Consider the following 144,179-nt stretch of genomic DNA (forward strand, 5'->3'; position numbering starts at 1 on the left):
AGGCTTCAGTATCAGTCCCTCCAATGAGGGATTTCCTTAAAAATTTCCTCTCCATTCCCCTGCAATGAGTTGATTTCCTTTAGGATTGACAGGTTTGATCTTCTTGATGTCCAAGGAACTCGCAAGAGTCTTCTCCAACCCCACAGTTTGAAAACATCAGTTCTTCGGTGCTCAACCTAGATTATGGTCAAACTCCACATTGCTACATGACTACTGGAAAGGTGTGAAATCATTTGCACACAAATATAATATGAAAAGCAGCAACCGTGATAGAGGAGAGCAGAAATGCAGTATATTGGAAATGCATTTAGAATTAAAAGACAAACAACTTTGTTTATATGCAGACTGCTATATCAAAACCTCATGGCAACTTGAAACCAAAAATCTATTGGGTTGGCCAAAGAGTTCATTCAGGTCTTCAGACAAACCCAAATGAACACTTTGGCCAACCCAATACAACAGATACACACACAGATAAAGAAAAATGAACTCAAACATGACACTAAATGTAGCCACCAAATCACAAGAGAAGAGGACAAAAGAGGAAGAAAATAGGCCTACAGAAACAAACCTGAAACAGTTACCAAAAATGGCAATAAGAACATGGATATCAATACTTACTTTAAACATAAGTGGATTAACTGCTCCAACCAAAAGACATAGACTGGCTGAATGGATAAAAACACAAGACCTGTATATATGTTGTCTTTAAGAGATCCACTTCAGTCCTAGGGACAAATACAGACTGAAAGTGAAGAAATGGAAAAGTGTATCCCATGCAAATGTGAATCAAAGGAAAGGTGCAGTGCGGGGAGCGAGCTCCGCCCCTGGCAAAGGTCATGAGGAAGGAGGCTTGGCATATGCAAAGGCGGGATCAAGCCTCAGGAGTCTCCCTGGAAATTCTCGAGCAATCTACCCCCAAAACCAGAGTCTGCCTACTTTCTGCTTTGTGCTTTCACCTGTCCCCCACTACCTCTCTCTGAAAAAAAGAGTTAGCTTACAGCTCCAGTTAATAATTCCTGGGTGTGACAGTGTTTCAACATACAAACTCCCTTGGAAGTCCTCTAGCCTGCCTGAATAGGTTTTTCCGGCCACATGTGATTGCTCAGAGCCTCCAAACTGTGAGAGGCATGAGATGTTCTAAACTGTCTAAATACAGATTCCTTTGAGCAGTCAAAAGATTGATTAGAAATTGTATTGGTGAAGGGATTTTCACTTGTTGGGCCAATATTTGCTGCTAAGTCTCCATATCCCTTACCTGCTGTGTCCCTGGCAGTGTATTGATTAATATAATTGGTGTAAATAGTAGCTTTAATGTTTGTAACCTGGGACCCTTGAGTTAATTGTTTTTCTTGTTATAGCCCACCACACCTTTGCTCTGTAGGCATGCAACTTTATCTAATGCTTTTTGGAGGCTGGCACCTGACTTTAGAATAATCACCTTTAGAGGAAAAGGCCTCCGGGCCAGAAGATGATGCAAATCACCTAAAATTTGCATATGATAAGTTTGCAGGAAGAAAGCCTGGCTTACTGCATGACTCTACCCCTTCCCCCATTATCCTCTATGCATAACTTAAGGTATAAAAACTACTTTGGAAAATAAAGTGCAGGCCTTATTCACCCAAACTTGGTCTCACCATGTCGTTCTTTCTCTTACCTTCTGGCTGAATTATTCAGCCTCTTTTCTCCACTGAATTTCCTCACTGAGCTATCCTTATTCTATTACTCTTTATATCCTTAATTAACGTTTAATTAAGCAGTTGTTTCCTGATCCTCGCCAACACCGTCCCCGCTTCGAATTCCCTGGATCCACCGGGGCTGGACCCCGGCAGTGCAGTAGCAATACTCATGTGAGACAAAATAGACTTTAGAATGCTGCTGCTACTGCTACTGCTACTGCTAAGTCGCTTCAGTCGTGTCCGACTCTGTGCGACCCCATAGACAGCAGCCTACCAGGCTCCCCTGTCCCTGGGATTCTCCAAGCAAGAATACTGGAGTGGGTTGCCATTTCCTTCTCCAATGCATGAAGGTGAAAAGTGAAAGTGAAGTAGTGCAGTCCTGTCCGACTCTGAGGAACCCCATGGACTGCAGCCTACTGGGCTCCTCCATCCACGGGACTTTCCAGACAAGAGTACTGGAGTGGGGTGCCATCGCCTTTTCCGAGACTTTAGAATAAAGACCATTAAAAAGACAAAGAAGGACACTACATAATGATCAAGTGATCAACCCAAGAAGAAGATACAGTAATTGTAAACGTATACACACCCACGAAATTAAAAGACGCTTACTCCTTGGAAGGAAAGTTATGACCAACCTAGATAGCATATTCAAAAGCAGAGACATTACTTTGCCAACAAAGGTCCGTCTAGTCAAGGCTATGGTTTTTCCTATGGTCATATATGGATGTGAGAGTTTGACTGTGAAGAAGGCTGAGCGCCGAAGAATTGATGCCTTTGAACTGTGGTGTTGGAGAAGACTCTTGAGAGTCCCTTGGACTGCAAGGAGATCCAACCAGTCCATTCTGAAGGAGATCAGTCCTGGGTGTTCTTTGGAAGGAATGATGCTAAAGCTGAAACTCCAGGACTTTGGCCACCTCATGCGAAGAGTTGACTCATTGGAAAAGACTCTGATGCTGGGAGGGATTGGGGGCAAGAGGAGAAGGGGATGACAGAGGATGAGATGGCTGGATGGCATCACTGACTCTATGGACGTGAGTCTGAGTGAACTCCGGTAGTTGGTGATGGACAGGGAGGCCTGGCATGCTGCAATTCATGGGGTCGCAAAGAGTCGGACACGACTGAGCAACTGAACTGAACTGAACTGACACACCCACTGTAAGAGAATCCCAATACATAAGTCAAATACCGCCAAAATAGGAGAAGGGAAAATGACAGTAACACATTAATGGACAGATCATCCAGAAAACAAATAAGGAACCACAGACCTTAAATAACATGTTAAGCCAGATAGACTTAATTGATACTTATAGAGCATTCCACTCAAAAGTAGCAGAATACACATTCTTCTCATGTGCACAAGGGAACATTCTCCAAGATTCACCACATGCTGGGCCACAAAGCAAACCTCAGTAACTTTAAGAAAATCAAAATCACATCAAGCATCTGCCCCAACCACAATACTATGAGATTAGATATCAACTACAAGAGGAAAAAAAAAAGTGTAAAGCAGGTGGAGGCTAAGTAATATGCTACTAAATAACCAGCGGGTCACAGAAGAAATAAAATAGAAAATCAAAAAACACTTGGAGACAAATGAAAATGAAAGCACAATCATCCAAAACCTATAGGATGCAGCAAAAGCAGTTCTAAGAGGAAAGTCCATAGTGATATAATCTTACCTCAGGAAGGAAGAAAAATCACAAACCTAAGAAAACCTGACATTATACTTAAATGCACAGAAAGAACGAGCAAAACTCAGTTAGCAGAAGGGAAGAAATCAAAAAGATCAGGACAAAAATAAATGAAATAGAAATGAAGAAAATGATAGGAAAAAACTCAGTGAAACTAAAAGTGGTTCTTTTAGAAGAAAAACAAAATTGATAAAACTCTAGCCAGACTCATCAAGAAGAAAAGGAAGTGGGCTCAAATTGATGAAGAGATAAATGAAAAAGAAGTTACAACAGATAACTTAGAAATGAAAAGAATCATAAGAGACTATTGCAAGCAACTACAAACAACATGCCAACAAAATGGACAACCTGTAATAACCGGACAAATTCATAGAAACAAACAATCTCCCAAGACTGAAGCATGAAGAAACAGAAAATATAAACAGACTAATCACCAGTATTGAAATTGAAACTGTGATTATAAAATTCCCCCTATATGCCACATTTTAATCTATTCATCTATCTATGGATGGGCATATAGGTTGCTTCCATAGCTTGGCAATTATAAACAAGGTTGCAGTGAGCATTCTGGTGCATATATCATTTTGGAATTAGTGGTTTTGTTTTCCTTGGATATATACCCAGGAGTAAAACTAATGGTTAATGTGGTAGTTCTACTTTTACTTGGTTTTTTGTTTTATTTTGTTTTGTTTTCCCATAGACGTCAGAAATTGAAGAAAGATTCCTTTCCGAAATATCCAATGGCTCTGCTCAAACTCAGGGAGAAAGTTGGAGGGCCATTAGGATGCAGGTTGACAATAAACTGGTATGTAACAAAATTAGTCATAGTGGAATAACACTGTGTCAAAACAGAAAGGGCTTCAGCTATGAAGCCAACCACAACCAAGTTCAAATCCTAATTGAGTCACTTTCCAGCTATGTGACTTTGAGCTGTTCATATCTATTCTGAAACTCATCTGCAATGTGGCTAAGGATCAACTGTTAAGACTGACTGAGAAATTGCAATTAACATTTTGGAACACAGCAGTTGTGCAATAAAAGGTAAAAACATCTATGAGAATCAGAAGATCAACTGCAGTACTGAATGCAAAGTCACGAATCTGCCACTTGCAACAGCAAATACTTCTTAGAAAACCATAGTTAGGGTCTTTAGTTTTTCACTTGAAGAGTTTGTTAGACATTCAGAAATCACCTTTTGCCCTTCATGAGAATTTACTTAGCAGACTTTGCAATTATCACCAGACTTAAATATTATGTAAATGATATAAGAATGTAAACAGCACATCAAAAGATAAATGAGTGCACCTAGAATTAAAGACCTAAAGACACTTATCAGGTGAGAAAGAACAATCAGGGATAACACTGAAATCAGGCACAAGGCTTGGCACTGCTAAGGTGAGATAGGAGCTGGGGGGTTAGTTTAAGTGGGGCTTGCACTCACTCCCTTCACCTCCATCACAGAAAGTATATATGACAGAGTAGAGCACACACAACTCGGGGTCTTAGCTATCTACTGAACCAGTCATTCACTCTGTAAGCAAATACTGAACACTAGTTAGTGCCTGGTTTGAAAAATGCAGAAGTGGAAAAGACATGCTCCCTGCCTTCAAACAACTGATGATCTAGAGGAGGAAAGACGCAACAGTGGTGACAACAACACAAACGAGACGTGACCAAAGCAGTGACCTCACCGAGCCGCAGGAAGAGTGAGAACACAGATGAGGAGCTTCAGGTCCATCAAGACTGAGCATGAAACAACAGAAGCATGTGCTTAAACTGAATTCTGAAGAATGGGCGGGAGTACCCTAGAAAGGCAGGATGGTGGGGACTGACATAGGCATGGTGACTTTGTGACTTCACACATAGACCATAACAGGAGTGCAGAAGGTATAAGAGGGTGGCAGATAGGAAACCACTGTGAGCAGAGATCACACACTCTGTCTTTCTTGCACATCATCTAAAAATGCCTAGCAGGATGATTGGCACACATGTTCACAGGAGATAAATATTTATTATGAAATCTCATATTATCTGAAGATTTAATCCCATATGCAATAGAGCAGAATCGGAAGTACACTTTGTCTACGGTTAAGGGAGAACAGTGAAGACCTAACTTTACCAGAGCAAGGAAAACAGACAGGGCTTCTTTTCATCTAAGAGCTGGAAAAAAATCTCAGATATTATCCAATGCAATGTTCAATGATCAGCCAAAAAATAGCTTTTGACTTCTAATTCAGTATTCTTTGGGATCACTGAGTTTTTGAGAACAACATTAATGCATCATACAATGTGATATGAAGACATGGAGACACCAAAAAGAAAAAATGGTTGTGCAATGCATCCAGCTAATCAGCAATGTTCAAACTACTGTGCAATTGCACTCATTTCACAAGCTAGCAAGGTAATGCTCAAAATCCTTCAAGCAAGTCTTCAGCAGTATGTGAACCAAGAAATTCCAAATGTACAAGCTGGATTTAGAAAAGGCAGAGGAACTAGAGATCAAATTATCAAAAGCTGTTAGATCATAGATAAAGCAAGGGAATTCCAGAAAATATCTACTTCTGCTTCATTGACTACACGGAGCCTTTGACTGTGTGGATCACAACAACTGGGTAATTCTTAAAGAGATGGGGATACTAGACCATTTTACCCGCCTCCTGTATGTACAACGAGAAATAACAGAACAGGATGGGGAGATGGATTGGTTCAAAATAGGGAAAGGAGTACATTAAGGCTGTATATTTTCACCCTGCTTGTTTAACTTCTATGCAGAGAATATCATATGAAATGCCAGGATGGATGAATAACAAGCCAGAATCAAGATTGCCAGGAGAAATAACAACCTCATGCATGCAGATGATATCACTCTAATGGCAGAAAGAGAAGAGGAACTAAAGAGCTGATTGATGAAAGTGAAAGAAGAGAGTGAAAAAGCTGGCTTAAAATTCAACATTCAAAAAATGAAGATCATGGCATACAGTTTCATCACTTCATGGTAAATAGAGGAAGAAACAGCAGAAACATTGACAGATTTTATTTCCTTGGGCTCCAAAATCTGCAAATGATGACTGCAGCCACAAAAGTAAAAGATACTTGTTCCTTGAAAAAATAGCTATGACAAACCTAGACAGTGTTTTAAAAAGCAGAGACATCACTTTGCCAACAAAGGTCCGTATAGTCAAACTATGATTTTTCCAGTAATCATGTATGGATATGAGAGTTGGACCATAAAGAAGGTTGAGCACCAAAGAATTGATGCTTTTGAACTGTGGTTTTAGAGAAGCCTCTTGAGAGTCCCTTGTACAGCAAAGAGATCAAACCAGTCAATCCTAAAGGAAATCAGCCCTGAATATTCATTGGAAAGACTGATGCTGAAGTTGAAGCTCCGATACTCTGGCCACCTGATGTGAAGAGCTGACTCATTGGAAAAGACCCTGATGCTGGGAGAGATGGAAGGTGGGAGGAGAAGGGGATGATAGAGGATGAGGTGAGACAGAGGATGGCATCACTGACCCAATGGGCATGAGTTGGAGCAAATTCCAGGAGATAGTGAAGGACAGGAAGCCGGGGGTGCTGCAGTCAGTGGGGTCACAAAAAGTTGGACATGACTGAGTGAACAACAACAATCAATAATGAGGGTTAGAACCCAGATGCCTTGATTAATATTTGCTTTATCACAGTTTAGGCACCACCTGTTTGAATAGGCAACCACCAGCACCATGACTCTCAGGATCTCTAATTACAGACCCATTCACAATTCACAACGGTACAATTTATGTTTATGGGAAGAGTTTCAGCTTCCAGTTTATCTTGAATAAAACTAAGTCTGTGGAAAGCAAACAGAACGTGTCAGGATAAATGAGGCCAGCTTACAATGATGAAAAGATGGTTTTTGAAAAACCCACATTCTCTGGCCTTGTCATATTACTGATTCATGCCTTCACACATAAAAGTGGGGTTTGTCTTATATTCTGATTAGATGGTACCTTGAAACTTCTGAGCCAAAAGTAAGAATTGTTTTCTTCATTGAAGGATGGTGGTAACTGATTTTTCACCAGGAAATTTTAAAAGCAGAGCAATCATGTTCTTTACATATATTTGATCCTTTCATCAGTAGTCCCTGATAAATGGCAAATTGATATTATCTAAAACACACTTAATGGAACAAAGAGTCTAGTACTAGAACTGGGAGATGAATGAATCATAAGGTGTGGCAATTCAAGAAACTCTAAAAACCTATTTGTTCAGTAAAATCATCTGGGAGACGTAGAAAATGCAGAATCTGGAAACCCCATCTTGAACCAACTGAATCAGAATTTCCACAGGCTGATACCCAGAATTCAACATTTACAAAAGCTTTCCAGGTAACTCATAATTATCTAACCACCCAAGTAAATGTTTGCAACATTTTTCAGAACATAAGATTCTAAGTTCAATGATGGCATCAACTATGGCAATCAATCACAATCCTGCATGAGATATAAGAACTAGACCTGCTGTGCTTTTCCTTCCTCCAGGTATTTCATCTTTATAGGACCCTGCCTACTTATTCATTAAACAATAATTATTAAATGCCTATTCTGCTAGACTTGAGAATATGATAGTGGACACAATAGAAATGATTATTTTCTCATGGAGCCTGTTGCTGGAATACTACAAGAGATCCATCCAGGAAATTTTCCTGAATTTATATCTTGACTTTTTTTAATCTCACTTTTTGCACTTGCTACAGATAAGCCTTTGGGCTTCCTGGTCCAAGTGGTGGAGACCAACTGTGGTCAATAGCTCTTAAATTTACATATCCTCCATTCAAGATAATAGCTAATTCCAAAAGAAGTTCTCTGGCTCAGCTGGAGTTGAGTAGCTCTCCTTAATCATCCTCTGTGGTTTAGAAGAGAAGAGTCACATTACAGAGACAGAGTTGCTCCAACTGAACTACATCATCAGAAGCTGGGGCAATTCTATTAGAAAGAGATGATGGATAAACAATTAAATACATTTCAACAGCACTTCTCTGAGGACAATTCATTTGGGCTGCTTACTGTCTGAATTTTGGCTCTGCCCAAATAATTAAGCTCTTATAGTCATTCTTTCATTATTCACTCATAAAACATTTATTATGCATAGACCTGTCCCAAGGATTAAAGAAGCAAGAATTGTGTAGAGGTTAGCAGTGAACACAAACAGGCACATAATGAACATTAGTGTGTAGCGAAATATTCTAAGTGCCAAGAAAACACAAGAGACTTAAAGAAATCTCCACATTTTCCTTAAATGAGTCTTAATAGATATATAGACTTTGTCCTGGCCAGGTAAAGTAAGAAGGTTCCCAAACAAGTCATACAATAGAAACAAAGTTTTTGTGCAGCAGAAGGAAGTTTCACAGTTGAGAAGTGTAACTATGGCTAGAAGACTAGTCATTGTGTAAGTGATTTTCCAGTCCTGCCACCATAAGCTGTGAAAATAAGGGGAAGTTACTAAAGCTTTTAGTGCTTGTCCCATAGGAGTGTTGTGAGAATTAACTTTTCTAATGCATGTGAAGGGTTTAGAATACTGCTGGCACATCTTTGGTGCTTAATAAATGTTTTATTATTGTTACCATTGTCAAATCATTATCACCATCATTTCGAACAAATGTGCTGTTTCTGGGGGTTTTCTTTTACTTGTGAGAGGAGAGCCCGTTTTGTTTATCATCATACCACAGATATTGTGGTTTGGACGTGGCCCACGGTGCAAAGGAATAAGTTCAAAGATCACGTACATTCGGTTACTGATAAGGTAATGGTAGATGCCATAGACTTAGCTGAGGAAAAAAAAAAACACATGCTGTTTTTACAGAATCATACACTCCCACCATGAATTACCAACTCTACTTGGTTCTACTTGGAGTGTATAAACCAGAATCCAACTTCATTTTTTCAGAATAATGTTCCAAAGCATGAATCAATCTCAAAAACAGCACCACATCACAGAGACAGCTAAATTCCAACTTTAGAATTATTTCCTGTGTATTCTTAAGACTTTGGCTCAAGAGATGAGACCAATGCTCCCTTGTTTTAGTAGGAGTTAGAGAATTTTTTCTATTCCTGCCAATCCTTTATCTCTTCCGTCAATTACCAACCATGAGGACATTATCATTTTGAACCAGAAAAAGCCATCCCCAAACCACTATCTTTATGGATTCTTTTATCGCTAGCTTTGCCAAAGACCCCAACCTTGCTTCTTCTGTACAAATAGGGCTCTTTCTATTAAATTTTGCCAGTCACTGTATAGGTGGTTAGATATAAAGGTCATGATCCTTAGTAAGTGTCCCTGGGTGAAACTCAGATGATTAAAATGAACACATACAATGTTGTAGGAAACAGCACAAGGCCGGCACAAAATAGATGCTCATTGTGAGCATGTTCAGATGAATTTTGTCTCTTACACTGAGCCATAAGACACTAATTATATTTGACTGGCTTGATGTTTAAAAAACAGCAATTATATGTGATTCAACCTAATGAGGGTTCTGATGGGATTAATCATTGGGTATTGTTGGAGTATGGGGAAATAGCTACATGGACTAAAGACCTGGCTTTTAAAAATTCAACTTTTTTCCTTGTTAGAAAAGCAATATATCAGAGAAGAATCTTAAAGAATAAGTTCATTTGCACAATCTCTCCACTTTTACTGCCACTCCTCATGGGCAATCCATCATCACCTCTCCTTTGGAGTACTGCAAGAGCTTCTTAATTGCCTTCTCCGCTTTCATTCTTCTTGAACTTGGGCATAAACTTGGGTGAGCATACATGTACACATGTACACACGTACAATGGGCATGAGTTTGAGCAAGCTCTGGGAGACATCAAAGGACAGGGAAGCCTGGTGTTCTGCAGTCCACGGGGTCACAAAGAGTTGGACATGACTGAGCAACTGAACAGCATAAAAGAAATAAAAGCAAAACTAAACACATAGGAGACTTCCCTGGTGGTCTAGCAGTTAAGGGTTCACCTGCCGATGCCGGGGACACAAATTCAATCCCTTGTCCAGGAGGATCCCACATGCCATGGAATAACTAAGCCACAACTACACCACAACTACTGAGCCCACACTCTAGGGCCTACAAGACAACTGCTAAAGCCTGTGTGCCTAGAGTCCATACTGCACAGCAAGAGAAGCCACTTCAACAAAGACTACCCCTTGTTCACTGCAACTAGAGAAAGCCCATGCTCAGCAATGAAGACCAAGCACAGAGAAAAATAAAATAAATAAACAAAAATAAACCCATGGGACCTACTTAAAAGCTTTCCACAGCAAAGGAAACCACAAACAAAACAAAAAAGACAACTCACTGAGTGGAAGAAAATATTTACAAATGATATGAGCAAAAAGGGATCCAAACAACATAAACAGCTCATATAACTCAACCTCCAAAAAACAAGCAACCCAGTTAAAATATGCACAGAAGAAATGAATAGACATTTTTCCAAAGAAGATATGCTGGTGGCCAACAGATATATGAAAAGATGCTCAACATCGTTAGTCATCAGGGAAATGCAAATGAAAACCACAATGAGAATTAAAGAAAAGGAAAAAAGAAAGAAAAGACAAAACCCCAAATTGTAAATAGAAACAAGAACAAAGTAATATATACACAAAAGAAATGAAAACAGAACCAAAAACAAAGCAAAACACAAGAGAACAACTAAAGAAACCAAAAAATAAATCAAACAATTGTTAAAATGCTAAAAAAAAGTAAATAAAACAAAACCAAAGCAGAGTACCAACTGAAGAACAAAACAAAGAAAACAAGAGACAAAAATTATCAGAAATCATTAAAAAATAATTAAAATGATTGAAAGATGAAATCTTCACACTTTTGGAAATAGGGATGGCCCTTGAGAATTTGGGCTTCCCTGGTGGCTCAGATGGCAAAGCATCTGCCCACAATGCAGGGGAGACCCAGGTTCAATCCCTGGATTGGGAAGATCCCCTGGAGGAGACGGAAACCCACTCCAGTATTCTTGCCTGGAAAATCCCATGGACAGAGGACCCTGGTAGGCTACAGTCCATGGGGTTGCAAAGACTTGGACACAACTGAGCAACTTCACGTTCTTGAGAATATTATACTAAGTGAAAAAAATCTAGCAGAGAAAGACAGCTACCATATGATTTCAGTCCTTTCTGGATGCAAACGTGAAATGTTAACAACAAACATACAGTGCAGAGGCTACTCGAGTGGACGTGTTGGGAGGACGGTAAAACAGGTCAAGAAGGTAATCTGTATGCTGACTAATGGAAAATAAAACTTTTGGTGGTGAGCATGCTGTACTGTTTCAGAAGTGGAATTATAATTTTCCACACCTGAAATTTACATAATGTTATAAACCAACGTAACCTCAATAGGGTGCTACAAACATTTTAAAGTCAAAAATGCTTTTTTCAGAAATGTAAAGCCCTTAGGGACAAATAACAGCTGTCAAAAGAACAATTTGCTGTATGACTGAGGGAATTCAAACAGGGGTTCTATGGTAGTCTAAAAGGGTGGGATGTGCACATGTATACCTGTGATGGATTCATTTTGATATTTGGCAAAACTAATACAATTATATAAAGTTTAAAAATAAAACAAAATTAAAAAAAAAAAGAAATGTAAAAAAAAAATAAAATAAAAGGGTGGGATGGGGAGGGAGACGCAAAGGATATGGTCATACCTGTGGCTGATTCTTGTTGATGTATGACAGAAAGCCACAAAATTCTGTAAAGCAATTATCCTTCAGTTCAAATTTTTTAAAAAAAAAAAATTTTTTTAAGTAATCTGAGAAAAGCAGAATAAAAGGAAAATTTCCAATCTTAACAACAATAAAGAAAGAACATTTCCCAATTCCAGGAGGCGTTCATATCCTCCTAGAGGTTTTGCAAGCTTCTGCTTATGTGTTGAATTAAAACAACTCTTCCTTTCAATGGGGGAGAGCTAATGAGCCTGACCCAGAATGATGCCAGTGCAGGCAGTCAGCAAAGAAGGAGCCCAGCCCCTCCTCCCAGGGGTCAGGCCACACCATCCTCTGGGCTGTGATTGGCTCCAGCTCTTGACTAAGAGACACTTGATGAATAAGAACTCTGCTAAAAGATCAGCCAGCAGAGAGAGAGAAGAGAGAAAGGTAGACTAACATTCTGGGGTGCGGGGAAAGGTAGTACAGTCTTCATCAGGACAAAAAAAGACTCAGGACAGAGAAGTGAGAAGCTGGGAAGGAGTTTACTATCAGGTTTGCCAAGAGTCAAGTAGGCTAAAAAGTTTTCTGTGTAGGCTTCTTACTTCATGGAATAAAAGGAGAGGGAAAAGGTCATTCTGTAGTTCAATCAGGTGAGAATTAGAAATTCCAGGTGTCAAGTCAGAAATTCTAAAAGTACAAAGACAATGACGTTTGAAGAAAAGCCTGAGGGCAATGGGAGCCTTGTGGATGAGAACCAGCTGGACCTGAGTGCGAAGCATCAGGCAAACGGGAAACCAGCAGCAAGTGGGAGAGCCAAGCTCCCTGCAAGGCAGGAGGCAAACGCAAAGTGCGGCTTGCCCAGCAAAAGCCTCAGCACGTACACCTGGCAGGAGATCCAGAGACACAATCAGAAGACTGACAAGTGGCTGGTGATCAATCGCAAGGTCTACGATGTTACTGGCTGGGCGGACAGGCATCCCGGTGGGCGGCGGGTCCTCAACCACTGCGCTGGGGAAGACGCCACGGTAAGGAGCTCAAAGTCTGCCCTCTCTCTCTCCCTGTCCCAGCTGCTGGGTGGCTGGGACCTTGACTGTCTTTCCAAAAGCATTTCAAGTACGCGTTCAAGTTCCATGATCACTCATCTCCTCCCAAACCAATTTTTCAGGATTCCTATCCAGAAAAACCTTGAAAGCTAATTAAGCCTCAAGATCTAGCTATTATTTGCACTAGGTTGGGGGTGGGCTCAGATGCTGACAGTAGATACTATGTGTATTTCAGGTTTTAGTTTTTGTTCTTGGCATTATGTTTTTTTGTTTTGTTTTGTTTTGAAATGTAGTTATTGTCTTATAAGAAGAAAATTACAAATAGGTGAGTAAAATCTGGAAAAGACGTCTTCACCCAAGTAGAAATTTCTCAGACTCCTACAACTGGAGTGCATGAAACAGACAGCAGTTCATCTGGCAAGCATCAAAATGTTGGACAATGTTTAAAGCATACAGTGACACAGGCTTTTAGACTTTGTAGAGTTCTTTTTTGTCCTGTAGTTCATTCAGTGTGATACAGGTAATACAGCCCACTTTTATGGAAGAAGTAACTGAAATCAGAATGGTTAAGTGACTGACCCAAGTTTACCCAGCCAGCACATCTCAGGTTCAAAATACTTATCTTTCTTAACTTTCAGTCTTAACCACTTTCCTTCACTGTTTTTCCTCATAACTTTCCTCCTCCAAAATAGCTGAAAAAATAGACTTTCAGTGGATGCCTAAAATACCACGCATCACATATGTTAAGTAGCTTTCAGTTCAGTTCAGTTCAGTTGCTCAATCGTGTCCGACTCTTTGCGACCCCATGAATCGCAGCACACCATGCCTCCTTGTCCATCACCAACTCCCGGAGTTCACTCAAACTCCTGTCCATTGAGTCGGTGATGTGATCCAGCTATCTCATCCTCTGTCGTCCCCTTCTCCTCCTGCCCTCAATCCCTCCCAGCATCAGGGTCTTTTCAAATGAGTCACCTCTTCGCATCAGGTGGCCAAAGTATTGGAGTTTCAGCTTTAGCATCAGTCCTTCCAAAGAACACCCAGGACTGATCTCCTTCAGAATGGACTGGTTGGACCTCCTTGCAGTCCAAGGGACTCTCAAGAGTCTTCTCCAACACCGCAGTTCAAAAGCATCAATTCTTTGGTGCTCAGCTTTCTTCACAGTCCAACTCTCACATCCATACAGCCACATTCAACTCTTTGCAACCCTATGGACCACATCCCGCCAGGCACCTCTGTCCTTGGGATTCTCCAGGCATGAATACTGGATTGGGTTGCCATGCTCTTTTCCAGGGGATCTTCCTGACCCAGGGATCGAACGTGTATCTCTTACCTCTCTAGCAATGGCAGGAGTGCTCTTTACCATTAGCACCACTTGGAAGCCTTAAGATACCATAGACACATTCAAAGGCATGACCTCACTTAAACCTCACCATAAGGAAAGTGAATGGTGTTCCCATATTAAAGATGAAAAAAACTGATGCTAAAACATGAAAATAATGTATCTCACAGTCCACAAATAACAGCGACAAATTCTTAAATCAGATAGTTTTTTTTTTACCATAAAGCCCTTTATAGCTGATCTTAAAAATAAAATTCCCATTTAATATTGAAGAGGGATGTTTCTCAATCCTTAAATACATTTAGGAATCCCTTCTAAAATATTCTATAAGAAAGTTGGTTTTAGCCCAATTAGGAACTTTTTCTCCATATTATACACATGAAGAAATGGAGAATAAAAGGTGTTAAATAAACTAATTCAAGATTAGAAAATTAGCATATTATAGAAATTTAAACAGATTATTTTTATGTTACCCTGGCTCCGAGGTTAAAGCGTCTGCCTGCAATGCGGGAGACCTGGGTTCAATCCCTGGGTTGGGAAAATCCCCTGGAGAAGGAAATGGTAACACACTCCAGTATTCTTGCCTGGAGAATCCCATGGACAGAGGAGTCTGGTGGGCTACCGTCCACGGGGTTGCAAAGAGTCGGACACGACTTCACTCTCACTTTCACTTATTGTTTTCATGTTAGTATATAATTTTTCCAACTGGTTTCGGAGCATAGGATTAAAAATACTGATTCATGAAGCTCTGCTCTGTGAGTGTTACCTGACTGATAAAAACAGAATACACAAACATATGGCAAGTTTGCAAAGTAAGGAAGATTTTGTTTTTTGACACTAACAACATCTTCTTTCCCCAATTCTCATTTTCCCCAAATTTCTCAACTTCTCTGTCTAATCAGGGTCTTCTACCATCTTCTTGTCTTGATTATGCAGTCAGAGGAATGCCTTTATGAACAGACCCTTCCACATCCCCACCACTCCAATCTGATCTGATATTTTTAAACCAAAGCTCAACCTTTTCCTGGGAAAGTGTGCATGAGCTTATAGTCCATGGTGGGAGTCTCACATGTGTCAGGAAGACCCTAAGAAGCCAGAGAGCTGAGGATAGAAGAAGCCAAGTTACAAGCATTTGTGTAAGAATTGGGAGAAAAATTAACAAAAATAAAGGGGAAACATACTTGTTGATGAATGACAGAAAACCACAAAATTCTGTAAAGCAATTCTACTTCAATTAAAAAAAATAATAAAGTGGCAAAAAAGAGGAAAAAATACCACAGATCTCATCTCCACAACACAAAGGAAATGTGGACGATGCTTTTCTAACACAAGTCACAGAATCAGCTCAGAAGCTGTGTTGGAAAAATATGTACCTTCAACCACCTTGCATATAACTGGTAGACATAGCTTGCAGAAAGCAGCTCAGCTGATGAATTTGCAATTTGCTGGTGAGTTTTTATCTTCCAGAAGTTAGAGAAAGACCATGATTCTGCATCTAATTCTAGTCAACAAGAAATAATTAATTAATAAAATAGAAACAATCAGAACCTTATGGGAAAATACCCACAACACCTCAGGATTTGTGTCTTAAGGATGAACACCCTAAGTGTGGTCAGTCATGTACCCTGGACTTTGAGAAGGCAGATCCAGAATGTTCAGAGAAAAGTCTCCAGAGGATGGCTAGAGAAGAATGGAAGGGTGCCAGGAGAATTCTGACAACCATGGTATTCCATGGCCACTCAGAGTACATGGAGCCTGAGGTGCAGTATACTGGTTATACAAGCCTGGGAAAGTCCCTGAGATGCTCTGGAACTCAGCTTCATCATCTGTGTAACGGGAACGGCCTTACCCATCTAATTAGGAAATGAGACTAAAGCTTGTAAAGTGTTTAGCATAATACCAGATGCACTTTTCATTAAATCATAGCTATTGTTATTCATATCACACCTCCATAGACTCAGATGTGTAAGTCACATTTCCTGTTTACCACCTGCTTAGAAATCCTGATTGTTTGTTGCCAACTGGGAACAGAGGAGTATGTGGTGGAGAAACGGCATGATTCTAAGGAAGGAGGGAAGAGCATGAAGTCAGAGAACCTGAGGTCAGACGCTCTCTCTCTACAGCCCAAAGTGTTTGCAGGCTGTGCCCTGAAAGGCAAATGTGCACCAACATATGATCTCTGTGCACAAGCCCTGGCCCATAGCTACACCTTCCCAGAGTGGGGCATCTTTCCTTATTTACACAGAAACTCTTCTCCAAGCTTCCATCCTTCTCAAGAAAAGTACCTAATGATACCAAGATAGCTTGTTCCATAGGGTCACTATTCATTCATTCATTCATGTGGTCAATCATTCTAAAACTTTTTTAGGTGTCCAGTCTAATGACTAAGAGTACAAATTTGAAAATAAAACTGGTGTGGTTTGCATCTGGGCTCCACCACTTACTAGGAATGTGCTGAGGAGCTTGCTGAAGCTCTTGGAGCCTCAGCTCCTTTATCTAGAAAGTGGGATAATGATACTTCTATCTTAGTATGGTTGTCAAAGTCAGCAGAGATAAAATAAAGGTTTTCTTCTTATACCTGGCACAGATTAAATATTCAAAAAACGGTGTTTAGTATTACTTAGATAAGTAATTACTGAGATAAGTTGTCATTTTGTCCAAGGAATTTTACTAGGAAAAATAAGTATTATACAAAACACAGGCACATCAATTCCTGTTATTGCACACATTATTTATCTGATATTTTCAAATTATATGGTTTAAACCTAATGTACAGTGCTAATAACTAAAGTTGAGGCTCAGATCTTCTCACCTAGAAAAGCTTACCTAGGAAAAGCCAGAAACAACCTATAAGCCCAACAAGAAGAGTTAATTATATAGATTACAATATGCCCATATGAAGCATGCTGCATGCTAAGTTGCACTAAGTTTCTTCAGTCATGTCTGACTCTGGGCAACCCTATGGACTATAGCCCACTAGGCTCATCTGTCCTTGGCGATTCTCCAGGCAAGAATACTGGAGTGGGTTGTCCTGTCCTCCTCCAGGGGAATCTTCCCTACCCAGGGATCGAACCTGCATCTCATATGTCTCCTTCATTGGCAGGTGGGTTCTTTACCACTAACACCCACCTGGGAAGTCCCAAGTTTTATAAGTAAGTCAACAATATTTCTGGGCTCCACAAAAGAAGCAAGCACAATCTTATGAGGTGTGGACAAGAGCAACATGTTCAGAACAAAGAAGTCAGGGTTATTATCCAACGTGCACAGTCAGCCACCTCCTTGTGTCTGAACATCGTGCTCTGAGAGGGACACTGAGAAACTCGAACTCTTCATCAGAGTAAAAATCCAATATGACAGGAAAAAGATGACAAAAACTTAGAGGAAATACAGCAAAATGTGTTTCAACTGCTTGGAAGACTGCAAGGTGGAAGACGTTAGAGCTGTGTGCAAGTCCAAAAGACTCATATGGAATCAGCAGAGGCAAGGCTGGGGCGGGGCAAGAGAGGATGTGCACAGAGGTGGCATATAAATCAGGTTCACATCGTGAATAAGCACGAGCAGAATTTGTGTCCCAACTTGGCCACATCCTTTGCTTAGCACAATCCTGGTCAATATGATGGCTTGAGGATGAGAAGAGGGGAAGGAGGAAGAGAGGATGAAGGGTGTGGGAGGTAAAGAAAGAGACAAGAGAAGGAGAAGAGGGAGAAAGGGTCTTGAGTTCTGAGTGAAGGACTCTGGATTTTACCATCACTGTAGGTCTTCCTCTCCTCCCACTGCAGGTAATGACACTTCTCTAGCCCAGCATCCCTCCCTACACCCAATCCTACAAGGAAACCTAGCTGTTTGTAAAAGGAAAGTTGTCATCAGTAATAACTGCATCTTTTGTGGGCTGTCAACATTTTTTTGCTTTAAAATTAAATTTTAATTTGATTCTCATTTGAATGATGGTTGAAGTTGAAAAACAGTTACAAGAGCAAAGAGACAAGTGCACTTAAAGTGCTAATGGGTGACAATGGCCATGAAGAGGGACTCTTTTTCAAACATCAGCCTGGTGGTTAAGTAAAGGTTGAAGATCAAGAAGAGTTAGTCAAGGCAGAATGGATACAGGTATCCGTATGGCTGAGTCCCTTTGCTGTCCACCTGAAGCTATCACAGCATTGTTAATAGGCTATAGTCCCATGTAAAATATTTTTTTTTAAAAAGAGTCAAAATGAAGGAAGGAGTCCAGGGAACATGCTGAAGTCCTGAATAAGGCACTGACAACAGAAATGAGGAAGAGAGGATGGATAACCAGGAGACATAATTTATAATAGGGGATAAGTGGCTGGGTAAGTAAGCAGGAGTAAGGAATCTAAACTGTCTGATGGATGCCTTATGTAGGTAGGTGGGTGGCAGTTGCCATTACGAGATAATGAAGCCAGGAAGATGAGCAGGTTTGGTGGGGACAGTGGAGATAGAGAAAGTCTGGCCTGGAGTTTAGTTAAGTATATCACAGGAAAAAATCTCAACTAAGGAAAGTTCTCAAATGATAGAGTGAGTTATTACAAATAATAATAATAACCCTCTGTTTATCCATGTGGGTGGAGGGGAATCTTGGTGACTTCATGTAAACATTCTCCACTCCAAAGTGGCTCTTTTCCACAACGAAGGCAAAGACTATATTCTCCCCATAAATTAGCCTACTCAAAACTTGTGATCTCCCAGAAATACGAGGGACCTTGATTTAGCATTTGCCTTGAAACAGGTGAGATCTGAAAAGGAACCAGAAAAGGAACTACCCAAAGGTGTAGGAATGGGTGTCTGTGGCTGGGTATTGAATATTCTGGTGAGTTTTTTATTTTTATTTTTTTGGCTGTGCTGCAAGGCGGGTGGGACCTTAGTTGCCCAACAGGGATGGAACCCACACCCTCCATTGGAAGCATGGAGTCTTAACTACCAGACTGACAGGGAAGTCCCCTGTGAGCTTTTTGAGATAAGTAAATCAAAATCTATGTTCTAGTTATATTGTTTTGTGACTATATACATATATTCACCATGGGTGGGTGTTTTATTTTTCTGAATTTGGGGAAGTTTCAACCCACTTCAGATGAACCAAATAATAATAATATAAAAGTATCATCATTTAATGGCATCTGATTCCAAAGTTTAAGCTCTTTGATGCTAGGCTAAGTCTTGAGCAAGGTTTTGTAACGACTGAATAAATGAGCCTATGGAGCAGACTAAGTAGTGTCCACAGTTAGAAAACAAATCGAAGCTTCCGAGATTAAGCAATTTTCCCAATATAAACAACATACTGCACTGCTCCCTATACTGTATTTTGGTGTAAATTTAATGGGCACACACTTTGATTGATTGCAGAACAATATTTGGCAAATGGAGTGTCTCCTGAATTTCAACCCACACATGCCCTCTAGGCCAAGTGCCTTGATGCGGGGCACAGCCTGTATACAGTAGTTAAGATGTAAGGACATGATCCTTCTCAGGCCTTCTCACTTTACATACTTGTCTCTCCCACTAGGGATCATACTGCTCTTCCAATAAAGGACATCTTTCCAGCCCCCATTAAATAACAGCAAAAAATCAGCAGGATTTCCAAAGTCACTGTGAAAGCAAAGATAATCACAGCTTTCCTCTGTGTTGATACTGTTTGGGAAATAATCAGTGTTAAGAAGAGCTACAGTATAAATTTATGAATAGGTTAGGAAATAGAGATGATGGTTGAGAAGTGAATCAAAAGATAACAGATGAAAATGAGAAATGATAAAGTAGTTAAAAGTCAGAAAATAGAGATGCTGAGAGTGGGGAAGAGACAGCAATGCTTAAGACCCATATCCTTTGAACTCAATACTTCTCAACTTTCTCCTTTTTAGAGAAGTCATATACTGCTCTATTCATTCACCCTTTCCTTGTTCATCAGACATCTCTTGATTACATGTCATATTCCAGGCACAGCGAAAAACATCAGGTATAATTTAATCAATAGTGCATGGTCCCAGTCTTCCAAAAAGTCAAAAGGCACTGGAGAAGGCCTTTGTGAATACAAAGATTCACTGCAACATCATTTGAAAAACTTTAGGAACAAAGTGTAATGGGAGCCCAGAAGAGATCATAAATAACTTTCCTGACTGTGTTAGGAAGGCATATTTCATCTGGATGTTCAAGAATGAGAAGGAACTTTTAAGCAGAAAAAAAAAAAAAATGGAGGAAAGCAGTCAAGGCAAAGGGAGCAGTATGTATCACAAAGCTTCAGAACTATACAGGGTCATGGAATGTTTACTGAGTAGGGAGAGTTCCATTGGACAGGATGAGGCATGAAGGGTATGGTGAGAGGTAAACCTGGAGAAGTAGGTTGGGGCCACAGACAAAGTGATGCACGTCGTTAAAACCTAAGATGGGGAAATACTTTACTAACTGCCTAGCATGCATATACTGATCTTAACATCCTCCCAAAACAATCTTGTGTCATCCTTCTTTCAGGAAAAGAACTGTACATATTAAGGCTGGAATGGACCTTTATGGCTTCCTGGCTTTAAAGCCACATAGCCTTGAGTTCAAATCCTGGCTCTCCCACTTACTGTGGCAATGTTCTGAGATTTGGAATCTTTATATGTATAACAAACATGATGGAACCTCACAGAAGTAAGTTGATATTTATGAATTGGCTCATAGAGCACCTTGTACACAGGATACACTAAAAAAAATGGTATTACTCCCTCTCCCTTTCATTTACCCCTGGACTTTCCTCAGGAGGAACACACTTGCCAAATAATGTTAATTGAAAAAAAAAAAAAAACAATAACTCATTTTTGAAGGTCTTTTGAGAAGGAGATTTCACAACGTACTCAAGTATCTAGACTCTAATAGGGAATTCCTTCAAACAATATTCTAAGACTACCTAAGCCACTTTTGTACTGCCCATTAATACAATGAAAAGAGTTCCACACAGCAGGGAAATTCTTATTCTTCTGGAAAACTCTGTAGGTCTTCAGGCTCTGTTGTCACAGTATTGACCTGTGAATCTTGCTGAAGAACAGAAGAAACAGTGAACCCAGAGGAATATTAGCATCAGCACACTGTTCCAGGGCTCTGGATGACTGCTCAGAGTAAGATGCAAATGCAGGGCCTCACACCTCCTCTACACTCTGATCTTGATCCCTCAGAATGTTTCTCACCCTCATCTCTTCCTTAACAGCAGGCAGAACATGATTTTTCAGTATGGGCCACCCTGAAATGTTTTAGTCACATAGTTAATCACCGAATGACTCTCATCCTGGTTAGGTAAACTAACTTTAGGGTCATTGAATGTGACAATGAAAACACATCTTTGAGAGCAGCATTTCCCAAGGCGGTCAGAGAAAGTGTACAAAGGCAGAATGAACAGTAGAGCCTGGACTGGTTCTAGCAGATACAAATCCCTTCTTACATCACTGAATCTAGAAAAGTGATTCTAAAGAGTTGATACTGCACCCTTCTGAATAACCTCATTCATTATATATATACACATACAAGCCTACACATATGGACATGCTTTATGTGTCGGCTTGTATGTAGTTCTAGATATATCTAAAGTTGCTTTAGATTTTGAAGATGGAGGGTTCATTGTATTCACTAAAACAATTCAGAGCTCACTCTGAGTGGAGTATGGAAAGAAACTCTCTGAACAGTTATATTTTACTGAAGAGAAGGAAGGCAGGTAGCTCTTATCGAGGTGTGTCTTAGTCACTCAGTCATGTACAACTCTGTGCAACACCATGGACTGTAGCCCACTAGGCTCCTCTGTCCATGGAATTCTGCAGGCAAGAATACTGGAATGGGTTGCCTTTTTCTTCTCCAGGGGATCTTCCCAACCCAGGGATCTAACCGGGGTCTCCTGCATTGCAGTCAGATTCTTTATCATCTGAGCCACCAGGGAAGCCTAGAGGTATATATATAGGAAAGAGAACTAATATGTTTGAGAATTTACTATAAACCTCTCAGATTCTAGTCAATTCACTTAATTTTTATAATAACTTTATAAATTGAGTAGCTATTACCTTCACTCCCGTGTTAGGGAAGAGAAAACAGGAGCATGGGCTGGTCAAGAGACTTGTCCACAATTGCACAGCAAGTGTAGAACTTAAGTGTAGGAAGGCTGCTCGGGGATCCAGTTTCCTAATCAGCACTATGCAACACCACCACTCCAGGGTATTGTGTATGGATTCCACATATTCAAATTAAAACCTTGGTTATTTTTCTTCATATTAGTCATTCCTATTCTCAAAGCCATAATAGCAAGAAGTCCAGTATCTTACACTTGGGGAAGCCTCCTTCCCCCTAAAGCAGTTTAAATCCCTGGAGAAAAAAAAAAAAGTCTATCTCTTATTTCCAAACTTAAGCAGGACATGAGAACCAACACTGCTTCTCATAGCCACTTGGAGTTACTACTTAACATGGGAATGGAGTTGGAAAAAATATAGTTGGTCAGCTCTATTTTGTGCCTGTCTCCAGCCCCTACAGAGAATGCCATGGTGTTTTTTGTTTGTTTGTTTGTTTTGTTTCTGTTTTTTTTTTAGAAAGAGTGCTAAGGCTCCTTCAGTGATAAACTTAACCAAGAAAGTGCCACTTTAGACAACTAAGGATTCGAGGGCTTTGCTCCCATGCTCTCTTAGATGTTTGTTATCATCAACTTTAACTTGTCTTTCCTTGGAAATAACTTAATTCAAGGACCTCTGTCCCCTGGTCCTTGACCAAGAACCAAAAGGGAAACTCTGAGAGATGTGATTTGCATAGGCAGTCTTGGTTGCTGCATGCTCCAAACAATGTGGGCAACTCCCACACCAAGCCTGAGGTTTGACTCTAAAGATTCACCATGGCCCATAATCTCAAAGCCAACTACTGCTTCTGGGCTCAATAAAATAAACAACTATCTCTTCCAATGCTTGGAGATCAACTTTCTACCCAGGACTTGCCTAGTAAGCCATGTACTCAGTGGGTGGATCTCCAGTGTGAGGCTTTCATAGAGGAATTTCAAGGGTAATTCTGATCAACGAACTGGAAGTGTCAACCTAGAGTTAGAAGTAAATGCTCTATAACATAATCTTTGCTGATTCGTAAGATCGGTACAGAATGAGGTAAGAAAGGGGAGATAATCTGTGTGTAAGCGTGTCATTTTTAAGCCTCTAACAGTTCTCTCTGATTCACAGGACGTCTTCAGAGCCATGCATCCAGACCCTGACATTGTGCGGTTGTACCTTAAACCACTGCTCATTGGAGAGCTTGCTCCAGAAGAGCCCAATCAGGAGAGAAACAAAAACGTGAGTGAGGTCTCGGGACTCAAGAGTATGTGGAGGGATGGGGATGAGGTATATTACAGGGCCAATTTATCATTTTCTGTGGGAAACCAGCCATCCTGCCTGGGAGGGCCTGCAATGGCATAAATGAGAGGATTCCAAGTATTTCAAAGCAGTGTCATCCTCCTGAGATCCTCAGAATTCTTAAACCTCTGAGAAACAAAGGAATGGGATGCGTGCCCTGTGCCAAACAGTAATTCCATGTTTCTAACCACCTACTTCTTGGCATGAAACTTACACATAACTTCTCTTTTTCCATGACTGCTTATAATTCTTTGATGTTCCCTGTTAAACCAGTTTCCATGAGAGCAGAAACTATGTCAATTCTGCTCATCCCTGAGTCCTCAATACCTACTGGCACAGGATTGGACCTGCAGTAGGAATTCCATAAATAGCTGTTGAGTCAATGATGTGACTATATCCTAGCTATAGTTCTTTTTACAATTGGAGAAATTACAGTTCCAGGAGAATAAACTACCCTCTGAAAAGCAAAGAACAGGAACTCCAGTTCACCTCTCTCTGGCTCCAAACCTTTGGGTATTCCCCACGAAAAGCACCACTTTTCTTTTGCCAAGACTTTGGTTGACTGAAAAACTGTCTTCAGAAGGCAGGGCCTCCATAAGACTAGACTTCACTAGAATGGTTGCGCTTAAAGGGATTTTAGCTAATATTAAGCACTGTGGGGGTTTTTTTGTGGTTTTTTTTGTTTGTTTGTTTGTTTGTTTGTTTTTTGCACTTCATGTTTTAAAACAGCTTACAGTTGTACCATTCTTTTGAAATATTTTGTACAAAGTGGTGAACCAGATATCACTGTGCGGCAGAAAGAATAAGAATTACATTTCCACTTAAAGAAATGAAGAAACAAACTCACAAGGGGATAGGAGGAATCTGAGGAGAGAGGACTGGTTACGTGCAGGCCCAAGACGAATACTTAGGCTGACTCCTGGGGCCCATGTGCATCCCTCAAGGCTGTGTGTCAGGAAGCAATGCACTGTACTGAGACGAGTGGGCCACCAGGCACACAGCCTGGACACATAGCCCTGTTCCTATGACAAGGTGTAGGAGCCGAGCTGCCGTTGTTCGGTCAGTGAGTCATGTCTGACTCTTTGTGACCCTGTGAACTGCAGCATGCCAGGCCTTCATGTTCCTACACTAGCTCCCAGAGTTTGCTCAAACTCATGTCCATTGAGTCCATGATGCCATCCAACCATCTCATCCTCTGTCTCCCTCTTCTCTTCCCACACTCAACCTTTCCAGGCACCAGGGTCTTTTCCACTGAGTTGGTTCTTCCCATCAGGTGGCCAGTGTATGAGCTTCAGCTTAACCATCAGTCATTTCAATGAATATTCAGGGTTGATTTCCTATAGGACTGACAGGTTTGATCTCCATGCTGTCCAAGGGACTCTCAAGAGCTATGGGGAGGGAGGAGGGAGGAGGGTTCAGGATGGGGAGCACATGTATACCTGTGATGGATTCATTTTGATATTTGGCAAAACTAATACAATTATGCAAAGTTTAAAAATAAAATAAAATTTTAAAAAAAAGAGAGTCTTCTCCAACACCACAGTTCAAAAGCAACAATTCTTTGGTGCACAACCTTCTTTCTGGTCCAACTCTCACATCTATAAATGACTACTGGAAAACCCATAACTTTGACTATATGGACCTTTGTTGGCAAAGTAAGGTCTCTGCTTTTTAATATGCTATCTACGTTTGTCACCGCTTTTATTCCAAGGAGCAAGCATCTTTTAATTTCATGGCTGCAGTCACCAGCTGCAGTGATTTTTGGAGCCCAAGAAAATAAACTCTGTCACTGTTTCTATTATTTCACCATCTAGTTGCCATGAAGTGACTGGACTGAATGCCATGATCTTCATTTTTTAAATGTTGAGTTTGAAGCCAGCTTTTTTACCCTCCTCTTTCACTTTCATCAACAGACTCTTTAGTTCCCCTTCACTTTCTGCCATTAGAGTGGTATGATCTTCTTATCTGAAGTTGTTGATATTTCTCCCAGCAATCTTGATTCCAGCTTCTGCTTCATCCAGCACAGCATTTCACATGATGTACTCTGCATATAAATTAAATAATCAGGGTGACAATATACAGCCTTGATGTACTCCTTCCCCAATTTTGAACCAGTCCATTGTTCCAAGTCTGGTTCAAACTGTTGCCTCTTGAGCTGCATACAGGTTTCTCAGGAGGCAAGTCTAGTACTCCCATCTCGTTAAGAATTTTCCACAGCTTGTTGTGATCCACATGGTCAAAGGCTTTAGCATAGTCAGTGAAGCAGAAGTAGATGTCTTTTGGAATTCCCTTGCTTTCTCTATGATCCAACAGATGTTAGCAATTTGATTGCTGGTTCCTCCGTATTTTCTAAATCGAGCTTGAATATCTGGAAGTTCTCAGTTCATGTACTGTTGAAGCCTAGCTTGGATAACTTTAAGCATTACTTTGTTAGCGTGCAATTGTGCAGAAGTCTGAACATCATTTGGCATTGCCTTTCTTTGGGATTGGAACGAAAATTGATTTTTCAAGTCCTGTGGCCACTGCTGAGTTTCCCAAATTTGCTGGCATATTGAGTGCAGCACTTTCACAGCATCATCTTCTAGGATTTGAAATATCTCAGCTGAAATTCCATCACCTCTGCTAGCTTTGTTGGTAGTGATGCTTCCTAAGGCCCACTTGACTTCATATTCCAGCATGTCTGGCTCTAGGTGAGTGATCACAACACCATCGTGGTTATCTGGGTCATTAAGATCTTTTTTGTACAGTTCTTCTGTGTATTCTTGCCACCTCTTCTTGATATCTTCTGCTTCTGTTAGGTCCATATGGTTTCTCTCCTTTATTGTGCCCATCTTTGTATGAAATTCTCCCTTGGTATCTCTAATTTTCATGAAGAGATCTCTAGTCTTTCCCATTCTATTGTTTTCCTCTATTTCTTTGCATTGATGAGTGAGGAAGGCTTTCTTATCTCTCCTTGCTATTCTTTGGAACTCTGCATTCAGAGAGGTATATCTTTCTTTTTCTGCTTTGCCTTTCACTTCTTTTCTCAGCTATTTGTAAGGGCTCCTCAGACACCACTTTGCCATTTTGCATTTCTTTTCCTTGGGGATGATTTTGATCACCACCTCCAGTACAATGTTATGAACCTCTGTCCATAGTTCTTCAGGCACTCTGTCTACCAGATTTTATCCCTTGAATCTATTTCTCACTTCCACTGTATAACTTCAAGGGATTTACTTCAGGTCATACCTGAATGGCCTAGTGGTTTTATCTACTTTATTCAATTTTAGTCTGGATTTTGCAATTAGGAATTCGTGATCTGAACCACATTCAGCTCCTGGTCTTGCTTTTGCTGCCTGTATAGAGCTTCTCCATCTTTGGCTGCAAAGAATATAATCAATCTAATTTCGGTATTGACCATCTGGTGATGTCCATGTGTAGAGTCATCTATTATGTTGTTGGAAGAGGGTGTTTGTTATGACCAGTGTGTTCTCTTGGCAAAACTCTGTTAGCCTCTGCCCAGCTTCCTTTTGTACTCCAAGGCAAAGCTTGCCTGTTACTCCAGGTATGTCTTGACTTCCTACTTTTGCATTCCAATCACCTATGATGAAAGAAAGCTAAGCGCTGAAGAATTGATGCTTTTGAACTGTGGTGTTGGAGAAGACTCTTGAGAGTGTCTTGGACTGCAAGGAGATCCAGCCAGTCCATCCTAAAGGAGATCAGTCCTGGGTGTTCATTGGAAGGACTGATGCTGAAGCTGAAAGTACAATACTTTGGCCACCTGATGCAAAGAACAGGGATTTGAAAAGTCCCTGATGCTGGGATAGATTGAAGGTGGGAGGAGAAGGGGATGATAGACAATGAGATGGTTGGATGGTATCATCGACTAAATGGACATGAGTTTGAGTAAGCTCCAGGAGTTGGTCATGGATAGGGAAGCAGCGTGCAGCAGTACACTGGGTCTCAAAGAGTCGAACACGACTGAGTGACTGAACTGAACTGATGATGAAAAGGACATCTTTTTTGGTAATAGTTCTAGAAGGTCTTGTAGGTCTTCAGAGAGCCATCCAACTTCAGCTTCTTCAGCATTAGTGGTCAGGGCACAGACTTGGATTACTCTGATATTGAATGGTTTCCCTTGGAAGTGAACAGAGATCATCTTTCTTTTTTGATTTTGCACCCAAGTACTGTATTTCGGACTCTTTTGTTGACTAGCACACTTGTGTGATCTATTAAAGTTATCTATGGCCACCAGAATTATGATGTTCACGGGGCCTTTCAAGATGAGCCCATCCAGACTTTTCCCAGGCATTGGATCATTTAAAAGTATCAGTGAATTTTGAAATGAATTTTCTTCCTTCTAGGATTATGTTCATAGCTCTTTTTTATTATTATTTCAAATTTTTCTTCTCTTTTACATCTGAACAATCCAGTTTTCATTCTTATACCCTGGTCACTTTCTCAACAGTCTGAGTTTCAAACCCATTATAGTCATTAAGCTAAGGAGATATTTCTTCCCAGGCCTTTCACTGACTCTTGAGTATGATGTGCAAGTTTGTAAATCAGTGCTAGCACTTGACCTACATACATAAGCACAGTACATGTACACAGAATCAGGACTCCTCCAGCCAATGAAAAGTGAAAGTGAAGGTGCTCAGTCATGTCCGACTCTTTGTGACCCCATGGACTGCAGCCCACTAGGCTTCTCTTTCCATGGGATTCTCCAGGCAAGAATACTGGGGTGGGTTGCCATTTCCTCCTCCAGGGGATCTTCCCGACCCAGGGGTGGAACCTCGGTCTCCCACGTTGCAGGGAGACGCTTTACCCTCTGAGCCACCAGGGAAGACACACTCACTAATACCACAGGAGACCCTGTCTCATTCCTGTAGAGCTCCTGAGCATCTCACAGGAAATGCATCCTTTCAGCTAACCTAAGTGAACTCTATCTTTCATAAAGGAGTCTTTTGCACACGCTAAAGACTGGCATATTGATATGCCAGTCATAAAGCCACTGCCTGGGATTAGGATACCTAACTTACCTGAGCAGCCATGAGAAGAAAAGAAATGGATATTGTGATAAGCCAGCGACTTATCTATGTTATCAGCTGATAACATAGAAAGTAACACAGATCCATGTAGATAGCAAAGTTCCCCAAAGTATAATCAGAGATCAAACAACACGTTAATTTAAAAAGGCAACTATTATTAATAGATACACACTTCTACATATAAAACAGACAAACAACAAGGACCTACTGTTTGTCAGGGATCTATATTCAGTATCTCATAATGATCTACAATGGAATAGAATCTGAAGAAACAATATGTATACATAAACATATATATATGTTTATATATATATATATATATATTTGCTGTACACCTGAAACTAACACAACATTGTTAATCAACTAAACTTCAATAAAATTTTTTGTTCTGATAAGTAGAAAATTAATTTTGCGGGTTTTCCCCTGGCAGCCCAGTCATTAAGACTTCTCTTTTCAATATAGGGGGTGCAGGTTTGATCCCTCATCAGGGAGCCAGGATCTCACATGCCTCACAGCCAAAAAATAAAATAAAATAAAAGCAATATTGTCACAAATTCAATAAAGATTTCAAAAGAAATGATCTGCATCAAAAAAATTTTTTAATCATTTTTAAAAAGAGAATTGTTAGAGATATGTATCTCTTCATTGAACCCCCCACTCCCCAAAAAAGAAATAAATTATAAGTCCCATAACAATTTGAGGACAGTTTACAAATCACTACTCATCTGTCTCTTCTCCAGAAAAGAAAAAAATTTTCATAACTTGTTTTAAGCATTTTGCTTTTATGTTAGTTTTTTAAGGTTTGGGTTTTTTGTTTAAATTATGCCTAATTATACTTATTAAATAAATAAATATCTATTCATAAAATTAAGGTATCATAGATTAAATTATTAAAATAGATTAATACTTATGTTGATCTGTACTCCCTCTCCACTGAAGGAACTAATTCTTTTCTTGCATATTTATCTCACAGTCCCAGTTGGTAGAAGATTTCCAAGAACTGCGGAGGACATTAGAGACCATGAATATGTTCAATGCCAACCTGGGGTTCTTCTTCCTTCACCTCGCCCAGGTCTTGATTTTGGAGGCCCTGGCTTGGGTAATAGTGTGGCATTTTGGCAGTGGCTGGCTTATCACAATATTCATTTATTTTCTTCTCACAGTTGCTCAGGTGAGTAGGTATCCCAAGCCCAGGCAGGCTCTATGGGAAGCCTCAGAATTTTTTATTCTCTCTTTACACTGGTGCCAGTGGCTGCCTGGCACTTCCTGGCAAGCTAGTCATCAGTGTCTGACACCAATAAGTTTTCAAAACCTACAGGGCCCCAGTTCTCTTATCTGTAACATGGGGTAACAATTTTTTATGGAAATATTCTGAGGAGAACTAAAGAAGTTACTCTGTAGAGTACCTAGCACAGAAACTGGCACGTGGTAAATATCCTTGAGAGTTGCTGCTCTTTGCCCGACATTATCCACACAATGTCAGTAACTGAAGTTCCATTCTAGGCCATGTAACCTTCACCTTTGTCTTTCATTCATTAACCAACCAACATTTTTCATGGTTGTTCAGTGATTTTATTAAGACTATAGGCACATACATGAACTTATTTTGTTTTCTTTTTAATCGCTCAGTTGTTTCCAACCTTTTTTGACCCCATGGACTGTAACTGGCTCCCCTGTCCATGGATTTCCTCAGGCAAGAATACTGGAGTATGTTGCCATTCCCTTTACCAGGGAATCTTCCTGACCGAGATCAAATCCAAGTCTCCCATATTGCAGGCAGATTCTTTACCATCTTAGCCACCATGAAGAAAGGAAGCCCCACATTAATTTACACCTATATGTGTGTGTGTGTATATATATATGTGTGTGTATATATATATGTGTGTATATATATATATATATATCACTATTTATACATGATGTTTCATAATAAGAGATTCTACTAAAGATGTTATCTATCTGTATTTTTTTTAATTCCCTGAGACCCTAGCCAAAAGCCTCATTTCACCAATACTTATCAATACATCAGTCTATGAAGAGAGTCTATTTATTATTACATGATAATAGGATCATGTATTCTGCCAGAAATGGCAATCAGCAACTGGCGTGTAGCAGGGCAACTGATAAATCCTTTGAATGAAGCACAGATCTCTGAAGATGGCCTTCTATGACCACAGCACTGTATTGTGGACACAAAGGGAAACGCACCTGACCCTGCCCTTGGGAAACAGTCATCCAGGGGAGGAGCTGGTCATTGAAATATCTAGACAGGATACAAGGCAGAAGGAAAAGAAACAAGCATGTGCTCTGGGAGCAAAAAGAGGCATCTAATTCTAATTGAGGCAATTGGGGATGATTTCATGGAGAATTAACATCAGTGTTAATTACAAAATTTTATATGCTAATTTTTTTCTCGAAAAGTCAACTTGCTTTATTCTTTGAAAAGCAACTTTTAGAGTCAAGAAAGGAAACAAATATTTGTTTGACTGCTTAGCATTATCAGGAATTTTACATGTATTTTGGCTGCACGACAGCTGAATGAGCAAGGTTTATTATAATCTCTGCTTCTCAGACAAAGAACTGAGTTCAGAGCTACCAACTAGCTTGCCAAGAGTTGTATAATTTGTAAAGTGGTGAAGGACAGTTTAGAGCCCAAGTTAGCCTGACTTGAAAGGCATCCTCTTTCCATTCCACACTGGAAGATTCTGACAGTGGAGAGAAGAGCATTCAAGGCTGAGAGAACCACCTGTGCAAAGGCACAGAGATGGGAAAGAACTCAGCAAGTGTGACAGATACACACTTGGCTTGAGGTCAGACAAGATCTCCCACTGTTCTCATGGGTTCCCAAACCTACCAGTGGCCTCACTTACTACTTTCTTCTTACCTTGCCAACTTCTCTGACAGTAACTCTGTCTCTTCTAGGCTCAGGATTCATTTCTGCAACATGACATGGGACACCTTTCCGTATTTAAGAAGTCCAAGTGGAACCGCCTGATGCAAAATTTTGTGATTGGTCATCTCAAGGTACAGAATGTTCCAGGAGTATGATGGGATTCTGAAAGTCATTTCACTAAGCAGTGGTTTCTACATACTTATCAGCAAAAAATATTACTACACACCCCACAAGTAGATGTAAATATACTAACAATGTACTGACTATACATATTATATATATATATATATATATATATATATATATATATATATAATTCAGTTCAGTTTAGTTCAGTCACTCAGTCGTATCTGACTCTTTGTGACCCCATGAATCGTAGCACGCCAGGCCTCCTTGTCCATCACAAACTCCCGGAGTTCACTCAAACCCATGTCCATCGAGTCGGTGATGCGATCCAGCCATCTCATCCTCTGTCGTCCCCTTCTCCTCCTGCCCCCAATCCCTCCCAGCATCAGAGTCTTTTCCAATGAGTCAGCTCTTCACATGAGGTGGCCAAAGTACTGGAGTTTCAGCTTTAGCATCATTCCTTCCAAAGAAATCCCAGGGCTGATCTCCTTCAGAATGGACTGGTTGGATCTCCTTGCAGTCCAAGGGAATTTCAAGAGTCTTCTCCAACACCACAGTTCAAAAGCATCAATTCTTCAGCGCTCAGCCTTCTTCACAGTCCAACTCTCACATCCATACATGACCACAGGAAAAACCATAGCCTTGACTAGACGAACCTTTGTTGGCAAAGTAATGTCTCTGCTTTTGAACATGCTATCTAGGTTGGTCATAACTTTCCTTCCAAGGAGTGAGCGTCTTTTAATTTCATGGCTGCACTCACCATCTGCAGTGATTTTGCAGCCAAGAAAAATAAAGTCTGACACTGTTTCCACTGTTTCCCCATCTATTTCCCATGAAGTGATGGGACCGGATGCCATGATCTTCGTTTTCTGAATGTTGAGCTTTAAGCCAACTTTTTCACTCTCCACTTTCACTTTCATCAAGAGGCTTTTGAGTTCCTCTTCACTTTCTGCCATAAGGGTGGTATCATCTGCATATCTGAGGTTATTGATATTTCTCCTGGCAATCTTGATTCCAGCTTGTGCTTCTTCCAGCCCAGTATTTCTCATGATGTACTCTGTATATAAGTTAAATAAATAGGGTGACAAAATACAGCCTTGACGCACTCCTTTTCCTATTTGGAACCAGTCTGTTGTTCCATGTCCAGTTCTAACTATTGCTTCCTGACCTGCATACAGATTTCTCAAGAGGCAGATCAGGTGGTCTGGTATTCCCATCTCTTTCAGAATTTTCCACAGTTTATTGTGATCCACACAGTCAAAGGCTTTGGCATAGTCAATAAGGCAGAAATAGATATTTATACACACACACACATAACATTATAACATATATGCTAAAACTAGAATTTTAAATGTTTAAGAGAAAAAGTTTATTTTTATTAAAAAGTTCTGTTTTTTTCTTAGCCAATTATCTATTTGGCCCAATCCCTGGTACACCATTGGAGGAGGCAATGGCACAGCACTCCAGTACTCTTGCCTGGAAAATCCCATGGACAGAGGAGCCTAGTAGGCTGCAGTCCATGAGGTCACTAAGAGTCGGACACGACTGAGTGACTTCACTTTCACTTTTCACTTTCATGCATTGGAGAAGGACATGGCAACCCACTCCAGTGTTCTTGCCTGGAGAATCCCAGGGATGGGGGAGCCTGCTGTCTATGAGGTTGCACAGAGTCGGACATGACTGAAGCGACTTAGCAGCAGCTGGTACACCATTAAAGAACCACCTCTCAGGAGATATACCCTATAAAGTCATGAGTAGGGATATTCTTAGAAGGGGTCTGGACATGCACTTCTGGGAGGTTATGGGAATCCAGCAAACTATTTAATCCTGGGAGGACTATGTACAAATAAAAGAAAAGATGCAGAACAGATAAAAGTTTAACAAAAGAGAGAACCAAGGGAAGTTAGATTGCTCTGTTTAAGAGTTGAGGGTTGCAAAACCCAGATTGCTGGAAAAAGCAGGGGCAATTGGTCTTATCCCCCTCAGATATGCTCCAGGAGGACAGGCACACTATCCTATGCACCCCTGAAATACAGTGCCTAACAGAGTGCCTAACACACAGTAGGCCTTCAATAAGCATTTGTTGAATGCATGAAGGAATGGATGGATGGGTGGAATGATGGATGGATAGATGGACAGATGCTAGATAATAGTACAAGGGTTGATGAAAGCGGGTTTTAGCCCTGGCTCTGATAACGCTCACTGTGCAACCCTGAACAAGTCAGATTCTATCTCTGGCTCTCAGTGTTCTCATCTCTAAAACTAGGACTTCAACTGGATATCAGCCTTTCTATGATGTTCTAGGATTTGATGAGAAACCAAATGACAGAATGATCTCTGTTCATTTCCAAGGCAAACCATTCAGTATCACATTAATCCAAGTCTAGCTAACTTTGCTAGCCTTTGCCCTGCTTCATTTTGTACTCCATTTCAGTATTCTTGCCTTGATAACCCCACGAACAGTATGATATGGCAAAAAGATATGGCATTGAAAGATGAAGTCCCAGGTCGCTAGGTACCCAATATGCTACTTGAGAAAAGTGGGGAAATAACTCCAGCAAGAATGAAGAGACAGAGCCAAAGTGAAAAAGATGCTGAGCTATGGATGTGGCTGGTGGTGGAAGTGAAGTCCAGCACTGTAAAGAGCGATATTGCATAGGAACCTGGAATGTTAGGCCCATGAATCAAGGTGATTTGGAAGTGATCAAACCAGAGATGACAAGAGTGAACATAGACATTTTAGAAATCAGTGAACTAAAATGGACCAGAATGGGCAACTGTAATTCAGATGACCATTGTATCTATGACTGTGGGCAGGAATCCCTTAGAAGAAATGGAGTAGCCATCATAGTCAGCAAAAGAGTCCAAAATGCAGTACTTGGATGCAGTCTCAAAAATTAAAGAATGATCTCTGTTCATTTCCAAGGCAAACCATTCAATATCACAGTAATCGAAGTCTATGCCCCAAACACTAATGCCGAAGAAGCTGAAGTTGAATGGTTCTATGAAGACCTACAAGACCTTCTAGAACCAACACCAAAAAAAAGATATCCTTTTCATTATAGGGGACTGGAATGCAAAAGTAGGAAGTCAAGAGATACTCAGAGTAATAGGCAAGTTTGGCCTTGGTGTACAGAATGAAGCAGGACAAAGGCCAACAGAATTTTGCCAAGAGAACACACTGGTCACAGCAAACACCCTCTTCCAACTTTATTACTCCTGTATATATTCCAAATATATTCATTTTAACGTGAAAGAAATATAAAAATTATTAACATATGTTACATTTCTTTTTTCATTCTGAGGCTTTGAATCTAGTATGTATTATATCCTTACACAGCCCGCCTCAATTTGACTGGTCACATATTAAGTGCTCAGTGGCCACACACAGATAAGGGCTACTCTACTGAGCACTGCAGATCTAAAATACACATTAATTGATTTTTGAGAAATGTCAAATATGCAATAAAAACTATGACTATTGCTTATTCTTCTATAAATGATTAACATAATAGGGGAAGAGAAGAGAAATTGAATGTCTCAGTATGCCAGAATTCTACACACAGCATCTCATGTCTCCTCAAACAACCCATGCAGGTAAATGTCATTATATTATACTATATTTACTGAAGGTGAAATTGAACATCAAAGGGTAGATAATTTTCCCAAACCACACAGAAGCATTTATACATCTGGTGGATGCAACTAAGTTGATGTGCTTCCAAATCCTTTTCTCTGTTAAAACCTTTAGATTTTCACTGAAAGAGAGAAAATTCCAAACAAATTAATCAGAGATGACATGAGCTCGGCATCAACTAAAATACTTTTATTCTCATTTATATTTAATGAGATCATTGAAGCTTGAACATGTGATGATCAGAGGCAAGCCCCCATAGGAGATGACTTCAGATCCATGACTCTTTAAAATATTCATTGAAGAAGGAATCCTGGTGCCATTTCCGCCCCCCCTCCCCCGAACTAATTAGTTTTAGAGCTGAAGTTTCTTTATTTATAAAATAGGAAGTGTACTATCTGCTCTACCTATTTCATATTTCTTTTTAAAATGAGGACAATAAAAAGATAGATGGAAAAACATTTCATTTCAATGGTTTTTATTCTTCTTCATTATCAGGAGTTGTTTTAGCCTGGAATTTATGTTCCTGGATAAGATAATTATTTGCTGGTAGGCTTTTAGAGCCTCTAGCCAATGAATCATTCTGTGACCCAGGAATGGGGGGCGGCATGTTCCAGGAATCCATATCCTAATTAAACTTTGGAGATGTAGGCATAAAACTCTGATTGTTACTATTCAAGTGCTGCTGCTGCTGCTGCTGCTGCTGCTGCTGCTGCTGCTGCTAAGTCGCTTCAGTCGTATCCGACTCTGTGCGACCCCATAGACGGCAGCCAACTAGGCTCCCCCATCCTTGGGATTCTCCAGGCAAGAAAACTGGAGTGGGTTGCCATTTCCTTCTCCAATGCATGAAAGTGAAAAGTGAAAGTGAAGTCGCGCAGTCGTGTCCAACTCCTAGCAACCCCATGGACTGTAGCCCACTAGCCTCCTCCATCCATTGGGTTTTCCAGGCAAGAGTACTGGAGTGGGTTGCCATTGCCCTCTCCAATTCAAGTGCTAGTCATGTCCAACTCATTGCAACCCCATGAACACAGCACACCAGGCTTCCCTGTCCTTCACCAGTTCATAAAGTTTACTCAGACTCATGTCCATTGAATCAGTGATACCATCCAACCATCTCATCCTCTGTCATCCCCTTTCCCTCCTGCCCTCCATCTTTCCCAGCATCAGGGTCTTTTCCAGTGAGTTGGCTCTTTGCATCAGGTGGCCAGGATTGGCACTTCAGCTTCAGCATCAGTCCTTCCAATGAATATTCAGGGTTGATTTTGTTTGGTTTTGAAAAACTCTGATAAGGAAAGATATTTCAGGAGAGAAATCTTGCAGCTAATGAATGTTCTCTTCTTCTCAGGGTTTCTCTGCAAAATGGTGGAATAACCAACACTCCCAACACCATGTAAAAACAAACATCTACCCCAAAGACCCAGATGTTGTTTTTGGCCCATTTTTTGTTGTTGGAGATTTACAACCTGTCAAGGTATGTTTACAAATCCTAAGCACTAGAGAAATGTTCCAGGAAGTGGTTCTTGGAAAGGTCTACACCTTTGTCTTGAGGAGATCAGGCTGGAGATTCTGGCTTCAAGCATGTTTTCAGAGCATCTCTTCTTTTAACTCCAGGATATAAATTTTAAATAAGTGAATCTGGTGTTGTAAGAAAAGAAGAAAATGTGGAATGAATAACTCTATGATCTTAAAAGTCATTCAGGCTAAATCACTCATAGAAGGCATGGCAGTACATTCAACAAGTGCTAAATCATGAACCATCTACATATCTAGTTATGTCAACTAATTCTAGCTGTTGGAAGAAACTAAGCTGTTATTTTAATTTAGGTCCATTTTGGCTCATTTATACATGAAACTCCAGAGAAGGCAATGGCACCCCCACTCCAGTACTCTTGCCTATAAAATCCCATGGACAGAGGAGCCTGGAAGGCTGCAGTCCATGGGGTCGCTGAGGGTCGGACACGACTAAGCTACTTCACTTTCACTTTTTCACTTTCATGCATTGGAGAAGGAAATGGCAACCCACTCCAGTGTTCTTGCCTGGAGAATCCCAGGGACGGGGAAGCCTGGTGGGCTGCCATCTATGGGGTCGCACAGAGTCAGACACTACTGAAGCGACTTAGCAGCAGCAGCAGCAGCAGCATACATGAAACTCAGCTCAAATGCTTCATAATACACAGGACCTCGACTCTAGTTCAGACTTCTTAAGGAAAAGAAAAAGGAAGGCAAACTCCAGGATGTCTCAGCTTAAAACCTCAGCTTAAAAACCAGCATGTAAGGATTATTACCAAGATGTTTATAGTCTGCTTTCAACACAGAAGGTATAAGGATAATCACAGAAAGGTATCTTTCCTTGAGAAGAAATGATGGATCCTGGGAATTAAGTGCTTAGGAAGAGGTTCTATCTCCTTCTGGAAGAATTTAGGAGGAATTTAGGAGAAATTTAGGAGGAAACAAAGGAATGTAGCTTGGTCACTTTCTGCCTGGACTTTGTGGTAACCAGGATTGTGTAACTCTCTCAAAATAGGTTTTCCCAGTCTTGGAAATTAGGGAAAAGTCTTCCAATTAGGGAAAAGTCTCCTGCCAAGATATAAAGAAAATAAAAGAAAGAAAGAAACCTTGACTGTAGTCTTCAGTCAGTTGTCCTTCCAAAGACTCCACAAACAAGTCAGAGCTCTCTGAAGTTTGCAAACTCCTAAAGTGAAGTCATTCAGTCATGTCTGACTCTTTGCGACCCTATGGACTGTAGCCCCCCAGGCTCCTCCACCCATGGGATTTTCCAGGCAACAATACTGGAGTGGGTTGTCATTTCCTTCTCCAGGGATCCAACCTGGGTCTCCCACATCGCAGGCAGACTTTACAGTCTGAGCCACCAGGGAATCCCTGTGAACTCCTCGGCTGATCACTAAACTTATGACACTTTGACTTCTCTCCTCAGTCCCTCGCAGCAATGGAGACTTGTCTCACGGGAGTTCATGAGGCAGTCTGGCCCCCTCCAGAAGCCCCTTCTGTAGAACTGTATCCAGTTCACATGCTGCCTCTTCACAGAGGGTGGAGACACCATCACTTCTCCATCATTCGAGAGACATATCCCGCGAGGCTTAGGTTTCTGTTTACTATAATTTCAAAGCCAATGCACACCATATTACTTACAATCATTTAATCTTTCCCAGCATCAGGGTCTTCTCCAATGAGTCACCTCTTTACATCAGGTGGCCAAAGTATTGGAGTTTCAGCCTCAACATCAGTCCTTCCAATGAACACCCAGGACTGATCTCCTTTAGGATGGACTGATTGGATCTCCTTGCAGTCCAAGGGACTCTCAAGAGTCTTCTCCAACACCACAGTTCAAAAGCATCAATTCTTTGGTGCTCAGCTTTCTTTATAGTCCAACTCTCACATCCATACATGACCACTGGAAAAAACATAGCCTTGACTAGACGGACCTTTGTTGGCAAAGTAATGTCTCTGCTTTTTAATATGCTGTCTAGGTTGATCATAACTTTCCTTCCAAGGAGTAAGTGTCTTTTAATTTCATGGCTGCACTCACCATCTGCAGTGATTTTGGAGCCCCCAAAAATAAAGTCAGCCACTGTTTCCACTGTTTCCCCATCTATCTGCCATGAAGAGATGGGACCAGATGCCATGATCTTCATTTTCTGAATGTTGAGCTTTAAGCCAACTTTTTCACTCTCCTCTTTCACTTTCATCAAGAGGCTCCTTAGTTCCTCTTCACTTTCTGCCATAAGGGTGGTGTCATCTGCGTATCTGAGGTTATTGATATTTCTCCCGGCAATCTTGATTCCAGCCGGTTCTTCCTCCAGCCCAGAGTTTCTCATGATGTACTCTGCATATAAGTTAAATAAGCAGGGTGATAATATACAGCCTTGACGTACTCCTTTTCCTATTTGGAACCAATCTGTTGTTCCATGTCCAATTCTAACTATTGTTTCCTGACCTACATACAGGTTTCTCAAGAGGTAGGTCAGGTGGTCTGGTGTTCCCATCTCTTTCAGAATTTTCCACAGTTTATTGTGATCCATAGAGTCAAAGGCTTTGGCATAGTCAATAAAGCAGAAATAGATGTTTTTCTGGAACTCTCTTGCTTTTTCAATAATCCAGCGGATGCTGGCAATTTGATCTCTGGTTCCTCTGCCTTTCCTAAAACCAGCTTGAACATCTGGAATTTCACAGTTCACGTATTGCTGAAGCCTGGCTTGGAGAATTTTAAGCATTTCTTTACTAGCATGTGAGATGAGTGCAATTATATGTTATCATGCCTTAAAATGAGTAAAGCACAGCATGAGATCCACTGATGGAAATAAAGGAGGAAAGATGACATAAAGGTTATGACTATGTGTTTTATAATGTAACCATTCAACAGATATCTGTTAAATGGATGAATGGATACAAGCAGACTGAGCTTTAAGCAGAATTCTAAGCACATAGGTTGAAGAAGACCTTGAAAACTTATCAGAAATATTTCTCCTCCATCACCTTTCCATTCCACCCCAGGGCAAAAATTTTTAAATGGCTCCCATGGAAATAATAATAAACTATCACAACCCCTGAATTCAAATGGAATAAACCATCCCTGCAAGAATTGCCCACATTTAAATAAAGAAAAAGTCACCAAAATATTTCCTCCCCCTTCAGTTCTGGTTCCTCAGTGCCTTCAGTTTGACAGTAAATGAACTCTGACCAGATAGCTCTTTCTATAAAGACTCTACACACACACACACACACACACACACACACATGCATGCACGCACACAGACACACACACACACAGAGATACACGCACACACACAGACACACACACGCACATGCACACACACGCACACACACAGGTACACACACACAGACACACACACGAACACATGTGCACACACAGACACTGACATACGCACATCCACACAGACACACGCACACGTACACCACCCACACAGACACACACATATGCACACACACACGCACACACACACATAGACACACACACAGACAGACACACATGTGCGTGCGTGTGCGCACATACACACACACACAACCTTGAGTATAATAACAGAAGTCTATATTGTTCTTACTTCAGTTTTATTCTCTCTTCCTTCAGTATGGCAAGAACAAAATCAAATACATTGACTACGAGAAGCAGCACCTGTACTTCTGCACGGGTGAGTCACCAGGGAGCCACAATCCTTGTCATCCTATTTCCTTGAAGCAAACAGTTGTCAAGCCAGAAGGCATGACTGAAATCCTCCCACAGAGAGACGATCTCAGGTCTTGTGCCTCAAAAAAGCAGCATGTTTTATTTCAGACTTACTTGGGTGAAATCTGAAGAGGAAAACAGAAGAGCGATTAGGCATTCTTAATGGGCATCTCATCACTCTGGCTACTGTACAGGGAAGGAGATGCTCCAAGAAGGATGGGAGGCAGGATGCCAATCAAGGGGTCTGGTATCTGTGACTCTTGTCCTGGATAAACTAAATACAATACTTACCAAGAAGAAAAAGATAGTGGTGTATGGATAGGGGGAAAATTAGGAAAAGAATGCTCAAGCACTGACAGTAGGTGCCGGAAAAAGCAGAGTCTCATGATAAAAGTCGCCTGTAGAGCTTCTGTGTGGAAGAAAGTTGACTGTTCCCACAGCTTACGTACAGCTGTAGAAGGTATTTTAGTGGACAGATACGCACACACACACACACACACATAATAAGACAGGTCTGGATATGTTCTAGGCTTGAGAGAAAATAAGGTAGCTTAATAAGGCTAATATCAATAAAAATATTAGAAGCAAAAATGTTTTGCTCTTAACCTAATCAAACTCATGATAGCCCACAAAGAAAAGTTTAGGACCCCAAAATATGCTCATCTGAAACATGCTTACTCATTTGGAAAAGAAACCCAAATTAGAGAAGATTGCAAACATTTCCTGTAGATCAGTGGTTCTCAACTAATAGCATTGCTGCCCCCAGTGGGACATTTGACAGCGTACAGATACTTTTCTGATTATCCCAACAAAGAGGGAGGAATGGTATTGACACCCATGGGGCAGAAGCCAGGGATGTTATGAAATGTCTTACAGTACACAGAACAGCCCTGAACAATAAGAATTATCTGACCCAAAATGCCAACAGTGTTAAGATAGACAAAGTGTTGCAGATGATCTGGCTTGCCCAAACATTGGCCACCAGTGTTCATCTGTCTCGTGCCTGACCGGGATGGCCTGTGAGTCCTTATTCTGAGACATGAGGCTCAACCACCACTGCAGCCTCTTCCAGAGCTAGAATTCTGAGGACTTATCCTAATGCAGTTATTCTCTTTCATGACCAAAAAGGGTGTGGAGGACATTGGTGCCCCAGTTTGAAAGGGAACTCTTCCAGCCCAGACAGATGTGTATTCACATAAGAAAAAACTGTTGGAGTCTCTTGTCTGAACTCTCCTCCTGTGTGTAGTGAAATAATACAGCCTTAGCTTATGAGGAATGGATGAATATTGTAGCTTCACTGCAGAATGCCCAGCTTACAAACCACATCGTCCTCAGGAGCTGTTTCATTTTGTCATTTTCTTTCAAATGTCTTCAGTGTAGTATGACAGGTACAAATGTGTCATATTCAACCTGTCAGAGAGAGATGAGGCTTGACATTTCATAAAGGTGGCGAGACAGCTTTCATGCAGATTGCTGTAGTAGGGAAAGGTAATTCAGTATAGGCTGAGCTCAACTCGCCAGAAATGAAAGGTGGGAGACTTTTAAAACATGGGAACATGCTAAAGGAAATTAGTGAAAGAGGATAAAGGGAGGGGAAGCTGGTCATGTGGTTAAGCCACATGTGTCTTCTCACTGGTGCTTATCAAAGTCAAACTCCTACCCTCCCAGAGGCTGCAGGACAGAGCCCGATCCTCAAAGATTGTACTTCAAAGGATGACTACCAAGTCCTTGAGAAAGACACTCTGGATCAGGGACAATCCAGCCCAGAGGGACAGAGTAAGAATTTTATAATTGTAAGTTTTCTAACACTGATTGAAGGAAAGGAGGTCAGAAGCCTACTGAACAAGCAGTAAGTTCTCTGGACAGTCTTGAACTTTCTCAAGAATTTTAAGGGTGCTAGAGTCATCCCAGGAGCACAGCCTTGAACTGTTCTTAGAAACTATTTCTAGCATTTTTGCGAGTCTCTTAGTGTGTAGGGTGGACAAAATCATTTATGCTGACAGTTCGCAGGCTTTCAAAGTTTACAGGTCAAGTTTGAAGCCTCGTCAGGAAGGGGGCTCCAGAGCATCTGACTCAAGTTTGATCAAGAAGAGAGTTGTCGAAATGTGAAGGGTCTCCATGAGACTCCTACCTGCTCCAGGCAACTTCACTGGTCCTGGGGGAGATGCAGGTAAATAACTTATCTGGCCAGACTCAGTATGCCTGCTCTGTATCTGCCACCTCGACATATTGTGACAGGGCCCAACGCAAAGTATCGTGAAGGATTGAAGGATTCCAGGGACCTTGAGAAAACTTGAAAGCTCACAGCAGAATCCCTGCCAGGATGCCTTCATCAGGAATGACTCAGATCTTCAAACCCTCCCTAGTCTCTTTAAGGGAGTTTGAACCAAAGTCCCGGTTCACCCTCAGAGACTCTAAAAGCCCAGGAGCATCCAGGATGTGGTTGTGGATCTCCACCTTGCATCCTTCTCAGGGGCAATATTCCAGGGGTAGCATGTTAAGGAGATCAACTCCTACTAGCCTCCACAGGAATCATATCTGCTCATTTGTTCACCATCTTCTTGTTTGTTTGTTTGTTTGTTTCAGTTGGGGCCGCCCTTCTCATGCCAGTATATTTGAACCTGGATTCCATTAGAGCAATGTACCGCAGAGGGTACTGGGAGGTGAGCAACTCAATTGTTTCTCTAGAGCTAGATCAGGCTGGTAGGAAAGGGGAAAGGTAAATGCTTAGTCCTTTCCAGACATAGCTTCCTTGAGTGTCAGGATATAAGATTTAGCCAGTTTTATTTCCACTAGCTTAACTTTCAAGCACTTCTTTCCACAGGACATTGCCTGGGTCAGCACCTTTTATATCCGCTATTTCATCACATTTGGCCCTTTCTATGGAATCTTCGGAACCCTGGTGCTCATATACTTAGTCAAGTAAGAAAACAATAATATCTCCTACTCTTATTACCTGGATGTTCCTCTTACCTTTCTTACTTGATCTACTTATGATTAGCAATGATTAGCAGATTATGACACCAGACTGCATTCTTGTAGCTGAGACAGTTCCAAGAAAATGTGGGATAAAACAGCTGAAATAGTTGAATGAGTTTCTTGGAAACTGCATTTGCCCAATCTTGCCTTTTTTCTCACGTGATTAATTCCCAATTACAGAAGGCAATGGCACCCCACTCCATTGCTCTTGCATGGAGAATCCCATGGACGGAGGAGCCTGGTGGGCTGCAGTCCTTGGGATCATGAAGAGTCGGACAGGACTAAGCGACTTCACTTTCACTTTTCACTTTCATGCATTGGAGAAGGAAATGGCAGCCCAGTCCAGTGTTCTTGCCTGGAGAATCCCGGGGACAAAGGAGCCTGTTGGGCTGCCATCTGTGGGGTCGCACAGAGTCGGACACGACTGAAGCAACTTAGCAGTAGCAACAGTCCCTTACCATCTGAGGAGGATTAGTCCCTGGACCCACCTCAGTTACCAAAACCCAAAGATATTCAAGCTCCATAGTCATCTATCCATATATGTGGTTCCACTACTGTGGATTCATGCAACCACTAATCTTGTAGTACTCTGGGTTTACTTAAAAATATCCACATTTAAGTGGACCTACATGTTTCTCAAAGGTCAACTGTATTCTGCCTGATCACCAAGTCCTTCAAACTGTAATCCAGCTGGGCATCATAATTCTTACCAAAGATAATAGGAGGCCAGTTTTTTAAAAAGTTATTTTATGACTAGAGATTTTCCCCAAATCAAAATGACTTTAAACTGAATAACCCTCTTCAACTTCCCAATTTATTCCTTCCTCATTCATTTGCATTACTATTCATAACAATAACGGTAGCTACTACACATCAGGCAATTTGCTAAAGGCTTTACATGCATTATCCTATTTGATGTAATCAAAAATGCACAACCAGGCAATGTAGATAGTATCAATTTCATTGTTCTGATAAGAGAACTAAAGTTCAGAGAAATTAAATCACTTACTCAAGAGCAAGGGCCAGTGGCAGTGCCAAATCAAAACTTGTACCCAGTTCTGTCTGATGACAACAGCCAAGCTGTTAATCACATTGCACATATCCTTAAATTGTTGTTGCTTTAGTCACTAAATCATGTCTGACTCTTTTGTGACCCCATGGATTGTAGCCTGCCAGGCTGCTCTGCTCTGGGGATTTCACAGGCAAGAATACTGGAGTTGGTTGCCATTTCTTTGTCCAGGGGATCTTCCCAAGCCAGGAATCAAACCCAGATCTCCTGCATTGGCAGATGGAATCTTGACCACTGAGCCGCCAGGGAAGCCTGACCTTCAGCTATCTAGGTATCTTCTGAGCCTTGTACCAATGCCTACAGAAAATACTGGGAACACTGCTCTGGTACAGTAGGCTGCAAGACAGGTAGTGTGACTGAATACCTTGTATGTCATCTTTAGATATAAAAGGTCTGCAAAGATGAAAAACAAACAACCACCACATGATTGGAACCTTTGAGTCACTGCCATTTCCTCTACTGCTCAGCCAGATCTGCCAGTGGTTATGCAAGCCCAGTGAGTGGAACTGAAACTCCCCAAGGAGTGATCATATCTTCTTCTTATTCTCTTAAAGGCTTCTTGAAAGTCTCTGGGTTGCATATGTTACCCAGATGAGCCACATACCAATGAAAATGAGCACAGAGGAGAACCAGGACTGGTTCAGCTCTCAGGTAATAATGCTGTTCTGGGAAAGCATCCACCAAAGCATCCTGATTACCGTCTGCTGACCTCAAATGATGTTTATTGGAGGCTTGCCAGGGGTCAGGCACTGTCAACTGTTTTGCTACATCTCATGTAGCTATGTGCTCAGAATATTCCCACTTTACAAATGATAACATTGAGGTATGAAGAAGTTGCACAATTTGTGCAAGATCACACAGCTAATAAGTGGCAGAAATAGGTTTTATTTATTTATTTGGCCACACTGTGTGGCATGCAGGGTCCCAGTTCTCCTACCAGGGATCAAACCTGTGTCAGCACACACTCTTAACCAGTGGACCAGTGGGAGTTCTCTAGAAGCAGGTTTTAAACCTCGGCAGTTTGATTTCAGAAGCTTTGCTCTTAGCTAAGGCTTAATAAACTACAGTCCAGGGGCCAGTCTAGCCCAGTCTGTGTTTTTGTAGTTTTACTGGAACACAGCCACACTCATACATTACATATTCTCTATGATAGCTTTCATTCTAAAACAGCAGAACTGCATAGTTGTGATGCAGAATTGAAACATTTACTGTGCGGCACTTTACAGGCAAGGTTTACTAAACCTGCTTCAACATGACACAGTCTTTCAACGAATCTCACACTCCTAGAATAACAGAAGGGAGAACCCTGGAATCCCCCTCATTTCATTGTATAGATAGTGGGGCCCAGAGAGGAGACTCAGCATTCTCGGCAAGTGTGCTGTTAATGATTAAAAGATTCATGACCCATGCAGAATACCACTGCCTCTTAAGCCTGACACTGGCTATGCCGTGGTTAACTGGAGAATCCAGTCATCATACTGCTTCCTTTTCCATGCTCATTTCCAAATTCAGTGGACATTCCACACAGTAGTGGTTCTCAATCTTTTTGGTCAAGAAACCATTCTTTCTTTTTGGTCAAGAAACCACTCAAAACTTATCGAGAACATCAAAGAGCTTTCGTTTGTGGAGGTTATATCTACTGATACTTACTGTATTTGAAATTGAAACTGACAGTTTTAAAATATCTATGAATTAATTTTAAAATAATAGGATAAATCCAATAAAGGTTAACATCAGAGTGATGAAATCATCCCATGCTTAGTAGCCCCTGGAAAAACCCATGCTATAAGCATGCATGAATGAGAATGAAAAAGCCAAATACTGCCTCAGAAGTATTATGGGAATCATTTTGACCTTGAAGATCCTCTGAAAGTGTCCTAGGGAACCCCAAGATGCTCTAAAGCACACTTCGAGGACTGCAAAAATAACATTCAAAATGCCAACAACCCTAACAAGAATTAAATCTCAGAAAGGCACTGAATAAAATCACATTCATAAGCATTCTAAGTAGTCTGGAGAATCCTATGAACTTCTTCTCAGTCTGCCTTTGTACAAAATAAAATACATTAGATTAAAAAGGAAGCTACTTGTATATATTAATAAATGTATTTCTATGCACAAAACCCTTGATTAAAGCCCTTGCATGCTTTATTCCCCATTTAGAAGTTCTTTACATCTATTCTGTGGTAATAATATTCAAACTCCTATAATTTCTACCAGAGTCCTACAATCCCGCTTCCATCTGCCAAAGTCCTTACTCATGACACCTTAGTCTTTTGATGTTGAGGGCTGATAGTGACTTAGTCCTCTCAAATCCTATTTACTTCTTCATATCTATTGCCTTATCTATACTTTTTAGCAAAATGTCTTATTTACTTCATAATTGTAAGGTCCCTGAGACCTGGGATTTATTTTTATCCCTCATGGTTTGTTACACAAAATATGTACTCAGTCAGTACTTGTTGAATGATAGATAAATAAAAGAGTAACAATCTCTTGTTGACATGAGTTGATTTACATCTAATGTAAGCTTTTTCTTTGCAGGTCTTGGCCACCTGTAATGTTGAACAGTCCTTTTTCAATGACTGGTTCACTGGGCACTTGAACTTCCAAATTGAGCACCAGTAAGAGAAATAGTTTATGATAAAGGGAAGGGGCTGTCACTAATAACTGTCCTCCATATAGTCCAGAGCACTAGACTTGCAATCTTAAGGGAAAAAAATGAACCAGGATTCTCTAAAGGATGCTATTTTTCAATTAACAACAACGATAAAGAAAGAAGAAAGAAATGAAGGAAGTGTCACAATTGCGAGTTCAGTTCAGTTCAGTTCAGTCAGTCTTGTCTTACTCTTTGCGACCCCATGAATCGCAGCACACCCAGCCTCCCTGTGCATCACCAACTCCCGGAGTTCACTCAAACTCACATCCATCGAGTCGGTGATGCCATCCAGCCATCTCATCCTCTGTCGTCCCCTTCTCCTCCAGCCCCCAATCCCTCCCAGCATCCAAGTCTTTTCCAATGAGTCAACTCTTCGCATGGGGAGGCCTAAGTACTGGAGTTTCAGCTTTAGCACCATTCCTTCCTAAGAACATCCAAGACCAATCTCCTTTATTTTTTTTTTAATTTTATTTTATTTTTAAACTTTAAAATATTGTATTGGTTTTGCCAAATATCGAAATGAATCCGCCCCAGGTATACATGTGTTCCCCATCCTGAACCCTCCTCCCTCCTCCCTTCCCATACCATCCCTCTGGCTCGTCCCAGTGCACCAGCCCCAAGCATCCAGTATCGTCCATCGAACCTGGACTGGCAACTCGTTTCATATATGATATTATACGTACTTCAATGCCATTCTCCCAAATCATCCCTACCTCTCCGTCTCCCACAGAGTCCAAAAGACTGTTCTATACATCAGTGTCTCTTTTGCTGTCTCATATACAGGGTTATTGTTACCATCTTTCTAAATTCCATATATATGCATTAGTATACTGTATTGGTGTGTTTTTTTTTTTTTTCTGGATTACTTCACTCTGTATAATAGGCTTCAGTTTCATCCACCTCATTAGAACTGATTCAAATGTATTCTTTTTAATGGCTGAGTAATACTCCATTGTGTATATGTACCACTGCTTTCTTATCCAATCACCTGCTGATGGACATCTAGGTTGCTTCCATGTCCTGGCTATTATAAACAGTGCTGCGATGAACATTGCAGTACACGTGTCTCTTTCAATTCTGGTTTCCTCAGTGTGTATGCCCAGCAGTGGGATTGCTGGGTCATAAGGCAGTTTTATTTCCAGTTTTTTAAGGAATCTCCACACTGTTCTCCATAGTGGCTGTACTAGTTTGCATTCCCACCAACAGTGTAAGAGGGTTCCCTTTTCTCCACACCCTCTCCAGCATTTATTGCTTGTAGGCTTTTGGATCATGGCCATTCTGACTGGCGTGAAATGATACCTCATAGTGGTTTTGATTTACATTTCTCTGATAATGAGTGATGTTGAGCATCTTTTCATGTGTTTGTTAGCCATCTGTATGTCTTCTTTGGAGAAATGTCTATTTAGTTCTTTGCCCCATTTTTTGATTGGGTCATTTATTTTTCTAGAGTTGAGCTGTAGGAGTTGCTTGTATATTTTTGAGATTAGTTGTTTGTCAGTTGCTTCATTTGCTATTATTTTCTCCCATTCTGAAGGGTGTCTTTTCACCTTGCTTATAGTTTCCTTTGTTGTGCAGAAGCTTTTAAGTTTAATTAGGTCCCATTTGTTTATTTTTGCTTTTATTTCCAATATTCTGGGAGGTGGGTCATAGAGGATCCTGCTGTGATATATGTCGGAGAGTGTTTTGCCTATGTTCTCCTCTAGGAGTTTTATAGTTTCTGGTCTTACATTGAGATCTTTAATCCATTTTGAGTTTATTTTTGTGTATGGTGTTAGAAAGTGCTCTATTTTCATTCTATTACAAGTGGTTGACCAGTTTTCCCCACACCACTTGTTAAAGAGATTGTCTTTAACCCATTGTATATTCTTGCCTCCTTTGTCAAAGATAAGGTGTCCATATGTGCGTGGGTTTATCTCTGGGCTTTCTATTTTGTTCCATTGATCTATATTTCTGTCTTTGTGCCAGTACCATACTGTCTAGATGACTGTGGCTTTGTAGTAGAGCCTGAAGTCGGGCAGGTTGATTCCTCCAGTTCCATTCTTCTTTCTCAAGATAGCTTTGGCTATTTGAGGTTTTTTGTATTTCCATACAAATTGTGAGATTATTTGTTCTAGCTCTGTGAAGAATACCGTTGGTAGCTTGATAGGGATTGCATTGAATCTATAAATTGCTTTGGGTAGTATACTCATTTTCACTATATTGATTCTTCCAATCCATGAACATGGTATATTTCTCCATCTATTAGTGTCCTCTTTGATTTCTTTCACCAGTGTTTTATAGTTTTCTATATATAGGTCTTTAGTTTCTTTACGTAGAAATATTCCTAAGTATTTTATTCTTTCCGTTGCAATGGTGAATGGAATTGTTTCCTTAATTTCTCTTTCTGTTTTCTCATTATTAGTGTATAGGAATGCAAGGGATTTCTGTGTGTTGATTTTATATCCTGCAACTTTAGTATATTCATTGATTAGTTCTAGTAATTTTCTGGTGGAGTCTTTAGGGTTTTCTATGTAGAGGATCATGTCATCTTAAAACAGTGAGACTTTTACTTCTTCTTTCCCATTTGGATTCCTTTTATTTCTTTTTCTGCTCTGATTGCTGTGGCCAAAACTTCCAAAATTATGTTGAATAGTAATGGTGAAAGTGGGCACCCTTGTCTTGTTCCTGACTTTAGAGGAAATGCTTTCAATTTTTCACCATTGAGGATAATGTTTGCTGTGGGTTTGTCATATATAGCTTTTATTATGTTGAGGTATGTTCCTTCTATTCCTGCTTTCTGGAGAGTTTTTATCATAAATGGATGTTGAATTTTGTCAAAGGCTTTCTATCTCCTTTAGAATGGACTGGTTGGATCTCCTTGCAGTCCATGGGACTCTCAAGAGTCTTCTCCAACACCACAGTTCAAAAGCATCAATTCTTTGGCGCTCAGCTTTCTTTATAGTCCAACTCTCACATCCATACATGACCACTGGAAAAACCATACCTTTGACTGCTGCTGCTGCTGCTGCTAAGTCGCTTCAGTTGTGTCCAACTCTGTACGACCCCATAGATGGCAGCCCACCAGGCTCCTCCGTCCCTGGGATTCTCCAGGCAAGAATACTGGAGTGGGTTGCCATTTCCTTCTCCAATGCATGAAAGTGAAAAGTGAAAGTGAAGTCGCTCAGTCGTGTCTGACTCCTAAGGACCACATGTACTGCAGCTTACCAGGCCCCTCCATCCATGGGGTTTTCCAGGCAAAAGTACTGGAGTGGGTGCCATTGCCTTCTCCCATAGCCTTGACTAGACGGCCCTTTACTGGCAAAGTAATATCTCTGCTTTTGAATATGCTGTCTAGGTTGGTCATAACTTCCCTTCCAAGGAGTAAGCATCTTTTAATTTCATGGCTGCAATCACCATCTGCAGTGATTTTCGAGCCCAAAAAAAATAAAATCTCAAGTAAATGGAGTGAAATCTTGGAAAAGTATCAGTGACTCAGTTTCCAGATTTCTATGGGCTTAGGAATTGGTGATTTCCTTGCATTTTCTTTGTTGGCAAAACCTAAGAAAAATCAGGACACTTGGGTAACCAACTTGTGTTCAAATTTAACTATGTTATAATTCAAATATTTACTTATCTGTGTCTTTAGAGCCAAGTTTACAAAATAACTAATGAAGTGGAGTCCCTGCTGCAATTTCTAAATGGCATCTGGAAATACTTAACCAATGGGTCAGTTACAAAGAGGAAACAGGTAGTTCACACCTTGATGCAAGTTAAAACATTGAGAGACAATTTCTCCAGAGTATCAGGGGAAAGGCTTTCCACATTCTCTTTGTCTAAGCCATGTGAGTCTATGATAGTCAAAGAAGGAACAAGACCTTTATTTGTTCAAGGAATTTTTTTTCATTCTATTTCTCATATTAGGGCTTGAAATTTTCAGCAAAACAAAAAAAGGACTATTACTCATAGTTTTATTAAAGGAGAGGTTTACATCCAAGACGGTCATCTGGCTGACTAATGAAAACTTGGGATTAAAAATCCATCTCTCCTCACTTCTTATTCCTTTCCTAGGACTTTTAGCTATTTACCATGACTTAATATACGTCCATCTATTCTTGCTAAGGAAGTTAGAAAGAGAGACTAAGACAGAGATTAGCAGGAGCAGGGTGGGCGGTTCAGTATCTCTAGTTCTATGGGTAGTTCTAAAGAGTGGGTAGTTCTAAATGGTAGAAAGTTCTAAATGATATACTTTCATTGGATCAGGCCAAAAATAAACAGTTGATGGAGCTAAAACATATTCCCTTAGTTCTTCCTAAACATCTGCCACCCAGAAGGATTGTAGAGGTTTAAGGAATAAGATGAGTCTGCCAGCAAGTTTTTTAACTTCCCAAAACAAAAGTATTGTGGAAGGTCAAGGTTGGGTCTGCGTGGCTGATACCATTTTATTTTGTAAAAGGGGAAAGGGAACTTTGGGTTTCTCCTTAGGTCTGAGAAGTTTTACATCTCCTTTCTCTGTTTCCTAGTCTATTTCCCACAATGCCACGCCATAATTATCACAAGGTGGCACCTCTGGTGAAGTCACTGTGTGCCAAGCATGGACTACCATATGTGAATAAGCCCATATTGAAGGCATTTGGAGATATTATCAGGTAATAACAGTCCCTCAACCCACAGCTCTCATTTCCCTTCACTGTTGGTTCCCAGACTCTTCACTGCTTTATGAATCATTCAGCCAATAACTGTTTATTAAGGAGAATTCATGTGCCCAGCATGGAGATGAGGCGCTATACAGAACAACACTAACACAGAAATGATAACAGTCATTCCTACCATTTAGCTGCTGCCTTCTGGGTACTTAGTGAAAATACCTTGATTCCCTACTAAATTTCAAGCTTCTTATAAACCAGGGTTCTGTATTATTTGTCTCTGTATCACCCAGAGCCTTGACATGCTTTAGAACTTAACCGGTGGGAGGGACTCTCAAGTCATCTGGTCCGGGGCTGCAAACTAAGGTGCTTTCAGGGTCTGGTGGGACAGGCAGGGGTGACTCTTCCTACAGGAACTGAGAATTCATACTCATCCTGAAGCATTCACAGTTCCCTGGAGGATCCTTTGCTCATCAAATTAACAGCCAAAACCTTGGTTGTATAATTTATCTTAAAATTAGGAAAAAGAAAAGCAAGGGTATCTTTTTAATATGAATAAATAAACCAGCAAGCCTAGAGCTGGTCAGATCTGACCCCTGAACAGTGACCCATCTTCACTCTCCACCACTGCCCTCCTCCTTTCCTGCCCTCCCGATATCTGGCCTCCCTTCAGCCACTACATAACTCCCTGCCCCTTGCCATGACACATCCTTGGTCACTTTTTCTCCTACCTAGAAAAATCTCCCAACTTGCCACCCCCCTCCTGTCACCTTCTCAAGTTCCGTTCACTCTCCAAAGCTCACCTGAAAGGTCTTTTCTTCATCTCGGTCCTCCTTTGCCCCCAAGACTAAACCCGTCATGTGCTCTCACAGCACCTGTTTCTCTTCATTTCTGATCCTTATTACAATCATGATTTAATAGCATATTGGGTAATAAATTATGTGATATGTGTCTCCCAATATAGACCACAGCTCCAGGTGGAAAGACTCTCACCACTCCTACTCACAGGTGTATCACCAGAGCCTAGAAAAGTCTTTAACTTTATAAAGTAGGAGAGGTAGGTGGATACAGGTTAGGTTGGTATAGCTATATGATTTACCTTGTAGAAATTCAGTAGAGATTTTTCTTTTAATATGGAGAAAAGAATAAGTGATGCTTTGGAGTACAGAAGAAAAATAATTGAAAGAAAAACTCAGTCTCTTCCATATAGAAATGCTGATGGACTGTGGACTGCCAGGCTTCTCTGTCCCTGGGATTTCCTAGGCAAGAATATTGGAATGGGTTGACATTTCCTTCTCCAGGGGATCTTCCCAACCCAGGGATAGAAACTGTGTGTCTTGCATCTCCTGAATTAGCCGGAGGATTCTTACCAATGAGCCACCTGGGAAGCCAGAAAAGGTGGACTCATCTTCTAATACATAAGTCAGTGTATTTGATTCTCCACACTGGCAAGATAGAAAGACATTTTTCAGATATAGCTGAAAATGACAATGTTGCCCTGAATTAAGTAAAACAGCAAATGTTCCATGAAGTAGCTCCTTTGACCTGGGTCTCGCCTACTCACAATTTTGTCTGCTCCTCTCACAGGGCCCTGAAGAAGTCTGCAGCCCTCTGGATGGATGCTTACTACAGCCATCCAGAAACATAATGTGGATGTGCGTGAGTCTGTGTTAAAGAGAAAGCCACAGGCCCCAAAGTGTCACTTGTGCTAAAGCTCATGATACCAAACCTCTCTAATGCCTGACTTACTTGCAGTTTCAACCTTCCCCAAAGTGAAATTTTAATCGTCTGTAATTCTTCTGATCAACTATCTGTATTTTTTTTGAATCAGCTATCTAGGAGGTAATCTGTTGTTTTTCATCCCTGCCCCCAGCCCAGAGGAAGAAGAGGATAAAACCCTTGTCATCCCCTCCCCATCATCAAAAAATTGTCTGCCCTAAATATACTTTGCTGAGAGCTTCCTTCCCCCTCTCTTCTTCTGATAAAAGCCTTCCATTTTCCCAACCCCTCAGAGCCCCATTTGATTAACTTTGTTCATAAATCACTGAATAAAGCCAATTCAATCATCAAATATACTCAGTTGAATTTTTGTTTTCTAACAGCTTGTTTAATAATCTTCCCAGAGGAGAAGACCCAAGGCCTGCTACTTTCACGACTTCCCAGATCACTGAGCACTGGTTAGAATTCAGATGATCCATCCTGCAGATCATTTCTGCCCTCTGCTCTTTGGCCACAGGAATAAAGATGGCTTGATTGGCCAGACCGCTGTCTCTGTAACCAAGCAGGACCCGATGGGGCCTCCTGGCAACAGCTCCCCCCAAAAGGCGATTTTGGCACATCCCCTGCTTTATTTCCTCTCTGAGGCACCAGAAAATAGTAATTGATACAAATTTCCTGAACTGTTTTGCATATAGGAACGCATCCCCCCATCCCCACCACCAAAAGGAGGAACTACTTTTTGACCATGAACACATAGCCCAAGGCCACCTAGAGCCTAAGAACTGAAGATGGGAACCCCTGTGCCTCACCATCAGCCAGTCAGAGAACTGTACACAAGCTGATCCCAAACCCCGGGAACTCCCCCTCATGCGCCGTTACAAGCTGCTTTGCCAAAACCCTTCTGGGAGTCTAGACTTTTCAGGGCATGAGCCACCCCCTCCCCTTGCATAGCCCTGAAATAAACCTTTCTCTGCTCCAAACTCCATTTGAGTTTCTTTGGCCTCACTAGGCATCAGGTACAGGAACTTGTGTTGACATCCCTGCACACTAAGTGGCTCATGAAAGTTATGTTACAGCCCTACTTGCAGCTCTTCAATGGACTCCCATGGCTGCTCTTGGATGAAGATGAAACTTGGTGACTGCCAACAGACTATACATGTTGGTCCTCCCCCACGGAGCCTGCCCCACCTTAGACTACTTGCGTCTTCTTCAGCCCAGGTGGTTTCCTTCCAGGCTCACATACTCTTCTGCTAAAGGGTCTTGGCTTCTGAATCCAGTGTCTGAACTACACTTTTACCATCCCTGCCCTTACTCCTCACCTGGTTAGTTGCCACTTACCTGCAATCCTGGAACCACAGAACCACCCCTAACTGGTTGTGTTTCTAACAAGTCACTGAGACTTTTTCAAAGACAAGAGAACTGGGGAGGAGCTAAGATGGTGGAGGAATAGGACGGGGAGAACACTTTCTCCCCCACAAATTCATCAAAAGAACATTTAAATGCCCAGTAAATTCCACAAAACAACTTCTGAATGCCGGCAGAGGACATCAGGCACCCAGAAAAGCAACCCATTGTCTTCAAAAGGAGGTGGAAAAAATATAAAAGACAAAAAGGAGACAAAAGAGGGAGGGATGGAGCTCCATCCCAGGAAGGGAGTCAAAAAAAGAGAAGTTTCCAAACACCAGGAAACATTCTCACTGCCGAGTCTGTGCCGAACCTTGGAAGCACAGAGGGCAACATAACAGGGAGGAAAAATAAATAAACAATTAAAACCCATAGATTATGAGCCCTACGGTAACTCCCCTAGCGGAGAAGCAGCGCAGACGCCTGCATCTGCCATTAGCAAGCAGGGGCTGGGCAGGGAGGCGCGGCACGGGCTGCATCGCTTAGAGTAAGGATCTGGCCTGAATACCCCGAGGGCTACCTGAGCGAAATAATTTGGGATATAGCCAACCAGACTGTGGGATATCTACCACGTGAAAAGCCAGCCCTAACCTAAGACACCGCCAGTCCCGCGCACGGAACAAAGGACTGTACAGAGATAACCGGCTGCAGACCGTCCCCCTCCGGTGACAGGCAGCCAGAGCCGGAAGGGGGCAATCACAGCCCCAGAGAGACATTATCTACAAAACTGTAAGCAGGCTTCTTTGCTAACTAAAACTTCTTGGGGTTCTGGACAGTCAACATCCGCCTGAGAAGGTGCGACGGTTGTACACCCAGATAACCGAGCAGCGGGGAGGCGATAAGTCACAGCAACTGCACTCGCCAAACACCACATCATTGAAAAACAAGGATATGTCTTGTCTTTCTTGTCTGAGCTGCTCGGACCCGGGAAGGGCACAAAACGCAGGCCCAACCGAGTCTGTGCCTCTGAGGACTACCCAAGTGCCCAAACCTGAGCGGCTTAGACCTGGGAGGTGCAAGCAGACCAGGGCCAGCCACGGATGGTTCCTGGCAGAGCAATCTAGAGCCTGAGCAGTGTGGGCAGGGAGGGTACACGCGCACCGTGAGCGGGGGCAGGCCCAGTGTGGCTGAGGCACTGCGAGCACATGCCAGTCTTATTTATTTGCAGCGTCCCTCCTCCCCACAGCACGACTAAACAAGTGAGCCTTAAAAAAAAAAAAAGGTGTCCACCACCGCCCCCTTTGTATCAGGGAGGAAATCAGACACTGAAGAGACCAGTAAACAGAAGAAGCTATAACAAAGGGAACTGCCTTGGAAGCGACAGGCAATAGATTAAAACCTCGTGGTTAGTACTGACTACCTAGGAAGGGGCCTGTAGATCTTGAGAAATATAAGCCAGAACAAGGAACTAGCTGAAAATGAACTGAACCCACAATACCCAAAACAACATCAGAGAAAGCCCTATATATTTTTTTTTACTATTTTTATGATCATTCTTTCTTTTTTAATTTTTTTTTAAATTTTAAGTCCTCTATTACTCCTTTAATTTTCACTTTTATAACCTACTATTACTTTGCAAAAAAAAAAAAGACCCATTTTTTAAAAAAGCAAACTTCATATATATATTTTTTATAACTTTTGTGACCTCGTTTTTTTTTTTCTTCTTTTCTTTAACATTGTATTTTTGAAATTCCAAACTCTGCTCTAGATTGTTAATTTTAGCTTTTTTGTATTTATGAAATTAAAAGACGCTTACTCCTTGGAAGGAAAGTTATGACCAACCAAGATAGCATATTCAAAAGCAGAGACATTACTTTGCCAACAAAGGTTCATCTAGTCAAGGCTATGGTTTTTCCTGTGGTGATATATGGATGTGAGAGTTGGACTATGAAGAAGGCTGAGTGCCGAAGAATTGATGCTTTTGAACTGTGGTGTTGGAGAAGACTCTTGAGAGTCCCTTGGACTGCAAGGAGATCCAACCAGTCCATTCTAAAGGAGATCAGCCCTGGGATTTCTTTGGAAGGAATGATGCTAAAGCTGAAACTCCAGTACTTTGGCCACCTCATGCCAAGAGTTGACTCATTGGCAAAGACTCTGATGCTGGGAGGGATTGGGGGCAGGAGGAGAAGGGGATGACAGAGGATGAGATGGCTGGATGGCATCACTGACTCGATGGACATGAGTCTGAGTGAACTTCAGGAGTTGGTGAGGGACAGGGAGGCCTGGCGTGCTGGGATTCATGGGGTCGCAAAGAGTCGGACACGACTGAGCGACTGATCTGATCTGATCTGATCAATTTTGTACCTATATTTTTTTTTATAACTTTTGTGACATTTTTTTTCTCTCTTTCTCTTCATCTTTTCTTTAACATTGTATTCCTGAAACTCCAAACTCTACTGTAGATTTTTAATTTATGCTTTTTGGTATTTGTTATCAATTTTGTACCTATATCTTCTTTATAATTTTTGTGACTTTGTTTTTGCTTTTGTTTTTTCTCTTTCTTTTTCTTCTTCTTTTCTTTAACATTGTATTTTTGAAATTCCAAACTCTACTCTAGATTTTTTAACTTTTGATTTTTGGTATTTGTTATCAATTTTGTAACTATATTTTCTTTATAATTTTTGCGACTTTTTTTTCTTTTTCTTTTACTTTTTCTCTCTTTCTTTTCCTTCTTCTTTTCTTTAATGTTGTATTTTTTAAATTCCAAACTCTACTCTAGATTTTTAATTTTTGCTTTTAGGTATTTGTTAACAATTTTGTACCTTTAAGAACCCAGTCTTCAGTACCCATTTTTAACTAAGGAGCGAGATTACTGGCTTGACTGCTGTCTCCCCCTTTGGACTCTCCTTTTTTCCCACCAGGTCGCCTGTGTCTCCTCCCTAACCCTTCTCTACTCTACCCTACTCTGTGAATTTCTGTGTGTTCCAGACGGTGGAGAACACTTAGGGAACTGATTACTGTCTGGATCTGTCTCCCTCTTTTCATTCCCTTCTTTTATCCTCCTGGCCACCTCTGTCTCCTTCCTTCCTGTTCTCTTTTCTGTATAACTCCATGAACATCTCTCAGCGCTCCAGTTATGGAGGGCACATAAGGAAGTGATTACTGGTTAGCCCGCTCTCTCCTCTACTGATTCCACCTCATGTCATTCGGGTCACTTCTAACTCCCTCCTCCCTCTTCTCTTCTCCATGTAATGCTGTGAACCTCTCTGGGTGAACCTCACGGTGGAGAATCTTTTCATCTTTAACCTAGATGTTTTATCAATGGTGCTGTATAGAAGGAGAAGTTTTGAGACTACTGTAAAAATAAGACTGATAACTGGAAGCAGGAGGCTTAAATCCAAACCCTGACTCCAGGGAACATTAATTGACAGGAGCTCATCAAATGCCTCCATACCTACACTGAAACCAAGCACCACACAAGGGCCAACAAGTTCCAGGGCAAGACATACCAAGCAAATTCTCCAGCAACACAGGAACACAGCCCTGAGCTCCAGTATACAGGCTGCCCAAAGTCAACCCAAAACCATAGACATCTCATAACTCATTACTGGACACTTCATTGCACTCCAGAGAGAAGAAATACAGCTCCACCCACCAGAACACCGACACAAGCTTCCCTAACCAAGAAACCTTGACAAACCACCTGTACAAACCCACACATAGCAAGGAAATGCCACAATAAAAAGAACTCCACAAACTGCCAGAATACAGAAAGGACACCCCAAACTCAGCAATTTAAACAAGATGAAGAGACAGAGGAATACCCTACAGGTAAAAGAACAGGATAAATGCCCACCAAACCAAACAAAAGAGGAAAGAGATAGGGAATCTCCGTGATAAAGAATTCCGAATAATGATAGTGAAATTGATCCAAAATCTTGAAATCAAAATTTATCTGATAAATAGCCTGGAGACAAGGATTTAGAAGATGCAAGGAGGGTTTAACAAGAACCTAGAAGAAATAAAAAAGAGTCAATATATAATGTATAATGCAATAAATGAGATCAAAAACACTCTGGAGGCGACAAATAGTAGAATAACAGAGGCAGAAGATAGGATTAGTGAATTAGAAGATAGAATGGTAGAAATAAATGAATCAGAGAGGACAAAAGAAAAACAAATTAAAAGAAATGAGGACAATCTCAGAGACCTCTAGGACAATATTAAACGCTACAACATTCGAATCATAGGGGTTCCAGAAGAAGAAGACAAAAAGAAAGACCATGAGAAAATACTTGAGGAGATAATAGTTGAAAACTTCCCTAAAATGGGGAAGGAAATAATCACCCAAGTCCAAGAAACCCAGAGAGTCCCAAACAGAATAAACCCAAGGCGAAACACCCCAAGACACATATTAATCAAATTAACAAAGATCAAACACAAAGAACAAATATTAAAAGCAGCAAGGCAAAAACAACAAATAACACACAAGGGAATTCCCATAAGGATAACAGCTGATCTTTCAATAGAAACTCTCCAAGCCAGGAGGGAATGGCAAGACATACTTAAAATGATGAAAGAAAATAACCTACAGCCCAGATTACTGTACCAGCAAGGATCTCATTCAAATATGAAGGAGAAATCAAAAGCTTCTCAGACAAGCAAAAGCTGAGAGAATTCAGCAGCACCAAACCAGCTCTCCAACAAATACTAAAGGATATTCTCTAGACAGGAAACACAAAAACGGTGTATAAACTCGAACCCAAAACAATAAAGTAAATGGCAACGGGATCATACTTATCAATAATTACCTTAAACGTAAATGGGTTGAATGCCCCAACCAAAAGACAAAGACTGGCTGGATGGATACAAAAGTAACACCCCTACATATGTTGTCAACAAGTGACGCACCTCAAAACAGGGGTCACATACGACTGAAAGTGAAGGGCTGGAAAAAGATTTTCCATGCAAATAGGGACCAAAAAAAGCAGGAGTAGCAATACTCATATCAGATAAAATAGACTTTAAAACAAAGGCTGTGAAAAGAGACAAAGAAGGTCACTACATAATGATCAAAGCATCAATCCAAGAAGAAGATATAACAATTAAAAATATATATGGACCCAACATAGGAGCACTGCAATATGTAAGACAAATACTAACAAGTATGAAAGGAGAAATTAACAATAACACAATAGTAGTGGGAGACGTTAATACCCCACTCACATCTATGGATAGATCAACTAAACAGAAAATTAACAAGGAAACACAAACTTTAAATGATACAATAGACCAGTTAGACCTAATTGATATCTATAGGACATTTCATCCCAAAACAATGATTTCACCTTTTTCTCAAGCACACACAGAACCTTCTCCGGGATAGATTACATCCTGGGCCATAAATCTAGCCTCGGTAAATTCAGAAAAATTGAAATCATTCCAAGCATCTTTTCTGACCACAATGCAGTAAGATTAGATCTCAATTACAGGAGAAAAACTGTTTAAAATGCCAACATATGGAGGCTGAACAACACGCTGCTGAATGACCAACAAATCACAGAAGAAATAAAAAAAGAAATCAAAACTTGCATAGAAACGAATGAAAATGAAAACACAACAACCCAAAACCTGTGGGACACTGTAAAAGCAGTCCTAAGGGGAAAGTTCATAGCAATACAGACATACCTCAAGAAACAAGAAAAAAGTCAAATAAATAATCTAACTCTACACCTAAAGCAATTGAAAAGGAAGAAATGAAGAACCCCAGGGGTAGTAGAAGGAAAGAAACGTTAAAAATTAGGGCAGAAATAAATACAAAAGAAACAAAAGAGACCATAGCAAAAATCAACAAAGCCAAAAGCTTGTTCTTTGAAAGGATAAATAAAATTGACAAACCATTACCCAGACTCATCAAGAAACAAAGGGAGAAAAATCAAATCAAAAAATTAGAAATGAAAATGGAGAGATAACAACAGACAACACAGAAATACAAAGGATCATAGGAGACTACTATCAGCAAATATATGCCAATAAAATGGACAACGTGGAAGAAACGGACAAATTCTTAGAAATGTACAACTTTCCAAAACTGGACCAGGAAGAAATAGAAAATCTTAACAGACCCATCACAAGCAAGGATATTGAAACTGTAATCAAAAATCTTCCAGCAAACAAAAGCCCTGGTCCAGAGGGCTTCATAGCTGAATTCTACCAAAAATTTAGAGAAGAGCTAACACCTATGCTACTCAAACTCTTCCAGAAAATTTCAGAGGAAGGTAATCTTCCAAACTCATTCTATGAGGCCACCATCACCCTAATACCAAAACCTGACAAAGATCCCACAAAAAAAGAAAACTACAGGCCAATATCACTGATGAACATAGATGCAAAAATCCTTAACAAAATTCTAGCAATCAGAATCCAACAGCAGATTAAACGGATCATACACCATGACCAAGTGGGCTTTATTCCAGGGATGCAAGGATTCTTCAATATCCACAAATCAATCAATGTAATACACCATATTAACAAGTTGAAAAATAAAAACCATATGATTATCTCAATAGATGCAGAGAAAGCCTTTGACAAATTTCAACATCCATTTATGATGAAAACTCTCCAGAAAGCAGGAATAGAAGGAACATACCTCAACATAATAAAAGCTATATATGACAAACCCACAGCAAACATTATCCTCAATGGTGAAAAATTGAAAGCATTTCCTCTAAAGTCAGGAACAAGACAAGGGTGCCCACTTTCACCATTACTATTCAACATAGTTTTGGAAGTTTTGGCTACAGCAATCAGAGCAGAAAAAGAAATAAAAGGAATCCAAATGGGAAAAGAAGTAAAAGTCTCACTGTTTTCAGATGACATGATCCTCTACATAGAAAACCCTAAAGACTCCACCAGAAAATTACTAGAACTAATCAATGAATATACTAAAGTTGCAGGATATAAAATCAACACACAGAAATCCCTTGCATTCCTAAACACTAATAATGAGAAAACAGAAAGAGAAATTAAGGAAACAATTCCATTCACCATTGCAACGGAAAGAATAAAATACTTAGGAATATATCTACCTAAAGAAACTAAAGACCTATATATAGAAAACTATAAAACACTGGTGAAAGAAATCAAAGAGAACACTAATAGATGGAGAAATATACCATGTTCATGGATTGGAAGAATCAATATAGTGAAAATGAGTATACTACCCAAAGCAATTTATAGATTCAATGCAATCCCTATCAAGCTACCAACGGTATTCTTCACAGAGCTAGAACAAATAATTTCACAATTTGTATGGAAATACAAAAAAACCTCGAATAGCCAAAGCGATCTTGAGAAAGAAGAATGGAACTGGAGGAATCAACCTGCCTGACTTCAGGCTCTACTACAAAGCCACAGTCATCAAGACAGTATGGTACTGGCACAAAGACAGAAATATAGATCAATGGAACAAAATAGAAAGCCCAGAGATAAATCCATGCACCTATGGACACCTTATCTTTGACAAAGGAGGCAAGAATATACAATGGGTTAAAGACAATCTCTTTAACAAGTGGTGCTGGGAAAACTGGTCAACCACTTGTAATAGAATGAAACTAGAACACTTTCTAACACCATACACAAAAATAAACTCAAAATGGATTAAAGATCTCAACGTAAGACCAGAAACTATAAAACTCCTAGAGGAGAACATAGGCAAAACACTCTCCGACATACATCACAGCAGGATCCTCTATGACCCACCTCCCAGAATACTGGAAATAAAAGCAAAAATAAACAAATGGGACCTAATTAAACTTAAAAGCTTCTGCACAACAAAGGAAACTATAAGCAAGGTGAAAAGACACCCTTCAGAATGGGAGAAAATAATAGCAAATGAAGCAACTGACAAACAACTCATCTCAAAAATATACAAGCAACTCCTACAGCTCAACTCCAGAAAAATAAATGACCCAATCAAAAAATGGGCCAAAGAACTAAATAGACATTTCTCCAAAGAAGACATACAGATGGCTAACAAACACATGAAAAGATGCTCAACATCACTCATTATCAGAGAAATGCAAATCAAAACCACTATGAGGTACCATTTCACATCAGTCAGAATGGCTGCTATCCAAAAGTCTACAAGCAATAAATGCTGGAGAGGGTGTGGAGAAAAGGGAACCCTCTTACACTGTTGGTGGGAATGCAAACTAGTACAGCCACTATGGAGAACAGTGTGGAGATTCCTTAAAAAACTGGAAATAAAACTGCCTTATGATCCAGCAATCCCACTGCTGGGCATACACACTGAGGAAACCAGAAGGGAAAGAGACACGTGTACCGCAATGTTCATCGCAGCACTGTTTATAATAGCCAGGACATGGAAGCAACCTAGATGTCCATCAGCAGGTGACTGGATAAGAAAGCAGTGGTACATATACACAATGGAGTATTACTCAGCCATTAAAAAGAATATATTTGAATCAGTTCTAATGAGGTGGATGAAACTGGAGCCTATTATACAGAGTGAAGTAAGCCAGAAAGAAAAACACCAATACAGTATACTAATGCATATATATGGAATTTAGAAAGATGGTAACAATAACCCTGTGTACAAGACAGCAAAAGAGACACTGATGTACAAAACAGTCTTATGGACTCTGTGGGAGAGGTAGAGGGTGGGCTGATTTGGGAGAATGGCATTGAAATACGTATAATATCATATATAATGAGTCGCCAGTCCAGGTTCAATGCACGATACTGGATGCTTGGGGCTGGTGCACTGGGACGAGCCAGAGGGATGGTATGGGGAGGGAGGAGGTTTCAGGATGGGGCGCACATGTATACCTGTGCAAGATTCATTTTGATATATGGCAAAACCAATACAATATTGTAAAGTTAAATAAAATAAAATTAAAAAAAATAAAACACACACACACACAAAAACAAACAAACAAAGACAAGAGAACCAAATGCAAGCCAGGCAGCCAAGGTGAGTGCAGAGGAGAGAACTATTGACCTCAAACAACATCCAGAACCAAAGGACCCACCACACCCCCAGGAAATCAAAGGATCAGGGCATGGCTGAAACTTGAATGCCAGAATCCTTTTAGAAGTGAAGGGCCCATGGTCCTTGAGGATCCCAAGTTGAAGCCTGAACCACATTTTACTATAGATGACCATGTTCCAAAGCTCACTAATGGCAACCTGCCCCACCAGCATTTGTGCAGACCAACCCAGCCACCATTAATTCATAAAAGTTTAACCAGACCCCAGATCAAAGACACAGATTTGAGGCCTGATCCCATCTCCTTGCCAGTGAGCCTCAAAATAAAACTTCTCAAAAGCTGGTACCAAAATGGCAACCCACTCCAGTACTCTTGCTTGGAAAATCCCATGGACAGAGAAGGCTGGTGGGCTACAGTCCATGGAATCACAAAGAGTTGGACATGACTGAACAACTGAGTATATATAGTATTGGCTTTTATGCACATCAAGCAGTGAGTCCTTTGCTTGGTAACAGTTTCAGGGAAGCTTCCCTATTAAGTCAAGGCCTCCTGTGATATACTATGTAGCTCTGTAGTAATTACTAGAGATATAATCTTATATCCATTTGTGTAATTACTTTAATAATTTGTCTTCTATGGTAGCCTGCACCATCCATGAGATTAGCGACTGCCTCACATGATAGAGATGCTCAGTAAAGACGTGAATAAGGAAGGAGGAAGAAAGGGGGTAGGTGAGGATAGGAAGGAGGATAGGAAAAATGAAGTGTCAACTTCTGGCACTTGCCTGCTACCTCTACAAGGAATAAATCATGAGCCATTGCAGCTGCTGACCTTCAACATGAGCTGAAATGAATTCAGGGAGGAGATAAGGAATCAGGCACTGTGTTCTGGGAAAATTTGGCAGAAGGGTTACTCAGATAGTTAGATATTTCCAAGAGAAGATTTTATGAGCCCAAATCTTGCATCTCCTCACATCTGAGAAAAACACTAAGATCATTAATAGTGACATCTGATCCCTGTGACTAGCAGCAAGCTTCCGCCAAAATGTGTGCTTGACGGCATGTACCTTCTTCACTCAAACCACGTATATACTGACCGCCCCCCTGCTTCCTCTTTGGCACAGTTTCTCAGAGCTACCTGAAATCCTGTCTCCAGGGCAATAGTCCTCATTTTGCCACCAGTAAAACTTAACTCACAGCTCTCATGTTGTGCCTTTTTTTCAGTCTACAGGACAGAAGGAAAAAGGGAAGCCTGGGAGGAAGAGAGAAGGAGGGAGGGAGGGAAGAAATGAAGGACAGAAGAGGGAGAGAAGCGGGGGAGGAAGGGAGGGAAGGAAGGAGGAAGAAAAAGCTGTGTGTAAATGTTATTTCTTCTAATTAGACAGTAAGATTTCTTTCTCCAGGGGATTTTCCCCACCAGAGATTGAACCGGTATCTCCTGCATTAGCAGGCGTGTTCTTTACCAATAAGCCACTGGGGAAGCCCAGATAGTAAGATGAATTTTAGCAAGTATATGAAGAGTACTTTTATATTTTAACTCTGGATTATTAAAATTCTTACCAATACTTATGAGCATCTACCAAGCAGTAAGTACTGAGTTTGCACCCTTCATGTGTGGAATGGGTGTTATTCCATTTAACCCTCACAGCAGCTCCACAGGGCAAGTCCTATAATTAACCTCATTTTATAAATAAAAACATGCTACTTTGGGAGGCCAAGCAACTTGCCTGATGGCATAGGTAGGAAAGGGTGAGTAGAGTTTCAGACCCAGGGATCTCTGATTCCATAGTCAATGCTCATTAACATTCATACCAAGAAACCAAAAATAAAGGGAATTAAGTGGTATTACAAGCCGTGAGCAGTGGACACACTTGGAAAGGGCACACCCTTTCCTACCTGTGCCATCAGGCAAGTTGCTTGGCCTCCCAAAGTAGCATGTTTTTATCTATAAAATAAGATTAATTATAGGACTTGCCCTGTGGAGCTGCTGTGAGGGTTAAATGGAATGACACCCATTCCACACATGAAGAGTGCAACTCAGTACTCACTGCTTGGTAGATGCTCATAGGTATTGGCAAGCATAAGCTTCCTGGGAGCTGGTGGAATAAGCACAAAGGTAGTTATCTTTCCACCTCAGCAAGAACAGGCACGTGGGGAGGGGAAGACTGGAGGAACATGCGACAAGCATGGAAACAGTCCCCATTGACTGACTACTTCCCATCCTAAGAGTATTATCCAGCTCAGAGAAATTCACTGGGGGAGAATCAAGCAGAGATTTAACTTTTCAAGGGAGAGACACTGCGTTAAACATGGAAGAATGGAATGGAGAAATGGATCAGAGCTTTGGTGGTGACATGGCATGAATTCAACCCGGGGAAAGTTCACCTTACCTGTGGCTACCTTCACATGGATTTTCCCTGATATCCTATTTCCTCCAAAGCTTCACTCTTTTCCAAATGTGAAACATTCTGGCAGCGAGAAGTTGTATTTTCAGTTGGGCATGAAGTAAGGATGACCGACTGGATTAGAAGGCGGGAACCTCAGTCCTAATTTCAGCTCCTCAATGCCCTACCATGAAATTGGCCATGTCTCTCACACATTGCCTCAATCTGTAAAATAGGTGGGGTGCATGATATTACCTGGCCTATTTGCATCATAGCTTTGTTGGGACAGCTGAATAAAGTAAGCAAATAGAAATACTTTCATAAGCCAGGAACACCCATTCAGATGATGGTTGTTGTTATTAATGCAACTAGGGTTCCTTCCATCCTGGCCCCATCAACAGCAAGAGCAGCCACAAAGTCAAATAGACTCAAGGGACAGAAAGACACTGAACCATTTTAATGACGACAAGGGCACATTTCCTTAGATGAGAGTACTGTGAGTCACAAGTGAGAAAATTATTTCTCCTGTTACAACAGATAACACCTGGGCATCACCTTCCACTTCTGACTTTACTCAGTCCCCTGGAACCAGCAGCCAGATCTCAGGCTGGAAGAATAGTAGAGAGCCATGGGCTCTAGTTTTCCAAGCTTCCAGTCAATCATGTAAGTACACAGTTCTCTCCTGGAAATCATGCCAAATAGAATTATATCACTTGTTGCTTAATCAGTATATTGTAAAGGATTTTCTTGACTATTTCCCTGCTAATCATCTACCCTAAAGATACAGAAAGTACTAAATGAAATATAAAAAATTTAATGTGCTTTATTAACATCAATAAAGATTAAACATAAATTCTGTTGAGAGGAGGAACACTCAGATACCCTTTCTTTCTAAACTTCATTTATGAAAATGTGCAGTGTTGAAAGGATTTTACAATGAACATCTTTCTAACCATAATCAAAATTTTGAAGTTACATTTTTAGTAAACTTGTTTTATTTTATATCCATCTACCTCTCTATCCATTACTCTATCCTTTTTATGTGCTTCAAAGTAAATTTCCAGAGGCTTTTTAAAACTAAACCTCAGATTACGTAAACAACAAAGTTCATTTCTTGTCTTCAATAAAGAATTGTGTAACAGTTTCATCTTTGAGGGAGTTTTATGGGAATTTTGCTATGTTAAGGGAATATAACATGGTTAACATTGTGCAAAAGAAATTATTAACTCAAAACAGAATAAACCTTCTTGTGCATGCATTTATCCTCTATTTTTTGATTACTGATGTACGTAACTCCTTCATTCTCTCTCACTTGGCAGTATTTATTGATCACTTACCATGTGTCAGACTCAGGCCAGGTGACATGAACAAGAGTTGCAGCGGCCTGGGCTCTTGGAGCATACAATCTAGATGGGGGGGAAAAGTCATTAAGAAAAGTAAATGGAAGAAACACCAAGATCATCACAAATGAAGAAAACAAAAGGCTGTGTGAGAGAGTGATAAGCAGGGACTAGTTTCAATAAGTGGATTATGAAAAAGTGACTGTGAGGATGTGAAGAAGACTGCCATGAGGTCTTAATGAGCAGCATCATTAGAAGTAGGTGCAAAGGCCCTGAGATGGTAACAAACTTCTGTTCAAAGAACACAGCTGCCTGTATGACTATGAAATAGTGTCCCAGGTTTTTCCCTCACTTTCACTTCAACTTCATTTCTTCAGTGTATTTTGCCTTGGCTCTTCAGAGGCCTTCAAAAACAATTTTCCAGATAAAGAACAAGGAAACTGCATAGCACATGAAATCATAGCCATTATCTTGTAATAACTTTTAATGGACTATAAACTGTAAAAGAGCTTCCCTGGTGATTCAGCAGTAAAGAATCTGCCTGCCAGTGAAGGAGTTGCAGATTTGATCCCCGGGTTGGGAAGATCCCCTGGAGGAAATGGCAGCCGGCTCAATTATTCTTGCCTGAGAAATACCATGGACAAAGGAGCCTGGCAAGCTAAGGCGTGTGGGGTCACAAAGAGCCAGATACAACTTAACAACTAAACAACAGCAACCAAAAAAACTATAAAAATTCTTAAGCACTGTGATGTTCACCTGAAACTAACAGAATATTATGAATAAACTATATCTCAATAAAAAAATAATAAAAGTAAATTTCTATTACTTTATTAATATAAGCATAGATTTCTCTTTGGAAAGCCTCCCAGATTTAACTGACCAGGTTAAATTTCATTTTACAAGACCTTGTGTCCTGTGCACCTCACTAATACAACTTGTTTTCTGCCTATGTGCCCACTGAACACTGAAAACTCCATGAGGGCAGTCGCCACCCTGTATGCTGCTACTCACCATTTTATCACCAGCCCCTGTCCAGTGTTTAGCACTGACCAGGTATTCAATAAATGTTTTAATAATAATTAGTTAATCTATCTTCTCATGACAAGCATTCCAAAAGTTGCTTGTAATTGCTGTCTAGACTCCAGCTGTCATTCTGATGCTCTCTGTTCCATATGGTGTCTACCCCTAACAAAAAAATAAATAAATAAAAAAACATGCCTTGTTTTTGTTGTGTACAACAGTACTGTGCAACTCTTTGAGACCCTATGTACTGCAACATGCCAGACTGCCTGGTCCCAAACCATCTCCCAAAGTTTACTCAAACTTATGTCCATCCACTGAGTTGACGATCCTCTGTCACCCCCTTCTCCTCCTGCCCTCAATATTTCCCAGCATCAGGGTCTTTACCAATGAGTCAGTTCTTCGCATCAGGTGGCCAAAGTATTGGAGCTTCAGCTTCAGCATCAGTCCTTCCAATGAATATTCAGAACTGATTTCCTTTAGGATAGACTGGTTGGATCTCCTTGCTGCCCAAGGGACTCTCAAGAGTCTTCTCCAACACTACAGTTCAAAAGCATCAATTCTTTGGCACTCAGCCTTCTTTATGGTCCAACTCTTACATCCATACATGACTACTCAAAAAACCATAGCTTTGGCTATATGGGCCTTTGTTGGCAAAGTGATGTCTCTGCTTTTTAATATGCTATCTAGGTTTGTCATAGCTTTTTGCCCAAGGAGCAAGTGTCTTTTCATTTCATGGTTGCAGTCACAACCCTCAGTGATTTTGGAGCCCAAGAAAACAAAGTCTGTCACTGTTTCCATTTTTTCCCCCATCTATTTGCCATGAAGTGATGGTACTGGATGCCATGATCTTAGTTGTTAGAATGTTGAGTTCTAAGTCTGTAATTAGGAACCCTCTGCTCAGTCAATTGAAAAAGGCTACAAAGAGTGACTTAGGTCTACTTCTCACTGGTACAAATATTGGCTTACACTAAAAGAATTTGCATTCTGCCAGATGATTTGTTGGAGAAGGACTAGGCAGAGCTGAAGAGATGAGAGAGTAAGGCTGCCCTAAACCACAATGTGAAATTTCCAGCCCTACACTTGGGCTCTCTTAATAGTTACAACATTTATTTCTCACTTACTCTCTGATCATGAGCTTGCTCCTTCCTTTCTAGAGAGTACCTCCTTTATTCATAGGTAATTTAATGAAATACAAGGAATTATTTGGGGTTATAAAGAGTCAATATGTTAGAGAGTCAGTACCTTGCCTACCCTGATCAGTTTTCATGGGCTACTGCATCAGCTTCCTAACTGTTCTCATTATTTACCCTTTTCTTCCATCATCAGCACAGTTGAACTCAGTGTCCTAGCTACCTAGGATCTCCCAGATATCTGCATGACAGGTATCTACTTATTCTCATGGTCTCCTTCCATCCAATCCAATTTGTGCACAGAATCCCTGTTCCTCCCTCATCAGGAGAACCTATAATTCCCTAAGCACTAATCTGTTTTTGGTTCCTTCATAGTTTTCAACAACATATGAAATTATTTGTTATCTGATTTCATTGGAATATAAGCTTTAACATAAAAATCTGGTAAGTGAATGAATGTAAGTATACCCTTGTCATTTATAAAGTGTAAAGAGAGTGGGAAAATATCATCAGGTCCTTGAGAGCAGTGGTTTTGGACTAATTTGTTATACCTCCAGCACCAAACCTGCCCTGAGTGCCTGTTCAATAAATACCTGTTCTTCAAGGACTGCTGCTTTTCTATTCAAGCACTGAACACATCTCAGAGTAGTCCTGCAGAGGATACAAAGTCCAGACCTGCTGGAATTTCTGTGGTAAAAAGCTACCAGCACTATCCAACTGAGTAGGATTTGGAGGACTTCAGACAATCCAACATGCAACAATGGAAAACCTTGTATTGTGGTTAAGGGACACTGCAGGCACACGGAATATGGACCCACTAGTGTTTCACTCTCAAAGAGCTGACAATTTTATTAAGACAAGAATACTATACATTTAAGAGGAAAATAGAAACTATAATTAGCCTCCAGTTAAAATAAATAAATTTTTTTAAATGAACAAGAAAAAAAGAAAAAGAAGAAATTAAGATGGCTATGGACATGTCCAATGCAGAAAGGGCAGCAGGAAGCATGAGCAGGAGAGAGGAGGGGTTGTGGAAGGCAGGGAAGGGGGCTTTTGGGAGCCTGTGCCAGCTGCCAGCATCCACAGCTGCAAGTCCAGTGCTCCAACAGCAGGATACAAGGGGCAACAAGAAGCTCCCTGAGGAGCCACAGGCCAGGCCAGGCCTGAGGCCAGGGTATGCAGCCAGGGTAAGAGGCCTGCTTGGCTCATTCTCACTAGTCCTGGAGAAGCTACTGGAGAACCAGCACCCTCCTCCCCCACTACTACCACTGCCATGAGGCACGCCCCAGTAAAGATGAGTGGAAGGAAAAAACTGGAGGAAGAATGGGCTGAGACAGCCAGCACCATGGCCTCTCAGTCTCCCTCATGTGGCGTGCCTGTGACCAGACCTTGCCAGGTGACCGCGAGATATTCCACCTGCAGTATGTGGCCCCGGACAGGTTCCTGCTGGAGAAGGGCCTCCCCCAGGCCCCAGCCACCTGGCTGAGAACCTGCCGCTGCCCGTGGCCGAGCTGGAAGGGAAGGAGTCTCTTCCAGGGTGTCCCCGCTGGTCCTCCATCGCCCTCTTCAGCCCTCAGAAACCTGTCCAGCGGAGGTTGGTGCTGGGTCCTTGGTCACGACCACCTCCTGTTACCAAATTGCAAGTCCATGTGCCCAATGCACAGTGAGGTCAAACAATACTAAAACGCTGGAGTTTGGAACAGAGCAAGACTGATTACAGGTTCATGTAAGGAGGTGAGTGGTTTATGCCCAAGAACCCCATAGTCACTGAAAGCTTTCAGCACTGCCCTTTGATAGGAAAGTTGAGGGAGGGGCGTGGCCAGTTGTTGCAAACTTCTTGGTGTCAAATCCTTGTTCCTGAAGTCAGTTTACGGTCAGGCAATGATGTCACTGTAACTCTCTATGACATGAATGCTATTCTCGCTTCTGACAAGGAAGGGCCCAACTTTCACCCTCCAATTCCCTGGTCCTGGTGAACGGGAGGCAGATCTCAGCTGACAGTTCCTTCAGGGCCAGGTTTCCAGATCCCACCCAGCTGTCATCGCTGAGGGAGCCGGGGGCCCAACCCGACTGGCCCTCTGGCTCCTCAGGCTGCCAACGCGGGGTAGGTGGGCTCCCACAGACCGTGACACAGGCAGGATGCCTTGCTATTAGGTCACAGGGACAGGGCTGGAAGAGAGGGTTCACCGCTTCCTCAGGCCTGGGACTGGCTAGTGAGTGGCCTGGGTGAAGGCTCTGGAGCCACACTGTAACAGACGGCAGGGAGTGCAGCCCTCAGCAAGGCAGCCATCGCAGTGGTCATTATCCTCAGCCTGTTCCCAAGCAGCGGGTCTTGCTCGGCCACTGACAGCGCAGCGGAGGGCCCCTCCCACAAGCAGCCTACGGTTTGGAAAGGACAGTGAAGGGACGACACGATGGTGGAGTGGGTGTCACCAAGAGGGCAGTGAGGGGAGGGGCGGAGCCTGGCATTCTCCCCAGGGAGGCGGGCAGTGAGGGGAGGGGCGGAGCCTGGCGTTCTCCCCAGGTGAGGCGGGCATTGAGGGGAGGGGCGGAGCCTGGCGGTTCTCGCCCAGGGAGGCGGGCAGTGGAGGGGAGGGGCGGAGCTGGCGTTCTCCCCAGGGAGGCGGGCAGTGAGGGAGAGGGGCAGGAGCCTGGCCGTTCCTCGCCCCAGGGAGGCGGGCAGTGAGGAGAGGGGCGGAGCCTGGCGTTCTCCCCAGGGAGGCGGGCAGTGAGGGGAGGGGCGGAGCCTGGCGTTCTCCCCAGGGAGGCGGGCAGTGAGGGGAGGGGCGGAGCCTGGCGTTCTCCCCAGGGAGGCGGGCAGTGAGGGGAGGGGCGGAGCCTGGCATTCTCCCCAGGGAGGCGGGCAGGGTGGGGAGAGGCAGAGCCTAGCATTCTCCCCAAAGGAGGCGGGAGTCAGGTGTGGGGCGGAGCCCGGCGTTCTCCCCAAGGCCCTCCAGCTAAAGCAGTCCTGGGCCCGCTGGGCCAGAGGACAGGCTGTGTTCTGTAGGGTGTCAGAGGCCTCACCAAGGCCACTGGCCAGGCTTGACCCAGGCCTCGAGGAAGCGGTGAACCTCTCCCCTGTCATGGCCGCGGCTACCTGATTAGCAGTGGCAGTCTGCCTAGGTCCCGTCTGTGTCTCTCCTGTGGTGGCCTGATGAACGTGAGGACCAGTTGGGTTGGGCCCCTGGCTCCCTCAGCAGTGACAGCTGGGCAGAGTCCAGGGACCTGGCCCTGAGGGAACTGCCGACAGATATCTGCCTCCTCTTCACCTGGACCGGCACATTGGAGGGTGAAATTATGCCTTGGGATCTTACCCTTTCTGGGCAGGACAAAGCATAACATTCATTTGGTAGAGAGTTACAGAAACATCGTTTCTTGACCATGAGCTGACTTCGAGAACAAAGGATCTGACACCAACAAGTTTGCAACAACTAATGGCAACCCTCCCTCCCCTCTTGTTTTTAAAAGGGAGGAGGGTTCAGGATGGGGAACACGTGTATACCTGGGGTGGATTCATGTTGATATATGGCAAAACCAATACAATATTGTAAAGTTTAAAAATAAAATAAAATTAAAAAAATAAAAATAAAAAAATAAAAGGGCTTTGCTGAAAGCTTTAGTAACTTTGGGGGTCTTAGGGCATGAGCCACCCAACTCTTTGCATGGTCCTGTAATCAACCTTTCTCTGTTCCAAATTCCAGTGGTTTAGTGTTTGGCCTCACTGTGCATCGGGCACATGAACTTGTGTTTTCAGTAACTATTTATGGCGACTGCAGTAGGACACTTGTGCCTGGGGCAGGTTGACCCTGGCTGGAGGCCACCCTTTCCCAAATGCCCAGCAGCTGCGGGAGTTCCTTTTGCTCTCGGGAACTGGGAAGGACTCTCCAGGACAGGTGCCGGCTCTCCCAAAGCATGAGGCTGTTCGGGCAGAGAAATGTCCAGAACTATAGTCCACATCTGGTGTCACCTGGGGTAAGTGACTCCAGCTAGTGCAGGCTGGGAATTCTCTCCACTCCATCTGGGCTGCTTCCATTGCAGGAAGTGAGCTACTTTGCGTCTGTTCTCCTTTGAGAGCTGAGCCACTGTTTGGAGACCTCCATCTGGGAGCGGAAGTGGAATTTTAGACTACAGCTTTCTGATTTTCTGTATGTGCAACTACAGCTTATTTGTTGTTTGTGTTTGTGTGTATATGTGTTTGCGTTGAGCCACTCAGTTTGTCCTTTTGTCTGTGGGACCATGCTTGTTATGTGTATGCTGCATGTGTGTGAATCAGTACTAGCATTGGCTAGTTGAGACATCTTTGAATAATAGAGCTTGCGTGTGACAACACCAGGTATTGATAGCTTATGGTGAACGATGTAGGATTTGTGATATCCGCAGAAAGTTTAGCTTCAGGACCAGAGACCAGGCTTGATCACTCAGAGTTTTGTGTGGCAGAAGTTTTATTAAAGTGAAAAAGGGACAGAGAAAGCCTCTGATATAGACCTCAGAAGGGGGAATGGAGAGTGCCCCACCCCTCGCTAGTCTTTAGCAAGGGAATTATATACTTTTTAATTAGTTATTACAATAAATCAAAAGAATGTCTCAAGTTTGTGAAAATTTTACCAGATCCACTCCCACAATTTACATTTTAGGATAACAGGATTAGAACTTAACAATAGAAAGATCCTACCAGACCCACTCCCATAATTTACATTTTAAAATATCAGGATTAATCACAAGGTTTTCAGGAAGGAGAAACTGTCCTCAGGCAGGATACACTGTTGTTATACAATCACTCAGTTCAGTTCAGTCCCTCAGTTGTGTCTGACTCTTTAAACCCCATGAATCACAGCACGCCAGGCCTCCCTATACATCACCAACAACCAGAATTCACTCAAACTCAAGTCCATCGAGTCAGTGATGCCATCCAACCATCTCACCCTCTGTCATCCCCTTCTCCTCCTGCCCCCTATCCCTCCCAGCATCAGAGTCTTTTCCAATGAGTCAACTCTTTGCATGAGGTGGCCAAAGTACTGGAGTTTCAGCTTTAGCATCAGTCCTTCCAAAGAAATCCCAGGGCTGATCTCCTTCAGAATGGACTGGTTGGATCTCCTTAAAGTCCAAGGCACTCTCAAGAGTCTGCTCCAAAACCACAGTTCAAAAGCATCAATTCTTCGGCGCTCAGCTTTCTTCACAGTCCAATTCTCACATCCATACATGACCACTGGAAAACCCATAGCCTTGACTAGACGGACCTTTGTTGGCAAAGCAATGTCTCTGCTTTTGAATATGCTATCTAGGTTGGTCATAACTCTCCTTCCAAGAAGTAAGCGTCTTTTAATTTCATGGCTGCAATCACCATCTGCAGTGATTTTGGAGCCCAGAAAAATAAAGTCAGCCACTGTTTCCACTGTTTCCCCATCTATTTCCCATGAAGTGATGGGACCAGATGCCATGATCTTCATTTTCTGAATATTGAGCTTTAAGCCAACTTTTTCACTCTCCTCTTTCACTTTCATCAAGAGGCTTTTTAGTTCCTCTTCACTTTCTGTGTAAGAAATAAGCTTTTAAACATTGCTTGGTCACTATATTCTTTAGACTCCAGAGGGAAAAAATTGGTTAAGATGAAACTTTGGAAATTCCAAAACTTGTTTTTTTGTGTGTATGCAGTTGGAGAAAGCTGGCTCGTGGAAATACTATTTTTCAGAATTCTGACTCTAAGAAAATAAAAATAATTCTAGAAGAAAGCATGAAGCTAAGTAAATTTAACTTATTCTAACTGTTAGTTTGGCTTTGTGTTTGCCAGGTGAATTGCCACCACACATGTTCATGATTCCCTGTCTTTCCATTTGAATGTTGTTTGTTGTTAAAAAGACAGATCTTTGTTTAAAAAAATTGAAGAAATTGTTGAAATTCACCCTTCTGTTTTTATACTGCAGGAATTAGATTCTGTTCTTTGTGTATGTTAGTCTTGTATATAAGTGTGCCAGCTATGGGAAACTCAAATTTGTTTCCTGAATGCAGCTACTTGAGTTTCAGTCTCCAGAACTGGACCATTTTTGGCTATAAAACTTCTGAGTTAACTTGCAAATGAGCTCTATTTAACTAATTCAAAAGTAAGTGCTTACAAATTAAATACTTTGCAGTATTTAGAAATAAGGCCAAAAAAAATTTCAAGTCCTCGTGATTTGGGAAATATTTAGTACCAAACTGATATTTGGTATTGCTAGCTTAAGTTTGCTGTTTTGCTAATTGTAACACTATTGTATGTAGGTTTGTTACATGTCAAATAGGACCTTATATCTGTTAAAAATTTATCAGCAAGAAAATATCAAAACCTTTATATGATGAAACATTCAGTTCAGTTCAGTCGCTCAGTCATGTCTGACTCTTTGTGACCCCATGAATCGCAGCACGCCAGGCTTCCCTGTCCATCACCAACTCCCAGAGTTCACTCAAACTCAAGTCCATCGAGTCGGTGATGCCATCCAACCATCTCACCTTCTGTCATCCCCTTTTCCTCCTGTCCCCAATCCCTCCCAGCATCAGAGTCTTTTCCAATGAGTCAACTCTTCGCATGAGGTGGCCAAAGTACTTGAGTTTCAGCTTTACATTAAGTCTATCTAAAATAACCTCTCCAGATTTTGGTAACTTGAAACTGAACTGAGTTAAATGGCAATAATTAATTGACTGTCTGGGTCATTTCACGTAGGATAAAATATTGGAACATTGGTTGCTAGGCAAAACTAAGTTTACCACTTGGATTTACCACAAATCTAAGTTTTATTCACAGCAACATTTGCCTTCTTAGGAGAGGAAAATTAAAGCCTAAGTTTCCAATCAGAAAATGCTGGTGTGAAAAACAGTTCACAATTACTTTCCTCCTGGCTTTCAATAAAAATTAAGGTGTTTAAGAGTTGAGGATTCTAATCTAAATATGTAATTAAACCTACTAAGAATAAAGGAAAAAGTTATCAGTATATAGTAGGGAAGTAGTATATATGTTTTGAGTAAAAAATGAGTTTTATGCATGGTCAGGATGAAATTAAACTTAGGTAATAGGATTTTGCTAATATATATGGATAACTTGCAAAAAAAACATGGAGAAATGGTGTATTATCATATTAAGTTGGAAAAATATCAAAATGTAAAATCTTTACATATAATACAGAAATATAGTTATTCTAAAATATACATAGAAAAATGACAAGAGGGAAATTCTCCAGATTTTAATGCTGACTCTCTTTGAGTGGCTAGTGATTTTATTTTCTTCTTTAAAATTTTCTTCATTTATAAAATTTATAATAGAAAAAAGACAAACATTCGACCAGGAATCAATCTTGCAGTGACTAACAGCGTGGGATGTTTAGACTTACAAACGGTGTCAGATGCTGGTCTTTTTGCTTTAAAAGAGCAGTTGTCCCTAAGGTTGAGACTGCTTTCCTAAGGAGATCACCATCAGCTTCAGCATCACAGTTCAGTACTGCTGTACTGACATACAGTTCTGAGATGTGCCTCCTTGTTAGAAAATAGTTGCCTATATTCTACTAATTAAGACTTTCTCTTTTGTTGCCAGAATAAGCAGTGCTCCAGAAGCTTATACTTCTGGGAAGTTTCCATGCAGCCAGCACTAGATAAAAATGCTGTATCTCAAAAGAGATTTAATCTCCCAAGATGAGATAATACCAGTATGTATTTTCGGAGGAAGCTCCTCTGAGCCTAAAGTTATGAGTATTTCAGGTTTCCTACAAAACCTTCAACCACAAAGATTCACATTGGGAGGAGCAACTTGGAGGAATTTGGGCTCAAGTATTTTACAAGATTTCTAGTGAAGACATAGGTGATGGCAGTATTAACTAATCTCACTGCATTTATCCTTTAGTCATCCATTGATTAAGTACTTACTGAGTACCAGATTTTGTGCCATAATTTACTTAGCCTTTAGACTGTATTTTTAAGGTCTTACAGTGATCGATGATCTTATTTGACCAAGTGTTTTAAAACTTTTTGACAAACTTCCCAAATATCAAATGCTAATTAAACTTCCTTTGACCTCCAGCTAACTTCGAGGTTTGTTAGGGTGCCCTTGAGTGACTTTCACTTTTTTTTAAGGCATCTCAAGGAGCAATATTTAATCAATTTTATTTGGTATGTTGAATTACATTTAATATATTGTCCAAGGAGTGGTAAACTTTCTAAGATTATACTGTATGGGTAAATGTTATTACTGTAGAAGTTCTAGAAATTATATAAAGTTTCTGAATTGTAGATATGTTCTGGTATAATCTATCAGCCATAATTCTAGTTTTATCGCAGCAAACCTTATTAAACTTCTTTGTCAACATATTGTGGTCATATCTTTAAACTTACCTTTTAAGGCTTTAATAATCAGTTAAGCTGATGTTTTGCAAAAATGCTTAATCTTCAGGAAGATTCATAGGAAGGACTTTTTTTTTTTTTGTCAGTAAGGGAATATCTCTGCCTTTTTTTTTTTTTTTAAACTTTACAATATTGTATTAGTTTTGCCAAATATAAAACAAACATAGGTCAGATATATCACTGAATTTGTTAAGAAATGTATTTCAAACTGGTAGAGGAAACAAAGCTTCCTTCTCTCTGGCAGCCATGATGGTCCCTAAGGCGGTCTGCAATACAGCTAGCAGAGCGACAAGACAATCTTGTAGTGACACTTACCCTTGAAGGGAAAGGGCATTTTGACCTGTGCTATGCGATAGTATTAAGAAGAGGTGGCAAGAATGCACAGAAGAACTGTACAAAAAAGATCCTCACAACCAAGATAATCACGATGGTGTCATCACTCACACTCACCTAGAGCCAGACATCCTGGAATGTGAAGTCAAGTGGGCCTTAGAAAGTATCACTATGAACAAAGCTAGTGGAGGTGATGGAATTCCACTGGAGCTATTTCGAATCCTGAAAGATGTTGCTGTGAAAGTGCTGCACTCAATATGCCAGCAAATTTGGAAAACTCAGCAGTGGCCACAGGACTGGAAAAGGTACATTTTCATTCCAATCCCAAAGAAAGACAATGCCAAAGAATGCTCAAACTACTGCACAATTGCACTCATTTCCCACGCTAGTAAAGTAATGCTCAAATTCTCCAAGCCAGGCTTCAGCTATATGTGAACCATGAACTTCCAGATGAAGCTGGTTTTAGAAAAGGCAGAGGAACAAGAGATCAAATTGCCAACATCCACTGGATCATTGAAAAAGCAAGAGAGTTCCAGAAAAACATCTATTTCTGCTGTATTGACTATGCCAATGCCTTTGACTGTGTGGATCACAATAAACTGTGGAAAATTCTGAAAGAGATGGGAATACCAGACCACCTGATCTGCCTCTTGAGAAATCTGTATGCAGGTCAGGAAGCAACAGTTAGAACTGGACATGGAACAACAGACTGGTTCCAAATAGGAAAAGGAGTACGTCAAGGCTGTATATTGTCACCCTACTTATTTAACTTCTATGCAGAGTACATCATGAGAAACGCTGGACTGGAAGAAACACAAGCTGGAATCAAGTTTGCTGGGAGAAATATCAATAACCTCAGATATGCAGGTGACACCACCCTTATGGCAGAAAGTGAAGAAGAACTAAAGTGTCTCTTGATGAAAGTGAAAGACGAGAGTGAAAAAGTTGGCTTAAAGCTCAACATTCAGAAAATGAAGATTGTGGCATCCGATCCCATCACTTCATGGGAAATAGATGGGGAAACAGTGTCAGACTTTATTTTTCTGGGCTCCAAAATCCCTGCAGATGGTGACTGCAGCCATGAAATTAAAAGACGCTTACTCCTTGGAAGGAAAGTTATGACCAACTTAGATAGCATATTCAAAAGCAGAGACATTACTTTGACAACAAACGTTCGTCTAGTCAAGCCTATGGTTTTTCCTGTGGTCATGTATGGGTGTGAGAGTTGGACTATGAAGAAGGCTGAGCGCCAAAGAATTGATGCTTTTGAACTGTGGTGTTGGAGAAGATTCTTGAGAGTCCCTTGAACTGCAAGGAGATCCAACCAGTCCATTCTGAAGGAGATCAGCCCTGGGATTTCTTTGGAAGGAATGATGCTAAAGCTGAAACTCCAGTACTTTGGCCACTTCATGCGAAGAGTTGACTCATTGGAAAAGACCCTGATGCTGGGAGGGATTGGGGGCAGGAGGAGAAGGGGACGGCAGAGGATGAGATGGCTGGATGGCATCACTGACTCGATGGACATTGAGTCTGAGTGAACTCCGGGAGTTGGTGATGGATAGAGAGGCCTGGCGTGCTGCGATTCATGGGGTCGCAAAGAGTCGGACACGACTGAGTGACTGATCTGATTTCTGATCTGATCTGATTCAGCGTTTATCTCCTACAAAGAAAATGTCTATTATAACCAAGTTTTATTGTCAAAGGAATTTAATATTGTTTCCCAGGTGGTTCAGTGGTAAAGAATCTGCCTGCCAATACAAGAGACACAGAAAATATGGATTCATTTCCTGGGTCAGGAAGATCCCCTGAAGAAGGAAATGGCAACCCACTCCAGTATTCTAGCCTGGAGAATCCCATGGACGGTGGGCTACAGTCTGTGGGGTCGCAAAGAGTTAGACATGACTGAGAGACTGAGCACGCACAAAATAACATGGTCTCTTGTGTACTCATTATTTAAATTTCCCTACTTGTCCCAAAAATATCTTTTGTAGGTATTTTGTTCTCAGATTAAGGATTCAATCATTTGTGATAATTATAATATCTTTCAGATGATGCTTTTGCCCCACTTTGTTAATTGATCCATGGATGTGCAATTCTAGACTGTGATTATTTTCTCTCAGCACTTTGAGTATTTTGTTCTGCTCACTTCTGTGTTATATTATTACTGGCGGGTTGCAGTCCATAGCGTCTCCCAGTCAGCACTGAAGAAACAGCACAGCACTAAGTGCTTTTGGTAATGTGAGACAGTTTTATTTTAATTTTTTAATTTATTTAAATAATTAAAAATGTATTATTTTATATTCTGTACTTGGTAATTCCAATATTCAAAGCCCTGTGTTATTGTATTATCTGTTGTTTCTGCTTAGCTTTGTTCAGGATAACTTTTTTTAAATATATGTATATATTAATTACTATGTTTTAACTGATTTTACCTGCAGGAATCTTAAGAAAATCTGGAATATTTTTATATTACTCATTATAGTTTGACTTTGTTTCTGCCAGATAGCTAAGGTATTCACAACCCAGCACAAGGTTCTGTTAATTTATTTCCTAATAATGCAAATTTCAATTCCAAACTCATGTGAATTCAGGGTGGTAGTTAGAAATGCTCATGGGGACTCTTTTTTTTAACCAAACAGAAGGTCTGTTCCCATCAAGGTGATTTACAAGAAGCCTTGTGGTAGAGCCTAGTTGAAAGTGTGCAGTATCTTGATTGTAGTGGTGAACAAGGGAAGCTAGAGAGGTGATAAAATGGTAATAGGATTTACCACAAACACTCAGATTGAAGAAATCTGAGTAAATCAGTGGACTGCATCAAGGTCAATATCCTGCTTGTAATATTAATAATGTAGTTTTGTAAAATGCTACCGTTAGGGGTGTATTAGTTTTCTGTTGCTGCTGTAACAAATTACCACAAATTTAATGACTTAAAACAACACAAATATATTCTCTTAGAGTTCTGGAAGTTAGAAAGTAAAAATGGGTCTCTAGATAAAGGTGTCAGCAGGGCTGTGTTCATTTGAGGGACTCTAGAAAAATCTACTTTCTTGATCATTTCAATTTCTAGAAACCACCTGTATTCCTTGAGTATAACCATTTACTTCATCTTCAACACAAACATCACACAGCATCTTCAAATCTCTGTCTGACTGTCAATGTTCTGCCTCCCTCTTCCAATTTTAAAGACTCTTGGAAAATTCAAAATAATATCTCCAGCTCTAGGTCAGCCTGTCTGCTACCTTACTTCCTGTTTGCCATGTAGCCTAACAGATTTATGGATTCCAAGTATTAGGATATGAAGATCTTTGGGAACTGTTACTCTGCCTGTCCCAAGAGGAATCTGGGAAAACTAAACAAAGGATCTCACTGTATTACTCCTTACAGCTGCAAGTAAATCTATAATCATTTCAATGACTCATTAAAAATACACTTAGTGAAATGTTAATCTATTCTATATATTAACTTCATTTTGAGCTGTGTTGGTACTTGTTTTCTCATATACACATATCTTTCACCATCCTGAGCTTGTCCTTTGCTATGGGGAAAGAAAAAGTCCTCTGCCACAGGCATCTTGCTCCTGACCGCTCTCATCATTCTTTGCAGCTCCCTCTCTCATGTATTTACAGCCTAAATCTATCAACTCTGAAGAATACGGAAAAGTATCCTTATCTTGTGGCATTATGACCCCATGTTAAACCTCCTTATCTACTGCCTATGAAATGAGGAAGCAAAAGAAGCTCTACAATCAATAAGGAATAAGTCCTTCTTGCTTGGGCATAAACTAATTACACTGAGTGCCAAGCATATCCAAGTCGTGAGTATTCTGCTGCAGTTTCTGATATGACATTGGCCATAGCAAGTCACATGGCCAACTCAGATTTAAGGAGTCAGAGGAATTGACTCCACCATTTAGTGAAAGGATCTGACACATCACCTTGAAATGATGAGACTGCATTGAAGGAAAGAATTTGCAGTCATTTTTACAACCTACTCAACTTGTTACTGCCTGGAGTAATTACTTTTTATACCATATGATATCACTTGCATGTGGAATCTAAATACAACAGGAATGAACATATCTATGCAATAGAAACAGACTCACAGATATGGAGAACAGATATGATTGCCAAGGGGAAGGAATTGTAGAGAGGTGTGGGTTGGGAGTTTGGGAGATGCAAATTATTAATATATATAGAATGGATGGACAACATGGTCCTACTGGATAGCACACAGAACTCTGTTCACTATCCAGTGATTAAATCATAATGGAAAAGAATATAAATATATATAATTTAATCACTTCTGCTGTATACTAGAAATTAATAGAACATTCAGTTCAGTTCAGTTGCTCAGTCATGTCTGACTCTTTGCAACCCCATGGACTGCAGCATGCCAGGCTTCCCTGGCCTTCACCAACTCCTGGAGCTTGCTCAAACTCATGTCCATTGAGTCAATGATGCCATCCAGCCATCTCATCCTTGTTGTCCCCTTCTCCTCCTGCCTTCAATCTTTCCCAGCATCAGGGTCTTTTCCAATGAGTCAGTTCTTCACATCAGGTGACCAAAGTATTGAAGTTTCAGCTTCAGCATCATTCCTTCCAATGAAGGACTGATTCCAATGAAGTCCTTCCAATACAACATTATAAACCAACTATATTTTAATAACACTTTAAAAATATATGTATATTTTTGCTGATCAATTCTTTCATACTGCCATAGGTGTGTATATATATATATATATATATGAGAAGAACTTAAATTTAATCTCTGTAGATCAATGATAATTTGCAGTTTGATCATTATTTTGACAACAGTACCTAATAGTGCAGGAATATATTAGGTGTCTGTGAAATGTTTACTAAAAGAATGAACAGACAATGCACAAAAAAACCTAACTATGGTCAGTGCAATGAGAAAGAATGCTAGCTACAGTGCAGAACAGCTAACTGTTCTTGTAACATATCATAAGGCTTCAGGAATCCAGCACCTGTCTCTAAGACATTGTGATCAAGGTTCAATTGTTCAACCAAAATTGGAAATCAAGAGTTAGCAAAGATGCCTAACTTTATAGAAAATTTTAGTCTAGACCAAGATGGAATAATATACAGTGTCACACATAAAAGTTATGATCAAGAATGACCTGGAGAAGATACCTACAGAACTTAAAGAATCTATGCACCATTCCTTACATGTATTCAGTAGCTGGGGCAAAATATACTTGTTCTCCTATCCACTGTCCATTTTCCTCTTATTCCTACCTAAAAAGAACCCATATAGAAGGTAATGCATCCAGTAAATAGATATTCTACTGTCCATTTTCTACTGTAGCTAGAATGGTATGTGTTTTAGTTAGCATTCCTGAGATATGGCCTTGGGTAAAGGTAATATATGTGGGGGTGTGTGATGAAGAATTAACCTTACCTGCAGAAAGGTCTGACATTAGGATTCACCTTACAGGAGGTCAACTCAAAGTCCCTGAAATGCCTTCCCTAGAAGCATCTTTGTTTGCCTGGAGGTTTTGAACACTGGACAGTCGTAACAACGTGATATGTGATGGGAGCTTGGGATGTGCCCTAATGGCTCCAACATCCAGAAGAACTGGAGACTAAAGTTATTACCCTTGAAACTCCAAGAGTGATGGGGAAATAGGGGTCAGCCACATGAGCAATGACACAAAGCCCAGAAAGGAGCTGTGCACACCAGAGGCTCAGGTGAGCTGCCGGGCTGGCCACACTCCATGTGTATTGCCACACGTTGACACCCAAGAGGGGTGATGCATCCCTAAGGATAATGGGAGCTACATGTTTGCAACTCTGACAGACTTTGCCCTCTATGTATCTTCTTTTGGCTGGTTATTATTTGTATCCTTTTGCTGTAGTAACACTGTAATTATATGTACAGTGAATTCCAGATGTGTTAGTTCAGGCTGTACTGAAATTTACATAGACCGAGTAGCTCCTAAACAACAGAAACTTACTTGTAGCAGTTCTGGAGACTAGAAGTCTGAGATAGAGTGCCAGCAAGGTTGGAGTCTGGTGAGAGCCCTCTCCTGGGTTGCAGAGAGCCGACCTTGTGTCTTCATAGAGTGGGAAAAGAACTGGAGAACTCTCCGGGGTCTCCTTTAAGGGTGATAGACCTCTTCATTTGGTCCGCATCTTCATGACTTACCTACATTCAAAAGGCCCAATCTCCTAAACCTATCACCCTGGGGTTAAGGCTTCAAAATAGAATTTGGCAGCTGAGAATGAAAATTCAGTCCATGACATTGAGTCGTTCTAGTGAATTAGCAAAACAGAGGATGACTGTGGAGACCCCTAATATGTAGCCAGCTACAAATAGATTTTAGTTTCCTGGGCTCCAAAATCACTGTGGAAGGTGACTGCAGCCATGAAATTAAAAGATACTTGCCCCTTGGAAGAAAAGCTATGACAAACCTAAACAGCATATTAAAAAGCAGAGACATCACTTTGCCAACAAAGGTCTGTCTCGTCAAAGTTAACATTTTTCCAGTAGACGTGTACAGATGTGAGAGTTGGGCTATAAAGAAGTTTGAGGGTTTAAGAATTGATGCTTTTGAACTGTGGTGTTGGATAAGACCCTTGAGAATCCCTTGGAGTGCAAGGAGATCAGACCAGTCAGTCCTAAAGGAAATCAACCCTAATATTCATTGGAAGGACTGATGCTGAAGCTGAAGCTCCATACTTTGCCACCCTGATGGGAAGAGCAAACTCACTGGAAAAGACCCTGATGTTGGGAAAGATTGAGGGCAGGAGGAGAAGGGGGTGACAGAGGATGAGATGGTTGGATAGCATCACCGACTCAATGGACATGAGTTTGAGCAAAATCTGAAAGACAGTGAAGGACAGAGAGGTCTGGTGTGCTGGTGTCCAGGGAGTCACAAAGGATCAGACATGACTTAGTGACTAAACAGCAGTGAGTGAGAGTGGCTCTGAGGACCCTTGACCTGTCTGCCATTGTCTGAACTGACAGCCGTCCTACAGGGACAGTTCCCTCCTACTATGCAGTGTACTGAACTTTTGGGAGAGAACTGTCCAAGCAGCACAGGGAGGGAGCAAGAAGAATGACATATAGAAGGACCAAAGCACAGAAAGGATGAATATATCAGCTGTCTGACACCCAGGAGACTGCAACTCAGTGACACGAGGGATTTTACTAAACTATGTAACACGTCCCAGACACCTGTCCCTCTGGTGAGCCAGTTATTCCCTTCTCCTCCCCCACAGCTTGATGGTCACTCAATGTCTTCCATGGCCTATGAGATATTCCTGAGGCAGGGAAGCAGGGATATACCTTAGGAAACCTGCCACTAGTAACACCGGCAGAGCTGTTGACCACAGGTGCACTGAAATTGAGTAATGGAGGACATGTGGTGCAGGACCCAGAGTCAGAGCTCTGTGAGATGTACACAGAAGTCTGCTGGACCTGGGGAAAGCTTTTGTCTTCCTGACCAAGAGCGTGTATGCAGTTGTCACCCTGCCCTCCGGGATCCTTTTTCCTGATTTGAGAAGTGTAGTGCCTAGCATTAGAGCAGACAGGTTAGACTGTGAGGCAACCAGCATGTGGAAGGGACTGAGAAAATCACAAAATGAACCTTGACTCCCAAACTATTACTATGAAGGAAAAATGAGTCTTTTTTGCAAAAGTAACAGCCAAAAATAAGTTGGATTTTGGTCTACTCAAAATGAGGAATATTGAATGTCAGTTCACCAGCCTTTGCCAATCATTTCCCTTCAACAAGAAGTTACAGACTCATTGAATCTAGCTTTCTCCTTTCACTGATTAAAGATGTAACCCTAGCAGCCTGATAGCCAAGGACTACTCAAAATCTCTTATTCCACAGATTGTTAACTGAAGCATTCTCATGGTACAAAGTGTAACCGAAAGAAAGAGAAGAGTGTCTTTATCCAGGGCTCGTTTTAAAATGTAAACATTATTAGAAAAAAAGAGATCCGAGTCAGTTTTTCCTTCAAATTAAAAAAAATGGTCAAAGTGGTAATACAAAAAATGTATTCAAATAGTAGTAACTCTGTCTGATTATAAATTTATATCAGTTTGGGCTTTCTTCTGATTTTGGTGATGAGACCAGTTTTCTAGAAGTGAACGCATATTCTTAGGCATAATAAAAATTGTTCAACCTGACTCATAATAAAAAAATTTTTAAAGGAATTGTTCTGTAACAGGACAACACACAGACAAAGAAAAGTCCCCAGTGACAGTAACATGATTAAATGTATCTTCTCTAGAGAAAGCTTGAATGTTCTTCAGCAGAAATGACTACTGAACATTGTTTATTCTAATTCCATTACAGCCCCTGGAAGCTCAGGTTCTCAAGGGAGCAAGTGTTGATCCCTTAGGCTTAAGCTTTAAACTCCCCAGTTAGAAGGAGGCACACAGAGACATTGGTGGGCAAACAGCCTGTACCAGTTGCAGAACGAGAATCTGGATGAAACTCTCATGTAAGTAGATCAGAGCACAGCCCATCTTTCAAACAGTCATGTATCATCCCAGTATGTGCTGGAAATGGTGGAACAAAAGGGTCAAAGTTCTAGTAAGTTTCACCCTGAGACCTAGAATAAAGGTTTCATCCCTGATGACACAGTGGAATTGGAGTAAGGGATCTTTGAACTGGGCTGAGCATTGCCCGAGGATATGAATGAACAATTGAGTGAAAGATTTAATGAATGAATGTATGATTAGTAGTCAGCAGTACATGACTTTAGTGTGTTATTTGCATGTGTTATGACCAGTTTTGAGTGCCCATTCAATGGCTGGCCCTGTGCTGGAGAGTTTATATAAACCACATCACTTTAAGTCACATTCACCATATAAAACAAAGTTATTTTAAAATGAAAAAGTGCTGAAGTTTAAAGACCTCCTCTATCTACTCCCACACCCAAGGATAACAATTAAAAGTTTGGCATGAATCCTTCCAGAGCCTCTTCATGGATAAATACAGAAAATTAGCTAAAGGAGGGTAAGTTCAAAACAAAAAAGTATTATTTTAAGAGAGTCCAGATTTACATACTATTCTGCAACTTGGTTTGTTCATTTGGCATTCTGATATGAACACTTTTCCATAAGGGTATGTATTTATCTCATGCTTGTTGGACTTATATATTGATTCATGAAAGAAAAATTGAAAGTGTTAGTCGTTCTGTCGTGTCTGATTCTTTGTGACTTTATGGACTGTAGCCTGCCTGGCTCCTTGTTCATGCAATTCTGCAGGCAAGAATACTGGAGTGGGTTGCCATGCCCTTCTCCAGGAGATCTTCCCAACCCAAGGACTGAACCTGGGTGTCCTGCATTGCAGACAGATTCTTTACTGTCTGAGCCACAGGGGAAACCCACGATTCATGGTATGAATCTATTCTGATTTATTTAACTCTGTTTCCAAACTTTTGCTGCTGTACATGGTGTTGCAATGAGTCTCATACCTTATAAGTAATTCTGTGATCCCAATTTTATATAAAGTAAAACTGAGGCTGAGGGGTAGACTTACATCATTTTTCTCTGTGAGGTTGTAGGACTAGAGTTCAAACTCAGGTCCTTTCTACTGCATAGTCCTGAATACAAATGAAGCTGCAAAGCAGCAGGTCTCAGAATAGGTTAAGCATGTTCAGAAACTTAGGTTCTTGTATGTCTGTGTGTGTGTGTGTGTGTGCCTTTGTACTGATTTTTACATAACTTGGAAAATGTCATGGCATACATTTCATTTGAATTCTAAGTAATTAACACAGCAAGTGTCATTATCTCATCAAGATTCTAGTTAAGTGGACTTATGATCAATGTTTGCTTCCTCTGACAAGCGCTTTCACCTACCGGATGGAAGCCTCCGTGACAGTGCTGCATTTAATTTATTTCACAGTAAATTTACCTGAGGAGGCAACTCACATACTTACTGGCCTTTAGCTCTCACTCAGTTGAAAGGAGAGAATTGTTTCTTGTTCCTTCACTGCAGAGTTATCCCACTGTGTTCATTTCTCAAGATGTTTGAAAGAGCCAGATTGTCAACATCAGTCGTGGGGTTTGGTTTGATACACTCCATCCCCACCACTAAAGGCCCCTTCTTATCCCAAACTGACCATCGCATCTGTGGAGGCACAGCTCTGTCTGGAGTTACTGACTCCAGAGGAAGGAGCCCTCTACTGATGTATGGGGATGTGGGGGTTTTGTGAGGAACTTCTGTCATTGCACAATATTTAAGGTGCATAAAAGTATATTTAAAATAATATAACAAGCATTCATGTCAGTTCAGTTCAGTTCAGTCGCTCAGTCGTGTCCAACTCTTTGCAACCCCCTGGACTGCAGCACGCCAGGCCTCCCTGTTCATCGCCAACTCCCAGAGTTTACTCAAACTCAAGTCCATTGAGTCGGTGATGCCATCCAACCACCTCATCCTCTGTCGTCCCCTTCTCCTCCTGCCTTCAATCTTTCCCAGCATCAGGGTTTTTTCAAATGAGTTATTCATGTAGCCACCATCTAAGTTTGGCAACTTGCTTTTTATTACTCAGTTTTCCATTTCAGAAATACATCTACATAAATGTCACAGCACCAGTTTACTGAATTCTCACTGGTTTATTAATATTATTTTTTAAAATAATATTAATAAAAGTTTTATTTTTCCTGAGTTCAAGAATGCTGCTATGAACATTCTTCTGTGTATGCATTCATATGTACACATATTTACAAGTCTAGTGTGCCTATATATCTTTGTTTATGTGGTCATTAATTTGTCTAGAATATGTACTTTGTGTGTGTGTGTGAGTTAAGTTTTATTTGAGGCAAAATAAGGGCTTCGGTCCTGGAGACAGCACCTTAGATAGTTCTGAGAAGCTGCTCCAAAGAGGTAGTGGGGGAAGCTCAATATATATGTTTTTGGTGAAGGAGGAGTTCACCACAATCGAGAACTTACTTTATAAGAGGTTTTCTGCTTGTCATGAGGAGCTGATGTCATCACGAAGGGATTTAGTGCTTTCCTAGATATATGGAGATGCAAGGATTCAGACATGAAATCGGTTCCTGAAAATATCTATCTGCCTAAAGACCTGTCCTACCAGTTTTCCTGGAGCACAGAATGCCTGAGTATCCACCCTGAACTCCCTTCTGGGCACATCCAAGGTCAACAGCTGCAGGAGCACAGGATTCAATCTGCGGAAATTGTGGAGGCAGATGGCAAATGCCCTTGGCAGTGCCAGTCTGTAGTTGATAGGTGTTGGGAGGCACAGTGCTAAATAGCCTTGAAGGAGAAAGTCCATCAGAAAATGGTGAAGGGACAGAAGTACCCAGGCATTGTACTGATTGCTGAAGAACATTTCCTGCCTTTGGCTATGCTCGGCGCCTAGATTTAACAATTAAACATTAAAGACGTTGCTTCAGAAAATGGGTCATGGATAAATACATGGGTCGTTAAGAATGCGCTGTTCCTTGAAGTATCTTTTACTGATTATATCCTAGCCTTGTCCATGTTCTGCTGGCTGTATGCTCTAAGCTGTTTATTCCTGGCTCCTATAAAAAGGCTTGACTGCAGAAATAAACTTGTCAGTCCTTGCAGAGACTGTCCAAGTGTTGTTCTTTCAGGTTTGCCGTTTCCAAGTCCTGGAGACATATCTCCAACAATAGGTTCTCCAAATGGTCATAAATTCAACTGTACTTTGGGAGGCATTTCATGACCATTCCATGCACACTGCTAAGGCTCTTTCCTAGTTCCAGAGAAGATTTTGCTGATAGACCATTCAGTGTGCTATTACTGGACTCAGTCTTATAATTAAAGATCTCTGGACACCTGTCTTCTATGGTCCAGGAAAACATTCCCTCTTATTGCATCTTCCCATAACTAGAGTGACACCATTACAATCATTGATCATATACAGAACTATGTATTGATCAACTGCGGCAAGCTGCCTAGTCATCATTATTTTCATTGGAGGCTCAGTTACATATTTGGTGTAAAGTATGTACTAATAATGGAGAAGGCGATGGCACCCCACTCCAGTACTCTTGCCTGGAAAATCCCATGGACAGAGGAGCCTGGAAGGCTGTAGTCCATGGGGTCTCGAAGAGTCGGACACGACTGAGAGACTTCACTTTCACTTTCATGCATTGGAGAAGGAAATGGCAGCCCACTCCAGTGTTCTTGCCTGGAGAATCCCAGAGACAGCAGAGCCTGGTGGGCTGCCGTCTATGGGGTTGCATAGAGTCGGACACAACTGAAGCGACTTAAATGGAAATTATGGACCAAAGGGAGGTATGTGTTTAATTTCATTAATATTTCCAAACTTGTCTCCAATGTGGCTATCCTAATTTACCTTCACATCAGAAATATGTGAGTCTACATTCTCACCTAAACTTTGCATTTTAGACTGAGAAGTGTAGAATTCTATTTCAAGGCAGTACTAATATACACATATCTGATTACTGGTGAGTTGTTATATGTGACATTTTCCTATTTGCCATATAAGTTTCCCTTCTACAATTGTCCCGATTATTTCATTTGTGAATTTTTCCCATGGGGCAATTTATAGAAATTACTTACACTGGATACTAATTCTTTGATATTTGTATGTGTTTCAAACAAATTTACATAAATAAATATTAGAATTAATCGTTTCAAAAATGTTTGGTAGAAGTTACCTGTAATATACTGGGTCTATTATCTGTAAATGTTTAATAAAAGTCAAATCACATAATGCTTTTAAAATATTTAAATATTTTGCACATACACACAGAGTGAGACACACAGTGACTACTATTACTCTATCCTGTTTTCCTGCTGCCTCTTTAAAAAAATAAATACTGAGAAAACACGAATAAGATTTATCAAATTATATATATGATATAAAATGTGATGTGCCATAAACACCATATGCCAGCAACCTAAAATGAAAAAGGTTTTATTATCGCATTTTACTATCCTGGGGAAATGAACTGGGAAATTAAGTTTACCCTTCAAACGAACAAGCATAAGGCAAATAAATGAAGACTTGTTATTTTAAATTTAAGAATTTCTGTTTTCTAAAGGATAAGAAAAATTAATAGATGATAGAATGTGAGAAAATTTTTCAGGCAAAAACTGATAAGGTATTCAAATCTTAGATAAACAAAGAACATATAAAATCAATCAATAGAAGGATTTATAAATAATATAAATAGGCAATTTACAAGACAATAGAAACCCCCTAGTCTAAGAAGAATAATAGACAATAATCACATTTTTGTAATTAAAGGGGATAAATGAATAAAAATGAGGCAACACTTTATACCTATTTTCCTGGCAGAAAAATATTAGGAAAATAACAAATTTTCACTAGGAAGTGAGGACATGGGAATCCCCATGCATGAATAGTATGACTGTACATCGGGATATCCATTATGGAAAGTGATCTGAAAAACTTTGATTAAGTTAAATATGAGTATGCCTGCAGATCAAAAATTTTTTCTCTAGGAACACATCCTACAAAAATTTCACTCTGGGTTATTTGGAGTGGAGACAAGTGGTAGGCAGTCTGCTATCCATCACTAGGAAAGCACACCGGTAAATTAGGATGCATGGACACCACGGAGCAGTGCTACTCAGTGTGTGATCCATGGACCAGCACCCATCCTTGGACTCTCTGTCTCTAGTCTGTGATGGGGCAACTACTGAAAGTGAGATCGGGTGCTTAAACGATCACAAAATGTTCACAATGCTGAGAACTTTTCGTTGTTTTTTACAAAAGTAAAGGATCACAACAGATTGGAAATTTTATAAAGAAATAAATCCTTTACCAACCATAAATGCTGTGATAGACACTTCCATAAGGAACTCTACAATTTCATTGAGACCATCATAGTAGAGAAGAGCTGCTAAGGAAAGGAAAAGGATAAAAGGAAAAATACAAAGATGAGTGTAAACAAGATCATATAGAATTCTATGGATTTCAAATACAATGATTAGTAATTAAACCAATTAGAATTTCTAATTAAAGTATATGAGCATGCTTGCATGCCCAGTTGCTTCAGTCGCATCTATTTGTGACCCATGGACTGTAGCCCACCAGGCTCCTCTGTCCATGGGATTCTCCAGACAATACTGGAGTTGGTTGCTACGCTCTCCTTCAGGGGAGTTGAACCCATGTCTCCTGTGTCTCCTGCATTGCAGGCAGATTCTTTACGCACTGAGCAAGCTGGGATGCCCAATTAAAGTATAGGGAGCATAAAAGAAAGAATAATTAGAGTATTTCTTTATGTATATCTCATTTGTTCCTGGATTGATGTACTTATGAAATACCCATCACTCTGCACTTTGAGAACACAGATGCTCTTTGATCCACAACATCCCCAAACTAAAAATATCTCAGTCAAATATCAAGGTTCAACCTTTAAATATCTAAGTCAATTATGTCATGGAAATTATTCTCTGACCCTACTGTGAAGTTATATATTGTACTCTTTCCAGTTCTAGAATTTAAGAATCACAATAGTCAGCTTTCTCTGCTCTTTCTTTGCAACTTTTCAGCTGATAATCATTACAAGCCATGGGACAAAACAATGGCACTGAAGTAACTGAATTCATTCTCCTGGGATTCACTGGTCAACACAAGTCTTGGCATGTCCTCTTCATAGTATTTCTAGTGATCTATGTCGTCGCCTTGGTGGGTAACATTGGCATGATACTACTCATCAAGACTGACTCTTCCCTTCACACCCCCATGTACTTTTTCCTCCAAAACTTGGCTTTTGTTGATCTCTGTTATGCCACTGCTATCACTCCCAAGATGTTGCGTAATTTGATGAGCACTGAAAATTCCATCTCATTCTTCGGATGTATGGTGCAGTTGCTAGTCTATGGCACCTTTGCAACAAGTGATTGCTACATCCTGGGGGCTATGGCAGTGGACCGTTATGTGGCCATCTGTAACCCACTTCGCTATGGAACTGTCATGTCCCAGAGAGTCTGCAGTCAACTCTTAACTGCTTCATACTTCATGGGTTTCCTGAATGCTTCTGTCAATGTAGGCTTTACTTTCTCACTGAAGTTTTGCAAATCCAATAAAATTAACCACTTTTTCTGTGATGAACCCCCAATTCTGGCCCTCTCATGCTCCGATATTTACTTCAGCATCATGGTACTAGCAGCCTTTGTGGGGTTTAACTTGACATTCACTATATTGGTCATCATCTTTTCCTACATGTTTATCTTGTCTGCCATCCTGAAGATCTCTTCTGCTGCAGGGAGGAAAAAAGCCTTCTCCACCTGTGCCTCCCACCTGACAGCTGTCACCATTTTCTATGGAACACTCTCTTATATGTATGTGCATCATGGTACCATAGAGTCTCAAGAGCAAGAAAAAATGGCTTCCATTTTTTATGGGATTGTGATTCCCATGTTAAACCCTATCATCTACAGTCTGAGAAACCAAGATGTAAGAGAAGCCCTAAAAGGGATTGGAAAAAAGTGTTCCTAGACTGAACATCAATTACTAACTCAGTATGATTCAACAAGCAAGGAACAATTCTCTCATTTTTCAACAGCAGAAGGTGTTTCAAATATTTGTGAGTTCCAAGTGAAGTGAAAGTCACTTAGTCATGCTGACTCTTTGCAATCCCATAGACTATACAGTCCATAGAATTCTCCAGGTCAGAATACTGGAGTAGGTAGCCATTTCTTTCTCCAGGGATCTTCCCAACCCAGGGATCTAACCGAGGTCTCCCACATTGCAGGTGGTTTCTTTACCATCTGAGCCCACCAGGGAAGCCCCAAAATACTGGGGTAGGTAGCTTGTCCCTTCTCCAGTGGATCTCCCCAACCCAGGAATGGAACCGGGGTCTTCTGCATTGCAGGAGGACTCTTTACCAGCTGAGTTACTGGGGAAGCCCATGAGTTCCAAAGGCATTCTTTAATTATATCAATGGATCTGAAATTTAATGAAAACATCTTGTGATTAAACAATTTTCTAATTCATGTGTTTCTTGAAAGTGTCTGAAAAGATCTTTGATACTCCTTTTGAACCTTTTGATGAGCCCTTTTTTCAAACACCTGCCCTTAAAAAAGAACAAGAAAATAAAGTGTATAAAATTTTTAAATACCCTCTATATGTATAATATAAAAAAATCTCAGGACAAAGATCTTTTTTAGTGTCTGGTACTATTACTCTAGCTGTGAGTCTATAGCTAAGCTATTTTACTTTTATAAAGAATAATTGAAAGTGCCATTTTTTGAGAAAACATGCAGAAAGGTAAGGGGGAAAACCCCTTCAGTGAATCTGCATACATATGCAGACATTATGAAGTAGTATCTGTCCTTTCTGTGTATGTTCTCTAACCAGCTAGGAAGCTGACACAGGAGTCAGGCAAATGCAGATCATATCAGTTCATTTTGGTAAAATTGTATTTTAAATATAACATGAATCTCCAGCAATACCATCTTGCACATATATAACATGCAATGAATAATTTGGTGCTACAGAATGGACTCATTTACCCACAAGTGAGGCCTTGAGGTTGGAGGAGTTGAGGTTGAACGGAAGAAGTTATACCTGAGCTTGAACATGAGGGGGGAAAAAAAGAATTAATTACACACCCATCCTGTTGACAAGCATGTTTAAAAAAAAAAAAAAAAAGACTTGAGATCATTTATTATACTTCTTTCAATCTCACTCGTCAGTTAAACCATAGGATGTTGTAACAATAGGATGAGAGTTCATTGCCTTCTTCAATGTTTCCAGAAGTTCCAAATTGTGGACTGAATTACGAGCATAGAAGCATAGCGATATGGATCCAGTTCTAACACAAACAGTATCAAAAGAAACCAGATAATACCAGCCCATGCAACAGGGTGCATTTTTCTGCACTCTGGGAAAGAAAGCCCAAAATTATGAAACTCTGATATTACTTAAGGTTGCCGGTGACCTGCTCATATTTGCTTTGCAGAGAGAAACCTTATCTTCACCCGAAGTGTAAGCAAATCCTCTTCTGAGAGGAAAGGAGAGATGTTTATATTTACCACCCTGAATCATCTCTGAAGACAGAGGTGCTTCTAAGTTTTAATATTTTGATAAGTCTCCTTATACAAACATTCTTTAATGTAATATCTTTAAATACCTTGCATAGAGAACTTTGTGTAGCTATATTCATGAGAAAAACCTGTATATTAAATAATATCACCTTATTATTTACAAGGTGAAAGATCACAAAATGCATGGATGAAAAAAGCATAATGGTACTGTAATAGTAAATGTTAAACTTACCTCTCCCAGTTCATGAAAGATCAAGTTGAGAAAAAAAAATTTTAATAAAGTTACAGAAAAACTATTTGATATAATTAATGAGAGTAAATACATACAGAAACTCTATATTGTGGAAGCCTACCAATCAAACACACCTAAAATCAAAATTTAGGTTTATTTTGCTTCTTTAGCTCACTCCACAGAAGCTATAGACATCTCAATAAGTGGGAATGGGCTTTTTATAGAATACATGCTTTGCTTAACAAATCCAAGTATGAAATAAGGAAGCAGGTACTCTCTAGATTTAGTTACCAGCAAAAAGAAGATCAGCAACTGGGCATCTCAGTAATTAGTGCTCAAGAGGTGCAAAGAATAAAGTAGGAAAAGCTATAGTGAGAAAGTAGCAGATACTTAGAGATTTCTTAGTCTTTTTACAGTTTCCTTGTAGACTGAGGGAATCCAGTTAGAAACGCTGTTTCTAATTGGTTTTTTGTGGCTATTGATACTGTGATAGACACATCACAGTCTGGTTTATTGGAAGAACTGATTTTCCCCTTTCAAAATAACTTGAAATCAGACAAATATCTTTCTTTGTTCCTTCTTTTTCTTTCTCTCTTTCTTTCTTTCCTTCCTCTTTCCCTCCCTTTCTTCTTTCTTTCCTTTTTTTTTTTTAATTCTTTCCTATGTCCTTTTTATATGTCCCAGAAAGAATTACAGAAATACAATGGACTCCAAAAATCAGAAATAGTGTAGAAAATATTCTCTGATCTAAAGAAGTAGATCTAGAATTTAAAAGTAAAGCTTGAAGTTAAAAACACCTAAAATTCTACCACTTAAAACTGAAATTCTCATTTAAACAACACTTTGGTTGGTTAAAAACAAAATTGAAAAATATGTATAAAATAATATTTTACAAACCATGACATTACAAACTATAAGAGGTGTTCAAATAAATTTTTATAACTTTATAAATATTTGAGTTAATAAATAGGAAATAATGATAAATTAAGTAAGTATACATTTCAAGGCATCAGAAAATAATATTAAAGAAAGGAGAAGAGAGTAGCGATTATTTTTAATTGATGTTGAAAACCCCATAAATGACAGAAATAATAAATGAAAGAATTCATTCTCTGAGGAGAAGGAAATGGCAGCCTGCTCCAGTGTTCTTGCCTGGAGAATTCCAGGGATGGGGGAGCCTGATGGGCTGCCATCTATGGGGTCTCTAAGAGTCGGACACGACTGATCAACTTCACTTTCACTTTTCACTGTCATGCATTGGAGAAGGAAATGGCAACCCACTCCAGTGTTCTTGCCTGGAGAATCCCAGGGACAGGGGAGCCTGATGGGCTGCCATTTATGGGGTCAAACAGGGTCAGACATGACTGAAGCGACTTAACAGCAGCAACAGCAGCATTCTCCAAAGCTAAAAATAACAATAAAGTGGATAGCTAATTTGGGGAACAAAGAACATTTAAAATAAGAGAAGAACACTGAAATCAACAATATCCAACTGTATTTGAGAACCTAATGAAATTAGATTTTTTTTTTTTTTTTACTAAAAGAATGTTGATTGCCAAAAGGTAGCAGAGAGGAGATTAAAGAGCATTTAACATACAAGAAAGTCATGATAGTGCAGCCTTCCTCTAAAAAAAAAAGCACCACATCCATTTGGAAAGAGAAAAAAAAAGTCTAGAATGACCCAAAAAAAATCTCTAATGAAGACCAAAGTTGCAGGGCTTTAGATGCCTGTTACAGAGAAGGCAATGGCACCCCATTCCAGTACTCTTGCCTGGGAAATCCCATGGACGGAGAGGCCTGGTAGGCTGCACTCCATGGGGTCGCTAGGAGTCGGACATGACTGAGCGACTTCACTTTCCCTTTTCGCTTTCATGCATTGGAGAAGGAAATGGCAACCCACTCCAGTGTTCTTGCCTGGAGAATCCCAGGGACGGGGGAGCCTGGTGGGCTGCCGTCTATGGGGTTGCACAGAGTCGGACACAACTGAAGCGACTTAGCAGCAGCAGCAGCAGCACTCTGCATATAAGTTAAATAAGCAGGCTGATAATATACAGCCTTTCCATACTCCCTTTCCTATTTGGAACCAGTCTGTGGTTCCATGTTCAGTTCTAACTGTTGCTTCCTGACCTGCATACAGATTTCTCAAGACTCAGGTCAGGTGGTCTGGTATTCCTAATTGTTTCAGAATTTTCCACAGTTTATTGTGATCCACACAGTCAAAGGCTTTGGCATAGTCAATAAAGCAGAAATAGACATTTTTCTGGAACTCTCTTGCTTTTTTGGATGATCTAATGGATGTTGGCAATTTGATCTCTGGTTCCTCTGCCTTTCCTAAAACCAGCTTAAGCATCTGGAAGTTCATGGTTCACATATTGTTGAAGCCTGACTTGGAGAATTTTGAGCACTACTTTGCTAGCATGTGAGATGAGTGCAATTGTTCGGTAGTTTGAGCATTCTTTGGTATTGCCTTTCTTAGGGACTGGAATGAAAACTGACCTTTTCCAGTCCTGTGGCCACTGCTGAGTTTTCCAAATTTGCTGGCATATTGAGTGCAACACTTTCACAGCATCATCTTTTAGGATTTGAAACAGCTCAACTGGAATTCCATCATCTCCACTAGCTTTGTTTGTAGTGATGCTTCCTAAGGCCCACCTGACTTCACATTCCAGGATGTCTGGCTCTAGGTGAGTGATCATACCATCATGATTATCTGGGTCGTCAAAATCTTTTTTGTACAGTTCTGTGTATTCTTGTCACCTCTTCTTAATATCTTCTCCTTCTGTTAGGTCCATACCATTTCTGTCCTTTATTGAGCCCATCTTTGCATGAAATGTTCCCTTGGTATCTCTGATTTTCTTGAAGAGATCTTCAGTCTTTCCCATTCTATTGTTTTCCTCTATTTCTTTGCACTGATCACTAAAGAAGGCTTTCTTATCTCTCCTTGCTATTCTTTGGAACTCTGCATTCAGATGGGTATATATTTCCTTTTCTCCTTTGCTTTTGGCTTCTCTTCTTTTCATAGCTATTTGTAAGGCCTCCTCAGACAGCCATTTTGCTTTTTTGCATTTCTTTTTCTTGGGGATGATCTTGCTCCTTGTCTCCTGTACAATGTCACGAACCTCCATCCATAGTTCATCAAGCACTCTGTCTATCAGATCTAGTCCCTTAAATCTATTTATCATTTCCACTATATAATCATAAGGGATTTGATTTAAGTCATACCTGAATGGTCTAGCAGTTTTCCCTACTTTCTTCAATTTAAGTCTGACTTTGGCCATAAGGAGTTGATGATCTGAGCCACAGTCAGCTCCCAGTCTTGTTTTTGCTGACTGTATAGAGCTTCTCCATCTTTGGCTGCAAAGAATATAATCAGTCTGATTTCAGTGTTGGCTATCTGGTGATGTCCATGTGTAGAGTCTTCTCTTTTGTTGTTGGAAGAGGGTGTTTGCTATGACCAGTGCGTTCTCTTGGAAAAACTCTTATTAGCCTTTGCCCTGGTTCATTCTGTACTCCAAGGCCAAATTTGCCTGTTACTGCAGGTGTTTCTTGACTTCCTACTTTTGCATTCCAGTCCCCTATAATGAAAAGGACATCTTTTTTTGGGTGTTAGTTCTAAAAGGTCTTGTAGATCTTCATAGAACCATTCAACTTCAGCTTCTTCAGCATTACTGGTTGGGGCATAGACTTGGATTACCGTGATAGTGAATGGTTTGCCTTGGAAACGAACAGAGATCATTCTGTCGTTTTGGGGACTGCATCCAAGTACTGCATTTCGGACTCTTTTGTTGACCATGATGGCTACTCCATTTCTTCTGAGGGATTCCTGCCCACAGTAGTAGATATAATGGTCATCTGAGTTAAATTCACCCATTCCAGTCCATTTTAGTTCGCTGATTCCTAAAATGTCGACGTTCACTCTTGCCATCTCCTGTTTTACCACTTCCAATTTGCTTTGATTCATGGAGCTAACATTCCAGGTTCCTATACAATATTGCTCTTTACGCTGGAAGCACTGGACCTTGCTTCCATCACGAGTCACATCCACAGCTGGGTGTTGTTTTTGCTTTGGCTCCTTGTCTTCGTTCTTTCTGGAATTTTGTCTCCACTGATCTCCAGTAGTATATTGGGCACCTACTGCCCTGGGGAGTTCCTCTTTCAGTGTCCTATATTTTTGGCTTTTCATACTGTTTATGGGGTTCTCAAGGCAGGAATACTGAATTGGTTTGCCATTCCCTTCTCCAGTGGACCACGTTTTGTCAGAACTCTCCACTCTGACCCGTCTGTCTTGGGTGGCCCCACACGGCATGGCTAACATGGCATTGCTAGTGTTAGCAAGGGAGTTGTATACTTTTTAATTAGTTATTACAAAAAATTAAAAGAATGTCTGGATCTTACTAGACCCATTCCTGTAATTTACATTTTCAGATAACAGGATTAGCCAGAAGGTTTTCAGGAAGGAGAAACTGTCCTCAAACAGGATACATTGTTGTTATATAATCCTTAATACAGAGTTTAAACTGAATTGTTTGTTGTGTAATTATCAGTTGGAGGCTTAAAGATAAAAACGTTTTATGTGACTAAGACTAAGGAAGGTAGGGGGAAAAAACGTTTGTCCTTTCCACCTCATTGAGAATTCCAGACCCCTCATTCCTTGGAGACCCCCCGACTTCTTATCAACCTGCCTAGGAATTGACTCTCTCAAGTTGAAAAGATATAGAGGGGAAAAAATAAATCAACAAATATATGATCAGCAGATTTTCAACAATAATACTTAACCAATCTCATAATGAAATTATTCTTCTCAAAAAAATTGTGTTGAAAACTACTCTGTGGTCTCCCCTCCATGTCTGCAGTTTCTAAATTAGTGGATTCAACCAACTATGGATTAATAATAGTGATATTTTACCCATAGGGTTGCTCCCTGGAAGACCTCCCTAGCAAAACTATCATTATTTGACCTAACTGAAAGTTCATTCAATGTAAAGAGACTTTCCCCCAAGTGCATTTGTTTAAAGAAATATGAAGTCATACTTTAACGCTGCAGCTGCTTACAGATGTAGCTAAGTGTTGAGCCAAACAATAGGAAAACCAAAAAGCCTAAAAACAAAAGCTAGAGAATGAAATTTTCACAAGGGTATGAAAAACTTCCAATATATTCCTGAGAATTACAAGACTGTGACCATCTTGTCTTGTAGGACTGTGAGCTGTCCCAGGGCTACATTCATTTTCAAGAAAGACTTAGGAAGAAAAACACCAATACAGTACACTAATGCATATATATGAAATTTAGAAAGATGGTAATGATAACCCTGTATGTGAGACAACAAAAGAGACACAAATGTATAGAACAGTCTTTTGGACTCTGTGGGAGAAGGAGAGGGTGGGATGATTTGGGAGAATGGCATTGAAATATGCATAATATCATGTATGAGGTGAATCGCCAGACCAAGTTCGATGCATGATACTGGATGCTTCGGGCTGGTGCACCGAGAAGACCCAGAGGGATGGTACAGGGAGGGAGGAGGGAGGGGGGTTCAGGATGGGGAACACGTGTATACCTGTGGTGGTCATGTTGATGTGTGACAAAGCAAATACAATACTGTAGAGTAATTAACCTCCACCTAAAATAAATAAATTTATATTTAAAAAAAAAAAAGAAAGACTTAGGAAAATCTTAGACATGAACTCTAGCTAATCCTAAAGCCATACTTAAGCAGGAAGTCAAGGCTAAGATGACATTATAAACTACTTTTACTGAGGGTTGGTTGCATAACCCAACATACACTCAGAGCTGGTTGTAAGGACTGGGAGATTTTTCCAGGAATTTCAGTAAATCTTTATCCAATTACAAGCCGACCACTAAAGTAACAGAGCAGAGACACTGCAATGAGCATACATGAAAAGGAATATAATTTTTACAGGATTCATTCAGAAAAGTCATGAAACACAAACATTAACAACAACAAACAGCACCAGTAACAAATGCTAGAGAGAAAGAATAATCTGATTTCCAGGGTTGTTATATGTCATCATTACAAAATAATTATCCTGTAATTATTTGTAGTAATAATAATCTCCTCAGAATGAGGAGAGAAGCACTGCTTGTGGAAGGTTAACCCTCCTCCAATTCCAGGAATAATGGAAAGCATTTTGCTGATGTTATGGCAAGAAGGGCCCCACTTGGGAATGGGTGCCATCTGGCCAAGAAGACGCTGCTCAGTGTCTGCACACTGGGCAGGGGTTACGTTACACCAGTCTTCCCACAATTCAGTTCAGTTCAGTTCAGTTCAGTCGCTCAGTCGTGTCCAACTCTTTGCGATCCCATGAACCGCAGCACTCAAGGCCTCCCTGTCCATCACCAACTCCCGGAGTCCACCTGGGAGTTGGTGATGTCCGTTGAGTCAGTGATGGACTCATGTCCATGATGAAACTCATGTCCACTGAGTCAGTGATGCTATCCAACCATCTCATCCCCTGTCATCCCTACTCCTCCTGCCCTCAATCTTTCCCAGCATCAGGGTCTTTTCCAATGAGTCAGCTCTTCACATCACGTGGCCAAAGTACTGGAGTTTCAGCTTTAGCATCAGTCCTTCCAATAAATATTCAGGACTAATTTCCTTTAGGATGGACTGATTGGATCTCCTTGCAGTCCAAGGGACCCTCAAGAGTCTTCTCCAACACCACAGTTCTAAAGCATCAATTCTTTGGCACTCAGCTTTCTTTATAGCCCAACTCTCACATCCATACATGACTACTGGAAAACCATAGCCTTGACTAGACAGACCTTGGTTGACAAAGTAATCTCTGAAAAATTATTGCAGTTGCTTTTCTGACCAGGGAAGAGAGGGAGGGGACAGGATTCCTCACTTGGTAAAACAGAACTGAGACACAGGGATGAGACCCACCACTAAGCAGCCCCAAGAAATACAATTGGGGTTTGATAAAAAGGCAGAACATTTCAGCTTCCCTGGGCACCCAAGTTTTAATCAGAGCCCATGAGCAGTTTCTAGGACTGTGAGGCTCTTGCCCACACAGGCTGTGTCTGCCCTGCGAGATTCTCACTGGACCTCCCAGAGTTGGCACAATAATCCCCCATCTCCTGGACCACTTGGCAGTTCTTCCTACCCACTGGGCAGTCTAAACTCCTCTCTGTCCAAAAAGCACACCCATCTGATTCCCACCTCCAAGTCCCCTTAAGTTGTCCCATTTGCTTTCCCACCCTTCCCACGTGCTCCGCACACACCTCACTCTTACAGGAAATCCTCCTGGATTGCCCCCTGCTCTTCCAGTTGGTGATGGACAGGGAGGCCTGGTGTGCTGTGGTTCATGGGCTCACAAAGAGCTGGACACGACTGAGAGACTGAATTGAACTGACTTCCTGTTCACAGTATTTGCCACTCAATGTTGGTCTTGAAAGTTAGTTTCATTTCCATGGCCTCAAACTGTAAATTGTCTGAAGGCAAGGGTTTAAAGACTAGCTAATGAGCATTAAGAGCTTTGCAAGCTTGATTTTATTTAAACCTTCACAACCCTTCTGAAGTAGGCACTTTCATTGTCCTCATTTTACAAGTGAGGAAGTTAAGACTCAGGACGTAAATAACACACCCAAGATCACAGAGCTAGTGGCAGAATCAGACAAAGACCCATTGGAAAAGACCCTGATGCTGGGAAAGATTGAAGGCAAAAGGAGAAGAGGGCAACAGAGGATGAGATGGTTGGATGGCATCACCGATTCAGAGGACATGGACTTCAGTGAGTTCTGGGAGATGGTGAGGGACAGGGAGGCCTGGCATGTGGCACTCTATGGGGTCACAAAGAGTCAGACATGACTCCGCAACTGAACAACAACAGTATTAAATAGTTAATATTGAGAAATAAATATTTGAAGATTTTACAAGGAAGAGTTCTTGACTCCAAACATCATCGTAAAATCAAAAATTTTTAACAGGGCAACATATATAAACAGATAACTCACAGAAAAGGAGATACTAATCTTTCTTGGACATTGAAAAAGTTGCTCAGTCTGGTTTGTAGTGGAAAACTGCAAACAAAACTAAATTCTACTGTTCTCTACGTATCGCAGTGACAAAGTTTAATAACATTTCTTAGTATTTTGTTAGAGAAGATATACAGAAATAGTCACTTTAGATTTGCTAGATGTGATTTAAATGGACAGAACCTTGTTCTGAAGGACACTTGGGCAATACCTATCAACATTTATAGTGTTCATGCCCTTTGACTTGGAGGTTCTTCTCCTAAATATCTTTCAATCCTAGAGATATAGTTCACACTTATGCACACTAATATATGTATTGTATGTTTTTTAGAGAAGATTGGAAACCATCTAAATATCTACTAATAGGGAAGAGAGTTTGGTTAAACATATTAAGCAATGCAGCTGTCCCATGAAATACTATACAACAGGGTAAGAGTGAGATTTCCCTTTCCATATAGATCACCCAGAAATATTATGTGAACTGCAGGCCACTGAAAAATGTGAGTGATACACTCATTTGTACAGCTGAGGAATAAAGAATATAATATTGATATGTTTGCAAATGCAATGCAAGGCTAATCTGGAACAATAAAGAAGTAGGGACAGTGATGTTCTCCAGGGAGGGAAACTAGAGATTGGGAATCAAGGGATAGAGGGGAGTGGTGTCTTATGCTATGCACTTTGGTACATCTGCATTTTTAACCATGTGAATGGCTTATTATACACCTCACCACCACCACCACCACCACCCCAAAAAAAGGAAGGCAAGGAGACAGGTGGGAGAAAGGAAGAAAGGAAAGGAAACAAGGGAGGGGGGAGAAGGAAGACAAGGAGGAAGGGAAAACCAGTGAGGGAAAAAGGAAGGGAGGTATGATAATTTGTCAACAATGGGGCTTCCCTCGTAAGTCAGTGGGTAAAGAATCTGCCTGCAGTGCAGGAGACCCAGGTTCGATCCCTGGGTTGGGAAGATCCCCTGGAGAAGGAAATGACAACCCACTCCATTATCCTTGCCTGGAAAATCCCATGGAGAGAAGAGCCTGGTGGACTGCAGTCCATGGGGTCGCAAAGAGCCAGGCACGACTGAGCAACTAACACTCAGGGCTCTTAACAAAGAAACCAAATCCCAAAAGGCAGTAACACAAAATCATATTTTCTCCCCTCGGGAAATATGAACTTTTATCCATCAGAGAATAACTAATGAATGTTGTTGCTGTTGTTGTTGTTTCAATTGTGTCACAGCTCTGGAAGCTCAGGTTCTCAAGGGACCCAGTAGAGATCCCTCAGGCCCCAGCTATAAGCTCCCAGATTGAAGGAAACCACATGGAGAGATGTGGTGAGCAGTCAGTCTCCACCAGTTGCAGAAAGAGAATGTGGAAGCAGCATCGGTGTAAGTAAAACAAAGTAATCCCATTTTCAACATCAGCCATGTATCATCCTAGTGTGTGCAGAAAGTGGCAGAATTAAAGGGGCCAGAACTTCACTGTGCTCTACCCCAGGACCAGGAGGACTTCCCTCACTTCCACTGATGTAATGGAAGTGGACTGGAAGAACTCAGTTGGACTGAGCATTGCCAGGGAAAGCATACAAATGAACAAATAATTGAATGATACATATATATTCTTCCGGAGCTGGAAAAAAATGTATATTCTCTTTTAGGTGGAGTGTTTGGTAAATATCTATTACATTCAGTTGGTTAATTGGGGTCATTATTGAGTTTTTCTGTATCCTTGTTGCTTTCTGACTAGTTTTATCAAGCATTGGGAGAAAAATGTTGAAGTACCCAACTATAATTATGTGCCTGTCTATTTCTCCCTCCGTTTCTACCAGTTTTCACGTCATATATATGGTAGCTCTCTTGTTTGGAGCCCATACCCTTAGGATGGCTTCCTTGGTGGCTTGTGGTGTACAGAATCCACCCACAATGCAGGAGGCAAAGGTTCAACCCCAGGGTCTGGAATATCTCCTGGAAAATAAAGTGGCAATATTCAGTCCAGTATTCTTGCCTGGGAAATCTCATGAACAGAGGAGTCTGGTAGTCTATAGTCCATGGGGTTGCAAAAGAGTTGGACATGTCTTAGCAACTAAAGAACAACAAAACCCTTAGGATTGCTATTTCGTCTTGGTAGGTTACCATTTATCATTACATGATGTCTCTCACTGTCCTTGGTAGCTTTCTATGCCACAAAGTCTCCTTTATCTGCTATTAACACATGAAGATTAGCCAGTCTGTCATTTGTCTGATGTTTGCACAAGTATACAATTTTTCTTTTCCTTAAAACATACATATGTCATTTCATTTGAAGTAGGTTTGGGGACACAGCATTTAATTGTGTTATGCGTTTCCATCCACCCTGACAAATTATTTCTTTAACTTCATGTTTAAATAGTAAACCTTGTAACAACAAAAAAGAAAGCAAAGAGCACAAATATGGTTAAATACAATTTACTTTACATTGAGGTTTCTAAATTATGTTTGACAATAGAAGCAAAAAGTTTAACACTGACTAATATTGTTCTCAGTGTACTCCACATTTTGCTCAAACTGGTAAAATGTAACTGCAGCTGTGTGTACATACAATAGAACCTCTAGAGTGGCCACTAAAAAAGTTATGCAGTGATATGTGATTAAAAAAAAAAAACTATAGATAAGTCAAAATAGAATTCTCAAAAAAGCTCAAGTGGCCCAGAGATATGGAAATTAACAAAACCAGAAATGAAAAAGACAGAAAATGAAATATAAAATGCCAGACTTCAGCATTAGCTAATCAGTAAACCCATAACATGTAAACAGTCACTTTATTTATAAAACAACGTTATGAATTTCCCCTTTTAAAATGAAAGCAAAGTGCTGAGTTTACAAGTTTAAGTGAGATTTTCTCTCATTCGATGCAACAACCATGGATAAATTAAAGAGTTTTGTTTCCTAACTGAAACTTATATTTTCAGTGCTTGCTGTGTATTCTTCCTGACCTTTTTTCCCTGAAGAAATAAAGAGAATGAAAGCATGAGAGAAAGTTTGATTTTTAAAAGGTTATAAACTCTACCTATTACTCTACATTTTACTTTTCTCACTTGATAATATAAAGGGACAATTTTATGAGTGTATATTTATCTCACCCTTTTAGGACTGAGTACTGATCCATCATATGAATCTGATGTGAGCTAGTTAACCTGATTTCCAAATTTTCGCTCTTGTAAATGATGGTTCAGTGGAGATCATTAACTTCTAAGTAGTTCTGGGATTACCCTTGTTGCAGAGGAACTGAGGCTGAAGGGGGATATATCCTTTTTCTCTATTAATTGGTAGGATAAAAATTCAAGTTCAAATCTGTCAGTTTCCTTCCCACAGCCCAAAGCTGAACATAAACGAATCCTCAGAAGCACTGAGATCCAGCAGAGGTTAAGCACATCCAATTGCTCAAACAGTTGGCCTTTCTTCATAGCAATCATTTGATTAGCAAAGACCTTCATCATAAATGAAGCAAAAAATTTCATGCTGAGACAACTCAAACTTAGCATACACATTCTATAAAATCTCTTGCTTTGTCAGCACATGTGTCTCCTCAGACAATTCATTTCCGAGTGTTAGACAAGAGCCCAGTTTCAGGCCCTGGAAGAGGTCCGCCTTCCTGCAACAAATGGCGACTCTGGCGGGGACTCTTTTTCGCTGAGACTGACATCCTGACCACTCGGGGTACTCAGGGGCCAGCTTGCCTGCCAATGGACCAGACCCAGTGGCCGCAACTGGGACCCTTTTGTCCCTGGCCTCCTCCTGACACAGACAACTGGCCAGAGTGCCCCGACGGGTAAGGAACAAGAGACTTTATTGACTTATCTCTCCTTCCCTCTCTCTTTCCTCTCCTTAACGCTTCCTATCCTTCCCCATTTTTCTAGTCCCACAGTCCTGGACGCAGGAATCTGGTCGACGGGCCCTCAGGCTGAGCTGAGAATTAGAGACTGATCACCCCTTGGCAGAGAACTCAAATTCTGGTTCTGGTCTGGTCTGATTTCTGGTAGGGCCGAGTTCCAGTCCTCCCTTCTCTGGAGGCACAGGGGAAAGTCCCATAACGCCTGGATATCTGTAGGTGGCCGGAGACATATGTAAGGCCACCCCTTTCGCCCCCCTCTCCCGCCTCCTCCCCCTTCTTCTTTCAACCTGGCTTCCTTTCCTCCCTTTGAAATCTTTGATGTTAGTACTTGGATCTGAAGTTCTGTGTCTGTAGGAGAGACTATATTCTTGTTTTTAAGGGCTTCCCTGTTGGCGCAGAGGTTAAAGCATCTGCCTGCAATGTGGGAGACCTGGGTTCAATCCCTGGGTCAGGAAGATCCCCTGGAGAAGGAAATGGCAACTCACTCCAGTATTCTTGCCTGGAGAACCCCATGGACAGAGGAGCTTGGTGGTCTACAGTCCACGGGTCGCAAAGAGTCGGACACGACTGAGCGACTTCACTTTCACTTTCTGTGTCAGATGAGAATGGTGGGACTTCGACTAGTTTCATTAGCTCTTGAAAAAGCGTCTTACTAATGTCATATCTATACTTCACTTGAATTCAGAGTGATGAAAGTCAAGTTGTTATAGTAAATGAAATAGTAATTATCCTATCAAGATTCTAGATTAAGTGGACCCTTGCTCTATTCTAGCTTCCTCTAATAGATACTTGTATCTATGGTTGGATGCTTCTTTAAAAGGGCTGCATTTCATCTATTTCACACCAGATTAACCTGAGGGAGGAGCTTGCACTAACTTATCTATTCTCCGCCTACTCTAAACAGTGAATTGAAGAGAATAGTTTCTTGTCCTTACAACAAAGTTATCCCACTGAGCTGACTTCTCAAAAGATTTCAGCAAACATACATGGGAGCTTCAGAGGAGCTCATGTCAGTAAGAGGCTTAGTCTGTAACATTCCTAACACTAAAGAAAGTGAAGTTGCTCAGTCATGTCTGACTCTTTGCGACCCCATGGACTGTAGCCTGCCAGGCTCCTCCATCCATGGAGTGGATTGCCATTTCCTTCTCCAGGAGATCTTCCCGACCCCAGGATTGAACCCAGGTCTCCCTCATTGTAGGCAGATGCTTTACCATCTGAGCCACCATGGAAGCCCCTAACACTAAACACATCCTTACTAGCCACCTCAAGTATGGAGGTATATAGATGACTTAGAGTTATTTACATGAGACTCCTTTACCCTGATATATATATGAAATGAGAGGACTGTCTGGCTTGTGAAGAATATCATATATAGGGAAGTGCATGGTAAGAATAGTGGTACAGATTTTCTGAGCCTCAAACATACATGGTCATGAATAAATCTCAAAAATTTCTTTGTCTAATTAAGATTCTACTAATTTTGAGATCTAAAACTAGGTTTAAATGATAAATGGCTGAGGAAAACTATAGGTTGCTTAAAATGTATGTAATTATGTTTGACTATTGCTTTACGAAACTTTAGATATCTGAAATGTATGTTAATCTATGTTTCCTAGAATCACAGATTTTAGAAGTGAAACTTCGTCTGTGAAAACTTCTTTGTTTCAAAACTGAATCCAAGGCTTACATGTTACTTTTATGTGGTGGTTTCTTATCAAGAAAATAGAAAGAAATATTTGGAAAGAAATAAACCTTGTTATGAGTGATTGCCATAAAAATCTATTTTTTACAAAGTGACATGAAGAGTTAAGACCTTTTACTACTCAACAAATCACAAAGATTTCTTGTCTGTTCTTGGTCCTCATCTTGGTCCTTTCTAGACTTTTTTACTCATGACAGAAGGAAATAGCACTGAAGTGACTGAATTCTTTCTACTGGGATTTGGTGCACAATATAAGTATCAGTATTTCCTCTTCACTGGATTTCTGGTCATCTATGTGACCTCCATGGTGGGTAATATTGGAATGATCCTACTCATCAAGACAGATTCCAGACTCCAAACACCAATGTACTTTTTCCTACAACATTTAGCTTTTGTAGATATCTGTTATACTTCTGCTATCACTCCCAAGATGCTGCAAAACTTCACAGTAGGAAGCAAATTAATATCATTCAAGGGCTGTGTCATGCAGTTATTGATTTATGCAACATTTGCGACCAGTGACTGTTACCTCCTTGCTACTATGGCGGTGGACCGTTATGTGGCCATCTGTAACCCGCTTCACTATCCCACAGTCATGTCCCGAAGAGTCTGCATCCCATTGGTAGCTGGTTCATACATCATGGGCTTCATAAATGCATCTGTGCACACAGGTTTTACATTTTCACTGGCCTTTTGCAAGGGTAATACTATCAATCACTTTTTCTGCGATGTCCCTCCAATTCTTGCCCTTTCATGCTCCAACATTGACATCAACATCATGCTACTTGCTGTCTTTGTGGGATTTAACTTAATATTTACCGAGTTGGTTATCATCTTTTCCTATGGAAATATCATCACTACCATCCTAAAGATGTCCTCTACTACAGGGAGGAAAAAAGCCTTCTCCACCTGTGCCTCCCACCTGGCTGCAGTCACCATTTTCTATGGAACCCTCTCTTACATGTACTTACAACCTCATTCTAATAATTCCCAGGAGAATATGAAAGTGGCCTCCATGTTTTATGGCATTGTGATTCCCATGTTAAACCCCCTCATCTACAGTTTGAGAAATAAGGACGTTAAAGAATCTCTAAAAGTCATATGGAAAAAAAAAATTCTTCTAGGTTGGACCAAATTGTAAAATTCAGCACATCAAGTCATCCAGTAGAGATGTTTAAACACTATTTGGTATTTTGAAATATAGAAAATGCTCACATCTTAAACTAATGCTTCTTTCTTCAACAGATAATTTCTTTGAGTGAAAGTAATATAGTAACTGGAGAAGGAAATGGCCACCCATTCCATTATTCTTGCTTGGAGAATTCCATGGACAGAGGAGCCTGGCAGGCTACATACAGTCCATGGGGTCACAAAGAGTTGACCATGACTGAGCGACTGAGCACACAACATAGTAACATCTCATCTCATCTCTACTTTTCCCTTGGACTTAGTTTGAGAAACATGTTCCACACTACCCATGTAAAGGGACTTTATTGAGATTATTTAACATATAAGTATGTATAGACATCACAAAGTATATAGTTATTTCAGATATATTCTTAAAGATTAGAAAACCCCAATTTTGTATATAATCAATATTAAAATTGAGGTTCATGGTTTTCAATTCATTTAAACAAGTTCCCTAAATTGTCTACAAAGAGGATCCTCATATGTTTGGTTTCAATTATTGCATAAACCTGAAATGTAAAATAAATGTACTGCTTTATAAAGGAACATGATAAATGCCCACCAAACCAAACAAAAGAGGAAGAGAGAGGGAGTACACCTGAAAAAGAATTCAGAATAAGAATAGTAAAAATGATTGGAAAATCTTGAAAACAAAATGGATTACAGATAAATAAACTGGAGACAAGGATTGAGAAGATGCAAGAAAGGTTTAACAAGGACCCAGAATAAATAAAAAAGAGTTGATACATAATGAATAATGCAATAACTAAGATCAAAAGCACTCTGGAGGGAACCAACAGTAGAATAACAGAGGCAGAAGACAGGATAAGTGAGGTGGAAGATAGAATGGTAGAAATAAATGAAGCAGAGAGGGGAAAAAGGAAAAAGAATTAAAATAAATGAGGACAACCTCAGAGACCTCTGGGACAATGTTAAACGCCCCAACATTCAAATCACAGGAGTCCCAGAAGAAGAAGACAAAAAGAAAGGCCATGAGAAAATCCTTGAGGAGATAATAGTTGAAAACTTCCCTAAAATGGGGAAGGAAATAGACACCCAAGTCCAAGAAAACTAGAGAGTCCCAAATAGAATAAACCAAGGCAAGGGAGGAGCTAAGATGGCAGAGGAGTAGGACGGGGAGAACACTTTCTCCCCCACAAATTCATCAAAAGAACATTTAAACGCCAGGTGAATTCCACAAAACAACTTCTAAATGCCGGCAGAGGCCATCAGGCACCCAGAAAAGCAACCCAACTCTTCGAAAGGAGGTAGGAAAAATATAAAAGACAAAAAAGAGACAAAAGAGGGAGGGACAGAGTTCCATCCCAGGAAGGGAGTCTTAAAAAGAAAGAAGTTTCCAAACACCAGGAAACCTTCTCACTGCTGAATCTGTGCCTAGCTTTGGAAGCACAGAGGGCAACATAACAGGGAGGAAAAATAAATAAACAATTAAAAACCGCAGATTACGAGCCCTATGGTAACTCCCCCAGCAGAGAAGCAGTGCAGACGCCTGCACATGCCACTAGCAAGCAGGGGCTGGGCAGGGAGGCGCAGCGTGGGCTGCATTGCTTAGAGTAAGGATCTGGCCTGAATACCCGGAGTGCTATCTGAGCGAAATAATTTGGGCTAGCAAACCAGACTGTGGGATGTCTACCATGCGAAAGCCAGCCCTAACCTAAGACACCGCCAGGCCCACGCACGGAACAGAGGACTGAACAGAGATAGCCGGCTAGAGACCATCCCCCTCCGGTGACAGGCAGCCAGAGCTGGAAGGGGGCAATCGCAGCCCCAGAGAGACATTATCTATAAAACTGTAAGCAGGCTTCTTTGCTAACTAAAACTTCTTGGGTGACTGGACGGTCAACATCTGCCTGAGAAGGTGCGCCAGTCATACACCTAGATAACTGAGCGGCAGGGAGGTGATAAGTTGCAGCAGTCACGCTCACCAAACACCTCATCACCTGAGATGCTTGGACCTGGGAAGGGCACAAAACGCAGGCCCAACCAAGTCTGTGCCCCTGAGGACTACCCGAGTGCCTGAACCTGAGAGGCTTGGACCTGGGAGGTACAAGCAGCCCAGGGCCGGACACAGATGGTTCCTGGCGGAGCAGCCTAGAGCCTGAGCAGTGTGGGCAGGGAGGCTACATGCGCCGTGAGCAGGGCAGGCCCAGTGTGGCTGAGGCACTGTGAGCACACACCAGTGTTATTTGTTTGCATCATCCCTCCCTCCCCACAGCATGACTGAACAAGTGAGCCTAAAAAAACAAAAAGTGTCCTCCACCGTCCCCTTTGTGTCAGGGCGGAAACCAGACACTGAAGAGACCAGCAAACAGAAGAATCTATAACAGAGGGAACCGCCTTGGAAGCTACAGGCAATAGATTAAAACCCTGTGGTTAATACCGACTACATAGGAAGGGGCCTATAGATCTTGAGAAATATAAGTCAGATTAAGGAACTAGCCGAAAATGAACTGAACCCACAATACCCACAACAAAACTAGAGAAAGTCCTAGATATATTTTTACTATTTTTATGATCATTCTTTCTTTCTGTCTTTCTTTTAAATTTTTTAAAGAATTTTAAGTCCTCTATTATTCCTTTAATTTTCAATTTTATAACCTACTATTACTTAGCAAAAAAAAAAAAGACCCTATTTTTTTTTAAAGCAAACTTCATATATATATTTTTTATAATTTTTTTGACTTTTTTTCTTCTTTTCTTTAACATTGCATTTTTGAAATTCCAAACTCTACTCTAGATATTTAATTTTAACTTTTTGGTATTTGTTATCAATTTTGTACCTATATTTTTTTTATATAATTTTTGTGAGTTTTTTTTTTTTTTTTCTCTTTCTTTCTCTTCTTTTTTTTAACATTGTATTTTTGAAATTCCAAACTCTACTCTAGATTTTTAACTTTTGCTTTTTGGTATTTGTTATCAATTTTGTACCTATATTTTCTTTATAATTTTTGCGACTTTGTTTGTTGTTTGTTTTTTCTCTCTTTCTTTTCCTTCTTCTTTTCTTTAACATTGTATTTTTGAAATTCCAAACTCTACTCTAGATTTTTAATTTCTGCTTTTATGTATTTGTTACCAATTTTGTACCTTTAAGAATCCAGTCTTCAGTACTCATTTTTCACTAGGGAGTGAGATTACTGGCTTGACTGCTCTCTCTCCCTTTGGACTCTCCTTTTTCTCCACCAGGTCGCCTGTGTCTCCTCCCTAAACCCTCTCTATTCTACCCAACTCTGTGAATTTCTGTGTGTTCCAGATGGTGGAGAACACTTAGGGAACTGATTACTGGCTAGATCTGTCTCCCTCCTTTTCATTCCCCCCTTTTATCCTCCTGGCCACCTCTGTCTCCTTCCTCCTTCTTCTCTTCTCTGTATAACTCTGTGAACATCTCTGAGTGGTCCAGTTGCGGAGTGCACATAAGGAAGTGAGTACTGGCTAGCCCATTCTCTCCTCTATTGATTCCACCTTATCTCATTCGGGTCACCTCTAACTCCCTCCTCCCTCTTCTCTTCTCCATGTAATGCTGTGAACCTCCCTGGGTGACCCTCACGGTGGAGAAACTTTTCATCTTTAGCGTAGATGTTTTATCAATGGTGCTATATAGAAGGAGAAGTTTTGAAACGACTGTAAAAATAGGACCGATAACTGGAAGCAGGAGGCTTAAGTCCAAACCCTGACTCCAGGGAACATTAATTGACAGGAGCTCATCAAACACCTCCATACCTACACTGAAACCAAGCACCACACAAGGGCCAACAAGTTCCAGGGCAAGACATACCAAGCAAATTCTCCAGCAACACAAGAACACAGCCGTGAGCTCCAAGATACAGGCTGCCCAAAGTCACCCCAAAACCATAGACATCTCATACCTCATTACTGGACACTTCATTGCACTCCAGAGAGAAGAAATACAGCTCCACCCACCAGAACACCAACACAAGCTTCCCTAACCAAGAAACCTTGACAAGCCACCTGTACAAACCCACACACAGCGAGGAAATGCCACAATAAAAAGAACTCCACAAACTGCCAGAATACAGAAAGGACACCCCAAACTCAGCAATTTAAACAAGATGAAGAGACAGAGGAATACCCAGCAGGTAAAGGAACAGGATAAATGCCAACCAAACCAAACAAAAGAGGAAGAGATAGGGAATCTATCTGATAAAGAATTCTGAATAATGATAGTGAAATTGATCCAAAATCTTGAAATCAAAATGGAATCACAGGTAAACAGCCTGGAGACAAGGATTGAGAAGATGCAAGAAAGGTTTAACAAGGACCTAGAAGAAATAAAAAAGAGTCTATATATAATGAATAATGCAATAAATGAAATAAAAAACCCTCTGGAGGCAACAAATAGTAGAATAACAGAGGCAGAAGATAGGATTAGTGAATTAGAAGATAGAATGGTAGAAATAAATGAATCAGAGAGGAAAAAAGAAAAACCAATTAAAAGAAATGAGGACAATCTCAGCGACCTCCAGGACAATATTAAACGCTACAACATTCAAATCATAGGGGTCCCAGAAGAAGAAGACAAAAAGAAAGACCATGAGAAAATACTTGAGGAGATAATAGTTGAAAACTTCCCTAAAATGGGGAAGGAAATAATCACTCAAGTCCAAGAAACCCAGAGAGTCCTAAACAGAATAAACCCAAGGCCAAACACCCCAAGACACATATTAATCAAATTAACAAAGATCAAACACAAAGAACAAATATTAAAAGCAGCAAGGGAAAAACAACAAATAACATACAAGGGAATTCCCATAAGGATAGCAGCTGATCTTTCAATAGAAACTCTCCAAGCCAGGAGGGAATGGCAAGACATACTTAAAGTGATGAAAGAAAATAACCTACAGCCCAGATTATTGTACCCAGCAAGGATCTCATTCAAATATGAAGGAGAAATCAAAAGCTTCTCAGACAAGCAAAAGCTGAGAGAATTCTGCACCACCAAACCAGCTCTCCAACAAATACTAAAGGATATTCTCTAGACAGGAAACACAAAAACGGTGTATAAATTCAAACCCAAAACAATAAAGTAAATGGCAACGGGATCACACTTATCAGTAATTACCTTAAAGTAAATGGGTTGAATTCCCCAACCAAAAGACAAAGACTGGCTGAATGGATACAAAAACAAGACCCCTACATATGTTGTCTACAAGAGACCCACCTCAAGACAGGGGACACATACAGACTGAAAATGAAGGGCTGGAAAAAGATTTTCCATGCAAATAGGGACCAAAAGAAAGCAGGAGTAGCAATACTCATATCAGATAAAATAGACTTTAAAACAAAGGCTGTGAAAAGAGACAAAGACGGTCACTACATAATGATCAAAGGATCAATCCAAGAAGAAGATATAACAATTATAAATGTATGTAAGACAAATGTTAACAAGTATGAAAGGAGAAATTAACCATAACACAATAATAGTGGGAGACTTTAATACCCACTCACATCTATGGATAGCTCAACTAAACAGAAAATTAACAAGGAAACACAAACGTTAAATGATACAATAGACCAGTTAGACCTAAATGATATCTATAGGACATTTCATCCCAAAACAATGAATTTCACCTTTTTCTCAAGCGCACATGGAACCTTCTCCAGGATAGATCACATCCTGGGCCATAAATGTAGCCTTGGGAAATTCAAAAAAATAGAAATCATTCCAAGCATCTTCTCTGACCACAATGCAGTAAGATTAGATCTCAATTACAGAAGAAAAACTATTAAAAATTCCAACATATGGAGGCTGAACAACACACTGCTGAATAACCAACAAATCATAGAAGAAATCAAAAAAGAAATCAAAATTTGCATAGAAACGAATGAAAATGAAAACGCAACAACCCAAAACCTGTGGGACACTGTAAAAGCAGTGCTAAGGGGAAAGTTCATAGCAATACAGGCATACCTCAAGAAACAAGAAAAAAGTCAAATAAATAACCTAACTCTACACCTAAAGGAACTAGAAAAGGAAGAAATGAAGAACCCCAGGGTTAGTAGAAGGAAAGAAACCTTAAAAATTAGGGCAGAAATAAATGCAAAAGAAACAAAAGAGACCATAGCAAAAATCAACAAAGCCAAAAGCTGGTTCTTTGAAAGGATAAATAAAATTGACAAACCATTAGCCAGACTCATCAAGAAACAAAGGGAGAAAAATCAAATCAATAAAATTAGCAATGAAAATGGAGAGATCACAACAGACAGCACAGAAATACAAAGGATCATAAGAGACTACTAACAACAATTTATGCCAATAAAATGGACAACGTGGAAGAAATGAAAAAATTCTTAGAAAAGTACAACTTTCCAAAACTGGACCAGGAAGAAATAAAAACTCTTAACAGACCAATCACAAGCACAGAAATTGAAACTGTAATCAAAAATCTTCCAGCAAACAAAAGCCCAGGTCCAGACAGCTTCACAGTTGAATTCTACCAAAAATTTAGAGAAGAGCTAACACCTATCCTACTCAAACTCTTCCAGAAAATTGCAGAGGAAGGTAAACTTCCAAACTCATTCTATGAGGCCACCATCACCCTAATACCAAAACCTGACAAAGATCCCACAAAAAAAGAAAACTACAGGCCAATATCACTGATGAACATAGATGCAAAAATCCTTAACAAAATTCTAGCAATCAGAATCCAACAACACATTAAAAAGATCATACACCATGACCAAGTGGGCTTTATCCCAGGGATGCAAAGATTCTTCAATATCCGCAAATCAATCAGTGAAATACACCACATTAACAAATTGAAAAATAAAAACCATATGATTATCTCAATAGACGCAGAGAAAGCCTTTGACAAATTTCAACATCCATTTATGATGAAAACTCTCCAGAAAGCAGGAATAGAAGGAACATACCTCAACATAATAAAAGCTATATATGACAAACCCACAGCAAACATTATCCTCAATGGTGAAAAATTGAAAGCATTTCCTCTAAAGTCAGGAACAAGACAAGGGTGCCCACTTTCACCATTACTATTCAACATAGTTTTGGAAGTTTTGGCCACAGCAATCAGAGCAGAAAAAGGAATAAAAGGAATCCACATTGGAAAAGAAAAGTAAAACTCTCATTGTTTGCAGATGACATGATCCTCTACATAGAAAACCCTAAAGACTCCACCAGAAAATTACTAGAACTAGTCAATGAATACAGTAAAGTTGCAGGATATAAAATCAACACACAGAAATCCCTTGCATTCCTATACACTAATAATGAGAAAATAGAAAGAGAAATTAAGGAAACAATTCCATTCATTGCAACGGAAAGAATAAAATACTTAGGAATATATCTACCTAAAGAAACTAAAGACCTATTTATAGAAAACTATAAAACACTGGTGAAAGAAATCAAAGAGGACACTAATAGATGGAGAAATATACCATGTTCATGGATTGGAAGAATCAATATAGTGAAAATGAGTATACTACCCAAAGCAATTTATAGATTCAATGTAATCCCTATCAAGCTACCAATGGTATTCTTCGCAGAGCTAGAACAAATAATTTCACAATTTGTATGGAAATACAAAAAACCTCGAATAGCCAAAGCGATCTTGAGAAAGAAGAATGGAACTGGAGGAATCAACCTACCTGACTTCAGGTTCTACTATAAAGCCACAGTCATCAAGACAGTATGGTACTGGCACAAAGACAGAAATATAGATCAATGGAACAAAATAGAAAGCCCAGAGATAAACCCACGCACATATGGACACCTTATCTTTGACAAAGGAGGCAAGAATATACAATGGATTAAAGACAATCTCTTTAACAAGTGGTGCGGGGAAAACTGGTCAACCACTTTTAAAAGAATGAAACTAGAACACTTTCTAACACCATACACAAAAATAAACTCAAAATGGATTAAAGATCTCAATGTAAGACCAGAAACTATAAAACTCCTAGAGGAGAACATAGGCAAAACACTCTCCGACATACATCACAGCAGGATCCTCTATGACCCACCTCCCAGAATATTGGAAATAAAAGCAAAAATAAATGGGACCTAATTAAACTTAAAAGCTTATGCACAACAAAGGAAACAATTAGCAAGGTGATAAGACAGCCTTCAGAATGGGAGAAAATAATAGCGAATGAAGCAACTGACAAACAACTAATCTCAAAAATATACAAGCAACTCCTACAGCTCAATTCCAGAAAAATACATGACCCAATCAAAAAATGGGCCAAAGAACTAAATAGACATTTCTCGAAAGAAGACATACAGATGGGTAACAAACACATGAAAAGATGCTCAACATCACTCATTATCAGAGAAATGCAAATCAAAACCACTATGAGGTACCATTTCACACCAGTCAGAATGGCTGCGATCCAAAAGTCTACAAGCAATAAATGCTGGAGAGGGTGTGGAGAAAAGGGAACCCTCTTACACTGTTGGTGGGAATGCAAACTAATACAGCCACTATGGAGAACAGCGTGGAGATTCCTTAAAAAACTGGAAATAAAACTGCCTTATGATCCAGCAATTCCAATGCTGGGCATACACACTGAGGAAACCAGAAGGGAAAGAGACACGTGTACCCCAATGTTCATCACAGCACTGTTTATAATAGCCAGGACATGGAAGCAACCTAGATGCCCATCAGCAGATGAATGTATAAGAAAGCAGTGGTACATATACACAATGGAGTATTACTCAGCCATTAAAAAGAATACATTTGAATCAGTTCTAATGAGATGGATGAAACTGGAACCTATTATACAGAGTGAAGTAAGCCAGAAAGAAAAACACCAATACAGTATACTAACGCATATATATGGAATTTAGAAAGATGGTAACAATAACCCTGTGTACGAGACAGCAAAAGAGACACTGATGTATACATCAGTCTTATGGACTCTGTGGGAGAGGGAGAGGGTGGGGAGATTTGGGAGAATGGCATTGAAACATGTATAATATCATGTATGAAACGAGTCGCCAGTCCAGGTTCGATGCATGATACTGGATGCTTGGGGCTGGTGCACTGAGATGACCCAGAGGGATGGTATGGGGAGTGAGGAGGGAGGAGGGTTCATGATGGGGAACACAGGTATACCTGTGACGGATTCGTTTCGATATTTGGAAAAACTAATACAATATTGTAAAGTTTAAAAATAAAATAAAATTAAAAAAAAAAAAAACTGGAAATAGAACTGCCTTATGATCCAGCATTCCCACTGCTGGGCATACACACTGAGGAAACCAGAAGGGAAAGAGACACGTGTACCGCAATGTTCATCGCAGCACTGTTTATAATAGCCAGGACATGGAAGCAACCTAGATGTCCATCAGCAGATGAATGGATAAGAAAGCTGTGGTACATATACACAATGGAGTATTACTCAGCCATTAAAAAGAATACATTTGAATCAGTTCTAATGAGGTGGATGAAACTGGAGCCTATTATACAGAGTGAAGTAAGCCAGAAAGAAAAACACCAATACAGTATACTAATGCATATATATGGAATTTATAAAGATGGTAACAATAACCCTGTTTACGAGACAGCAAAAGAGACACTGATGTATAGAACAGTCTTATGGACTCTGTGGGAGAGGAAGAGGGTGGGAAGATTTGGGGAATGACATTGAAACATGTATAATATCATGTATGAAACGAGTCGCCAGTCCAGATTCAATGCATGATACTGGATGATTAGGGCTGGTGCACTGGGACGACCCAGAGGGATGGTATGGGGAGGGAGGAGGGTCGAGGGTTCAGGATGGGGAACACATGTATACCTGTGGTGGATTCATTTCTATATTGGCAAAACCAATACAATATTGTAAAGTTTAAAAATAAAATTAAATTAAAAAAAAAAAAACCCAAGGTGAAACACCCCCAAGACACATATTAATCAAATTAATGAAGATGAAAAACAAAGAGCAAATATTAAAAACAGCAAGGGAAAAGCAGCAAATAACACACAAGGGGATTCCCATAAGGATAACAGTTGATCTTTCAATAGAAATTCTTCAGGCCAGAAGGGAATGGCAGGACATACTTAAAGCGTCGAAAGAGAAAGACCTACAACCCCAATTAGTATACCCAGCAAGGATATCATTCAAATATGAAGGAGAAATCGAAAGCTTTACAGACAAGCAAAAGCTGAGAGAATTCAGCACCACCAAACCAGCTCTCCAACAAATGCTAAAGGATCTTCTCTGAACAGGAAACACAGAAAAGATTTATTAACTCGAACCCAAAACAACAAAGTAAATGGCAACGGGATCATACTTATCAACAATTACCTTAAACATAAATGGGTTGAATGCCCCAACCAAAAGACAAAGACTGGCTGAATGGATACAAAAACAAGACCCCTATCTATGCTATCTACAAGAGACCCACCTCAAAACAAGCGACACATACAGACTGAAAGTGAAGGGCTGGAAAAAGATATTTCACACAAATAAAGACCAAAAGAAAGCAGGAGTAGCAAAATTCGTATCAGATAAAATAGACTTTGAAGTAAAGGCTGTGAAAAGAGACAAAGAAGGACACTACATAATGATCAAGGGGTCAATCCAAGAAGACGATATAACAATTATAAATATATATGCACCCAATATAGGAGCACCGCAATATGTAAGACAAACGCTAACAAGTATGAAAGGGGAAATTAACAGTAACACCATAATAGTGGGAGATTTTAGTACCTCACTCACACCTATGGATAGATCAACTAAACAGAAAATTAGCAAGGAAACACAAACTTTAAATGATATAATAGACCTGCTGCTGCTCCTGCTGCTGAGTCACTTCAGTCGTGTCCGACTCTGTGCAACCCCAGAGATGGCAGCCCACCAGGCTCCCCCGTCCCTGGGATTCTCCAGGCAAGAACACTGGAGTGGGTTGCCATTTCCTTCTCCAATGCATGAAAGTGAAAAATGAAAGTGAAGTCCCTCAGTCCTGTCTGACCCTCAGCAACCACATGGACTGCAGCCTACCAGGCTCCTCCATCCATGGGATTTTCCAGGCAAGAGTACTGGAGTGGGGTGCCATTGCCTTCTCCATACAACAGACCAGTTAGACTTAATTGATAACTATAGGAAATTTCACCCCAAAACAATGAATTTCACCTTTTTCTCAAGTGCACACGAAACCTTCTCCAGGATAGATCACATCCTGGGCCATAAATCTAGCCGTGAAAAGTGAAAGTGAAGTCTCTCAGTTGTGTCCGACTCTTTGCAAACCCGCGGACTGTAGCCCACCAGGCTCCTCTGTCCATGGGATTCTCCAGGCAAGAATACTGGAGTGGGTTGCCATTTCCTTCTCCAGGGGATCTTCCCAACCCAGAGATTGAACCCAGGTCTCCTGCATTGCAGGCAGACGCTTTATCCTCTGAGCCACCAGGGAAGCCCCAAAATCTAGCCTTAGTAAATTCAAAAAAGTTGAAATCACTTCAAGCATCTTTTCTGATCACAATGTGGAAAGATTAGATGTCAACTAAAAAAAAAACTATTAAAAATACAATCATATGGAGGCTAAACAACGCCGGGAGAGAAAAGCGGAGGGAAGAGGAAAGAAAGAAGACAGGGAAGAAAGACAAAACAGAGGGAGAAAGCAAGAGAGTTCAGGAAGGTAATTTGTTACTAACAGGGCAACTCTTTCAACAGTGAAACCAATAACTCCCTAAAGGACAAAATTACATTTTGTCCCCTCTGGAAATATGAACTTTTATTCAGCAAAGAATAATTAATGAATGCTGTTTTTTCCGGTTCTTCCACAGCCTCTAGAAGCTCAGACTCTCAAGAGATCAAGTAGTGATCCCTCAAACCCCAGCTATAAACTCCCAGTCAGGAAGGAACCCCACGGGGAGCCTTGGCAGTCAGCCTCCACCAGTTGCAGAAAGAGAATCTGGGAGCAGCATTGGTGTAAGTAAAACAAAATAAATTTCACTTTTCAACATCAGCCATGTCTCACTGCACTGCATGCGGGGAGTGGCAGGTGGCATGGTCAGTCAAAGTTCAACATGTTTTGCCCTAAGGGCAGGAGGAACCCCATCATCACTGGTGACGTAATGGAAATGGAGTGAGGGGAAGTCAGTAGGGCTGAGTGTTGCCTGAGAAGGCACATAAATGAACAAATAATTGGATGACTTAATTCACTGATCAATCACTGCATCAATATTCTATGCCCATAGTGTATTATTTGCATGGGTTATGATGGCCATTTGATGTACACTGATTTAATACTTGTCCTCGTGTGGATAAATTTACATAAATTTGCTCCCTTGAACCTCACATCATTGCAAAGCAGGCTTTACATTTTTTCTTCTTCCTTTTTATACTGTCATTCTGAATAAAAATGCATTCACTGGAAGTTGCAAAGATAGTAGATAAAGCTACCATGTTTGATACCATCATGTTCAGGGAAGATACACCATGATTTCAATTCTTTTAAATTTTTAAAGGATTTTTTTTTAATGGCTTAGGATATGGTCTACCTTGACATATATTCTGCTGGTGCTATAAAAAAATTCATATTCTCTTTTAGATGGCATGTTTGGTAAATGTCTACTAAATCCAGTTGTTTGATGGTGCTGTTGAGTTTTTTCATAGTCTTATCGTTTTCTGTCTAGTTTGTTCTACCAAGTGTGGAGAAGAGTGCTAATGTATCCAACTATAACTATGCTTGTCTATGTTTCCCTTCAGTTCTATCAGTTTTTGCATCGCATATGTTGCATCTGTCTTCTTTGGTACTCATACCCTTAGGATTTCTATTTCTTCTTGGTAGCTTAACCCTTTTATCATTACACACTATCGCACTATCTCTGGTAATTTTATATGCTGTGACGTCTATTCATCTGCTATTAATATAGCCAGTCTTTCATTTTTTGACTGATGTTCGAACAAGCATATGTTTTCCCTTTTCTTTGAAACACATGTATATTGTTCTGTGTGAAGTAGGTTTCTGACACACAGCATTTGTGTCATTCTTATCTATGCACCTAATCAAGTTCTTTCTTTTAGTTGGGGTTTAGATAGTATATCTTATAACAGTAAGAAAGAAGAAAGCCAAGGAAAGAGAAAAGTATGAATAAATAAAATTGACTTTCTCTTGAGATTTCTAAACTATGTTTGACAGTAGAACTAGAAAGATTAATTCTAACTAATGTGATTCTCAATATATAGAGCATTTCACTCAAGCTGGTAAAATGTAAGACCAGCTATTCATACACACGATAGAATCTCTCGAATAGCCACAAAAAAAGTTATATAAATATCTGTGATAAAAAACACTATAAATAAATTTAAAAAGTGACATTCTTTAAAAAATTCAAGTGACTCACAGAAATGGAAACAAAAAGCCAGAAATAAGACACATAAAAAAGTATAAAATGGTAGACTTAAGCCTGAGCAAATCAGTTAATCCATAAAATATAAATGGTCATCTTTGTTTTAAAACAAAAAAAATATTTTTAAAAAAGCATTTTTTTAAACTAAAGAAACAGTGCAGAGATATATAAGTTTATAAAGTGATTTTTTCTCTCACTCAGTTTCCCACCTATTCATAAGTCAGTTTGCAACGTTCCTAACACTGAAAGTACATTTTTACTAATCATCTTACGTAGAGAGGTGCATAGCTTGGCTTAGAGCTACTGATACGATGAGGGTACTTTCCCCGATACATATATGAAATAAGAGGACCATCTGGCTTGTGAAGAATGTAGGTTCACGGTGAGGATAAGGGCTTCCCTGGTGGCTCAAACTGTAAAGAATCCACCTGTGATGCAAGAGACCTAAGTTCAGTCCCTGGTTTGGGATGATCCCGTGGAGAAGGGAATCAGCTGCCCACTCCAATATTCCTTGCCTGGAGAATTCCATGGACAGAGGAGCCTGGCAGGCTACAGTCCATGGAGTCACAAAGAGTCAGACACTTCTGAGCAATTAACACACACACACACACACACAATTAAACATGTATCCATAGTTTCGTAAAGCAATAGTCAAACACAACTTATGTACATTTTCAGCAACCTATAGTTTTTCTCAGCCATTTAATCATTTTAATCCCAGTTAAATTTCCTGAAATTAGTAACTTTTTAATTAGAGAGAGAAATTTTTGCGACATTCATGACCATATGTTTGGTCCATTATCTTTGTACCATTATCCTTACAATGTACTTCCCTTTAACTGATATTCTTTAAAAGCCAGATAGTCCTCTTATTTCATATATATATATATATATTAGTATTATATATACTGTTGGTAGCTTGATAGGGATTGCATTGATGTATAAATAGCTTGGGTAAGTCAAGCAAGTGATTCTCCATCCAATAACATTGATATATTTCTCCCATCATAGTGTCCTCTTTGATTCTTTCACCAGTGTTTTTTATAGTTTCTATAAATGGTCTTTAGTTTCTTTTAGGTAGATATATTCTAAGTATTTATTCCTTTTCGTTGCAATGGCGAATGGAATGTTTCCTTAATTTTCTCTTCTGTTCTCCTCATATTAGGTATAGGAATGCAAGGGATTTCTGTTGTTGATTTATATCCTGCAACTTTAACTATAACATTGATTAGTTCAGTAATTTCTGGTGGAGTCTTTAGGGTTTTTCTATGTAGAGGATCAGTCACTGCAATATTAGCAAGGTGACCCAAGACAGCCTTCAAAGGAGAAAATCATAGCAAATGAAAGCAACGCGCAAATCCAACTCATCTCAAAAATATACAGAGCAACTCCTACAGCTCAACTACCAGAAAATAATGGACCCAATCAAAAAAATGGGCCAAAAGATCTAAAATAGACATTTCTCTCCAAAGAAGACATACAGATGGCTAACAAACACTTGAAAAGATGCTCAACATCACTCTTTATCAGAGAATGCAAATCAAACCATATGAGGTACCATTTCACACCAGTCAGAATGGCTGCGATCAAAAGTTAAAATAATAAATGCTGGAAGGTGTGGAGAAAAGGAACCTCTTACACTGTTGGTGGAATGCAAACTAGTACAGCCACTATGGAGAACAGTGTGGAGATTCCTTAAAAAACTGGAAATAGAACTGCCTTATGATCAGCAATCCCACTCTGGCATACACACTGAGGAAACCAGAAGGAAAGAGACACATGACCCATGTTCATCGCAGCACTGTTTATAATAGCCAGGACATGGAAGCAACCTAGATGTCCATCAGAAGATGAATGGATAGAAAGCTGTGTACATATACACAATGGAGTATTACTCAGCCATTAAAAGAATACATTTGAATCAGTTCTAATGAGTGGATGAACTGGAGCCTATTATACAGAGTGAAGTAAGCCAGAAGGAAAAACATAAATACAGTATACTAATGCATATATATGGAATTTAGAAAGATGGTAACAATAACCCTGTATACGAGACAGCAAAAGAGACACTGATGTATAGAACAGTCTTATGGACTCTGTGGGAGAGGGTGGGAAGATTTGGGAGAATGGCATTGAAACATGTGAAATGTCATGTATGAAACGAGATGCCAGTCCAGGTTCAGTGCACGATGCTGGATGCTTGGGGCTGGTGCGCTGGGAAGGCCCAGGGGGATGGTATGGGGAGGGGGGAGGGAGGAGGGTTCAGGATGGGGAGCATGTGTATATCTGAAATTAAAAAAAGAAAAAATAAATAAAAAAAAAAAATAAAATAAAATAAAAAACATTGAAAGAAATTTAGGAAATAAATAAACCCTGTTGTGAGTGATTACCATGAAAATATAATTTTTTGCAAAGTGACATAAAGTGTTAAGGGACTTTTCTATTCAACAAGCCATTTCTTTTCTTTTCTTGGTCTCCCTCTTGGTCTTTTCTAGACTTTTTGTGCTCATTACATCAAGAAATAGCACTGAAGTGACTGAATTCTTCCTTCTGGGATTTGGTGTCCAGTATGAGTTTCAGTATTTCCTCTTCACTGTATTTCTGGTCATCTATGGGACCTCTATGGTGGGTATTATTGGAATGATCCTACTCATCAAGATAGATTCCAGACTTCAAACACCCATGTACTTTTTCCTACAGCATTTGGCTTTTGTTGATATCTGTTTTATCTCTGTTGTCACTCCCAAGATGATGCAAAACTTCATAATAGAAAATAAATCAATCTCATTCAAGGGCTGTGTTGTACAATTATTGGTTTATACAACATTTGTAACCGGTGACTGTTACCTCCTTGCTGCTACGGCGGTGGACCATTATGTGGCCGTCTGTAACCCGCTTCACTATCCCACCATCATGTCCCGAAGAGTCTGCATCCAGTTGGTAGCTGGTTCATACATCATGGGCTCCATAAATGCATCTGTGCACACAGGTTTTACATTTTCACTGGTCTTCTGCAAGGGCAATACCATCAATCACTTTTTCTGTGACATTCCTCCAGTTCTTGCCCTCTCCTGCTCCAACACTGACATCAACATCATGCTAATTTTTGCCTTTGTGGGATTTAATCTGACATCCACTGTGTTGGCCATCATCGTTTCCTACATGTTTATCCTGGCTGCCATCCTGAAGATCTCTTCCAATGCAGGAAAGAAAAAAGCCTTCTCCACCTGTGCCTCCTACCTGACAGCAGTCACCATTTTCTATGGAACCCTCTCTTACATGTACTTACAGTCTTATTCGCATAATTCCCATGAAAATAGGAAAGTGGCCTCTGTATTTTATGGCATTGTGATCCCCATGTTGAATCCCCTGATCTATAGTTTGAGAAATAAGGAGGTAAAAGAAGCTCTAAAAGTCATATGGAAAAAATTCTTTTTCAGATTGGATCCAAAGTGTTAAAATTCAGCACATCAAAGCATCCAGTATAGCTGTTTGACCACTATTTAATATTTCTGAAGTAGACAACTTCTTCACATCTTGGTTGTGGTTGTGGTTTAGTTGCTAAGTCATGTCCAACTCTTGTGACCCCATGGGCTGTATCCCACCAGGTTCCTTCTGTCCATAGGATTTTCTAGTCAAGAATACTGGAGTGGGTTGCCATTTCCTTTACCAGGGGATCTTCTTGACCCAGAGATTGAACCCGGGTGTCCTGCACTGCAAGCAGATTCTTTACTGACTGAGCGACCAGGGAAGCCCCAATGCTACGTCCAGTAGATAATTTCTTTGACTGCAGGAAATTCAGCAACATATCATCGGACCTATTTTCTCTTGGTTTTAGTTTGAGGACCATATCCCATACTACCCATGAAAAGGGGATTTTTATAATATAATCTCTTATTTTAAGATTATAAGATATAAAGTGTGTATAGACTTGACAATGTATATAGTGTTTCAAATATATTTCAGATATATTCTTAAAGAGTAGAAAACCCCAGTTTTGTGTTTGTGCTGCTAAGTGCTTAGTTGTGCCCAATTCTTTGAGAGCCCATGGACTGCATCCTGCCAGACTCCTCTGTCCATGAAACTTTCCAGACAGGAATACTGGATGGGGTTGCCATTTCCTATTCTAGGGGATCTTCACAACCCAGGGATCAAACCTGTATCTCTTGTGTCTCCTGCATTAGCTGGCAGATTCTTTACCACTGTGCCACCTGGGAAGCTCAATCCATATTAAAATTGAGGTTCATAATTTCCTATTCATTTAAACACATTCCCTAAATTGTCTACATAGAGGCTTCTCATTGGTTCTGTTCCAATTATTGCATAATCTGAAATGTAAAATAAATGTACTCCTTTGAAAAGTGCCTTATAACTCAGACTATTATTGTTGTTTTTCTTCAGTTGCTTGGTTGGGTCTGACTCTTGACCACCACGTGGGCTGCAGCACGCCGTGCTTCCTTGTCCTTTACCATCTCCTCCTGCCCTCAACCGTTCCCAGCATCAGGACCTCTTCCAGTGAGTTGGCTCCTCCCATCAGGTGGCCAAAGAATTGGAGCTTCAGTTTCAGTTTCAACATCAGTCCTTCCAATATTCAGGGTTGATTTTCTAAAGGATTGACTGATTTGATCTTCTTGCAGTCCGAGGGACTCTCAAGACTCTTCTCCAGCATGACAGTTTGAAAGCTTCAACTCTTCAGCGCTCAGCCTTCTTTATAGTCCAGCTCTCACATCCATACGTGACTACTGGAAAAACCATAGCTTTGAACATATGGAACTTTGTCAGCAAAGTGACATCTCTGCTTTTTAATATGCTATCTAGGTTTCTCATAGCTTTCTTTCCAAAGAGCAAGTGTCTTTTTGTATATCTTACTCCACAGCAATAGAAAACCTGGAATGTAGATGGATCTAAAATGACAGTAATCATTCATTTATTTAAATGAGAAAATGAAAAGGCCAAGAGTGCTCTGAGTCAGGAAGACAGACTGTTGAGGGGAAAAAAAAAAAAAAAGAGCTTTAGTAAATAGATTCAGGTTAAGTGATCAAAACCCTCAGATGACTCTAAAGATGCCGTGTTAGCCAGATGAAAGAGCAGGTTTCACATAAAATAATACCAGCCAATCTAATGAACTGGCCAGAAAAAACGTACTTACTATTAAATAATACAAGAATTATTGGGCAAAAAAGAAAAAGAAAATATATCTTTTCAAATACACTCTCCTTCCTAAATTCTAAGAAAAGAGTAACACTAACATGAAGTCAGTGGAGCAGAACCAGAGTCTGCCCAGCAAAGAGTTTGTCTATCAAGGAAGAAACCTTCTCTCCAAGGCAGGCCCATGTATCTTCAAAGACCAGGGGCAGTAACTGAGAATCATGGAACGCAGACAGAGGGGGTCCTGAGATCTTGGAGGGAAAATTGGAGATTAATGTACAGAGTTTTGACTATAGTTAAAATACAGTACCATATACTTGAAATTTGCTTAGAGAAAATGTTTTAAGCATTGTCACCACAGAAAGGAAGGAGGGAAAGAAGGAATAGAGGGAGTGAGGGGAGAAGGGAGAAACAGGAAGGAATGAAAGAAAAAAAAAAGAAAAATATGTGAGTGATAGATTTATTAATGAGCTTAATTATTGTGATCATGCCACAACCTATATCAAAATGCAAATTACATACATGCAAATTTTGTCAGTTATGTCTCAATGAAGCTGGTAGGAGGGAGATGATAAAGCAAAGAAGAATTTAGTGCACGTGTGTAAGTCTATGTGGCCAAATAGGAATTAACACTCAAAATGCAGTCACACAGTGCTGCACTTTCAACAGAGGTGAAAGAAATCCCAAAAGGAAATAAACTCCATGACAAATAAACAAAAGCAGCAAAATCTCTGACATTGACATCAGTTCTGACATACGAACAGTTAGCAGTCATTAGTCCTTGTCCAAGAGAGAGCCCTCCTTTCTGACATTACGTAGGCCAATAATGGTCTGATGTTGCATAACCATGTATTTTTCATAAACATGAGCTTTATACTTTAGGCTGGGTGGTTCAAGACTAGATTGAGGGAAGTAGAAAATATAAACCCTACTCTTAAATAAATCAGTATTTTGTGCATTCATTTATATATTTTCATAAATTTTAAACATTTACATGTAAACATTTACTAGTATAGAATCATGGGACACCCATAATTGAACCAGATAGTCTCTAGCAAGAGATTTAGGAGCACCAAGATCGCTCAAAAGAAAGAAAGAAAATAATACTATAATTAACCTGTTCACCTTCTTTCCAAAGCAGTTGGAGGAATAGAACCAGGACTTATTCCCAGCCTAGCATAGCAGCCTGGGAGCCTGAGAGAACCACCTGGAAGGGTAGCTAGAGGTCAAAACGGGATGAAGACTAAGCACATGTTCATGAAGCAGAAGCCTAAAGCTCTGTCATCAAGGGGATACCCTCCTAAAAAGTGAAATCACTCAAAAATAAAAGTGAATGAAAGTTTGGTACACACAACAACTTCGATTAATTTCCAGGGAATTATGCTGAGTGAAAAAGCCAAACCACAGAGTTGTACACTGTGAGTTCCAGTTACAGAACATATTTGAAGTGACAAAAATGTAGTAATCGAGGACAGATTAATGGTTACCAGGATTAGGAGCGAGTGAAGAAGGGGTGCGGTGAGGTTAGGTCGTGCTGTAAAAGAACACATGGGATTCTTGTCTGTGCTGTTCAGTGTCTGGACTGTGATGGTGAGTACAGGATCACTGTGGACCATAAAATTCTTTAGAAATTATTACAAGCACATACACACAAATGAGTATGGGGCAGATTGGGGATATCTGGATAAAATCAATGGAATGCATCAATGTCAATAATCTGGTTGTGATATTTTATTACAGTTTTGCAAAAGATTACCATTAGGGGTATATTATTTTTCTGTCACTGCTACAACAAATTACCATAATTTTAGTGGTTTAAAACAACACAAAGTCTAAGCTATGGTTTTTCCAATAGTCATGTACAGATGTGAGAGTTGGACCATAAAGAAAGCTGAGTGCCGAAGAATTGATGCTTCTGAACTGTGGTGTTGGAGAAGACTCTTGAGAGTCCCTTGGACAGCAAGGAGATCCAACCAGTCCATTCTAAAGGAGATCAGTCCTGAACATTCATTGGAAGGACTGATGCTGAAGCTGAAACTCCAATACTTTGGCCACCTGATGTGAAGAGCTGACTCATTGGAAAAGACTCTGATGCTGGGAAGGATTGAAGGTGGGAGGAGAAGGGGACAACAAAGGGAGAGATGGTTGGATGGCATCACAGACTCCATGGACATGAGTTTGAGCAAGCTCCAGGAGTTGGTGATGGACAAGGAGGCCTGGCATGCTGCAGTCCATGGGGTCGAAAAGAGTTGAACACAACTGAGCGACTGAACTGAAAACAACACAAATGTATTAGAGTCCTAAAAGTCAGCAATTCCAAAGAAATCTCCAGATCAAGTGTCAGTGGCGCTATACTCTTTTCTAGATAAACTAGGGAACAATTCATTTCCTTAATTTCTTCAACTTTTAGAAGCCACCTCTTAATCAAGAAGCTACAGACTGACTAAATCTAGCTTTCTTCTTTCACTGATTAAAGGTTTAACCTTAGCAACCTCATAGCCAAACACTACTCAAAATCTCTTATTCCACGACTGTTAACTGAAATATTTTAATGGTGCAAAGTGTAATTGGAAGAAACGATGTTATTATCCAGGGCTGAGTTTTTTTTTAATATATCCGGTTTTTAGGGGAAAGAATGGAAGAAGGGGTCAAGAGTCATTGTTTTCTCCAAGTTAAAAAAAAAATTCTCAAAGTGGTAATATAAGACATTTAAATAGTGAAAGTGAATTGAAAGTGTTAGTCACTCCATCATGTGGGACTCTTTACAACCCCACTGACTAGCCCATGAGGCTCCTCTACTCATGGGGGTTCTCTAGGCAGGAATACTGGACTCAGTTGCCATTCTCTTCTCCAGGAGATTTTCCCGAACCAAGGATTGAACACGTGTCTCCTGCATTGGCGTGCAGTTTCTTAACCACTGAGATAAATATTATTTGTCACATTAGATGCACATGCCCTTAAACTTATGTTAGCGTTGGATTTCTTTTTTCATGTAGCCATGGTTTTTGCTTATTATGGTGACAAAACTGATTACAGTCAGTTTTCTAGACCTGAACACAATTTTTAGGCATAGTAAAAATTGGTCAACCTGATTCATAAGGCGAAAATTTTTAAAGGAGTTGTTCTATAACAAGACAACACACACAAAAAAGCCCACAGCGACAGTAACATGATTAAATGTATCTTCTCCAGAGAAAGCATAAATGTTCTTCAGCTGAACACTGTTTATTCTGAATCCATTACAGCCCCTGAAGGCTCAGATTCTCAAGAGAGCAAGTACTGATCTCTTAGGTGCCAGCTTTAAACTCCCCAGTTAGAAGGAGGCACACAGAGACCTTCGTGGGCAATCAGCCTGTACCAGTTGTGGAAAGAGAATCTGGATGCAACTGTAAGTAAAACAGAGCTCAGCCCACTTTTCAAAATCAGCCGTGTGTCATCCCAGTGTGTGCTGGAAATGGTGGAGCAAAGGGTCAGAGCCAAAGTCCTAGTGAGTTTGACCTTGAAACCAGGAATAAAGGCTTCACTCCTGGTGACATGGTGGAAATGGAGTAAGGGGGCTGAACTTGGTTGAGTGTTGCCTGAGGATGTGAATAAACCAATGACTGAAAGATCAAGCAAATGAATGAATGCACAGTATAGTATTCATTTAGTGTATTATTTGCTTGTGTTATTATGACCAGTTTTTGGTGCCCATTCAAAGCCTGGCCCCGTTCTGGGAACTTTACATAAGTCAGTTTATACTTTAAGTCACATCATTACAAAGCAGACTTCTTTCTCGTACTCTTCTTTTTCAAAATAAATAAATCTGTTCTAAAATGATTTCCCTAGTGGCTCAGATGGTAAAGAATCTGCCTGCAAGCGGGAGACCTGGGTTCGATCCCTGGGTTGGGAAGATCCTCTGGAGAAGGGCATGGCAACCCACTCCAGTATTCCTGCCTGGAGAATCCTCATGGACAGAGGAGCCAGGTGGGCTACAGACCATGGGGTCACAGAATCAGACACGACTGAGCGACTAAGCACAGCACATTTTAAAATGAAAAGGTGGCATGGTATGGGGAGAAAGGTGGGAGGGGGGTTCAGGATGGGGAACACGTGTACCCCTGTGGCGGATTCATGTTGATGTATGGCAAAACCAATACAATATTGTAAATTAATTAGCCTCCAATTAAAATAAATGAATTTAATTTTAAAAATAAATATATAAATAAATAAAATGAAAAGGTGATGAAGTTCATAAGTTTAAAGACATTCTCTCTCTACTCTCACATTTAAGGATGATCATTAGAAGTGTGGTATGAATTCTTCTTGTGCTTGCTCATGGATAAATAAAGAAAATAAGAAAAAGAAAGGAGTGAAAGAAAATTTTATTTTTACGAAGGTCCAGCTCTATATACTATTCTTCAACTTGCTCTGTTCACTGGGTAATGTGACATAAGCACCTTCCCAAGTCTCATACTTTTTGGACGATGTACTAGTGCATAATACGAATTACTCATTCATTTTATTCTGTTTCCAAACTGTTGCTGTTATGCACTGTGTGGCAGTGAGCATTATCACCTTGTAGGTCATCCTGTGTCCCCCATTTTCTAGAGCGCAGAACTGAGGCCAAGGGGAGCTGTCTGCTTTGTCTGTATGAGACAGTGCACGCAGAACTCAAACCCAGATTGGCCTATTTCCTTTCCAGAGCACAGCACTGAATGTAAATGAAGCTTCAGAAGCACCAAGTTTCAATATAGGTTAAGCGTGTTCAAAATACTCGGGTACTTGGTATGAGTGCTCACGTGTGTCTGTGTGTCTGTGTATGTTGTATGTATGCCTGTGTGTTGTAACCCTTAAACTAACATTCCACAGCTCTTAAAATTCCCCATGTCATGAATTTTATTTGAATTCAAAAGGATTACGTTAACAAAGCAAATGTCATTATCTCATCACGAGTCTAGTTAAGTCTACCTGTGATGAGTGTTAGCTTCCTCTGATAAGTGCTGTCACCCACTGGATGAAAGCCTCCCTGAAAGTTTGGCATTTAATCTATTTTACAGTAAATTTGTTTTTGTTGACTGTATAGAGCTTCACCATCTTTGGCTGCAAAGAATATAATCAGATTTCATTGTTGACCATCTGGTGATGTCCATGTGTAGAGTCTTCTCTTGTGTTGTTGGAAGAGGGTGTTTGTTATGACCAGTGCATTTTCTTGGCAAAACTCTATTAGTCTTTGCTCTGCTTCTTTCCATATTCCAAGGCCAAATTTGCCTGTTACTCCAGGTATTTCTTGACCTCCTGATTTTGCATTCCAGTCCCCTGTAATGAAAAGGACGTCTTTTTGGGGTGTTAGTTCTAAAAGGTCTTGTAGGTCTTCATAGAACCGTTCAATTTCAGCTTCTTCAGCGTTACTTGTTGGGGCATAGACTTGGATTACTGTGATATTGAATGGTTTGCCTTGGAAAAGAACAGAGATCATTCTGTCATTTTTGAGACTGCATCCAAGTACTGCATTTCGGACTCTTTTGTTGACCATGATGGCTACTCCATTTCTTCTGAGGGATTCCTGCCCACAGTAGTAGGTAAAATGATCATCTGAGTTAAATTCACCCATTCCAATCCATTTTAGTTCGCTAATTGCTAGAATGTCGATGTTCACTCCTGCCATCTCCTGTTTGATCACTTCCGATTTGCCTTGATTCATGGACCTGACATTCCAGGTTCCTATGTAATATTGCTCTTTACAGCACCGGACCTTGCTTGTATCACCAGTCACATCCACAAGTGGGTATTGTTTTTGCTTTGGCTCCATCCCTTCATTCTTTCTGGAGTTATTTCTCCACTGATCTCCAGTAGCATATTGGGCACCTACTGACCTGGGGAGTTCTCTTTCAGTGTCCTATAATTTTGCCTTTTCATAGTGTTCATGGGTTCTCAAGGCAAGGATACTGAAGTGGTTTGCCATTCCCTTCTCCAGTGGACCACATTCTGTCAGATCTCTCCACCATGACCCGCCCATCTTGGGAATACCAGACCACCTGACCTGCCTCTTGAGAAACCTATAGGCAGGTCATGAAGCAACAGTTAGAACTGGACATGGAACAACAGACTGGTTTCAAATAGGAAAACGAGTATGTCAAGGCTGTTTATTGTCACCCTGCTTATTTAACTTATATGCAGAGTACATCATGAGAAATGCTGGGCTGGAAGAAACACAAGCTGGACTCAAGATTGCCGGGAGAAATCTCAATAACCTCAGATATGCAGATGACACCACCCTTATGGCAGAAAGTGAAGAGAAACTCAAAAGCCTCTTGATAAAAGTGAAAGTGGAGAGTGAAAAAGTTGGCTTAAAGCTCAACATTCAGAAAACGAAGATCATGGCATGTGGTCCCATCACTTCATGGGAAATAGATGGGGAAACAGTGTCAGACTTTATTTTTCTGGGCTCCAGAATCACTACAGATGGTGACTGCAGCCATGAAATTAAAAGACACTTACTCCTTGGAAGGAAGGTTATGACCAACCTAGATAGCATATTCAAAAGAAGAGACATTACTTTGCCAGCAAAGGTTCGTCTAGTCAAGGCTATGGTTTTTCCAGTGGTCATGTATGGATGTGAGAGTTGGACTGTGAAGAAGGCTGAGCACTGAAGAATTGATGCTTTTGAACTGTGGTGTTGGAGAAAACTCTTGAGAGTCCCTTGGACTGCAAGGAGATCCAACCAGTCCATTCTGAAGATCAGCCCTGGGATTTCTTTGGAAGGAATGATGCTAAAGCTGAAACTCCAGTACTTTGGCCACCTCATGCCAAGAGTTGACTCATTGGCAAAGACTCTGATGCTGGGAGGGATTGGGGGCAGGAGGAGAAGGGGACGACAGAGGATGAGATGGCTGGATGGCATCACTGACTCGATGGACATGAGTCTCAGTGAACTCCGGGAGTTGGTGATGGACAGGGAGGCCTGGCGTGCTGCAATTCATGGGGTCGCAAAGAGTCAGACATGACTGAGCGACTGAACTGAACTGAACTGACCGTAAATTTACCTGAGGACATAACACACTTATTAACCTTTAGCCCTTTCTAAATACTGAAAGAAGACAATTGTTTCTTGTTCCTTCACTATCCCATTCTGCTCATTTCTCAAGATGTTTGAAAAAACCAGATTGTCCACATCAACCACAGGTGTGGTTTGCTACACTCCCCACGACTAAAGTGTTAGTCGTTCAGTCGTGTCCAACTCTCTGTGACCCAAGGACCGTAGCACACCAGGCTCCTCTGTCCAGGGTGATTTTCCAGGCAAGAATACTGGAGTGGCTTGCCATTTCCTCCTCCAGGGGGTCTTCCCTACCCAGGGATTGAACCCAGGTCTCCCACATTGCGGGCAGATTCTTTACCATCTGAGCCACCAGGGAAGCCCACCACTAAAGGCCCCGTCTTATCCCAAACTGAGCATCGCATCTGTGGATCCACAGCTCTGCCTGGTATTACTAACTCCAGAGGAAGGAGCCCTCTACTGATATATGGGGATCTGGGGGTTTTTTGTGAGGAAATTCTGTCATTATACAAAATTTAAGGAACATAAAAATACATTTAACAAAATGAAACAGCCATGCGTGCAGCCACCACCTAAACTTCTGTAGCTTGCTTTGTATTACTCAACTTTCCATTTCAGAAATTTATCTACCTAGATGTTATAGCACCAACAGACTGAATTCTTGATGATTTATTTAATAGTTTATTTTTTCCTATGCTCAAAGACACTGCTGTGGACCTTCACATGTGTATTAATTACATTTATATGTACACATATTCATGCATATACTCATATGTGTATGTATATATATTTTGTTTACGTGGCCAATAATTTATCCAGGTATGTATCCATAATACAAATTCTGAACCTAAGGGAGGCATACATTTCATTTTATTAATATTTCCAAACTTGCCTCCAATATGATTATTCTAATTTATATCCCCACCTGGAATGTGAGTCCACATTCTCACCTCTAATTTGCGTTTTAGTCTAAAATTATATTTCAATGAGTATTAATATACTGTACTACTAGGGAGTTATATCCCTTTATGTCCATATATCAATTGCCTAAGTTTTTCCTTCTGTACATATCCTGATTATATCTTTGGTGAATTTTTTCCTCAGCACAATTTATGGAAATGATTTAAGTGTGCTGCTGCTGCTAAGTTGCTTCAGTCGTGTCTGACTCTGTGCAACCCCAGAGAAGGCAGCCCACCAGGCTCCCCCGTCCCTGGGATTCTCCAGGCAAGAACACTGGAGTGGGTTGCCATTTCCTTCTCCAATGCATGAAAGTGAAAAGTGAAAGTGAAGTCGCTCAGTCATGTCCGACTCCTAGCGACCCCATGGACTGCAGCCCACCAGGCTCCTCCGTCCATGGGATTTTCCAGGCAAGAGTACTGGAGTGGGGTGCCATTGGGTACTAATTGTTTTTTTATTTATATGTGTTGCAAACAAATTTAACTGAGCAAATTTCCAGTCAGTATCTGGTCTTTTCTTTTTCATAATGTTGATATATTTAATTTCTTTACCATCTGAGCCACCAGGGAAGCTTTTTAATGTTTTGTGTTTTGTGCACTTATGTCTTATTTAAAACTTTTACTGCATAGCTAAGTCATAGGTATTCTAATATGATTTACCCTTATACCTTTATAATTATAATATAAGCATAAAAAGATATACCCTTACACCTTTATAATTCAATGCCATTTGGAATTGGTAAAATTAAAAGTAGAAACACAATATAATTTTTTCACATGTATATGCATTTACATGCTCAGCTGGTAAGTCGTCCGATCCTTTTGAACCCCAGGGATTGTACCCCACCAGGCTCCTCTGTCCATGGAATTTCCCAGGCAAGACTACTGGAGTAGGTTGCCATTTCCTCCTCCAAAGTATAAGCACCAATACGCCACAGTTTATTGGACCATTTTTCATTGATGGACATGCTACTGTTTTCATACATTGAGGTGTCAGAGACTCGTAGGCCTGTTTATGATTCCTTTTTCACAATTCCATTGTTCTCTTTGTACCACTTGTACCACCTGTCTTTACTGTTATTATTTTATAGAAATTTCTGATATTTGCAAGGACAACTCTCCACTTTTTTCCCTTTAAAAGTCTCTTAGCTGTTTTTAAGTTCTTTTCTCTTTCGTATAAATTTTATTAGTTTGTGAAAATGAGCATAACATTCTCTCAAGCACTTCACTGAAATTAATATGAAGGAAATTTCATGTTGATACAACTTGGATTTAATTGCTGATAGAAAATGTTTTTCCCTGCTTCTGATGTTTCTCTCCTGCAATGGGAGTTCAAATGGTGTAATCACAGCCATCCTGACATCATTTTATTCACTCACTTCCCAGAAAGATGGAGTGATGTATCTGATTGGTAAATCTGAGAACAACCTGGCATGCTGGGCTCTTCCCTCAACCTCAGAAGCAGCCAGCCTGCTGAGGCCAGTGCCCCCCAGCATTTCAGAGTTGCTCCCCCAGAACGTGCAAGGGGCAAGCCCAGTCACCACCACCAAGACGGGCGGACAAGCCTGGTAACTTGTGGTGTTCACTAGGAGCAAGTAACTTGACTAAGAAACTTGAAAGTTACCCCCCACGTGTCAGCAGGTGATATAACAGTCTTCATATGTATACTAATTTTTATTTCTCAACTTGTTCAAATTTTGGGAAAGGAAGAAAATAGCTGTTCTCTGGAACCTCCTTTCAGTTCAGTTCATTTCAATCACCAGCCGTGTCCAACTCTTTGCAATCCCATGGACTGCAGCACGCCAGGCCTCCTTGTCCATCACCAACACCCAGAGATTACTCAGACTCATGTCCATTGAGTTGGTGATGCCATTCAGCCATCTCATCCTCTGTCATCCCCTTCTTCTCCTGCCCTCAATCTTTCCCAGCATCAGGGTCTTTTCAAATGAGTCAGTTCTTCACATAAGGTGGCCAAAATATTGGAGTTTGAGCTTCAGAGTCAGTCCTTCCAATGAACACCCAGGACTGACTTCATTTAGGATGGACTGGTTGGATCTTCTTGCAGTCCAACGGACTCTCAAGAGTCTTCTCTAACACCACAGTTCAAAAGCATCAATTCTTCAGTGCTCAGCTTTCTTTATAGTCCAACTCTCACATCCATACATGACCACTGGAAAAACCATAGCCTTGACTAGATGGACCTTTGTTGGCAAAGTAATGTCTCTGCTTTTTAACATGCTGTCTAGGTTGGTCATAACTTTCCTTCTAAGGAGCAAGCATCTTTTAATTTCATGGCTGCAATCACCATCTGCAGTGATTTGGGAACCCAGAAAATAAAGTCTGCCACTGTTTCCACTGTTTCTTCATCTATTTCCCATGAAGTGATGGGACCAGATGCCATGATCTTTGTTTTCTGAATGCTGAGCTTTAAGCCAACTTTTGCACTCTCCTCTTCCACTTTCATCAAGAGGCTTTTTAGTTCCTCTTCACTTTCTGCCATAAGGGTGGTGTCATCTGCATATCTGAGGTTACTGATATTTCTCCCAGCAATCTTGATTCCAGCTTGTGCTTCCTCCAGCCCAGGGTTTCTCATGATGCACTCTGAATATAAGTTAAATAAGCAGGGTGACAATATACAGCCTTAACATACTCCTTTCCCTATTTGGAACCAGTCTGTTGTTCCATGTCCAGTTCTAACTGTTGCTTCCTGACCTGCATACAGATTCTCAAGAGGCGGGTCAGGTGGTCTGGTATTCCCATCTCTTTCAGAATTTTCCACAGTTTATTGTGATCCACACAAGCAAAGGCTTTGGCATAGTCAATAAAGCAGAAATAGGTGTTTTTCTGGAACTCTCTTGCTTTTTTGATGATCCAGCGATGTTGGCAATTTGACCTCTGGTTCCTTTGCCTTTTCTAAATCCATCTTGAACATCTGGAAGTTCACAGCTCACATATTGCTGAAGCCTGGCTTGGAGAATTTTGAGCATTACTTTACTAGTGTGAAATGAGTGCAATTGTGCAGTATTTGGACCATTCTTTGGCATTGCCTTTCTTAGGGATTGGAATGAAAACTGACCTTTTTGAGTCCTGTGGCCACTGCTGAGTTTTCCAAATTTGCTGGCATATTGAGTGCATCATTTTCACAGCATCATCTTTTAGGATTTGAAATAGCTCATCTGGAATTCCATCACCTCCACTAGCTTTGTTCAGAGGGATGCTTCCCAAGGCCCACTTGACTTCACATTCCAGAATATCTGGCTCTAGGTGAGTAAGCACACCATTGTGATTATCTGGGTTGTCAAGATCTTTTTTGTACAGTTCTTCTGTGTATCCTTGCCACCTCTTCTTAATATCTTCTGCTTCTGTTAGGTCCACACCATTTCTGTCCTTTATTGAGCCCATCTTTGCATGAAATGGATTAAAGATTTACTGAGCATGGCCCCGCACATCAGAAAAAAACCCAGTATCCCCTTCAGTCAGTCTATCCCATCAGGAAGTCTTCATAAGCCTCTTATCGTTCTCCATAAGAGGGAAGACAGACTGAAAGCCACAATCACAGAAAACTAACCAATCTAATCACATGGACCACAGCCTTGTCTAACTCAGTGAAACTATGAGTCATGTCCTGTAGGGCCACCCAAGATGGACAGCTCATGGTGGAGAGTTCTGACAAAATGTGGTCCACTGGAGAAGGGAATGGCAAACCATTTCAGTATTCCTTCCTTGAGAATCCCATGAACAGTATGAAAAGCCAAAAATATAGGACACTGAAAGAGGAACTCCCCAGGTCGGTAGGTGCCCAGTATGCTACTGGAGATCAGTGAAGAAATAACTACAGACAGAATGAAGAGACAGACCCAAAGAAAAAACAACACCCAGGTGTGGATGGGACTGGTGATGGAAGCCAGGTCCGATGCTGTAAAGAGCAAGATTGCAAAGGAACCTGGAATGTTAGGTCCATGAATCAAGGCAAATTGGAAGTGGTCAAACAGGAGATGACAAGAGTGAACGTCAACATTCTAGGAATCAGCGAACTAAAATGGACTGGAATGGGTGAATTTAACTCAGATGACCATTATATCTACTACTGTGGTCAAGAATCCCTTAGAAGAAATGGAGTAGCCATCATGGTCAACAAAAGAGTCCAAAATGTAGTTCTGGGTGCAATCTCACAAACAACAGAATGATTTCTGTTCATTCCCAATGCAAACCATTCAATATCACAGTAATCCAAGACTATGCCCCAATCAGTAACACTGAGGAAGCTGAAGTTGAACGGTTCTATGAAGACCTACAAGACCTTCTAGAATTAACACCCAAAAAACATATCCTTTTCGTTATTGGGGACTGGAATGCAAAAGTAGGAAGTCAAGAAACACCTGGAGTAACAGGCAAATTTGGCCTTGGAGTACAGAATGAGGCAGGGCAAAGGCTAATAAGAGTTTTTCCAAGAGAATGCACTGGTCATAGCAAACACCCTCTTCCAACAACACAAGAGAAGACTCTACATATGGACATCACCAGATGGTCAACACCGAAATCAGATTGATTATATTCTCTGTAGCCACAAATGGAGAAGCTCTATTCAGTCAGCAAAAACAAGACCAGGAGCTGACTGTGGCTCAGATCATGAACTCCTTATTGCCAAATTCAGACTTAAATTGAAGAAAGTAGGGAAAACCACTAGACCATTCAGGTGTGACCTAAATCAGGTATTACCTAACGGTTATACAGTGGAAGTGAGAAATAGATTTAAGGGACTAGATCTGATAGAGTGCCTGATGAACTATGGACGGAGGTTCATGACATTGTACAAGAGACAGGGAAGCAAGACCATCCCCGAGAAAAAGAAATGCAAAAAAGCAAAATGGCTGTCTGAAGAGACCTTACAAATAGCTGTGAAAAGAAGAAAAGTGAAAAGCAAAGGAGAAAAAGAAAGATATAAGCATCTGAATGCAGAGTTCCAAAGAATAGCAAGGTGAGATAAGAAAGCCTTCCTCAATGATCAGGAACCTCCTTTAGACCTTAGCAATTGTCCGTTCAGTGTATGGGTGGATTTGGTTATTGAAAGTATATTTTTAATCCTGTTTGTGTCTACACTCATGAATGAAATTGCTTCTAATGTTTTTCCTCGAAAGTTACTTAAATGCATGTCAAGGTTATATTAGCCTTATGAAATGATCAGCGGATTTTTTTTTTCTTTTTTGAGACTCACAGGAAAAAATTGTATATATTAGAATTATTCATTGTATAAAGTTTAGTAGAACTCCTGTAACATAACTGGGTCTAGTGTTTGTGCATAGATTTTTAAATGTCAAGTCAAATCACATAATGATTAAAATAATTAAATATTTTCTACACCTCATCCCCACACAGACACACACAAATGCACACACACAGTGACTATAGTTGCTTTCTATCCTGTTAATCTGCTTTATTTTTTTTAATATATTGGAAAGCACAAATAGCATTTAAAAAATCTTTGTCTGATATAAAATGTCATGAAGCAACAATCACCATATGCCAGCAACCAAGTTTAAGTGGAAAAATATGATAATTGCATTTTACTCCACTGGAGATATGAATTAGGAAAGAAAATACTTCCCTCAATTATTTTTTAAAAGAACAAACCACAAGACAAAAAAAAAAGATAGTTATTTTAAATGTAAGGTTTCCTGGTCTGTGAAGGACATCAAAGATGACAGAATGTGAGAAAATATTTACCAAGTCAACCGAGAGGAGATTTGAATCTTGGGTAAACAAAGAACATGTGAAACCATTTCAATAGAAACATTTGCCAAAATAATTAACAAATAATTTATGAAATAATAAAATCCCCAAATTCTAAGACTATTAGATAATGATCAAACCTGCTTGTAATTAAAGGGGATAAGGGAAAGATAAGTCATCACTTTACACCTATTTTGCACCAAAAAAATGAGGAAAATATCAATGCTCACTCAGAAGTTGGGAACCCACATATACAATTAGCAAGACGGTGCACTGGTGCATCCATTATGTAAAATGATCTGGAAAAACTTAGTCAGATGAAATATATGCATGTCTTCAGACACAAAAATTTTGTCCCTAGGAATACACCCTAGAAAAATTCCTCACTGAGTTAACTGTGGTGGAGGCAAGTTGTATGCAGTCTGCTGTCTGTCACTAGGGAAACACATGGGTAAATGAGGATGGATGGGTACCATGGAGCGGTGCTACCCGACGTGTGGTCCACGGACCAGTGCGAGTCCTTGGACTCTTGGTTTCTACTGTATGAGACAATGACTGAGAGTGGATGGAGTATCTAAAACTATTACGGAACTTTAACAATACCCATTTACTGACTTTTACAAACATGGGGCCACAACAGACTGGAAATTTTATAAAGAAAATTACACTTTACTGTAAATACCTTGATAAACCATTCTACAAAGGGCTCTACAATTCCATGAAGCCATCATGGCAGAGCAGATCTACAAGGAAGAAAAAGAAAAAAATAAAATATGGAGGTAGGTGGGAACAAGATAATATAGAACCCCATGGGTATGTCAAATTTCAAATATAATGATTAGTATTTAGGCAAATTGGTATTTCTAATTAAAATATAGGGAATATAAAAGAAAGCTTAATTAAATAAAACAATGTTCTTATGTGTTCCCAAATTGATGTTATATATGAAGTACGGTCAGTTTGCATATTGAGAACACAGCTACTGGTCCTTGGCAATTTCCCCAAACTATCAATGGAAATGTCTAAGTTAGGTGTCAAGGTTCAGCCTTTAAAATCTAATTCAATCATGGAAAATATTCTCTGATCCCTCTCACTATGAAATTAAATATGTGTGTGCTAGTCATTCAGTCATGTCCAACGCTTAGCAACTCCATGGACTCTAGCCCACCAGGCTCCTCTGTTCATGGAATTCTCCAGGCAAGAATCCTGGAGTGGGTAGCCATTCCCTTCTCCAGGAAATTGAACCAGGGTTTCCTACATTGGCAGGTGGATTCTTTACCATCTCAGTCACCAG

General features: G+C 40.5%; 3 protein-coding genes and 1 pseudogene across 4 annotated transcripts; all 4 read left to right on the forward strand.

Annotated features, from left to right (window-relative positions):
* The first annotated feature begins 12,508 nt into the window (after positions 1-12,508).
* FADS2B (fatty acid desaturase 2B) lies at positions 12,509-54,341 on the forward strand. Of its 2 annotated transcripts, XM_002693705.6 has the most exons (12): positions 12,509-13,091; positions 23,631-23,741; positions 29,802-29,999; positions 31,751-31,852; positions 36,827-36,952; positions 40,589-40,649; positions 43,271-43,347; positions 43,509-43,606; positions 45,287-45,383; positions 47,277-47,356; positions 51,891-52,016; positions 53,601-54,340. In XM_002693705.6, exons 1-12 carry the CDS (start codon positions 12,771-12,773, stop codon positions 53,659-53,661), a joined length of 1,458 nt encoding a protein of 485 aa, XP_002693751.2. In that variant the 5' UTR covers positions 12,509-12,770; the 3' UTR covers positions 53,662-54,340. The 2 variants fall into 2 exon arrangements, with proteins under 2 accessions (XP_002693751.2, XP_059731158.1); XM_059875175.1 differs by lacking the exon at positions 36,827-36,952 and having other exon boundaries at positions 53,601-54,341.
* A 38,849-nt stretch (positions 54,342-93,190) lies between these two features.
* On the forward strand, positions 93,191-94,120 carry OR5AK29 (olfactory receptor family 5 subfamily AK member 29). The gene has a single exon (NM_001390341.1). The coding sequence runs from the start codon at positions 93,191-93,193 to the stop codon at positions 94,118-94,120; it is 930 nt and encodes a 309-aa protein (NP_001377270.1).
* Positions 94,121-109,659: 15,539 nt separating this feature from the next.
* OR5AK7 (olfactory receptor family 5 subfamily AK member 7) lies at positions 109,660-110,610 on the forward strand. Its single transcript, NM_001390644.1, has one exon. It carries the CDS (start codon positions 109,660-109,662, stop codon positions 110,608-110,610), a length of 951 nt encoding a protein of 316 aa, NP_001377573.1.
* On the forward strand, positions 126,524-127,471 carry OR5AK32P (olfactory receptor family 5 subfamily AK member 32, pseudogene; annotated as a pseudogene).

This window comes from Bos taurus, chromosome 15, assembly GCF_002263795.3.
Source record: "Bos taurus isolate L1 Dominette 01449 registration number 42190680 breed Hereford chromosome 15, ARS-UCD2.0, whole genome shotgun sequence".
NCBI classification, from domain to species: Eukaryota; Metazoa; Chordata; class Mammalia; order Artiodactyla; family Bovidae; genus Bos; species Bos taurus.

Excerpts from the sequence above, each read along its gene's own strand:
- FADS2B (XM_002693705.6), top strand. The coding sequence starts at position 12,771 with ATGACGTTTGAAGAAAAGCCTGAGGGCAATGGGAGCCTTGTGGATGAG. Across the intron at positions 43,607-45,286 it reads GTGCTCATATACTTAGTCAA|GCTTCTTGAAAGTCTCTGGG; the intron begins GTAAGAAAACAA and ends ATTCTCTTAAAG. Across the intron at positions 47,357-51,890 it reads AACTTCCAAATTGAGCACCA|TCTATTTCCCACAATGCCAC; the intron begins GTAAGAGAAATA and ends TCTGTTTCCTAG.
- OR5AK29 (NM_001390341.1), top strand. The coding sequence starts at position 93,191 with ATGGGACAAAACAATGGCACTGAAGTAACTGAATTCATTCTCCTGGGA.
- OR5AK7 (NM_001390644.1), top strand. The coding sequence starts at position 109,660 with ATGACAGAAGGAAATAGCACTGAAGTGACTGAATTCTTTCTACTGGGA.